This window comes from Bos indicus x Bos taurus, chromosome 23, assembly GCF_003369695.1.
Source record: "Bos indicus x Bos taurus breed Angus x Brahman F1 hybrid chromosome 23, Bos_hybrid_MaternalHap_v2.0, whole genome shotgun sequence".
Classification (NCBI taxonomy): domain Eukaryota; kingdom Metazoa; phylum Chordata; class Mammalia; order Artiodactyla; family Bovidae; genus Bos; species Bos indicus x Bos taurus.
In genome coordinates, this window is record NC_040098.1 from 31,794,511 (window position 1) to 31,938,689 (window position 144,179).

The 144,179-nt window shown below is 38.5% G+C and overlaps 5 protein-coding genes and 4 pseudogenes across 5 annotated transcripts; 5 read left to right on the forward strand and 4 right to left on the reverse strand.

The window, feature by feature from the left end:
• Positions 1–1,197: 1,197 nt before the first annotated feature.
• LOC113881493 lies at positions 1,198–10,457 on the reverse strand (annotated as a pseudogene).
• Positions 10,458–12,369: 1,912 nt separating this feature from the next.
• Positions 12,370–13,323, forward strand: LOC113881635 (annotated as a pseudogene).
• Positions 13,324–25,420: 12,097 nt separating this feature from the next.
• Positions 25,421–26,383, forward strand: LOC113881494 (annotated as a pseudogene).
• A 9,625-nt stretch (positions 26,384–36,008) lies between these two features.
• On the reverse strand, positions 36,009–36,953 carry LOC113881641 (putative olfactory receptor 2B8). The gene has a single exon (XM_027524719.1). The coding sequence runs from the start codon at positions 36,951–36,953 to the stop codon at positions 36,009–36,011; it is 945 nt and encodes a 314-aa protein (XP_027380520.1).
• Positions 36,954–55,525: 18,572 nt separating this feature from the next.
• Positions 55,526–56,451, forward strand: LOC113881653 (annotated as a pseudogene).
• Positions 56,452–62,036: 5,585 nt separating this feature from the next.
• LOC113881708 (olfactory receptor 2W3-like) lies at positions 62,037–62,972 on the reverse strand. Its single transcript, XM_027524775.1, has one exon. The coding sequence runs from the start codon at positions 62,955–62,957 to the stop codon at positions 62,037–62,039; it is 921 nt and encodes a 306-aa protein (XP_027380576.1). The 5' UTR covers positions 62,958–62,972.
• A 31,008-nt stretch (positions 62,973–93,980) lies between these two features.
• Positions 93,981–94,943, reverse strand: LOC113881495 (olfactory receptor 2B2-like). Its single transcript, XM_027524507.1, has one exon. The coding sequence runs from the start codon at positions 94,941–94,943 to the stop codon at positions 93,981–93,983; it is 963 nt and encodes a 320-aa protein (XP_027380308.1).
• A 20,698-nt stretch (positions 94,944–115,641) lies between these two features.
• On the forward strand, positions 115,642–122,480 carry LOC113881497 (putative olfactory receptor 2W6). The gene is made up of 2 exons (XM_027524508.1): positions 115,642–116,550; positions 122,442–122,480. Exons 1-2 carry the CDS (start codon positions 115,642–115,644, stop codon positions 122,478–122,480), a joined length of 948 nt encoding a protein of 315 aa, XP_027380309.1.
• A 6,167-nt stretch (positions 122,481–128,647) lies between these two features.
• Positions 128,648–129,589, forward strand: LOC113881646 (olfactory receptor 2B6-like). The gene has a single exon (XM_027524721.1). It carries the CDS (start codon positions 128,648–128,650, stop codon positions 129,587–129,589), a length of 942 nt encoding a protein of 313 aa, XP_027380522.1.
• The last annotated feature ends 14,590 nt before the right edge of the window (positions 129,590–144,179 follow it).

The following is a 144,179-nucleotide window of genomic DNA, read 5'->3' on the forward strand; positions in this document are numbered from 1 at the left end:
AGGTATTCTACACGGAGATAGGCAAAGTGGAGAGAGGCACAGGTGCTTTAAACTCCAGAGAACACAGAGCTCATGCAAGAACTTCCTGGGAACTGCCAGAAACAGTTCATTTTGGCCAGACTACAGGGCTTGTTGTTGTTGTTTAGTCATTAAGTCGTGTCTGACTCTTCTGTGACCCTGTGAACTGTACCTGCCAGGCTCCTCTGTCCATGGGATTTCCCAGGCAAGAATGCTGGAGTGGGTTCACCATTTCCTTCTCCAGACGATCTTCCTACCCAGGAACTGAACCCTTGTCTACTGCATTGGCAGGTGGATTCTTTAACATTGAGTCACCTGAGAAGCCCTAGGTGGGGTTGAAATAGTAAATAAAATAGTAGATAAAACAACAGCCTGTTGTTTATTATCACTCTTGGGCCTATGGGCTGATACAGTCTCAGGAAACACAGGCTGGAGTTGTGTCATGCCACTTGGCATTGCTCTTGCCACATAGGGGGACATTCAGAAATGTTTGCTGAAAAAGTGTTCTCTGACACCTGTGGAGACTTTAGCATTTCACCATGGGATATCAAGTGGGCAAAGATGGAGGGGAAGGCAGGCTCTGAGCTTTGCAAGAAGCAGAAGGAAGAAAATTAAGAAAAGTCCTTCTTGGGAGGTTTCTTCTCTCTGTACTTTCCCTCAGCTCTACATCTGGCTGGCACAACAGAAATCTCTGCTTTTATTATTTGCCACCGTTTCTATCTAGAGTTCCCAGAAAGTTCTCACATGAATTCTGTTCCTGGTGAGCAGAACCCTCTATTTTCTTCCCCTTCTCATCTAAGTTGCTCATCACTACTGTTCTGCCAGTTCCTGCTTTGACAAAGTGATGCTATGTCGTGCACCAGTGGTCTCAGAGCTGCCAATGTGACTAATGTTGATGCAGCCCTGAGTTTTCTGGGTCCCAAAATGCCAATGACTTTCACCACTTTGCACTTAAAGTGTAGAAGGCCTCTCTACCTTAAAGTAGCTACTTCTAGTGTGTAGATCTTTCTCTTCTACTTAAAGAGAAATGTCCAAGAGAAAGTGGCTCCTGTGATTATCTCCATCCTTTCATCAAAGACTCTGCCCTTTCACTCAGGGGTCTTTGAAGGGTGGTGGGGATGGCCAGGTGAAGTATGGCTGGCTCTTGAGCAGAGGATATATTAAAATTTAGAATTTAAGCTACTGCCAGTTCATGCTGTATGGACTGAATAACAAAGGAAACCTGCCTGCAGAGAGAGAAGTAAAAAGTAGATTTGAGAAAAAGGAAGAGAGTCACACAGTGCTCATCTTCAAGTTTGACTCATTTCTTAACCAGGTAAAGGTCATTGTACTTACCAGATGCTCATATCAGAATGAAAGTGTCTTCTGGGAAGAGCCTTTGGCTTCCAAGTCAGCCTCCAGCATAATGGGAAAAATAAAAGAAAGAGAATGTTGCCTTTGCCTCCAGATGTACAAGGATGAAGAAGGAAATGGCAACCCAGTATTCATGCCTGGAAAATCCCATGGACCAAGGTGTCTGGTGGGCTACAATCCATGGGGTCGCAAAGAGTCGGACATGACTGAGCGACTTCTGTGTTCTGTGTACAAGGATGAGAGATGGAATGATTCTTGTGGAGGGTATGTCTGGCTTTGTGAGAACTGGAGTGACCACAGGACTTCCTTACATTGAAATATACAGCTTCTTTGTAGCCTCTGGGAACCCAGTCTCCTTCAACTCCAGTAATAGTTACTTATCCCTATGTGGGTTTCCTAGTATCAACCCTGGGGATAATGTACCTGATAGACAATTCTCCAGGAGATTCAGGGAATTATAAGATGTGGAAGTTGTTAATAGGCTTTCCGAAAGGGTATTAGAAAATCCTTCCCCTAACAGCGCCTGAGACAACAAATATCAAAGATTTGGTTCAGTTCAGTTCAGTTGCTGAGTCGTGTCTAACTCTTTGCAACCCCAGGGACTGAAGCACGCCAGGCCTCCCTGTCCATTGCCAACTCCCGAAGTTTACTCAAATTCATGTCCACCGAGTCAGTGATGCCATCCAACCATCTCATGCTCTGTTGTCCCCTTCTCCTCTTGCCTCAATCTTTCCCAGAACCAGGGTCTTTTCAAATGAGTCAGTTCTTCACATCAGGTGGCCAAAGTATTGGAGTTTCAGCTTTAGCGTCAGATCTTCCAATGAATATTCAGGACTGATTTCCTTTATTGGACTAGTTGGATGTCTTTGCAGTCCAAGGAGTCTTAAGAGTCTCCTCCAACACCACAGCTCAAAAGCATCAGTTCTTCAGCACTCAGCTTTCTTTATAGTCCAACTCTCCAGTTACTACAATTTCCATGACCACGAGTAGAACCAGACTAACAATGACGTCTGTGTTGGGGACGGAGGGCCGAGAAGGTACTGTGGAGGAAAGAGAAGGGGCCCAGACTTCAGGTTTGAGTCCTGACCTTGCTGAAGGGGTCCAGAAAGGCTCCAGCTTTATCTGAGAAGAAGCTCCACCCCAGCATCCTCCCTACCCCATCTCAGCGTGAGGGTCTCCTGAAGCCCCTTGCACTGCACATTGCACGTGTATCTCTGCTCCTCTTCAGAAGGGACCACTAGGGCTGCGCACTTCTGGAAGGTTCCATTCCCCGAAGGCCTGGTCTCTACAAGCTCCATGTCCTGGGTCTGGTCCTCCATGTCACGCTGCCAGGTCAGTGAGATCTCTTCAGGGTAGAAGCCCAGGGCCCAGAACCTCAGGGGGACCTCATGGCCAGAGATGGGGTTATGGGTCACATGTGTCTTTGGAAGGTCTATGGAGGACGAATCAGAAAATTCCCATTTAGTGTTACCTCCATGGGTCCCTGAAGCAGCATCCTGTGACAATCCTGAGAATAAACAGGACAGAGGGTTTGAAAAGAAGCAGCACAAACACCAGACACCAGCCTGAGCTCGGAGGTCTGGGCATGTTCCTGAGTCCTTGGAAAGTTCTGGAGTCAGGGTGAGAGCCAAGGTAGGAGGCACTATGTAAGGGAATGAATACAGAGTAATGCTCCTGACTTGGGTGGAGGCCGAATGACTCAGAAAAGCTGGAGTCAGGCCTCCAAACATGTTCTCAGGGTGAGACCTGGCCCTGAGAGACAGTCATGGTTCACAAGATGGCACCCAGGGTGAAGAGGCACCGCTGACCAGTTATCTCAGGGATAGGTTCCTGCTTCTTCCCCAAGGAGACTGGATTCCTTAATTGTCTTTCAGAGAAGTGGGGCCACTGGCGAGTCACTCTCTTGTACAGAATATGAAAACCTGGGAGGATTCCTCCCTCTCCTTACAGGAACTGGGGCACTGTTTCCACATTGACCTCACTTTCTTCTCTTCGTGGGAAGCCAGGTCCAGCCCTAGGGGGGACCAGGGAGGCCCCACGCCCCTCGTACCTGTGCGCAGCAGTGTGTCCTTCCCGTTCTCCAGGTGTCTGTGGACCCACACCCCCGCAGTCCCCCTCCAGATAGTTCCTACTGTTCCCCGAAGCACCACCCTGCTCAAGCTTGAGCTTGGGGATCTGAGCCTCTGCATGTGCTGTGGTCCAAAAGCACAGGTCCTCATTCCGGGCAAGGTGATTGTTGTTGTCATAGGCAATCTACCAGAACCCAAGGCAATAACTTTTCAAATATGCAATTATACCTCTTTCAGGAGAAGATGGAGATGGGTGTTTCTGTCTGTTCCCTCAACATTGAGCCCTGGGTGGGTGGGTGCAGGTAGCCAGTTACAGGCTGTTTCTTTTTTGCTACTCTCCTGTTGGACCCAGAAACGCAAGCCACTGAACCAGGTGATCAAGGAGTGTGCCCTCTGGCAGCAGCCACAAAACCTGGGCAGCCATATGTGTGCACAAATTCTTTGCACAGAGACACCAGTGATCTGGGGTGGGACAGAGGGAGAGCATGATGATGGCACCTGATGGCTTCTCAGGAGTTTGGCGAAGATTGCAGTTGACCCCTAGATATGTGTTAGAAGTCTTAGCTTTTAAGATAAGGAAATAGGCTTCTTTTAGGGACAAGCTGGAGGTTTCAGTCTGTGTCTGTATGCTGTGCCCTGGAGAGATAGCCACAGTGAGTCTGGGTGAGCCTGTTTCTTAGTTCATTATAGCTTCACGGATTTCATGCACACAAACTTCATTGATTTTCAGAGGTATGTTTTGGAGGCCCATGTCTCAGGTGTAAGTCTTCAAACTGAGGGTCCCAGACATGAAACACTTTGTTTCTCAGGGAGAAATTGTTGGTGCTGATTGCAGCCATGAAATTAAGACACTTACTCCATGGAAGGAAAGTTATGACCAACCTAGACAGCATATTAAAAAGCAGAGAAAGTACTTTGTCAACAAAGGTCTGTCTAGTCAAGGCTATGGTTTTTCCAGTGGTTATGTATGCATGTGAGAGTTGGACTATAAAGAAAGCTGAGAGCTGAAGAATTGATGCTTTTGGACTGTGATGTTTAAGAAGACTCCTGAGAGTCCCTTGGACTGCAAGGAGATCCAACCAGTTCATCCTAAAGGGGATCAGTCCTGGGTGTTCATTGGAAGGACTGATGTTGAACCTGAAACTACAGTACTTTGGCCACCTGATGTGAAGTACTGATTCATTTGAAAAGACCCTGATGTTGGGAAAGATTGAGGCAGGAGAGAAGGGGACGACAGAGGATGAGATGGTTGGATGGCATCACTGACTCAATGGACATGGGTTTGGGTGGACTCTGGGAGTTGGTGATGGACAGGGAGGCCTGGCATGCTGTGCTTCGTGGGGTCACAAGGAGTCGGACACGACTGAGCGACTGAATTGAATTGAAATTGATTTTCGTGTGGGGTTTTTCTTATTCACCTTGTGTGTAGGATTCACCCAGCTAGTTCATGCATTTCTTTTCAAAGGAGTTGTTTTGGGTAAAACTGTAGATTAGGTGTGCCCAAGGGAGGAGGGGAGATCTGGAGCCTGTATGTCATGAGTAAACAGAAACCTAGTTTTTTTTTTTTAAATTTTATTTTATTTTTAAACTTTACAATATTGTATTAGTTTTGCCAAATATCGAAATGAATCCACCACAGGTATACCCGCGTTCCCCATCTTGAACCCTCCACCCTCCTCCCTCCCCTCCCCTCCCTCTGGGTCGTCCCAGTGCACCAGCCCCAAGCATCCAGTACCGTGCATCGAACCTGGACTGGCGACTTGTTTCATACATGATATTATACATGTTTCAATGCTATTTTCCCAAGTCTCCCCACCCTCTCCCTCTCCCACAGAGTCCATAAGACTGATCTATACATCGGTGTCTCTTTTGCTGTCTCGTACACAGGGTTATTGTTTCCATCTTTCTAAATTCCATATATATGCGTTAGTATATTGTATTGGTGTTTTTCTTTCTGGCTTACTTCACTCTGTATAATAGGTTCCAGTTTCATCCATCTCATTAGAACTGAGAAACCTAGTTTTTTGCGCAGCTTCCTCTCTCCTTCTCTCTCTTGTTGCCATTTTTGTTTTGCCTTGTGTTTCTGTCTGTCCCTCTTTTTTTCATTCTCTAGTTCTTGTTCTATTCAAGTCCTTTTAAAAAAAACTTTTTATTTTGAAATAGTTGCAGATTAACAGAAAGGTCTAAAGATAGTATAGAGAGGTCTTGGGTACCTTTGACCTTTTCCCCAATGGTTATATATTCTATAACTATAATACAATTTAAAAGCTAGGAAACTGACATTGGTACAATGTATATATAGAGTTCCATGTAATTTTTTCATGTATATTCCTGTAGCCATCATCATGCTCAAAATATTTAATTACCCCTTGATCACTCATATCTCCTTTGTGATACCACTTTATAGTCACACTCATTTCCTCCCCTCCTCTGCACCCTCCATAAATCATCACTCACTCCTGGGCACAACTATCTTGATCCCCATCTCTATTATTCTGTCATTTTGTGGATAGGATATAGATGGGATCATATAATATTTAACCTATTAAGATAGACATTTTCATTCAACATAATACCCTTGAGATATTGTGTGTATTAATAGCTTATTCCTTTTTTATTGCCAAATAGTATTTCATAGTTTGGATATGCCATCATTTGTTTAGAACATTTTGTTTTCAGCTTTTTGCTGTTACAGATAAAACTGCTATGAATAATTGTGCACAGGTTTTTGTGTGGAATACATTTTTGTTTCTCTGTCATAAATGCCAAAGAGCATGATTACTGAGCTCTATGGCAAGTGTATATGTGGTTTTTAAAAGAAACATCCAAGCTCTTTTATAAAGTAGATGTATCGTTTTATATTCTGATTAGCAATGTATGAGTGATTCAGTTTTTCCACAATGATGCCAACATTTGGTATTGTTCTGACACTTTTTGTCTTGGTTGTTCTAGTAGGTAGGTAGTGATATCTCTTCATGTTCTTAATCTGCATTTTCCTGAAGGTTAGTGATGCTAAATGTCTTTACATGTGCTTATTTACCATTCATATATTTGCATTGGTCAGTTATTTGCTGAAATGTTTTTTCATTGAGTTATTTTCTTATTGTAGAGTTTTGAGAGTTGTTTGTATATTCTAGATATGACTGTTTTGTAAGATAAGTAGCTTGAAAATATTTTCTTCCAGTTTGTAGCTTATCTTATTATCCTCTTAACAGAGTCTTTAACAGACAAATGCTCTTTATTTTGACGAGTCCTCATTTGTACAATGGCATTGAAACATGTAAAATATCATGTATGAAACGAGATGCCAGTCCAGGTTCGATCCACAATACTGGATGCTTGGGGCTAGTGCACTGGGACGACCCAGAGGGATGGTATGGGGAGGGAGGAGGGAGGAGGGTTCAGGATGGGGAACACATGTATACCTGTGGTGGATTCATTTTGATATTTGGCAAAACTAATACAATTATGTAAAGTTTAAAAATAAAATAAAATTAAAAAAAATAGATTATGCTTTTGGTGTATTATATTCCAAATCAAAATAAGAATTTTACAAAATAGCATAGGAAAAAAGCATGTAATTGCAAGTAAGCATTTCTAGATAATGTCAAATTATTATCCAACATTATTATGCCAATTAATATTTACAGCAACAAGATGGAAATGGGAAGAAATGTTAATTGCATGTCTGTAATTCCCTCCATCTCTGGACACTGTATGCAGTACTAATCTTTACAGTTGAGTAAATATTATCATAGAATTTAACTAGTAGAGAGATTACTGAGAAACTTATAAGAGTATTTTAAGGAAAAGATAATTTTTCCCTATGGGTAGAATGTTATTAAAAAAACTGGAATTTACGGTTCTATGTGAAATGCTTGGCTATAGCATGTATATTAGTTAAAGAAGATCTGTGTGCTTCTCTGACTAATGACATACAAAAACCAAGATGCTTCAAACCTAAATAGCTTTCCCTGAGATAGCTTGGACTACTAGCTAGTAGTTGTCTATTACTCTGAAAGAAAACATGTTCTAGTGGGGAAAAGAGATTATGTACTTTTTGAAGCTGCCTTTGATGGTTATGGCCAACACCTTCCATGGACAGATACTAATTGTTCCTGCCTTTTGCCAGTATAGTCAAGTGTATAAGTTGTTCTGAAATTAATTGATGTTCAAACTTCAAAACACACAATACCCATCAAGTTTCTTTCAATTTACTTTAACAATTATACCTATCTTGTTTAACTCAATCATGTGGAAATAAATGCAAAGATGAGTTGAATTTAAACAAACCATGGAAGTTCCATTTAAAAATCAATATTTTTTATGTTTGCTTATGTAAATCATCACAACTTTCAGATAGAAATTGAACAACATCATAGAGGACAGGTAGTTTTTCCTTAGCCATATTAGAGGTTTGGGAGTAAAATGTGGTGGTTGACCTTTAATGTATTTACCTTAAAGATTAGGTAGACACCGCCTAATTGGTTAAAAGACGCTTGCTCCTTGGAAGTAAAGTTATGACCAACCAAGACAGCGTATTAAAAAGCAGAGACATTACTTTGTCAACAAAGGTCCGTCTAGTCAAGGCTACGGTTTTTCCAGTAGTCATGTATATCCATACATGATATGGATATGAGAGTTGGACTATAAAGAAAGCTGAGTGCTGAAGAATTGATGCTTTTGAATTGTGGTGTTGGAAAAGACTCTTGAGAGTCCCTTGGACTGCAAGGAGATCCAACCAGTCCATCCTAAAGGAAATCAGTCCTGGGTGTTCATTGGAAGGACTGATGTTGAAGTTGAAGCTCCAATACTTTGGCCACCTGATGCGAGGAGCTGACTCACTTGAAAAGACCCTGATGTTGGGAAAGATTGAAAGCAGGAGGAGAAGGGGATGACAGAAGTTCGTGATGAGCAGGGAGGCCTGGTGTGCTGCTGTTCATGGGGTTGCAAGGAGTCGAACACGAATGAGCGACTGAATTGAACTGAAGTGAATTCGTAACTCCGTTATCCATTAAGAGTTGGTTATGAATATTAGATAAAAATTAACTTACATTTAAAATTAAGTAACTGAATGTGTTCTTATTTATATATGGATAATTTTTTTGCAATTGTATGAAAAAATATCAAGTGTTTAGTAAAATATCTAAATCATTAAAAGAGGAGAGTTAAGGTAACTGAGAAGTCAAGGGAATTATCTGACCTCTGTCAATTATGAGATGTTATAAAAGAGGCAGATTAGGTATCCTCTTGCATTCTCCTTGATATTCACTTTCCCTGAGGATTGTCATCTCTGGGCAGCTAGATGACATCAGCTAATTAACCATACAGGACATACACTCCTCAGAGACTTCAGTCAGGTAAACTGTTTTCACCAGACCATTATACTGCAGGTTCATACCAATCTCATGCTTTCATAATGAGCTCTCCACCATAGAGCCAAGACATTATATTCAGAAGGAATCCTGAGAGTTTGAAATTGCCTTCCTATGTCATCCTACCAGCTAGGCACAATGCTGATCTTTAGTACCCTGTGAAGGTATTTGAAGTTATCAAGAGAAAGCATCTTCTTGCTTAAGGAAAACTTAAGGATATTCCAATGCTGATAGAGTCAACTTATGTACTCACTGCATGCAACCTGCATCCTTAGTCTACATACCCAGGTTCCAATGCCCAGTACTGTATTAAAAGCAGGAAGTGGAAATGAGATAGGGAACGAGCTTAGGACACTCACATAAGGGGAATAGGACAGGAACTCGATCTCTGTGGTACTTTACGAATTGGTAAGTAAGTTTGTTTTCAGTTGCAAGTGTTCTTTAAAGGCTAAATTGAGTAACATACATGTCAGTTGGCAAAAGAAACAGAAACTCCTGTAGAAATTCACCAAATTTCAAAACCAAACTAAGTCTTCCTTGTGGAAGCCAACTTTGTTTTCCTAGACATTTCATCCTATTGTAGTGTATTCATTATGTCTCAGTATGGATATCTGGAGCAATTTATTCAGGATATTTGGCTGTCATAAAACATGTCCTTCAGTAATTGAATAATAGCATATATGTGAATGTGAAAATGTTAGACTGTACACCTTCATTTTTCCTCAGCTCGTATTTCTGTGAAATTACAGAATGTTTCTTAAAGTGTATTGTCATTATCTGTAGTTTTAAAATGTTCATTTTCTCAAAGAAATGAACAAACGTAATCTTCCAAATGCTAGCTTGATAATTACAACAATGAAGGTCCATTTTGCAGTTATTGTGTCAATGCATTTTTGTATTTCTGTTAATGAAAAATGATCATTCTTCAATTGAGAAGAACACCAATTTGAGAGGAGAAATGTGGGTCAGAAAAGGTGATCTGAATGTTTAATTTATTGGTGAATTAGGCAAATAACAAGGTGATGTGTAATGTATGGAGAAGGCAATGGCACCCCACTCCAGTACTCTTGCCTGGCAAATCCCATGGACCGAGGAGCCTGGTAGGCTGCAGTCCATGGGGTCCCTAAGAGTCAGACACGACTGAGTGACTTCACTTTCACTTTCCACTTTCATGCATTGGAGAAGGAAATGGCAACCCACTCCAGTGTTCTTGCTTGGAGAATCCCATGGACTGAGAAGCCTGGTAGGCTGCAGTCCGTGAGGTCGCACAGAGTCAGACACAACTGAAGCGACTTGGCAGCGATGGTGTAATGTATACTGGTGACTGTCTTTCCATCCTTGCACACACTTATGAATGGACTAAATTTTGTATGAATGGACTCTCATTTTTTATGAATTCTTTCAATGTCCAGCTCAGATATTTTCTACTGGCTGCTGCACTGATCCACACCATATTTGTCATGGGTATTGACTGACAGCTTCACAGCCCTTTCCTTCTTTAGAAAATTACCATCAGTTGAATGGAGCCACATTGCCAGAAGTTCTGAATGTGGTTGGGGCAGCTTGTAGTCAATGACAGACTGGTGGGATTTATAAAAGACTGCCTTTTTGTCAAGGTGGAACTAAATCTGACACAACGCATGCTCCACAGCTTGTTATTCTGTATAGTAGTAACTGCTGCTACTGCTGCTGCATTGCTTCAGTCGTGTCCGACTCTGTGCAACCCCATAGACGGCAGCCAACCAGGCTTCCCCTCCCTGGGATTCTCCAGGCAAGAACACTGGAGTTGGTTGCCATTTCTTTCTCCAATGCATGAAAGTGAAAAGTGAAAGTGAAGTCGCTCAGTCATGTCCGACTCTAGTGACCCCATGGACTGCAGCCTACCAGGCTCCTCCGCCCATGGGATTCTCCAGGCAAAAGCACTGGAGTGGGGTGCCATTGCCCTCTCCGATAGTAGTAACTAGTCACATCTAAATAAGTAGGTATTTAAATTTACCTGAATGAAAATTAAATTTAAAATTCAGTTCTTTATCTGTCCCACTTGAAAGGCTCAGGTAGCAGCATGTGGATAGCAGTGATTGTGTAAGTGAAGCACAATATTTTTATCAGCCGATAGCTCTATTTGGAGAGTCCTTTTCCAGCTTTCTATGGGATCACGTTCATGTATTCCATTTGAGATCACATCCTTGCTTAACACATTTGTCTGCTCTGTTTTGCTTCCCTGATTCTCTTTGTCTTGAGGACATTCACTCAATAAACAGCATGCAAAGGAATTCGCATTTCAGCCTCTTTTCCCCAACCTGGCCAAACTCTGTCCATAGTGATTAGAAGTGTTATTTCTGAGACTGTGATAGATCCATTGCCTCCTCATTTATGTGTTTTTCATTGTCATTAGAATGTTGATAGTGAATAATCCTATCTCCTGTAGGAATTCCAGGCATTTTAGTTATTGGTAATATATGACACTGAAATCAGCAGAAAGAAGAGGTAAGTCTGGTCTCTGGAGTTTGAAATTCTGTTGCAAAGTGACTACTTTTGTTGTTTAGTCACTAAGTAAAGTCCAGCTTGTTTTGACCTCATGGACTGTAGCTCCCCAGGATTCTCTGTATTGAAGTGTGTTCCATTTTCTTCTTCAAGTTATTTTCCCAATTCAGGGACTGAACCTGCCTTTCCTGCATCTCCTGCATTGGCAGGCGGTTTCTTTACCACTGAGCCAACAGGGAAGCCTGTGAACTGCTTATGTACAGTGAATAAATTTTTGGAGTTCTTGTTAAATTGGTATAGTAATTTTAGGTATCTCAAGGACAAAAGTTAAGCACTATAATTAAAGGTGATATTTTCAGGCTCTGAGCAATTTAGTTTTTACTGCTATACCGAAAGACCAGCATATAGCATTCACAAATATAATGCATTAGGAGTAGAGATAACTATTTTGCCAGAATGTATCTATGAGAAGTATCTCAGTGATATATTGAATGTAATATAATCTTTTGTAAAACTACATTCTAGCTCATAAATTTCTATATCTGAATGCATTTTAGAGATCATTTTGTATTATTCTATTACATGTGAGGTATGTGCAAATCAAGTTATGTAGAATTATGAGATACATATTTAGAATAAACTTTCTCCCTTTGTCTACATTTTCTTACTCTTTCTAATCTCTCTCCCTTGATTTTCCCTCATTCCCACTTTCTCTAAGATGTACATAAATAATCATTATACTTTCATCCTATTAAACTCAATCTAAAACAGGCATTTTATATCTAGGATTGATGCAAACTAAAGTTCATTACTTGATTTTATTATTTTTCTTTTCTTATATTTATTTCAATATATAATTTTTCTGAATAGGAAAGACCTAATTAATTTAAAATATATCCATTTTAATGAGTACATAATTTATTCAAATAGTTGCATATAAAATCACATGACCATGTCTTTGTTTTGTTTTTTTTTAATGTCTTTGAACATGACAGATTTTCCTCTTCATCTATGCACTTTTTGGAAAGATACTTTTAATAAATTGCTAAACACTTGATTTGACAGGAGCCATGTGCTAACAAAGGATGGGACAGAAAAATGAAAGTTCTTTTGCTGGATTTATCTTACTGGGCTTCTCTGACAGACTTCAACTTGAGCCAGTCCTCTTTGTGGTCCTTTTGATCTTCTACGTCTTCACTTTGCTGGGAAACACAACCATCATTGCATTGTCCTACTTGGACGCATGTCTTCACACCCCGATGTACTTTTTCCTCTCTAACCTGAGCTTTCTGGACATGTGCTACACGACTAGCATTGTTCCACAGCTCCTATTCAATCTCAGCGGAGAAGACAAATCCATCTCCTTTGGTGGCTGTGTAGTTCAAATGTTCATCTCTCTGACGTTGGGAGGTACAGAATGTATTCTGCTAGGAGTTATGGCATTTGACCGCTGTGCAGCTGTTTGCAGGCCCCTTCACTACACAGTAATCATGCAGCCCCGTCTGTGTGCCTTGATGGCTTCTGCTTCGTGGGTCAGTGGTTTTGCCAACTCCTTATTGCAAACAGTGCTTGTCTTCCTTTTACCTCGTTGTGGGAGAAATAAATTAGCCCACTTCTTTTGTGAGGTCCCTTCTTTTCTCAAACTTGCCTGTGTTGACACCACTATGAATGTGTATGTGACCTTCTTTGGCAGTGTCATCATGCTTCTCACACCTATTTCATTAATCATGTTCTCCTATGGTCAGATTGTCAGGGTGGTCTTAAGAATAAAGTCCACTGCAGGGCAAAGAAAAGCATTTGTCACATGTGGGTCCCACCTCACGGTGGTCTCCCTGTTCTTTGGCACAGCCATCTATGTGTATTTTCAGCCCAGCAGCAGCGACTCCCAGGATCAGGACGAGTTCGTGTCTCTCTTCTACACTGTCATTATCCCCATGACCAACCCCCTCATATATACGCTGAGGAACAGGGATGTGAATGGGGCAATTAAGAAGGTGCTTTGGAAGGACTCTGACTCCAGATGATGGCTGAAGAGAACAGTTTAATGGAAGGACTTTGAACGCCAGAAACTATTCAGATATATGTGTGCCCCATGAGCCATCTAAAATTTCCTTTGGAAGCTCTGTTCATTCCCTTTGAAACATGAGTGGTCAAATTCTAAGTTTTTGTATTCATTTCAACTTCCAGAGACGCGGATTCGGTGTTCTGACAGCATCTGTTTTGTAGTTATTGTTTTTTAAAGTTCTAGGGTTTTTCTTGTTTGCACTCACTTTTAAGTACATTATTCCACATCTATTTGCAAAATGCCATATGAATATATTACATGAAATTACAGCCAAAATAAGAACAGGAAACCACTGAAATGCTGTAAGGAATATTAACCTTTATCATTTCCTAAGAATTGTTACTGCTCCAACACATGTGTTCAGATGCCAAAGGGTAGATATCAGTTAGCTTCTTCTGTATAACAAATCACTTCAAAATTTAGTTGCTTAAAACTTTAATCATTAATTTATCTCACAATTATGTGCATCAGCATTTGGGCTAAGTTTAGCTGGACAATTCTGGTCTCGGCTGGACTCACTCAAATGCCTTGCAGTAGGCTTCTGGGTCTACTTAGGGCTTCCTGATCTAGATTGCCACAGTTGTCATGGCTTCCATCTCTTTGATGTGGTCTCTTATCTTCCAGTACGATGGCCTGGAATGTTCATACGGGAAAGGCTGATTTCCAAGTCCTTGTGACCAATTTATTGTTTAAGATATGGCTGCTCTCCTGCTTGCCTGTCCCGTCTTTCTTTGTGCATTGTTTACCTCCATAACTAGTAACTGTTAGGGTCTGTTCTTTGTTCCACTTGGAGGGTCTAGGAGGTCACAGTGTATTTCCATAGCCTCTTTCCCAGTCAACAATAAGTAGGGCCTTCCCTGGTGGTCTAGTGGTAGAATCCTGCTGCCAATGCAACGAACAGAATTACATTCCTGGTCCATGAAGTTCCTACATGATGCGGAGCAACTAAGGCCATGCGCACAGCTACCCAGCCAGCTCTCTAGATCCCATGAGCCACAACTACTGAAGCCGGCATGCCCTAGAGCCCATGGTCGCCAACAAGAGAAGCCACGGCAATGGGAAGCCCTTGCACCACAGCTAGAGAAAGCCTGCATGGAGCAAGGAAGAGCCACAACAAAGACCGAGCACAGCAAAAACAAAAGAAAAAATCCAATCAGTGGGAGGTCTTTTCCTGTTGGCCTGGTGGTTAAGAGTCCTCGCTTTCACTGCAGAGGTCAAGGGTTCCATCCCTGATCAGGAACTAAGGTCCACGTGCCACGCAGCATGGCCAAACATTATGAAACAAAGAGAACAAATCAGTAAGTGGGGACACAGAGGGGTCTGTCACCAGCAAGGGCCGTACATGGGACTGCTCAGATTCAGAGTGAAGATTTGACTAATGGGAAATGGGAGCTGATGAGCAGATTATTTCTCCTTTCTACTCCTGAGCTGGGGATCTGTTCGATGTCTCCTAAGACATACTTCAGGGGGACAAATGTGATTGAGCACCCAGTTACTCCATACTAATGGCAAATTTGATAATGTATCCTTGACAAGCCCGCTTTTCTGCCTCTTCTATTCCCTTTCTTTCACTCCTGATGTTGTATCTCATTCTGCATTAAGTGCTTGTGCATAAACCTTTGTTTCAAGTTATCTTTTCTGGGAAAGCCTAGGATATGACCAAGAGTCTGGGGGCCTATAAAAATGTTCTGGATCATAAATACAAATTTTGAAGTTTCTGACTGTCAAAGACGTTTGCAACTGTTACCAACCCTTTGAAGTTGGGCCCTAAAAATGGTCCTTCTGCTGGGTGTTGATCGTGCCCATAGAACAAGACAGAGTTCAGCTCAGAAGCAAAGGAAGGAACTTCCCTGGGGGCCCAGTGGCTAAGACTCTGCACTCCCAGTGCAGGGGACCTGGGTTTGATCCTTGCTTGGGCAACTAGGTCCTGCTTGCCACAACTAAGATCTGCCACAGTCAAGTAAATACATAAAAATAAATATTTAAAAAAAGTAGAAGCAAAGAGAAGTTTTATCCTTTAGTCATAAAATGGAGAAATGGGAGCTCACCATCTAGAGTATGCCCTCTGCTGGACAGCCCATCCTCAGGTTGTGTGATTGGGGTCTCTCATCACTGGGAAGCAGGTTGCAGGATTCTCCCTGGGCAGGCACAGCTGCACTGCCTGTGGCTCCACACCCCAGTGCCAGGTGCAGCGTCTCTGTGCACGGCCTGCTGCCGCCATCTAGAATTGTGTCATTCACAGCACTTCTGCACATAGTCTCCTGAGCTGAAGTCTGGGGCACGATGCCTCTGTGCCAGGTACCCTATGAGAAAGTGAAACAAGACTAAGCACCAAGGAAAAGACAAAAAAAAAAAAAAGGTTAGAATTTATTACCCAGATTCTATTTTTATATCCCCGCAACTGCTAACGGTCATTACTCCTGGTAACCAAAAGAATGAAGGACATTACATGAGAGATTTTAGAGAAAGAAGAAGACTGAAGACCAAGGTTTGAGGCAGCTCAACATTTAATGATTGGGTAATAGAGAATTTTAAGACTCTTCATGAGATTGGAAGGAAAATCTAGAGATGTGAGAGGAAAACTCAATTAGTTGAATTAAAGGGTAAGCTGCTATAAGAAGACCCTGAAAATCCAGTAGCTTAAAGAAGAGTTCGTCTCTGTCTACCACTGTCTCTGTCCCCTGCTTTCTCTCTCAGGCAGGGATGTAGCTTGTTAACAATTGTGGAATATTTCTGCTCCACCTTACTCTTAGTGGCTCCCAGCATTTAAAGGTTTGTCAAGACCTCTTAATGTTCTAAAGCGGAGGATCTCAGTCAGCATCTAGATGGAGGCTGATTGGAAGGTGGACCATCAGGGAATAACTTCAAATATGAAAGTATACCGCTGATAGCTTACAGTGAATGATGTCAGATTCATGATCTCCGAAGAAGATTTAACTTCGGGACCAGGGACCAGGGTTGATCATTCAAGAGCTTTTGTATAGCAGAATTTTATTAAAGTATAACAAGGGACAGAGAAAGCTCCTGACATAAACATCAGAAGGGGGACGGAGAGCGTGGCCCCTGCTAGTCTTTAGCTGGATGTTTTATGTCTGTTAGAAAGCTATTAATCAGATAAGAGAGACACCTGAAGACCGAGGGAGTTTCACCAGGCCCCTTTCCCACAATATGCATTTTTGAGATAGGGTGGCAGGAGATGTGTCATCCCTCAGCCATAAAGCAATTCTGCTTTGTTAAGCAATTATCAGCCAAAAGTTAAGTCTTAGGTGGAACCGTTTTGAAGAAAGGCAAATTGCAAAGCAAATACGTGGTTTAATTAACGTAGCTTAAGAAAAACATTTCCATAAGAAAAACACATTGGTTAGCTCAAGGTTTGAGAAAAGTTAAGTTCAGGTAGAACAAGGTGTCGTCATGACAACAGAGAATTTTAAGAGAAAAATGTCTGACACTTGCAGCCTATTTCCTCTGTTTGGAGACCCCTGACCTTCCTGCTTGTTACCCTCTCATCTGCTTCAGGAGAAGACTGGGAGATGCGAGTTTCTGTCTGTTCCTTTCACATTTAGCCCTAAGTGGGAGGAGAGGGGGAGGTGCGGGGCACAGGTAGCCAGTTAGGAGCTGTTGCTTAGTTTGCTACTGTCCTGTTGGACCCAGGAACGCAAGCCCTGGAGGGGGCCTGGGCTACACGATAAGCGTGTGACCTCTGGCAGCAGCCACAAAACCTGGGTGGCCGCACAGGTGCCCAAGCTCCTTTCACAGAGACACGTGTGACCTGAGGTGGGACAGAGGGAGAGCATGATGACGGCCCCTTTTGGCTTCTCAGGTGTTTGGTGAGGATTGCAGTTGGCCCCTAGATATGTGTTAGAAGTCTTAGCTTTTAGGGTAAGGAAATAGGCTTCTTTCAGGGACAAGCTGGAGGTTTCAGTCTGTGTCTCTGTGCTGTTCCCTGGAGAGACAGCCACAGTGAGTCTGGGTGAGCCTGTTAAGAACTGTTTCTCAGTTCCTTATAGCCTCATGGATTTCATGGACACAAGCTTCATTGGCTTTCAGAGCTCTGTGTTTTGGAGGGTCATGTTTCAGGTGTTAAGTCTTCAAAGTTAGGGTCCCAGGTGTGGGACACTTTGTTCCTCCGGGAGAAACCGACGGTGGTGACTTCCCACCTGCTTCTATATTGTGGCTCCAAGGGTGGGTTTCATATAGAGATTTTGTCTCTGCCTCTTCTAATGATTTATTTATTTTTTATCTTCTAATGATTTTAGTTGGGTCTTGTCCTATTCACCTTGTGTATAGGATTTACCCAGCTAGTTTCCACATTTCTTTTCGAAGAAGTTGTTCTGTGTAAAACTGTAGATTCATTGTATCCATGGGAGGAGAGGAGATATGGATCCAGTATGTCATGAGTGAACAGGAACCTTCTACCCTTTTGAACAGCTTCCTCTCTCCTTTTCTCTCTCTTTGCCATTCTTGTTGCTTTGTGTCTCTGTCTGTCCCTCTTTTCCTCATTCTCTAGTTCTTGTGCTATTCAAGTCTTTTTTCTTTTTATACTTTTTATTTTGAAATAATTACAGATCGACGGGAAAGTCCAAAGTTAGTAGAGAGAAGTCTTGAAAATTTGATCTATTTTCTCCCAGTGATTTTATGTTATATAACTATGCTGTGCTGTGCTTAGTTGCTCAGTCGTGTCTGACTCTTTGCAACCCTATGAACTGTAGCCTACCAGGCACCTCTGTCCATGGGGATTCTCCAGGCAAGAATACTGGAGTGGTTGCCATGCCCTCTTCCAAGGAATCTTCCCAACCCTGTGACCAAACTGAGGTCTCCTGCACTGCAGGCAGATTGTTTACCCTCTGAGCCACCAGGGAAGCCCAAGATTACTGGAGTGGGTAGCCTGTCCCTTCTCCAGGGGATCTTCCCGACTCAGGCATCTAACGGAGTCTCCTGCTTGCAGGTGGATTCTTTACAGCTGAGCTACCAGGGAAGCCCATTATACAACTCTAATACAATTTAAAAACAAGGAAACTGACATATGTGCATTGTGTGTGTTTAGGTCTATATAAATTTTTCCCCATGTAGATTCCTGAGGCTACCATCGCAATCAAGATATGGATTTATCCCATCACCACACACATCTTCTTTGTGATAACCCTTTAGGGTATAGTCACAGCTAGTCCCTCCCTTCTCCTGAAAGTGAAAGTCATTCAGTTACATCTAATTCTTTAGCCCCCCTGCACTATACAGTCCATGGAGTTCTCTAGGCTGGAATACTGGAGTGGGTAGCCTTTCTCTTCTCCAAGGAATCTTCCCAACCCAGGAATCAAACCCGGGTCCTCTACATTGCAGATGGATTCTTTACCAACTGAGCTATCAGGGAAGCAGCCCTCTCCCCTGAACCCTCTGTAAAACCATCCCTAACTTCTGGGAAGTACTAATTTGGTCTCTGTCTCTATTATTTTTTTATTTCATGGGTGTTATATAGATGGGATCATATTTAACCTATTAGCACAGACTTATTTTCATTCAACATAATACCCTTGAGATTCATCCAAGATGTGGTGTGTATCAATAGTGTATTCTTTTTTATTGCCAAGTAGTATTCCATGGTATGTATGTACCAGTATTTGTTTAGAATATTTTAGTTGTTTTCAGCTTTTTGCTGTTACAGATAAAGCTGTTATGAATACTTGTGCACAGGATTTTGTGTGGAATAAATTTTTGTTTCTCTGCCATAAATGCCCAAGAGCATGATTACTGGGCATATGGCAAGTGGATATTCAGTTTTTAAAGAAACAGCCAAGCTCTTTTCTCAAGTAGCTGCACCATTTTATTTTCTCATTAGTAATGTATGAGTGATTCAACTTTTCCACAATCTCACCAACATTTGGTTTTGTTCCTATATTTTTGATTTTTGTTGTTCTAGTAGGTAGGTGGTGATATGTCTTCACGGTTTTAGTCTGCATTTTGCTGATGATTAGTGATGCTAAACATGTTTTCATGTTTCATCAAGACATCTTTACCATCTGTATATTTACACTGGTGAGTTATTTGCTCAAATGTTTTTTAACTGAGTTATTTTCTTATTGTAGAGTTTTGAGAGTTCTTTGTATATTCAAGATATGAGTGTTTTCTATGAGAAGCAGTTTGAAAATATTTTCTTCCAGTGTGTAGCTTATCTAATTATCCTCTTAACTGGGTCTTTAATAATGATTTTATTTTGGTGAATCGTCACTTTTAGATTTTTTAAAAAATAGATCATGCTTTTGTTGTATTATATTCCAATATAAAACAAGAATTTTGAAAAACAGCATAGGAAAAAAAAGCATGTAATTTCAAGTAAGCATTCCTGCTGCTGCTGCTAAGTCGCTTCAGTTGTGTCTGATTCTGTGCAACCCAATGGACGGCAGCTCACCAGGCTTCCCCGTCCCTGGGATTCTCCAGGCAAGAACACTGGAGTGGGTTGCCATTTCCTTCTCCAAGGCAGGAAAGTGAAAAGTGAAAGTGAAGTCGCTCAGTCCTGTCCGACTCTTCACGACCCCATGGACTGTAGCCTACCAGGCTCCTCTGTCCATGGATTTTCCAAGCAAGAGTACTGGAGTGGGGTGCCATTGCCTTCTCCGAAGCATTCCTAGATAATGTCAAATTATTAGCCAACATTATTTTGCCAATTAATGTTTGCAGCAGCAAGATTGAACCAGGAAGAAGTGTTAATAGCAGGTCTATGATTCTTTCCACCTCTGGACACCCTATGACATAATGGTCTTTCCTTGGCCTCCTTATAAATATTATGTTGGGATTTAAATAGTGGCCAGATTAACGAGAAAATTCTAATTAAGACTATTTTAAGGAAGAGATAGTTTCTCCTTACACATAGAATATTATTAAAAAAAAGGATTTATGCTTATATGGGAAATGGCTGGCTATAAAATGTAAGTTAATTATTGAAGTTCTCTGTGCTTTTCTGACTAATAACATATAAAAACCAACATGCTTCAAACCTAAATAGCTTTCTCTGAGATAGCTTATACTACTAAGTAACAGTGGTCTATTACTCTGAAACAAAATGTGTTCTAGTGGGAAAAAGAGATTTTATATTTTTTGAAGCTGCATTTGATGGTTAGGTCAAAGCTTTCCATAGACAGATGTTAAGTATTCCTGCCTTTTGCTTGTATAGTCAAGTGTATACATTGTTTCGAAATTGATTGATCTTCAAACTTCAGTAGGCACAATACTCTTCAAGTTTCTTTCAATTTACTTGAGCAATTATAGCTATCTTAATTAACTCAATCATGTGCATCGTAAATGCAAAGATGAGTTGAATTGAAGCAAACCACGGAAGTTCCAGAGAAGGCAATGGCACCCCACTCCAGTACTCTTGCCTGGAAAATCCCATGGACAGAGGAGCCTGGAAGGCTGCAGTCCATGGGGTTACACGACTGAGCGACTTCACTTTCACTTTTCTCTTTCCTGCATTGGAGAAGGAAATGGCAACCCACTCCAGTGTTCTTGCCTGGAGAATCCCAGGGACGGGGGAGCCTGATGGGCTGCCGTCAATGGGGTCGCACAGAGTCGGACACGACTGAAGCGACTTAGCAGCAGTAGCAGCACGGAAGTTCCATTTAAAAAGTCAGTAGTTTTTCTGTTTGGTTAAGTAAATTATTGCAACTCTCTGATAGAAATTGAACAATGTTATAAAGGACTTGGTGTTTTTCCTTAGCCACATTAGAAGTTTGGGAGTAAAGTGTGGGTGTTGCCATTTAATATATTACCTTAAAGGTTAGAATCTGCCTAAACTTTAACTCTGTGATCTCTTAGAAGTTGGTTATAATTTGCTGTATGACTCAGGGACTCAAACAGGGCCTCTGTAAAACCTAGTAGGGTAGGATGTGGAGGGAGGCATAAGAGGTAAGGGACATAGGTATACTTATGGCTGATTCATATGATGTTTGGTAGAAGCCAACACAATACTGTAAAGCAATTCTCCTTCAATGAAAAATAAAAACATTTAATTATAAAACAAAAAAAATTTGGTTATGAATATTAGGTGAAAATTAATTTATATTTAAAGTTAAGTAACTGAATGAGTTCTTATTTATATATGCAGTATTTTTTTTTTTTTTTACAATTGTGTGAAAAAATCTCCAGTGTTTAGTAAAATACCTAAGCCATTTAAAGAGGAGAGCTAAGATAACTGCAAAGTCTAGGGAGTTATCTGACCTCTGTCATTTATGAGAAGTTACAAAAGAGGCAGATTAAGTAATCTCTTGCATTCTCTTTGATATTCATTTTCCCTGAGGATTGTCATCTTTGGGCAGCTGGGCAACATCAGCTAATTAGTAGTACAGGACATCCATTCCTCAGAGACTGCAGCCAGGTAAACAGTTTTCACCAGACCAGTTTTACTGCTGTTTCATACCAACCTCACGATTTCGTAATGAGCTATCCGTCATAGAGCCAAGCCATTATATTCAGAAGGAATCCTGCGAGTTTAAAATCGCCTTCCTATGTCATCCTACCAGCTAGACACAATGCTGATCTTCAGTATCATGTGAAGGTATTTGAAATTATCAAGAGAAAGCATCTTCTTGCTTAAGGAAAGCTTAGGGATATCCAGTGCTGGCAGAGTCAACTTATGTACTCATTTCATACAACCTGAGTCCTTAATCTACATACCCAGGTTCCAGTGCCTAGTGCTGTATTAAAGGCAGGAATTTGGAAATAAGGTAGAGAATGAGCTTAGGACACTCACATAAGGTGAATAAAACTGAGTGGACTGGAACTTGATCTCTGTAGCACTTTAGGAATTGGTAAGTTAGCTTGTTTTCAGTTGCAAGTGTTCTTTAAAGGTTACATTGAGTAACATACATGTTAGTTGGCAAAAGAAACAGAAATTCCTATAGAAATTCATCAACTTTAAGAACTAAACTTAACTGTTCCTTATGGAAGCCAACATTTTGTTCCTAGACATTTCATTCTGTTGTAGTATATTCATTATGTCTCAGTATGTATATCGGAGAAGGCAGTGGCACCCCACTCCAGTACTCTTGCCTGGAAAATCCCATGGATGGAGGAGCCTGGTGGGCTGCAGTCCATGGGGTCACTGAGGGTCGGACACGACTGAGCGATTTCACTTTCACGCATTGGAGAAAGAAATGGCAACCCACTCCAGTGTTCTTGCCTGGAGAATCCCAGGGACGGGGAAGCCTGTTGGGCTGCCGTCTGTGGGGTTCCACAGAGTCGGACACGACTGAAGTGACTTAGCATAGCATGGCATAGCATGTATATATGGAAAAATTGAAATACAAGATTTTTGGCTGTAATAAAACAAGTCCTTCAGTAATTGAATAATAGCATATATGTGAATGTGAAAATATTAGACTATACACTTTCATTTTTTCCTCAGCTCCTTATTTTCTATGAAATTACAGAATGTTTCTTAAAGTGTATTGTCAATATCTGTAGTTTTAAAATGTTTATGTTCTTAAAGAAAGGAACATGTGTACTTCCACACACTAGTTTGGCAGTTAAAACAATGAATGTCCATTTTGTGGTTATTGTGTCAATGCATTTTTTAATTTATTGTTAATGAAAAATGATCGTTCTTCAATTGGAGAGGAGACACATGGGTCAGAAAAGGTGATATGAATTTAATTTATTGGTATATTAGGCAGATGACAAGGTGATGTGTAATGTACACTGGTGACTGTCCTATCCTTGCACACACTTATGAATGGACTCTACGTTTTGTGTGAATGCACTCTACCTTTTGTATGAATGCTTTCGGTGTCCAGCTCAGACCTTTTCTACTGGCTGGTGCACCAGTCCACACCATATTGGTCACAACTATTGACTGATAGCTTCAGAGCTCTTTCCTTCTTCAGAAAATTGCCATCAGTTGAATTGGAGCCACATTACCAGGAGGTCTCCTGGATGTGTTTGGGGCAGCTTGCAGTCAATGACAGACTCATGGGGTATATAAAAGGCTGCCTTTTTGTCAAGGTGGGACTGCATCTGACACAATGCATGCTCCACAGCTTGTTATTCTGTATAGTAGTAACTAGACTCATTTAAATGATTAGGTATTTAAATTTACCTGAGTTAAAATTAAATTTAAAATTCAGTTCTTTATCTGCCCACTTGAAATGCTCAGGTAGCATTGATTGTAAGTGATGACAGAATATTTTTACCAGCAGATAGTTCTATTTGGAGAGTCATTTTCCAGCTTTCTATGGGATCAGGTTCGTGCTATTCCATTTGAGATCACATCCTTGCTTAGCACATTCGTCTGCTCTGTTTTGCTTCCCAGATTCTCTTTGTCTTGAAGACATTCATTCAATGAACAGTATGCAAAGGAATTTCCATTTCAGCCTCTTCTCCCTAAGTTGGCCAAACTCTGTCCATAGTGATTAGAAGTGTTATTTCTGAGATTGTGATTGATCTGTTTCTTCCTCATTTATATGTTCTTCATTGCCATTCAAATGTTGATAGTGAATAATCCTGTCTCCTATAGGAATTTCAGGCATTTTAGTTGTGGTAATATACGAAAATGAAATCAACAGAAAGAAAATGTAAGTACAGGTCACTGGATTTTGAACTTCTACTGTGAATTGACTACTTCTGTTGTTTAGTCGCTAAGTCACGTCCAGCTTTTTTTGACTCCATGGACTCTATCCCACCAGAATATCCTGTACTGAAGTGGGTTGCCATTTTCTTCTTCAAGGTATCTTCCCGATCCAGGGATTGAATCAGTGTTTCCTGCGTCTCCTGCATTGGCAGGTGGGTTCTTTATCACTGAGCCAAGAGGGAAGCCCATGAACTGACTATGCACAGTGAATACATTTTTGCAGTTCTTGTTAAATAGGTTTAGTAATTTTAGGTATCTCAAGGGCAAGAGTTAAGCAGTATAATTGAAGGTGATTTTTCAGGCTCTAAACAATTTACTTTTTCAGTTCAGTTCAGTTCAGTCGCTCAGTCGTGTCCGACTCTTTGTGACCCCATGAATCGCAGCATGCCAGGCCTCCCTGTCCATCACCAACTCCCGGAGTTCACTCAGACTCACGTCCATCGAGTCAGTGATGTCATCCAGCCATCTCATCCTCTGTCGTCCCCTTCAACTCTTCGCATGAGGTGGCCAACGTACTGGAGTTTCAGCTTTAGCATCATTCCTTCCAAAGAAATCCCAGGACTGATCTCCTTCAGAAAGTACTATACAAAAAGACCAGGATATAGTATTCACTAATATCGTGTATTAGGGTTAGAGTAACTATTCTGCCAAAATGTTTACATGAGGCAGTATCATAGTGATACTTTGAATGTAATATAATCCTTTGTACAAGTACATTCTAGCTCATAAATTTCTATATGTGAATGCATTTTAGAGATTATTTTGTATTATTCTATTCCATGTGAAGTGAAAGTCGTTCAGTCCTGTCTGACTCTTTGTGACCCCCATATAGTCCATGGAATTGTCCAGGCCAGAATAGTGGATTGGGTAGCCTTTCCATTCTTTTGGGGATCTTCCCAACCCAGGGATAGAACCCAGGTCTCCCATATTGAAGGCGGATTCTCTACCAGCTGAGCCACAAGGGAAGCCCCTATTACATGTGATGTATGTGCATATCCAGTTATGTAGAATTATGAGATACATATTTAAAATAATCTTTCTCCCTTTGTCTACATCTTTCTTGCTCTTTCTAATCACTCTCCCTTGATTTCCCTCATTCCCACTTTCTCTAAAATGTACATGTATAATGATCATACTTTAATCCTATTAAACTCAATCTAAAAAAGGCATCTTATATGTGTGACTGATGCAAACCAAGGTTCACTATTTGATTTTATTATTATTATTTATTATTTTCTTATACTAATTATCAACATATAACTAAATATATAACTTTTTGTGATAGTATAGAGCTCAATTTCATGAGTACATCATTTATTCAAAGAGTTGCATATAAAATCACATGACCGTGTCTTTGAACATGACAATTTTCCTCTTTATCCCTGCACTTTTTTGGAAGATACCTTTAATAAATTACTAAATGCTTGATTTGACAGAGGCCATGTGCTAACAAAGGATGGAACAGAAAAATGAAAGTTCTTTCGTTGGATTTATCTTACTGGGCTTCTCTGACAGGCTTCAACTTGAGCCAGTCCTCTCTGTGGTCCTTTTGATCTTCTACGTCTTCACTTTGCTGGGAAACACAACCATCATTGCATTGTCCTACTTGGACCCACGTCTTCACACCCCGATGTACTTTTTCCTCTCTAACCTGAGCTTTCTGGACATGTGCTACACCACCAGCATTGTTCCCCAGTTCCTATTTAATCTCAGCGGAGAAGACAAATCCATTTCCTTTGGCGGTTGTATAGTTCAAATGTACATCTCTCTGGCGTTGGGAGGTACAGAATGTATTCTGCTAGGAGTTATGGCATTTGACCGCTATGCAGCTGTTTGCAGGCCCCTTCACTACACAGTAATCATGCACCCCCGTCTGTGTGCCTTGATGGCTTCTGCTTCGTGGGTCACTGGTTTTGCCAACTCCTTTTTGCAGACAGTGCTTGTCTTCCTTTTACCTCGTTGTGGAAGAAATAAATTAGCCCACTTCTTTTGTGAGATCCCTCCTTTTCTCAAACTTGCCTGTGTTGACACCACCATGAATGTGTATGCGACCTTCTTTGCCAGTGTCATCATGCTTCTCACACCTGTTTCATTAATCATGTTCTCCTATGGTTGGATTGTCAAGGAAGTCTTAAGAATAAAGTCCACTGGAGGGCAGAGAAAAGCATTTGGCACATGTGGGTCCCACCTTACGGTGGTCTCCCTGTTCTTTGGCACAGCCATCTATGTGTATACTCAGCCCAGCAGCAGTGACTCCCAGGATCAGGACAAGTTCATGTCTCTCTTCTACACTGTCATTATCCCCATGACCAACCCCCTCATATATACGCTGAGGAACAGGGATGTGAATGGGGCAATTAAGAAGGTGCTTTGGAAAAGACTCTTGACTCCAGATGATGGCTGAGGACAATTTACTGGAAGGACCTGGAATGCTAGTGCTCTTTAGATGTATCTGTGTATTCCACACGAGTCATCTAAAATTCCCTGTGAGAATTCTGAAGGGAATTTGTTTACTTCATTACTGTTGAAAAGTGAGTGTTCAGATTCTAAGTTCATATACTCATTTCAACTTCCAGAGACGCTGATTCAGTGTTGTGACAGCATCTGCTTTGTAGTTACTGTTTTAAAAATCTCCAATAACTTTTCTTGTTTGTACTCCCATTTGGGTTCCACATAACTCCACATCTATTTGCAAAAAGATTGTATGTGTCTAAATTACAAGAAGCCCAAATAAGATCATAAAACCACTGAAACACTATATGGAATATTATTAATAATATTTTCTAGGAGTTACTCTAATATACCATTCATTCTCTTATTTGGATCATGGCTCTACTAAAATTCCATGGTTTGATGTTTTTCACTGATGTAGGTGGAGCACTTGTGGGGAAAATAAAGTTGAATCTCAAAGAAAATCTTGCTGCATTAACCCCGGTAAAGCCATTCAGACATCAGGTGCAACTGTAACCTCAGCAGTGCAGCCGCCATATTGTGTAGGGTCATTTCAGAGAAGGCCGCGCCTAGGACTCACTGAGCGAAGGGTATGATGCACTGCTGGCAGTGACACTGGTAGCCCTTTGTTGGTAAGAACACCAGGTAGTTCTTACATGCATTTTTGTACACAGCAGGAGAAAAACACCAATGTGAGGTACAAAGTTGGTTATTTTAATTTTGTGAACCACCTAGTTCCTTTCTAAAATGAGGTTTTTAAATGAGGAATTTTCGAGGGCATTATATCTGAGCAGCATATGACCCAAGTTCTACTGCATATTCTACACATTTTACCTCCTGTGATGAAGCAAAAGTTTCAAAGGGTAAAATATGTTTAGATTTTTCTCGTCATGCCATTTTATAAACTCTTTGATTTAGGCATCAATTGGTTAAGACCTTAGAATGTCTACTCTGGCAAACGTCCTGTGAAATTCAGATTTAGTGAAGTATAAAAATATTGAAAATTGCCCCTGATTCCCAGGAAATCCCATGTTTGGTGGAGATGTCCTCAGACTCATCAGAAGGAAATTGAAAAAACAAATATTGTGTCTATTAATTTAAAAATACATGCCTAAGCTTTAGTAGTAGCTGTGTAATTGTGAAATAACTGTCACAGAGTTCTGAATTATGAGTAACAAAACAAACATTCCAGAAAAAATTAATCTGCCATAGTAGCTCTTAGATCCCTGCTACTGCTACTGCTAATTCTCTTCAGTCGTGTCCGACTCTTATCGACCCCATGGACTGCAGCCTATCAGGCTCCTCCGTCCATGGGATTTTCCAGGCAAGAGTACTGGAGTGGGGTGCCATTGCCTTCTCCACTTAGATCCCTACTATAGCTCAGTTTATACCATAAATTTATTTTCAGGTATAGATTCTTTTTTTTGGTGTCAGTTAAATGTCACAAACAGTGATTTTTCTCTGGAGGTTAGAGCTTTGACTGTGCTATCATCACAGAAATATTTATGATTTTTGGTAGATTTCCTCAGCATGTACCACTAAGCAAGTAAGTGCATTTGTGTCTCTTAGTGGAGACAAAACAATGACAACTATCACACAGTTCCCTCTCCTAGCAGCTAACCATCCTCCTGGTCTAGAACCTCTCGCCAATTTGCCTGAGAAGTGGTCTTGCAAGCTGGACATGGCAGTGTGGGTAAATTATATACAAGGTCAAGATTCTATCTATATTCCTAACACACCACACTCTTCACCCTTGAGTTAAATACTTGTGAAACCAAGGATTTTGACTCCACAGTAATGCTGAACATATACCTGATAAAAAGCAGTTTGGAATGCTCTGTACTCGGAATGGTGAGAAATTTCCCCCCTCTCCTTATTACTCAATCAGGTCTTGATAGTTATGCCCAAATAGTCACTTACAAATCCCTCAATGATACTTTCTTTGGTACAGAAACCCTCAAGGTCACATGAAGTCACAAAGCCCATTTTCCTGAGTGAGCAGCTACTTGTCTGCTCCTGAGGACTGCCACAAAACAGATTTATTTGTTTTAAGCAAATGCTTGAGCATCATTTGGATGTGTATTTTACTTCAGAATAAATTACAGATAATAAAGGTATCTCGATCCCAGGCTAAAATAATAATAAAAAAAGATCACTTAAAAGATACTACATACCTAAAGTTCAGTTCTATTTTGTAAATTTTTCAAATGATATCTACTGTTACAAGCTTTCCCTCTTTAGTTCCCAGAACAGGGATTGAACCCATGCCCCCTGCAGAAGAACAGGGAGCCTATACCCCGGAACACTAGGGAATTCCCTCCTTTTGAATTCTTAATATCTGTGAAATGGTTGCAGTGGGTGTACCCATGCCTTGGCTAAATTATTTGATCCCATCTGTAGTTTGAACTGTCAATACACCCAAGAGAAATTCATAATCTTTCATCATTTTTGCCTTCTGAGGAATACAAGGTGAACACAGTGTTCTCAGGAAATGTGTCACCCTTGGAAGCCTGAAGTATCAGTATGACTCCCATGAAACACAATTCCTTTATGTATTTATTTTAATTGGAGGCTGATTACTTTAAAATATTGTGGTGGTTCTTGCCATACATTCACATGAATCAGCCATGGGTGTACATGTGTTACCCATCCCAAATCCTCCTCCCACCTCCCTCCCCATTTCATCCCTCAGGGTCATCCCATTGCACCAGCCCTGAGCACCCTGTCTCATGCATTGAACCTGGACCGGTGATCTGTTTCACATATGATAATATACATGTTTCAATGCTATTCTCTCAAATCATCCCTCCCTCACCTTCTCCCACAGAGTCCAAAAGTCTGTTCTTTACATCTGTGTCTCTTTTGCTGATCCGCATATAGGGTCATTGTTACCATCTTTCTAAATTCCATATAATTGCATTAATATACTATATTGGTGTTTTTCTTTCTGACTTACTTGCTCTGTATAATAGGCTCCAGTTTCATCCAGCTCATTAGAACTAAATAAAATGCATTCTTTTTAGTAGCTGAGTAATATTCCATTGTGTATATGTACCACAACTTTCTTATCCATTCATCTGCCGATGGACATATAGGTTGACTCCATTGGCTATTGTTCTGGCTATTGTAAACAGTGCTGCGATGAACATTGGGGTAAATGTGTCTCTTTCAATTCTGGTTTCCTTGGGAAACACAGTTCTTAACCAGCACCAGACTGACTAACAATTAGAAAATAATACAAAACAAGAGCAACAACATGTGCAATGTCTGTGAGGCCCCAAACCAGTCAGACACTGCTTCCTGAATCTAGGTTTTTAAAATGGAATATATAAAATAAATGAGGGACTCTCACTTATTTAACTTGCATCATACAAGTCAGCAAAGGAAGGCTTGAGAGTTTCTCGCTTGATATGTGTCCTCACCTTTGTAGTGTTCTGGCTTTTAGGACTTTTATTCATTAGAACAATTGTAGTCTGTATACTGTAGGTTTATCACATTCTAAACAGACCCTATCCACCCTGCTAAAAACATTAGAATGGTAATCAGCATATAGTGACCCCTGTAATATCCTCATTTATCTCCTAGTCAGTAGATTTCAGTGTTAACTGTTTGTTTGCCCAGGGTTCTGCTCTAACCAGGGTCACTGAGGATGGAAGAACAGATTATAGTTTTCTGTCAACTCTTTCCTCTGTAGGTGTGCTCTTTTCTGATGCCTGTTTGTATTATGACTGAGAGCTTCTTCCGTCTTTTCAGCATTGTAGCATAGTTCAACTTGATATGGCAGACTCAGGGAATCACAGTGTATGGAAATGTCTTGTGGACGTGGTTTCCTGGAAAGGGGTGCTCTGTGTAAATGCAGAAATGAGAAGTTGTATGTCTCCTGAATCAGAGGGTTCAGGGGAAGGTGTCCCTGAAGCAGCTATAGGGATTGGGTATTCATGCTCCTTTTAAACAGTCTATTCTACTGATGTATATTGTTTGGTGGATTCTTTTAACCATTTTGTAATGAATTAAATCCACAATGTCTTTAGAAGCTGCAAGTTATTCTAATTAGGCGACCATTTCTGAGGGTAATTTTAACCTCTTTTGAGAGTGAAACTCTTCAGTTGTGAAAAGTGAAAGTCACTCCGTTGTGTCCAACTCTTTGTGACCTGACGGAGTGTAGCCCATGAGGCTCCTCTGTCTATGGCATTCCTTAGGCAAGAATAATGGAGTGGGTTGCCATTTCCTTCTCCAGGGGATCTTCCTGACCCAGGGATCTTCCTTGAGGATTGAACCTGGGTATCTTGCATTGAAGCAGATATTTTACCCTCTGAGCCACTAGGGAAGCTGTTGCTGTACCTGTGGCTTTAGTCTCACTGAAGCATCCTAGGCATTTCCAGTGATTAGGTTATTGGGGATACTCAGGATCAATGCAATGTCACTGTTAGTTGTAAAAGCCTTTCTCAGGAGCCCAGTCCTGATTTTGTGTTAGCTGGTCACAAGTAGTGCTTAGTAAATATTTTTCAGTCCTTATTTCATGCATTTGAGGATTGTTAAATAGTATCCAAAGATTCTCTTTAGAAAGCTTCTTAATAATGCATCCACTCATTGAGAATTGTTTGGTTTAATATAAATAAAGTGAGCACCATAGTCATCAATGTGTTATTTTTATCATAAGATCAATCTCTCTCTATTTACTCCCCATCTTGGAAAAAAGCTCCAGTATTTCCCAAAGAATATTTCTCCTCATATTCCTCCCCAGCATGTTCAATGTGGTTTATATTTGGCTTTAAATAACACACATTACTAAGTGATTACACACAGCTGGATGTGAACATCCACAAACTCGCACTGTACATGCAACCACTTTTAGATTGATCTCTTAACTCTTTCCTGAGGATGAACAGTAGAAGGAAATGTTTTCTTTAGCTTATATCACTTAGAAGATACAGGTTTATATATGGTGTAATTTCAGTGTTTTCAGAAATAAGGACAAATACACAAGTCAATGTGGTAATTTTTTATTCCTGCAAGTCACATTAAAAAGAAAATTGATAAAATTTGCTGCACTAAGGAGCTTCATGGAAGAAATCATGCTCCTTTTGCTGTTACGATGAATATACAAAATATTAAACTTTTAGAAGTGCCATTCTTTCAGACTCTGGATTGAAATTGGGATCACAAAGAGAAGGCAGTCTCTGTATTTAGGATTAAGTTAGAGTATTTTCCTTTATTAACTATGTAGAAATTTTTGTCTTAACCAATAGTGAACATCTGAGTTAGGAGAGGAAAAATAAGTAGGATGAAAGAAATGAATAATAACTCTTATTTTCATTTATTTTCTTCTATATCTAATGAGATGTAAATTGAGTAAGTTTAAAGAGTACAAAGTGTGATTTGATATACCTACATATGGTAAAGTGATTACTACATAGTGTTAGCTAAGATCTTTATCTTGTCAAATATTTATTCCCCTTATAAAATTTAAAAAGCTTTATTTTTTTTTGATTCCTCAGAAATTAATTTTTAGCTGGAAGTTTGGACCTATTTGCCAATATCTCCCCATTTCTTCTATCTCTTTGCCTCTGGTAACCACCATTTTTCCCTCTGTTTGTAACAAGTTCAGTTTTTCTGATGCCACATGTATGTGAGATCACACAGCATTTGTCTTTCTCCTCTGACATTTCACTGAGCATAATGCTCTCAAGGTCCATCCATGTTGCTGCAAAGGGCAGTATTTCATTCTTTCTCATTAATGAATAATATTCCTTTGGATATGCATAGAACTTTTTCTTTAGCCATTCACCTCTTTGGTCACCTATGTTTTTTTCTGTATCTTGTCTATTGTGAAAAATGAGGCCATTGAACATGGGAGTGCAGATAGTGATTTCATTTTATTTGGTGTACTTAGAATTTGGATGGAGAAGGCAATGGCACCCCACTCTGGTACTCTTGCCTAGAAAATCCTGTGGACGGAGGAGCCTGGTAGGCTGCAGTCCATGGGGTCTCGAAGAGTCGGACATGACTGAGCAACTTCACTTTCACTTTTCACTCTCATGCATTGGAGAAGGAAATGGCAACCCACTCCAGTGTTCTTGCCTGGAGAATCCCAGGGATGGGGGAGCCTGGTGGGCTGCCGTCTATGGGGTTGCACAGAGTCGGACACGACTGAGGGGACTTAGTAGTAGCAGCAGCAGAATTTGGATTGCTGGATAACATGGAAATTCTATCTTTAGTTTTTTTGGTATCTTCATATTATCCTTCATAGTGGCTTACCAAATTACATTTGCATCAACAGTACATAGGTGTTCCTTTTCCAATTACACCAACTGTTGTTATCCTTTATCTTTTTAATGATAGCTATTCTTTTATATTCTTCCAGCCTCACTGAGGAATATTTTCTTCTAGAAGTTTTATGACTTCATGTCTTATATACAGTATTGCATAGGTTTGAGATGTATAGAATAGTAATTTGAGTTACATACATCATGAAATGATGATCACAATATGTGTGTGTATATATCGTTTTTCAGATTCTTAACCTTTATTGGGTACAAAAATAGTTACAAAATATTGACTATAGTTTCTTCTGCTGTACAGTAGGTCCTTGTTCTATTCAGCCTTTATCTTGTTGTCTTCTAGAGATAGAAGTGGAGAAGGCAATGGCACCCCATTCCAGAACTCTTGCCTGGAAAATCCCATGGACGGGGGAGCCTGGTAGGCTGCAGTCCATGGGGTCTCGAACAGTCAGACACGACTGAGTGACTTCATTTTCTTGGCAACCCACTCCAGTGTTCTTGCCTGGAGAATCCCAGGGACGGGGGAGCCTGGTGAGGTCGCACAGAGTCGGACACGACTGAAGCGACTTAGCAGTAGCAGCAGCAGAGATAGAAGAGATACAATCTTCTCCTGGGTTTTGACAGAAAGTCTCAGGAGTCTTATTTTCTCAGCCCTGAAAGACTCTTGGACCTTAAGTTCTGCCCCTCACAGACGTCTAGCTTAGGTTTTTAGCCCCTGCTTCATGAAGCTTCAAAATTTGGCAACTGCCTTACCCAAGAGAACTATGTGTTACAGAAAGGACCCCGTACCCCAGCGAGTTTTTGTTCCCTAAGCATAATGGAGTTGCAGGATAGATTGTTCCATATTTTTGAAACTTTGGTCTGGCTTTCTGGCTTCCCAGGGAGTCCACTGGAAATAGAAATGTCCACTGGAAACATCTGGCCACATAGTTAAGTCTCTTTAACTTTTCAGCTTGTCACTCTAGCCTTACATGAGTGTTTGGCTGTTTATGTTTTCATGGCAAAGTCTCTCTCTATGTGCCACGCTCAATCCTCAGCTTACACTCAAGTTCATCAAATGCTCTAAGAGAGAGAAAAAAAAAAAGCACTTGCCCTTCAGCTCACCTCAGAAGTGTTCAGTGTTGTCTGTTATTCATGTCTACATCACCCTCATCACTTTCACAACATTTATAATGGCTTCATAAATACGGTTGCTAAAATTAATTTGACCTTTCCAAGTACAATTGTTCCTCAGTATTATTGGCCAGGGGTTGTTTCAGGCACTTCCTCCCACCCACTCCTATACTAGAAAAGCTGGATGCTCAAATCCTTTATGGAGAATGACAGATCAAATGGATCCATGTTTGGTTGAGTCTGTGGCTAAGGAGGAGTGACTGGACTTGCAGTGGGAACTTTGATCAGCTGTAACTTGGTGCACCTTATTGGGAAATGAAATTCACAAAAGACTACCTTGAATGAAATGATAAATTTTCAGCATTTATTTTCTGAAAAGGAAAAAAATTAAGCATCTAGATGATTATAGAGTATGGAACTTTAGTGCCAAAAAATGATATGGTTATCAGTAAAGCTAGCTGTCATGGTTTGAAAGAAAATTCCAAGGGGTTGATATAAAAAAATCATATCTTCTCTATTACAAAAAATATAATCAGAAATCGCTCATATTCAGTACAAGCAGAGATAAGAATAGTACAGAACTCAACAATTCAGTAATCTATTTTCACTTAAATGAAGAAAATCCTTGTTCTATTATTTCATTAGCAGAATAGTACATGAAAAACCATCCAACTTTCCATTATTAAATAAGAAATATTTAAGAAGAACATACTTGCACAAAGGCACATTGAGCTTACCAGACAATTATTTCTGTGTTTTACATTGTTTTATAAAGTCCTTTCATTATCTGCCTTTTTATCATATCCTATTAAATACTAAAAATATTAAAATCTCTGGTAAAAGAAAATATTTTTGGCTACTAGTAAATTATGCATTTTTGTATGCTACATTATAAAAATGCAGATATACAAACAAATATTCACAACAAATGTCTTTTTCAGTCAAGATAAACTTAATTCAAGGCAATATAAACCCAGGAGTAGAATTTTCATCTGAAAATTATCACTATGATTTTTGTCTCGAGACCTGGTTACTAAGTATCTACATGGAATGAAGAGACCAGAGAGACTCACAGGACACATGATCTTGAATTGAGATCTTCATTAAATTGAGATCTTCAAGACAAGGTTCATCTGAGTTGGCCAAAAATTGCTAATATCTAAACACTTTAAACGGAGAATGCAATGGCACCCCACTCCAGTACTCTTGCCTGGAAAATCCCATGGATGGAGGAGCCTGGTAGGCTGCAGTCCATGGGGTCGCTGGGAGTCAGACACAACTGAGCGACTTCACTTTCACTTTTCACTTTCCTGCATTGGAGAAGGAAATGGCAACCCACTCCAGTGTTCTTGCTTGGAGAATCCCAGGGACAGGGGAGCCTGGTGCTGTCTATGGGGTTGCACAGAGTTGGACACGACTGAAGTGACTTAGCATAGCATAACATAAACACTTTAAATCTATTAAAGATGGTCAATGGATAGAAGAAACTTAGATCACTTAGAAGATAAACCCAAATTTTATGTGAAAGTAACAAAAATATTTAGTGTGATCATTTAGAATCAAAGTATTCTGCTAATATCTGGTTTATTTAAAACTTTTAAGAAGTAAATGATTTGAAGTCCAGCATCCATACAGAAAGTGCAAGTACTTTAAGTTTCAGGTTTGATGAATTTTCACAGATTGAATACTTTGTATCACCAATATCCAGGTCAAGAATCACAACCTGACCAGAACTCCAGAATGCCCCTCCCCCCCATATCTTCCAAGAGAGAACTCCCAGTCCCCAGGGGAACCACTGTTCCGACTTTCAATACCAGAGATTTGTTGTGCCTTGGTTGAATTTTATGTAAATGGAATATACAGTAGGAATTATTTTGTATGTAGTTTGCTCACTGTAAGTCATGTTTGTAAGAATCATTCATGTTTTTGTATGTGTAATTATTGTTCATTCCCATTATTGTGTAGTACATGATATACCATAGTTTATTTTTAGAATATCTTATTTAACATATATTCTCCCTAGCAAAAGGTTTAGCTCAATGGGGACAGGAGCTTCTGTCTCACTGATACGTTTCAAGTACCTAGAACACTGTCTTGCACATGGATGTGTTTGATTAAATTAACCAGTTTTTAGTCACTCAGAAGTGTTCCATTGCAGAACTTCCTGGGCCTGCAAGCACTGCTTTAACTCTGCCTCAAGTCTAGGATTCTCCTCATTTGTCTCCTTAGTGCCCCTTTGACTTCCTTGTTTCTCAAAGTGTAAATCAGGGGATTAAGCAGGGGAGTCACCAGAGTATAGAACAGTGCAATGCTTTTGTTCACATCCTGTGAATAGCTGGAAGGAGGCTGAAGGTACATGGAGATGAGCGTCCCAAAGAAAATAATCACTACCATTAGGTGAGAACCACAGGTTCCAAAAGCCTTCTGTCTCCCTTGGGCCGACTTTATCTTCAGGACTGCATGGGTAATGTGACCATAGGATACTAAGATGAGTGACAGGGGCACCACCAAGAAGAAGGTACTGACAGCAAAGAGTTCAGCCTCATTGACAGAGGTGTTGGTGCAGGCCAGTTTCAGCATCACTGGAACTTCACAGAAGAAATGGTCCACTTGGTTTTTACCACAGAGGGGAAGAGTCATAGTCAGTGCTGTCTGGACTACAGAATTGCCAAAGCCTGTAAGCCAAGCAGTTACAACCAGCTGCAAGCAAAGCTGGGGATGCATGATCACCATGTAGTGGAGGGGACGGCACACAGCTACATAGCGGTCATAGGCCATGACAGACAGGAGGACACACTCTACTCCCCCAAGTCCCAAGGCAATGAAGAGCTGGGCCACACAGCCGCCATAGGTGATGGTCTTGTCCTTCCCCTTAAAGTTGGCCAGGGTCTGAGGGACAGTGCAAGTAGTCAAACAAAGATCCATAAAAGAGAGGTTGGAGAGGAAGAAGTACATAGGGGTGTGGAGGTGAGGATCCATGGTTGACAAAAGCATAATGGTGCCATTGCCTAAACAGCTCAAGGAGTAGATGATCAGGATGACCGCAAAGAGAGCCGTTTCCAGCTGGGGCTGGTTGGAGAAGCCCAGGAGAATGAATCCAGAGAAGGCGCTGTCGTTAGCTCTTTCCATTGTACTCTGCTTGTTGGAGTTAAGAAGACTCCACACTTTTATGTTTAATCCACTTCTTTTCTCCTAGACTTTGATTAGAAGCTTGAGGCATTTTCACAGTTACCCTTTTGTTGACAAAAACGGGAGTACTAGAGAGTTACTTTGTAAGAGTACCTTCCATGTTTCACGCACTGACCAAAGCACTTTCTAGGCAATTTGTCAGAACAACTCTATAAGCTCGGCATTATCATGATTTCTACTAAATATATGAAGGAACTGAGGGTTAAATAGGTGCAGTGATTTTATGAGAGTGATGTATTTAATAAACCACTGAGGCAGGATTCCAACAGACTCTACAATATAAGTTTTTAACTGTTGGGGACACTGTCTGTCTTTATGACTGTATGAACTAGAAAGATAACTCAAAAGTTTCTCAAAAATTAAATCTAGATGTTCTAAATAAGACACAAATATGTACTGCCTCAGTACTAGCTTCCCCTCCCTGCCACCCCGCCCCGGAGGATTGAATATATTTAAAGACCAGCTTTCCTGGTTATGTTTTGTGTAGAGAAAAACTTTATTTTTCTGAAGATGCAAAGATAATAGAATTTACTATTAACAATTTTATTCAGTTGGGAACAATACATTTTAATGTGTGGAGTAATGGAGCCTTTGGTGTTGAGTCTGTAATCATTTCTTTGATTGGAAACGTTTTATTGGAAGTGATCTAAGATTTTATTGTATCCAAACTGAAAGTTCCAGAGGGACTCAGTCTGAGTAACCATCATTGTAACCACCTGCAGTGAAAACTCAGGAAATCATCACTAGCTTTTAATTTTCTTTCACTTTATAAGTCTTTTGAAATTGTAAAATGGACTGGAATGGGTGTATTTAACTCAGAATACCATTATACCTACTCCTGTGGGTAAGAATCCCTTAGAAGAAATGGAGTAGACATCATAGTCAACAAAAGAGTCCAAAATGCAGTACTTGGATGCAATCTCAAAAATGACAGAATGATCTCTGTTCGTTTCCAAGGCAAACCATTCAATATCATGGTAATACTGAAGAAGCTGAAGTTGGATGGTTCTATGAAGACCTACAAGACCTTCTAGAAGCAACACCCCCAAAAGATGTCCTTTTCATTATGGGGGACTGGAATGCAAAAGTAAGGAGTCAAGAGATACCTAGAGTAACAGGCAAATTTGGCCTTGGAGTACAGAATGAAGCAGGGCAAAGGCTAATAGAGTTTTGCCAAGAGAATGCACTGGTCATAGCAAACACCCTCTTCCAACAATACAAGAGAAGACTCTACACATGGACATCACCAGATGATCAGTACCAAAATCAGATTGATTATTTTCTTTGCATCCAAAAATAGAGAAGCTCTATAAGGTCAGCAAAAACAAGACCAGAAATTGACTGTGGCTTGGATCATGAATTCCTTATTGCCAAATTCAAAATTAAATTGAAGAAAGTAGGGAAAACCAGTAGACCATTCAGGTATGACCCAAATCAAATCCCTTGTGATTATACAGTAGAAGTGACAAATAGATTCAAGGGATTAGATCTGATAGATAGAGTGCCTGAAGAACTACGGACAGAGGTTCATAACATTGTACAAGAGGCAGGGATCAAGACCATCCCCAAGAAAAAGAAATGCAAAAAGGCAAAATGGCTGTCTGAGGAGGCCTTACAAATAGCTGTGTATAGAAGAGAAGCAAAAGGCAAAGGAGAAAAGGAAAGACATACCCATCTGAATGCAGAGTTCCAAAGAATAGCAAGGAGAGATAAGAAAGCCTTCCTCAGCGATCAATGCAAAGAAATAGAGGAAAACAATAGAAGGGGAAAGTCTAGAGATCTCTTCAAGAAAATTAGAGATACCAAAGGAACATTTCATGCAAAGATGGGCTCGATAAAGGACAGAAATGGTACGGACCTAACAGAAGCAGAAGATATTAAAAGAGGTGGCAAGAATACACAGAGGAACTATACAAAAAAGATCTTCATGACCCAGATAATCACCATGGTATGATCACCAACCTAGAGCCAGTCCTTCTGGATTGTGACGTCAAGAGGGCCTTAGGAAGCAGCACTACAAACAAAGCAACTGGAAGTGATGGAATTCCAGTTGAGCAATTTCAAATCCTAAAAGATGATGTGGTGAAAGTGCTGCACTCAATATGCCAGCAAATATGGAAAACTCAGCTAGTGGCCACAGGACTGGAAAAAGTCAGTTTTCATTCCAATCCCAAAGAAAGGCAATGCCAAAGAATGCTCAAACTACCGCACAATTGCACTCATCTCACAAGCTAGTAAAGTAATGCTCAAAATTCTCCAAGCCAGGCTTCAGCAATATGTGAACCGTGAACTTCAGATGTTCAAGATGGATTTAGAAAATGCAGAGGAACCAGAGATTAGATTGCCAGCATCTGTTGGATCATTGAAAAAGCAAGAGAGTTCCAAAAAAAAAAAAATCTACTTCTGCTTTATTGACTATGCCAAAAGCCGTTGATTGTGTGGACCACAACAAACTGTAGAAAATTCTTAAAGAGATGGGAATACCAGCACACTTGACCTACCTCTTGAGAAATCTCTATGCAGGTCAGGAAAGAATAGTTAGAAATGGACATGAAACAACAGACTGGTTCCAAATAGGGAAAGGAGTATGTCAAGGCTGTGTATTGTCATCCTGCTTTTTTTAACTTATATGCAGAGTACATTATGAGCAATGCTGGGCTGGAGGAAGCACAAGCTGGAATCAAGAGTGCTAGGAGAAATATCGATAACCTCAGATATGCAGATGACACCACCCTTATGGCAGAAAGTGAAGAACTAAAGAACCTCTAGATGAAAGTGAAAGAGGAGAGTGAAAAAGTTGGTTTAAAACTCAACATTCAGAAAACTAAAATCATGGCATCTGGTCCCATCACTTCATGACAAATAGATGGGGAAACAATGGAAACAGTGTCAGACTTTATTTTTCTGGGCTCCAAAATCACTGCAGATGGTGACTGCAGCCATGAAATTAAAAGACATTTACTCCTTGGAAGGAAAGTTACGACCAACCTAGACAGCATATTCAAAAGCAGAGACATTACTTTGCCAACAAAGGTCCATCTAGTCAAGGCTATGGTTTTTCCAGTAGTCATGTATGGCTGTGAGAGTTGGACTATAAAGAAAGCTGAGTGCCAAAGAATTGATGCTTTTGAACTATGGTGTTGGAGAAGACTCTTGAGAGTCCCTTGGACTGCAAGGAGATCCATCCAACCAGTCCATCCTAAAGGAGATCAGTCCTGGATATTCATTGGAAGGATTGATATTGAAGCTGAAACTCCAATACTTTGGCCACCTGATGCGAAGAGCTGACTCATTTGAAAAGATCCTGATGCTGGGAAAGATTGAGGGCAGGAGGAGAAGGGGACGACAGAGGATGAGATAATTGGATGGCATGACCGACTCAATGGACTTGAGTTTGGGTGGGCTCTGGGAGTTGGTGATGGACAGGGAGGCCTGGCGTACTGCGGTTCATGGGGTTGCAAAGAGACGGACACGACTGAGTGACTGAACTGAACTGAACAGAATATCTAAAGAAGAGAAATATTTCATAATAGCACTGCAGCCTAGGAAAGAGTCTAGTATACATAGCAGGTTTACAAAATAATTTTGTTGAATAAGTGAAAAGGAAGTTCAAAAACTGTAAAGGACTTTAGAAACTAAATTTAGGAGCTATAGGAATTTATAAATGTACAAGAGGAATACAAATGAATTTTTTTTCTAATTTTATTTTTAAACTTTACAAATGAATTTTTGAACAAGAGTTAAAAGCAGTCTTGACTGTTCTAACTTTAGATTTTTTAATTGCCAAGTTTTATGGAAACTTGTAGGACTCCAACTTTTGTAAACATAACTTTTTTATTAGCAAAATCCATGACCAGTCAGGAGGATCTTCTGCTGCCTCTCAATTACATATTTTCTGTTGGTTCTTAGTACTTCAATTCCTTTTATTATAAGTTTTTTAGTGATTATTTTGTGGCTTGGTGGCTGTTGTTACTGTGGTGTCAAAATGTTAAATTAATTTAGAATTAAAAGTTCTAAAACACAATTAAATTGAAACAGGATACTTGGTGTCTAAGTATCAAACTACCGCTAGTAATCTCTGAGATTTTAAAGGCTGCCCACCAACCCATGCATCTTGGTTTTTTCTGCTTCCTAATAATAGAAATAGGGAGAAGGCAATGGCACCCCACTCCAGTACTGTTGCCCGGAAAATCCCATGGATGGAGGAGCCTGGTAGGCTGCAGTCCATGGGGTCGCTAAGAGTCAGACATGACTGAGTGACTTCACTTTCACTTTCCACTTTCATGCATTGGAGAAGGAAATGGCAACCCACTCCATTGTTCTTGTCTGGAGAATCCCATGGACAGAGAAGCCTGGTAGGCTGCAGTCCATGGGGTCGCACAGAGTCGGACACGACTGAATCGACTTAGCAGCAGTAGCAGCAGCAATAATAGAAATAACATTATTAGCTTTTAATAAGAGATAATGTCTTTAGTTCTTTAGTGAAAGCTGGTAGGTTTGTGTTCTAAGAGATCTACTGTCATATTTTGAGTAAGCTCTTCTCATTCTTTTCACATTTTTTAGTGATCCCATGATTAAGATCCCATGGTTAAGATTAAGGTCCCATGGTTCTTAATTCTGGTATCCTCTAGATTATCAGGCCCTTTTTTCAAAATACCCAGAATCATAAAACTGGCATTAGTTACTACAATTTGTTTTATCAAATGTATTGTTTTTACCTTTGCTTCTTCCCTCTATCCTTGTACTTTAAGAGTCACAGAGAATGACCTTTTCCTGTCCATCATGGTACCAGCTGAAGTCTTCGGCAATGTTTTTGAATAGGCTATTTCTCATAGATCACTGAAATGTCTTAACATTCAGTCTGGAACATGATGCAAAGTGATTTTGTTTTTCTCAGTGATGCACAGAATGTGATCTGAATTAATAAAAAGTTCATTCTGACAAGAATATGTAAAATTCTTTGTAATTACAAAAAGTAGAATCAAATTGACATGAGCATTTAAAACAAATTTCCATGCTGCTGCTGCTAAGTCGCTTCAGTTGTGTCCGACTCTGTGCGACCCCATAAATGGTAGCCCACCAGGCTCCTCCATCCCTGGGATTCTCCAGGCAAGAACACTGGAGTGGGTTGCCATTTTCCTATCTGCTGTACAGAATACCACAATTTAGAGATTTAAAACAGCAAAAATTTATCGTTTTATAATTCCGGAGGTTAGAAGGTCCAAAATATAGGTCCTCCAGGACCTCTGAAACCTGTTGGGGAGAATATATCTTTGCAACTGTCTAGTTTCTGGTGCTTTGGTGATAATTTTAGGGGTTTCTTGACTTGCAGCAGCCTTTCAATTACTTCCTCGGCAGTCACATGGCAGTGTCCTTGCTTCTCTGTTCTGTGTTTCTTTATATTGTATTAGGGATCACACTAGTGAGTAGAACCTCATCTTAACTTCATTACATCTGCAGAGATTCTACTTTCAAATAAGGTCACATAAACAGGAATTTGGGTTTTGGATTTCAACCTACCATTGGATGGGAGAGGGGACACAATTCAACCAATAGCAAGTATAATGTAATCATGCCTGTTAACTTGTAACAATTCTTTACTGTAAGTGCCTAGTATGCAGTGGTAAGCCTAAGATGCAGGTATTAGTTCTATCTTAGTCTAAGTTCATAAATGAGGTGCGTTTGGTCATGATAATTGCTAAGCATTATGGATAATGTTGCTATTTCTCATTCTAAGTTCTGTGTAGATAGCAGAAGTCTGCAATAATAGGGAAAAACTGATTTCCTTTACTTGGCATGAATGTCCAATGAAGCTTATTTTCCCATACACACTTTTGTTACACTTTACAAATCTAAAATATCATTACAGATTGCATGATAATAAGATCTAACATTTTGTTTGAATTGGTAGAGAAAATACTTACCTCCTTTCATTTCTCCTTTCATCCATACCACTATTCTCCAAGTCTGGAGTTCAGATTCCTCTTCCAGTCCAGAACTTACTTTAAGTAAATAGCAAACTGATGCATAGACACTATCTCTGCAGATATCACCAGAACATTTTTGGGTCAAAGAAACTATGTCTTGTGGCCTTAGAGACACTTGAATGGGTGTTGGACTAAGAATATGGTGTTTTCTTTAGGAGAAAATAACAAGATGAAAGATTTAAAACTACTTCTAGAAGAAACAAGATGGTCTTGAAGGATCACCATAGTTGTATGAAATTAGAGGCTTGGTGTATTGATGAAAATGTTAATGTCAGACAGATGAATCACATAACTACTTGTCCCCCATGAAAGCTAGTAATTCAGTGGTTATCAAGTGAGTGTGGTCTTGGAATTGAGGAAAGGTATTTGAGGTATGCAGATGACACCACTCTCATGGCAGAAAGTGAAGAACTAAAGAGCCTCTTGATGAAAGTGAAAGAGGAGAGCAAAAAAGTTGGCTTAAAGCTCAACATTCAGAAAACTAAGATCATAGCATCCGGTCCCATCACTTCATGGCAAATAGATGGGGAAACAGTGGAAATAGTGGCTGGCTTTATTTTTTGGGGGGGCTCCAAAATCACTGCAGATGGTGATTGCAGCCATGAAATTAAAACACACTTACTCCTTGGAAGGAAAGTTATGACCAAACTAGACAGCATATTCAAAAGCAGAGACATTACTTTGCCAACAAAGGTCCATCTAGTCAAGACTATGGTTTTTCCAGTAGTCATGTATGGATGTAAGAGTAGAACTATAAAGAAAGCTGAGTGCCAAAGAATTGATGCTTTTGAACTATGGTGTTGGAGAAGACTCTTGAGAGTCCCTTGGACTGCAAGGAGATCCAACCAGTCCATCCTAAAGGAGATCAGTCCTGGATATTCATTGGAAGGATTGATATTGAAGCTGAAACTCCAATACTTTGGCCACCTGATGCAAAGAGCTGACTCATTTGAAAAGACCCTGATGTTGGGAAAGATTGAAGGCAGGAGGAGAAGGGGATGCCAGAGGATGAGATGGTTAGATGGCATCACTGACTCAATGGACATGAGTTTGGGTAAACTCCAGGAGTTGGTGATGGACAGGGAGGCCTGCCATGCTGCAATTCATGGGGTTGCAAAGAGTTGGACACGACTGAGTGACTGAACTGAACTGAACTGATTTGAGGTGAAGCAGATAGGACAGAATCCTTAGGATAAATACAGAGCCATGCATTTAAATATATTTTAAAATATGCTAAACTTGAAAGTGATTAGTTCTCAAAGGCAAGGAAAATGAAAATTATAACTCACTCAGGCTCCATTGAAGGTAGAACCAGTTCTTTTAAAAATTACATTTACTGTAACTTTTGTCATCTGCAGAGTTTTCCCAGGAGGAATCTATGAGTGCACTACATGTTTCAGGACATATGAGGCATATAAATCAGAGTAGACAGTTAATTCTGTAACTAAACAGATGTTGGAATCTGTAAAATCTATGGAAACTGCCTATAAAAGGGCTAATATTATATCTGAAGGATATTTTTATAAGCACCAGAGTCAAAGCATGTGCTTTAAGAGACTGAGATACTTGAAGATGTGTTTATTTTTAGTGGCCCCAAGAGTGTCCTGCCCCATGTAACTCATTAGCTTCAGTTCAAGTATCCAGAGTTTGACTGTCTCTAGGGTTCAAGGAAAGAGGGAGTCTCTGGAGAGGTGACATCAACATAGTCCATCTTTTCCTTCCAAATTGATTAGGAGTGAACCTATTGTTTCCACTTAACTTTCAAATTTCAAATCTCGTATATTGATTGCAAATTTTTTTTGGCTAGTCGTTTAAAAAAATTATTTAATTTTGTCTGTGCTGGGTCTTTGTTGCTGTGCACAGGCTTTCTCTAGTTGTGGTGAGCAGGGGCTACTTTCTAGCTCAGGTGCTTGGGCTTCTTACTGCAGTGGCTTCTCTTGGGCTGCGGTTGCACAGGATTCAGTGGTTGTGGCACACAGGCGTTGTTGCCCTAAGGCGTGCGGAATTTTCCCTGACCAGGGATCAAAACTGTGTCTCTTGAATTGGCAGTTGGACTCTTGATCACTGGACCACCAGGGAAGTCCTAGTCTTTACATTTCTTTATAAGTTGAGATATCGTTGACACTTACATTAGTTTTGGGTGTGCACCATATTGATTCAATATTTGTACGAATTTAGTTTTCATGTAGACTCTAATTGTGGTGGAATGAGAAAAAATACTCAAATTATCTTACTCTCTGTGTATATATTGAAGGTCCATGTATATCCTTCAAGTGGATATTCATTTAAGATGTGAGATTGTGAATGTGGACTTGAGGAATCTCCTTAATGTTTAAAAGTGAGAATTCCTTTTCTGCTCAAATTTCTTTGTGCACTATTTTCTTCAGTAAAGTGTATAAACTCTTAAGCATCATAGTCAAGGTTCTTTTTCTTGTCCTGTTGCTTCCTTATTGTTTAGTTTCACGGTTCAGCTTTTCCCCTATGATGCTTCTTTTGCTTTGAGTGTTTTGATATAGTGTATTTCTTTCAACCGTCATACTTCAGTTCAAGCTCTGGTTTCTCTTCAGATTGAGTAAATCTTTTGCCTTTTACTTTTTTTTTTTTAATTTAAAGTTTTTTTAAAATTTAAAGCATTTTTTTTCCTCTTTGAAGTGTGTCTTCTTCCAGGTAGATAGGGAAAAATTGGAACTCAAAGGGCTTCAAAAGAAAGCACCAGCTCTGTGATTTTGGAAAAATAAATGTTATTGGACATCTCAGTAACTTAATAAGTCTAAAATGATTCAACATTAAAAAAAATGTAGCTTCCCAATGTACTTAATCTTTCTGTAAGTTGAATGTGTAAAGTGACTAGGGGAGAAGGAATAATATGTGATATTTACAATATAATCAAAGATTGGCTTGTTGTACTGGCTCAGATAGTGAATAATCTGCTGCAGTGCAGGAGAACTGGGTTCAATTCCTGGTTTGGGAAGATGTCCTGGAGAAGGGAATGGCTACCTACTCCAGTATTCTTGCCTGGAGAATTCCATGGACAGAGCCTGGTGGGCTGCAGTCCATGAGTCGCAAAGAATTGGACATGACTGAGTGACTAACACAACAACAACAACAAATAAACACATCCATTTATATATACATACACAATATTTTGTAAATATTGGCTTTCTACTTACAAAATATGTTCTTTGGAGAATTATGGAAATCATTCTCTTTACAGTAGACTGGGGAACAAGGTAAGTGAAATGGGAAAGAGCCAACATATTGAAAGCAGATGGGAGAAAAGAAGTTGAGGGGTGGGAAAGAAGCGATAAAGAAATTGAAAAGACTGAGATTTTGAGGGGGGGATCTCTAACACAAACATCCATTCAAGATAGATTATTAATAAAATAAATTGGGCAAGGTATAAGAAACACCAGCATAAAAAATTAAAACATAACAGAAGCTATGGTTTTTCCAGTATTCATGTATGGATATGAGAGTTGGACGGTGAAGAAAGCTGAGTGCCGAAGAATTAATACTTTTGAACTATGGTGTTGGAGAAGACTCTTGAGAGTCCCTTGGACTGCAAGGAGATCCAACCAGTCCATCCTAAAGGAAATCAGTCCTGGGTGTTCATTGGAAGGATTGATGCTGAAGCTGAAACTCCAATACTTTGGCCACCTGATGCGAAGAGCTGACTCATTTGAAAAGATCCTGATGCTGGGAAAGATTGAGGGCAGGAGAAGAAGGGGACGACAGAGGATGAGATGGTTTGATGGCAAAACAAACTTATGCAATACTGTATATAAGACATGAAGTCATAAAACTTTTAGAAGAAAATATTATTCCTCAACGAAGCTGGAAGAAAATAAAAGAATAGCTATTATTAAAAACATAAAGGATAACAACAGTTGGTGAAGTTGGAAAAGGAACACTTATGTACTGTTGATGGGAATGTAAGATGGTAAGCCATGAAGTGATGGGATGATCATGGCATCTGGTCCCATCACTTCATGGGAAATAGATGGGGAAACAGTGGAAACAGTGTCAGACTTTATTTTTTTGGGCTCCAAAATCACTGCAGATAGTGATTGCAGCCATGAAATTAAAAGACGCTTACTCCTTGGAAGGAAAGTTATGACCAACCTAGATAGCATATTGAAAAGCAGAGACATTACTTTTCCAACAAAGGTCCGTCTAGTCAAGGCTATGGTTTTTCCTGTGGTCATGTATGGATGTCAGAGTTGGACTGTGAAGAAGGCTGAGCACCGAAGAATTGATGCTTTTGAACTGTGGTGTTGGAGAAGACTCTTGCAAGTACCTTGGACTGCAAAGAGATCCAACCAGTCCATTCTGAAGGAGATCAGCCCTGGGATTTCTTTGGAGGGAATGATGCTGAAGCTGAAACTCCAGTACTTTGGCCACCTCATGTGAAGACCTGACTCATTGGAAAAGACTCTGATGCTGGGAGGGATTGAGGGCAGGAGGAGAAGGGGACGCCAGAGGATGAGATGGTTGGATGGCATCACTGACACAATGGACATGGGTTTGGGTGGACTCTGGGAGTTGGTGATGGACAGGGAGGCCTGGCGTGCTGCGATTCATGGGGTCGCAAAGAGTCGGACACAACTGAGCGACTGAACTGAATTGAACTGATGGGACTGGATGCCATGATCTTCGTTTTCTGAATGTTGAGCTTTAAGCCAATTTTTTCGCTTTCCTCTTTCACTTTCATCAAGAGGCTCTTTAGTTCCTCTTCACTTTCTGCCATAAGGGTGGTGTCATCTGCATATCTGAGGTTATTGATATTTCTCCCGGCAATCTTGATTCCAGCTTGTGCTTCTTCCAGCTCAGTGTTTCTCATGATATACTCTGCATAGAAGTTAAATAAGCAGGGTGACAATATACAGGCTTGACGTACTCCTTTTCCTATTTGGAACCAGTCTATTGTTCCATGTCCAGTTCTAACTGTTGCTTCCTGACCTGTATACAGGTTTTTCAAGAGGTCTGATACTGGGAGGGATTGGGGGCAGGAGGAGAAGGGGACGACAGAGGATGAGATGGCTGGATGGCATCACTGACTCGATGGACGTGAGTCTCAGTGAACTCTGGGAGTTGGTGAGGGACAGGGAGGCCTGGGGTGCTGCGATTCATGGGGTCGCAGCACCCAGACATGACTGAGTGACTGATCTGATCTGATCTGATCTGATAACTTTTGACTATAACCATAGTTGTTTACCACCCGTGTTTGCATTCATAAGCAACAATTTGTTTTACCACTTTTCAACTTTATGTCAAGGGATTGATTACTTGGTGAATTTCAAATTTTTCTCAGCTCTTTTTGGAAAAAGACCTCATTTTGACTTGTTTAGCTGTAGTTTGTGTAGTACTCTGTTGTATGAAGAGGTCAAAATTTACCTATTTTGTTGTTGATAACATTTGGATTGTTTTCAAGTTTTGGTTGATACAAACAATGCTTCTTTGAGCATTCTTATATATGTCACTTGAGGTAGGTGACCAAGAATGACTTTAGAGAAGAATATTGTATCCAGGAGTGTAATTGCAGGTTAGCATTGCTAGATAACAGCCAAACTATTATCAAAAGAGATTTTGCTAACTAATACTTGCAACAGTAAGAGTAAACTGGGAAGAAATGCATTAGTAGCAGGTTTCTATTCAATCCCTCCTCTGGACGACTTAAGCAGAGTTGTCTTAACTAGACCTCCTTATAAATATGATGAGATTTAACTAGTATTACATAACAGAAAAATTTTAATCTATGAATGTTTTTAGTAATGGGTAGTTTAGTAGAAAATTATCAAGAAAACTGAAATTTATGAATATATGGGAAGCAGTTGGCAATAAAATGTAAATTATTCACAGAAGCTCTCGATGCTTGTCTGACTAGCATGTGGAAACTGAGATGCTTCAAACCTAAATGGCTTTCTCTGAGCTAGCTTGTACTGCTAACTAGCAGTCATGTATTGCTCTGAAACAAAATGTGTTCCCATCTTGAAAAGGGGATTTAATTTCACTTTTGAAACTGCCTTTGAAGTTTAGAGCTAAAGTTTTTCAAAGTCAGGTGTTGTTTATACCTGCCTTTTCCCTATATTGTCAAGATAAACTGTTTTGAGATAATTTAACTGAATTAACTTTGAACTTGACTTAAACAGACACAAGGCCCATCAACTTCCTTCTGTTTTTCTTTAGCCGAAATCATGTGAAACGTAAAGGCAAAGACTAGTTGAATTTAAACAAACCATGTCAATTTTGTTAAAAAAATGATAATTTTTCTCTTTATTGTTTGAGTAGATAATTAAAACCTTTGGGTATAAACTGAGCAATGTATACTTCTATACACTGATTTTTTTTTTTCTTAGCCACATTAGATGTTTAGTAGTAAATATAGTGGTTTACATTGACCATAAAAGATAAGAATGTGCCTAATTACTGCATTAGCTCTATGATCCCTTATAAGTGGTTATGAATTATACTAAGTGAAAAATAATTTGCATATTTATGTTTAATATTAAGTAACTGAATGAAGTTTTCATTATATATTTATATGTAAAAGTTGTTTTTGCAATTGTAAGAGAAAATCTCATGTTTTGTGAAACATCTAAATTATTCAAAGATGAGAGCTAAGATAACTGGGAGGTCTAGAAAATTATCAGTCATCTGTCAAATATGTGAAATTATAAAAGAGGCAGATTTTGTGTCCTCTGCTATTTTCCTTGATATTCATTTTCCCTGATGGTTGGAATCTCTGGACAGCGAGGTGACATCAGTTGATTAACACTTTAGGACACACATTCACCAGAGACGTCAGCCAGGTTTGGTTTTTTTCTCTGTGCCAACCCAGTCACAGTGCAGTTTCATACCACCTTCTCTTGTTGCCTACATGGGTCTGTCAAAACAGCCAGGTCATTGTATTCAGGAGGTAATACTAAGAGTTCAAAACTACCTCTCTTTATCTTCCTACCATGAGATAGAATACATATCCCCAGTACCACATGAAGATATGTGAAGTCATCATGAGAAAACACTTTATGGCTTAAGAAAAATTTCAGGTTAATCTGGTGCTTGATTGCACTCATTCCAAACAACCTGCTTTCTGATTTTATATATCCAAGTTCCAGTCCCCAGTACTGTGTTAAAGTAGCAACTTGGATATTAGCTAGGATAAGAGCTTTGGTTCCACAGATAAGGTTAATAAAAGTAAGTAAAGTGGAACTAAGTTTCTGTTGCTTTAGGAATCGGCAAATAAGATTATTTTCAGTTGTGATTGTTCTTGAAAAGCTCAGTTGGTTAGCATATATGTCAGTTGGCAAAATGAACAGAAATTCCTACAGAAATTCAACAAATATAAGAACTAAACTCAATTGTTTATTTTAGAAGCCAACACTTTATTCTTAGACATTTCATTCTATTTTAGTACATTCATTATAACACAGTATGTACACATGAAAATAATTTAAATACAGCATATTTAGCTGTAGTAAAACATGCATTTAGAAACAGGATAATAATGCATGTCTGAATGTAAAACTATTAGACTATATGTTTCCATTTCTTCCTCTGGGTCCTTATTTTCTGTGAAATTACACAATATTTCTCAAAATCTACTGTCACCATCTATGTTTTTTAATGTTCATTTTTTTCAAAGAGGTACAAAAATATCTAAAATATACATGGAATCTTCCAAATGTAGGTTGACAGTGACAAGGAATATTGTGTCAATGCCTCAAAGCAATAGTAACTCAGTCATAGCCCTGAGGCTGCAGAAATTTTGCCGAGACTTCAGGATTCATTGAGAAACTGGATAAGACAGAGTCTGAATGTTTAAAATATGTGAATGTTGTATAATTTGAAATATCTTAAAAATTATTATCTTGAAATCTCCTGTCTTTAAAATGTGTGGTTTACCTACTGAGTAACCAGTTTTATTAAAATACATATTCTTCCACTCAAATTTTAGTCATATTATTTGTCAGTATTGTACAATTATTGTAATTGCAAACTATTATCTCTACCACCTGATGTGTGTCAGTACTAAGCATTTAACTTCTTTTATTTGATGCCTATTCTCTTGATTAGAATAGTAAAATTGTGTTCCTGTGAGATATCATTTTCCATTTTTAAAATAATTGTTACACAGAATGTCATCTTTGTCTTATAGAATCTATTTAATTTTACCTATTTAAATTTTTCTACATAAACTTTGTTGTTTTTCAATTATTTCTTTTTTGTATCCAAGTAATAACTTATATATAATTTTTATGGCAAGACTTTCTTATATCATGTCACATAATGATGGTTAACACAGACACCATTTTTTGTTCCTGTAGTTAGAGTGAATGTGTCTAGTATTTCCAGTTATTATTTACATAGTTTGTCTAATATAGATCAAGATTTCTTACTGCATGAAGTCAACTGATGCTTGTGTTAACATAGATGACAATTCCCAGTGAAATTACACAATTCTTTGTATGTAGGAAAGTATGTAGGAAAGAAATGAGAATTTCTAATTAACTTTATCCAAAACATATTTCTTCCTTTGGAAGACTGCCTTTTGTGGTGGTGTGAATAGTTTTAAGAGAAATTGATTTTGAGTAGGAAAGTATAAAAGGAGCAAAGTGACCCGGAACAGCAGAATATGTTAGAGAATTAATGGGTTAATGCTTCTAGCACCAAGAGATTTCCCATATCCAACTTTACTAAAGGATAATAATTTTCCTGAATGTAAAAAAAAAAAAAGAATTAGTATCTTAGTATAGTATACATTAGGATACATTATAGTATATAGTATGTATATTAGTGTACATTATTAAGATATATAGTATCTTAGTATACATTAGTCGGAGCAGGTGATGGCACCCCACTCCAGTACTCTTGCCTAGAAAATCCCATGGACGGAGGAGCCTGGTAGGCTGCAGTCCATGGGGTCGCTAAGAGTCGGACATGACTGAGCGACTTCACTTTCCCTTTTCACTTTCATGCATTGGAGAAGGAAATGGCAACCCACTCCAGTGTTCTTGCCTGGAGAATCCCAGGGATGGGGAGCCTGGTGGGCTGCGGTCTATGGGGTCGCACAGAGTCGGACACGACTGAAGCGACTTAGCAGCAGCAGCAGTATACATTAGTATCCTAATTATGTCTCAGTGTGCTCTCTATGTGGATTCAATTTTAACATAAAGAGAACGTTATATTCTTTATTCTATTTTAGTTGGTGTCTTCTTTGCCTGACACTTTATATTTCAATCTAAAATCATTCATTTTTATCTGTCATGTAGGTAGCCATTCAGCATGCTTTTTTGTTTATCCTATAAAGCAGTAAATGGTTTATGCAACTTTATCTCCCCAAGTATTTTTTTTTCAAATAGAAGAGTAGTTGACTTGTATATTCACTTCAGGTATATAGCATAGTGACTTTTTATTTTCAAGATTATACTCCACAAAAAGTTATTTTAAAATATTGGCTCTGTTCCCTATGCTATATGCTTATATCTTATTTATTTTGTACCTAGTAGTTTTTAACCTCTTCATCCATTGCCCCTGTCTTGCCCTTTTCTCTGTCCCTTTCCCCACAGGTAATCACTAGTTTGTTCTTTGTATCTTTAAGTCTGTTTTGTTTTGTTATATTCATTTGTTTTAGTTTTTAGATTTCACATATAAGTAAAAACATAAAGTATTTGTCTTTCTTTGTCTGACTTTGCTAAGCATAATACTCTCCCGGTTTGTCCATGTTGTAAATGGCAAAATTTCATTCTTTTTCATGGCTGAGTAATATTCCATTGTACCTATCTATCTATATAAATATACACCACATCTTCTTTATCCATTCATCTATTTCATAGGTTGCTTCTATATCTTGGCAATTGAAAATAATGCTGCTATGAAAATTGGAGGATTTTACCTTTTGTCAGCTGCCTTCTTGGTCCTTATTGATATGATAATGTTCAAATAAATTAGTATTTTATTATACTGTGTTATTATATTAGTGTTTTCCCTGAATGAATTAGCATTTTATTTTTTCCCTCCTTTACTCTGCTAAATACTTCTTTATTAGGTACATTAAAAATAATTTGCCAGCAGTACATTTCAGATGACTATATTATATTTATATATGTGTTCATGAGACTGAACCATGATTTTTAAATTTGCTCTTCTGAGCAGATGTGAATCAGGGGGATGTAGAATGTCATTGTACATGGAAACTGTAATGGTACTTTTTTCTCATACTTTTATGATTAATTTTATTATGAAATTTTTGGACCCAGATTTTTTTGTGGATACCATTGATCACATCATTATAAAAGTCAAAGAAAGTATAAAATACTACATCCTCTATACCACATGTACTGCCTTTGAATTTTAATATATTCATTTGCTTGATGATAAGGTAATAGCTATTTAAAAGCACAGACTTAGATATTAAAAGGACTTGGGTTTCTATTAAAATGGGAATTTTATGATTCTGGTTAAGTTAGTTAACTACTTTTAACCTATTTCTTCATATGTAAAAGGGAAATGGTAAATTTCAATTTTTTGGAGTTGTGATTATGCTTGTAAAGGTTTTAGAACATAAAACAGTAATACCAGTAATTATATTGTTAATTGATATGTAGGTAGCATATCTGTCCAGCATTCAACCTTTGGATGCTGTATTTTTCAAACTTTAAATGTGAACATTTTTTTTTTTACTAATTAAAGATTGTTTTTGCAAGATATGCATGTATTCTTCCATAATGTTGTCAGGTGATTGAGTGTGAAGTTAAATTAGTTCAATCCTTCTTATATATGAAGTATTAAATATTGTTTTGTGTGCTTTTATATTTTAAACCTTATGATATTTTGGTTGTTTGCTTTCCTTGCAACTAACTAAATTATGGGACAAGGAAGATATTTATGGTAGTGATGGAGGAATATTTCCCAGTGGCCTTTCTATCACTGACTCTTCTTTTGTTTGCCCTTTACTTTTCCCTTATGCAGATTTTATTAACATTTATTTTATGCTAATTTGGTACCAATTTATTTAACACATCAATAGGTTCTACACTCAAACCTGATTCAAATTTTTAAAATTTTGGAAGAATTAAAAATTTACTTTATGTCTAACAATTTGAACATGATAGAACTGAATTATTTATTTTCTAATGCCACTTGGGGTAGTGTATAACCATGCTTATGCAAGGACTTTCCTTGTAGCTCAGCTGGTAAAGAATCTGTCTGCAATGCAGGAGACCTGGGTTCAACTCCTGGGTTGGGAAGATCCCCTAGAGGAGGGAAAGGCTGCCCACTCCAGTATTCTGGCCTGGAGAATTCCATGGACTCTATCATCCATGGGGTTGCAAAGAGTTGGACATGACTGAGTGACTTTCACTTCACTTCATGCTTATGCAAATACTAAATAGTTGGATGAAAATGATAATCAACTAACCTTAGGAATGGCAATGTGCTTGGTTTAGTATAACTGATGCTTCAAGATTGCAAATATAAATTAGCCTATTGTAGATGGAGGTGCTTAGATTTTATAATAACATAATATCCTTTTCTTTATGCCATTCCTTATATTAGTTTTAGTTTTATATTCTATCTTTGACCTGTCAGTGCACTGACAATGTATATGTCTTTATCTCTATGCATTTAATTATTTATCATAGAGAGCAATGTAGAGCATTATACTTTATGCACAGATTACACAATTAGATAGCTTTAAAAATGTTTATCTTGATTAAAATGTTGGAAGTGAATAATCCTACCTCCGTTAGAAGTCCATGCCCTGTGGTTATTGGTACTTTGTGAAAATGAAATCAACAGAAAGAAGAGGTAAGTGTTGGTGACATCAGTGAAATTTTGGAGTTCTTATTATGGTGTAGTAATTTTAGTTATCTTGAGGACATGAATTAAGCATTGTAATTATTGTAATTGAATGGTCATATTTTTAGGCTCTGTCTATTTATTTGTCTTCCTACCATACCAAGACCAAGGTAGCATTCACAAATATGTGAAAAGAGTAGAGAAGCAATTTTGCCAAAAGCTTTATGTACAGCATTGCTTCTCTACTGTATATTCTTACAGTACTTTAAATCCTATTAAACTCAATCTGAAAAAGACCTTTTATATCTATGATGCATGGAAACACAAGGTCTACTATTTGATTTTTCTTATATTAAACATCAATATCATTATTTTTGGTAATGTAGAACTAAGTTGATATGCCACGTCATGCCATGCCATGCTAAATCATTTTAGTCGTTTCCTCCTCCAGGGGATCTTCCCAACCTAGAGAGCGAACCTTGATCTCTTATGTATCCTGCATTGGCAGATGGGTTCTTTACCACTATGGCACCTGGGAAGCCCCAAATTGGTATAATATATGTCGATTTCAATGAATACATTATCTAACCAGATAGTTGCATATAAAATCCCATGGCCCTGTCTTTTAACATGATAGATTTACCACCTCCCTAGGCCTTCCCCCTTTTGGAAGATACTTTTTAAAATTTTAAATGCTTTGTCTTGACAGGAGCCATGTGCTAATAAAAGATGGAACAGAAAAATGGAACTTCTTTCACTGGGTTTATCCTACTGGGCTTCTCTGACAGACATCAACTGGAACAAATTCTCTTTGTGGTCCTTTTGATCTCCTATGTCTTCAATTTGCTGGGAAACACAGCCATCATTGCATTGTCCTACTTGGACCCACGTCTTCACACCCCGATGTACTTTTTCCTCTCTAACCTGAGCTTTCTGGACATGTGCTACACCACCAGCATTGTTCCCCAGTTCCTGGTTAATCTCAGTGGAGCAGACAAATCCATCTCCTTCGGTGGCTATGTAGCTCAGTTCTTCATCTATCTGGGATTGGGATGCACAGAATGCTTTCTTTTAGTATTCTTGTCATTTAACCTCTGTGAAGCTTTTTGCAGGCCCCTTCACTACACAGTAATCATGCACCCCCGTCTGTGTGCCCTGATGGCTTCTGCTTCATGAATCATTGGTTTTGCCAACTCCTTATTGCAGACAGTGTATATCTTCCTTTTACCACTTTGTGGGAGAAATAAATTAGACCACTTTCTTTGTGAGATCTCTCCTTTTCTCACACTTGGCAGTGTTGACACCACTATGAATGTATATGTTACCTTTTTTGGCAGTGTCATCATTCTTGCCTTATTCATGTTCTCCTATGGTCAGATTGTCAGGGCGGTCTTAAGAATAAAGTCCACTATAGGGCAGAGAAAAGGGTTTGGCACGTGTGGATCCCACCTCATGGTGGTCTCCCTGCTCTTTGGTACAGCCATCTATGTGTATCTTCATCTCAGGAGCAGTGACTCCCAGGATCAGAACAAGTTCATGTCTCTTTTCTACACTGTCATTATCCCCATGACCAACCCCCTCATATGTACACTGAGGAACAGGAATGTGAAGGGAGGATGAAGAAGGTACTTTGGAAGGACTCTAACTCCAGATGATGGCTGAGAAGGACAGCTTAATGGAAGCAGTTGAACATTAGAGCTCTTTAGATGTATGTGTGTGTCCCCCATGAGTCATCTGAAATTTCCTCTGATAACTCTGAGGGAATTTCTTTACTTCAGTGTGGTGCATCGGTGCTCAGTCATATCCAACTCTTTGACCCCATGAGCTGTAGGACACTAGGCTCCTTTGTCCATGAAATTTCCCAGATAAGAATACTGGGGTGGGTTACCATTTCCTTCTCCAGGGTATCTTGCCGACCCAGGGATTGAGCCTATGTCTCCTGCATTGGCAGGTGGATTCTTTATCACTGAACCACAAGGGAAGCCCTTTTGCATTACATTCTTTTACAAAAATGAGTGCTCCAAACCTGGTTAATGGATTCATTTCAACCTCCAGAGATGATGATTCACTGTTCTGGAGCATTTATGTTTTTAAAAAAAAATTTTAAGCAGTTTGAATTAATGCAGAATATTCTCATCCTAAAATATACCTAAAGAACATAGAACATATTTTGAGCTGAAAGCAACTAAGCAGTAAATGCTGAAAAAACTCACCATTTTCTGCCTGAAGCAGTACATATTCTCCTTTTCATATAGACTCTTATCAACCCAGAGATGGCACCAGAGGAGTCTGTAGACAAGGTTTGTAAACAAACCTTGTTAAACTAACCCTTATTGCTATTAAGGAAGATAAGTACTACCTAGCTATAGTTGGGCCACCTCTAGTCCAGACCCCTTTGTCTTGTCAATTTTTCACAAATATATTGGTTCTTTGTCTAAAAGGAGCTTACTGGTTTGCCCTTCTTGGGTTTTTCATTCTCTTGTGAAAGCTCCTATGAACACGTAAAAGTTCAATAAGATTTGTATGCTTTTCTCCTGTTTATCTGTCTTTGTCAGTTTAATTTTCAGACCCAGCCAGGACCCTAAGATGGTGGAGGAAAATTTTTTCCTTCCCTACAGGCTGCACTGGTTTTTATTATTTACAACTGTATTTGGGAACATTATCCCATTTCTACTTGCAAAGAGGCATGTAAGAACATACTATGAAGTACAGCAAAAATAAAAGCATGAAATCATTATAAAAATAAAAAATAAAATCAATATAAAAATAAAAGCAAGAAACCAATAAAAGCACTGTAAGGAATACTAGTATTTTAGCATTTTCTGACAATTGCTAAAGAGATATCACTTTTTCTTGCATTTTGATTGTGGCTTTATTATAAAGTTCATGGGTTGAATGCATTAGCTTTTTCAGAGAAATAGGTGGAGGCAGCTGTGAAAAGAAAGTTTAGGCTCAAAGAAAAACTTTCTAACACCAATCCTGATAAAGCCAACCAGAAATTAGGCCCAACTGTGATTTCACTAGTGTGGCAGCCATATTATGTAGCATCTATTTTGGAGAAGGCTGTAGACAGGAAGCACTGAGTGAAGGGTGTGATTCACTGCTGCCAGGGACAGCGGCAGCCACTAGCTGTAATAACACCAGGCAGTATTTACATACAGTTTTGCATATAGCCTGAAAAATGCTGATGTGAGGCATGGGAGTTGGTCATTTTAACCTTCTTCCTTTTTAAAAATGACCTTTAAGAACATTATCATGTCTGAATAGTACATGACCTAAGTTCTATTTCATATTCTACACATTTCACTGACAATAATTCAGCAAAATTTCAAACGGTAGAATATATTTAGATTACTGTCCTCATACCATTTTACAAATTCTTTGATTCAGGCATCAATTGGTCAGGGCCTTTGTATCTTACATCTAGCAAAGGCCCCATATATATTCTAAAAGTATGAAAAATAGTCCCTTATTTCCATGAATCCCCATGTTCTGCAGATGCTTACTCAAATAAATTTACCTGGAAAAAAATTTAAAGAATAAATAATGTACATATTAATTTTGAAAGATTCTGTTCACCTAAGCTTTACAAGCAACCATCTCCCTACGAAATAAACTCTTAAACAATTCGGAATAATAAATATGAATATCCCAGAAAAATTTAATCTGACAGTCTAGCCCTTAGATCACTGATCAAGCTCAGTTTGTAATGTAAACTACAACATGCTACATTTTGACTTGTACTTGGATTTAATAACATAGAAAATATATTATGGGCTTCCCTAGTGGCTCAGATGGTAAAGAATCTGCAATGCAGGAGACCAGGTTTGATCCCTGGGTTGAGAAGATCCCCTGGAGAAGGGAATGGCTACCCACTTCGGTATTTTTGCCTGGAGAATTCCAACGGGCAGAGGAGCCTAGAGGGTTTACAGTCCATAGGGTCACAAAGATTCTATTCACCTAAGCTTCACAAACAACCATCTCCCTATGAAATACACTCTTACAGTTCTGAAATCTGAATAATAAATATAAACACCTTAGAAAAATTTAATCTGACATTCTAGCCCATAGATCCCTGATCAAGTTCAGTTTGTAGTATACACTGCAACATGCTACATTTTGACTTGTACTTGGATTTAATAACATAAATAATACATTATATGTTAATGTGCTATTGCACACACGTAAATACATATATACACATTTACAAAGCATGCATTACACATGCAATCTCTCCTTTTTTTTTCCACATGCAGTCTCTTGTAGGTCAATCTCTCAACTCTTTCTGAAGATGATTAGTAGAAGAATATATGTTTCCTTTAGCTCTCTATTACTTAGAAGTTATACCCTTACATATAATGAAATTTCTATGATTTCTGAAATAAGTACAAAATACACACAAGTGAGTGTTGGTCCATAGTTTATTCCTGCAAGTCACACTGAAAAGAAAAAACAGTTAACGTGGGGGTGGTAAGTGTATGCTTTTGTTAGAACTTACAACACTAAAGGTCTCCATGGAACAAGTTGTTGTTGTTCAGTCTCTAAGTCATGTCTGACTCTTTGTGACCCCATGGACTGCAGCATGCCAGGCTTCCCTGTCCTTCACTATCTGCTGGAGACTGCTGAAACTCATGTCCAATGAGTCAGTGATGTCATCCAACCATCTCATCCTCTGTCACCCACTTCTCCTCCTGCCTTCAATCTTTCCCAGCATCAGAGTCTTTTCCAACAAGTCAGCTCTTCTCATCACGTGGCCAAAATATTGGAGCTTCAGTATCAGTCCTTCCAACGAAAATTCAGGGTTGATTTCCTGTAGGAGTGACTGTTTTGATCTCCTTGCTGTCCAAGGGACTCTCAAGAGTCTTCTCCAGCATCACCATTCGAAAGTATCAATTTTTCGGCTCCTCAGCCTTCTTTCTTCTTTGTGGTCTGACTCTCACATCTGTACATGAATACTGGAAAAACCACACCTTTGACTATATGTATCTTTGTCATCAAAGTGATGTCTCTGTTCTTTAGTCTACTGTCTAGGTTTATCATAGCTTTTCTTCCAAGGAGCAAGCATATTTTAATTTTGTGGCTTCTGTCACCATCCACAGTGGAACAGATTATACCTTCTATTGTCATAATAAACATACATACATTTTTTGAAATTTTGAAGTGCCATTTTTTCAGGTCCTGAATTGAGTAATATAATAAGCAGAAAAATGTAGAAATTGAAGAAATTTAAAGTATTACCACATATCTTGGAAAGATGGCAGTGTCAGCAGTGGCATGATTTTTTTCCTTTCCTGTCTCCTTTACTTCCTTCTTTTCCACTTCTTTTCTTCCTTCATTCTTTCCTCCCCCCCCTCCTTCTCTTCGTTCTTCCATGTTTTCTTTTCACTTTTATTGAGGTATAATTGATGTACAGTAACCTCACATATTTAAAGAGTATAATTTAATGTTTTGATATATGTATATGTTTTCATCAATGCCATTTAAAATGTTGAGGAAAGTTGTTTGTATTACTAGTTTGCTGGGAATTTTTGTCAGGATCAGATGTTGAAATTATCAAATGTTTTTTCTGCATCTATTCAGATGATCACATGGTTTTTCTTTCTTTCATTTGTTAATATGATGAAATACATTGATTTTCAGGTCAGATAAGGCACATTCAGATTGGTATAGACATAGACTACTTTAACTGATTTTCAACTGTTTAACTGCATTCCTGGGATATTATTGGATTCTGTTTGTTAAAACTTTGCTTTGAATTTTTGCATCAATGTTTATAAGGGATATTAATCTGTAGTTTTTTTGGACAAATTATACATCTGTGTGGAGAGGGCAATGGCACCCCACTCCAGTACTCTTGCCTGGAAAATCCTATGGACGGAGGAGCCTGGTAGGCTGCAGTCCATGGGGTCGCTAAGAGTCAGACACGACTGAGCGACTTCACTTTCCCTTTTCACTTTCATGCATTGGAGAAGGAAATGGCAACCAACTCCAGTGTTCTTGCCTGGAGAATCCCAGGGACAGGGGAGCCTGGTGGGCTGCCGTCTGGGGTCGCACAGAGTCGGACACAACTGAAGTGACTTAGCAGCAGCAACAATCACTTAGATCAAGATGTAGAGTGCTTATATCACCCTAAAAAATTCCTTCATGTTCCCACCTTGTTAAAATCCCCAAAGAAAATCACTGCTCTGCTTTCCATTATCTTAGCTTAGTCTTTTGACTACCTGGAAGTTCATATAATTAGAATAATATGGTATCCATGCTTTGTTTTTGACTTCCCATGCAACAGGAAGTTTTTGAGGTCCATCCATATTGTTGCATGGATCAATAGATAATTCATTTTCATTGATGAATAGAACTACATTTGGTGACTTATCACATTGTATCTATTTTTTCATTGTAGATTTTGCATTGTTTTTGGTTTTGTGCTCTAATGAACAAAACCTCTGTGAGACTTCTCTCACATAAATCTTTTTTATGGACATTTGTTTTCATTTCTCTGAGGAAAATACACAGGAGTGTAAATACTCAATCATAGAGGATATGTGCTTAATTTTATTAAAGAGGTAGCCAAACACTTTCCCAGAATAATTAAATCACTCTATATTTCACGAGCAACATATGAGGGTACCAGTTGCTCTCCATCTTTATTAATATTTGGTATTTTATGTTTTAATTTAGCTATTTTAATGATTATAAAGTGGTATCTTGTGGTTTTAATTTTCATGAAGATGAAAATAACGAGCACCTTTTCATGTGTTTTTTGCCTTACATACATCTTACTTTGTGAAAAGTCTGGTTTTAGCTTTTTTCCCCTTTTCATTCAGTTGTTTGCCTTTTCATTATTTGTACACATTCTTGATATATTCTGGATACAAATCTTTATATATATTGATTCATGGTTTTAATGATTCATGGTGTTGCAAAGAGTCGGACACGACTGAGTGAATGAACTGATTGTTTTATTGGATTTCAGTTAGATGAGGACAACTGAAAAGAAGGAAAAAAGATGATTTGAAGTGTTAAACATAAGATATATTGAAAATTAATTTTTACCTAAATTTACCTGTTATCTAATCAGGATCATATTTGGCCTTTATAGTACATATTTCCAAATTCCATTCATGGAAATTTTTATTGGGTTGGTAGAGGTGTTTAAATAAATTAAAAATTTTTACTTTAAGAATTATTTATTTCTATTAACTGAATAAAAGAAGTAACCAGAAAACTGGTCACTGTCACCTTACTTTGTAGACACAAGTCTCCTGAGTGCACCCTTTACATCCTTATTTCTCAGTGTATAGATGACAGGGTTCAACATGGGAGTCACCAAGTTGTAGAAGAGGGTAAGGAATTTCCCTTGGTCCTGAGATGAATTATTTCCTGGTTGCATATACATGTAGATAATATTCCCATAAAACAAGGAGACTACAGTGAGATGGGACCCGCATGTGTTGAAAGCCTTCCTCCTTCCTGCCGCCGACTTCATCCTCAGCACTGCAAGGGCAATGCAGCTATAAGAGATGAGGATGAACGACAGGGGCACCAGAACGATGATCACTGATAGGATGAAAACAGTGCTCTCTACAGCCACTGTATCCACACAGGCAACTTTTATCAGAGCCGGCATCTCACACAGGAAATGTTTCACCCTGCATCTCCCACATCGTGGCAGTTTCATAGTCACTGGAGACATAACCAGGGAGTTGAGAAGTCCAACTCCCCAGGCCACAGACACCAACTTCCAACAGAGCTGAGGGTGCATGAGGACAGAATAGTGGAGGGGCTTGCAGATTGCAGTGAAGCGGTCATAAGCCATGACAGCCAAGAGAACACATTCTGTGCCACCCAGTCCCAGGAACATGAAGAGCTGGATGGCACAGCCCACATAACTGATGGTCTTATCTGGGCTGCCTAAGTTGAAAAGCAGCTGGGGGATAGAACTGGTGGTAAAGCAGAGATCTAGGAAGGACAAATTAGTGAGGAAGAAGTACATGGGCGTGTGAAGGCTGGGGTCTAAGCGGGAAACCAGGATGATGACAGCATTGCCCACCAAAGTCACAAGGTAGAAGATGAGGACAAACACGAAGAGGATCTGCTCTAGCTTGGGTCTGTCTGAGAAACCCAACAAGATGAAGCCTTCCTGGCAACTCTGGTTGGTCATGACAGAGGATAATCAGTACACATCTGCAGGGGAGCAAATAGTAACACATTATATTCTTCATGAAGCAGGCTAAGGAATTCACAGAGAGAGGTGGGTCATATCAAGTAATTATGTAAAATAATTACTTAAAATTTCAATATTACATGTAGGTATAAATTATGTATTTTAGGAAGACTATCTTTTAATAATTCTCTTTCTTTTGGATCCCCCCAATTACAATTATTGTGGAATATTAGGAAAACACAGATATACATGAAGGATAGGAAAAGATTACCCACATCCCAGAAACAACCACACTGCAATATTGATTTATTTCTTTTCATTCTTTTGAGTATATGTAATTTATGGCATATATAAATTTATGGCATATTTCCCCCCTTATGGCAGAGAGTGAAGAGGAACTAAAAAGCCTCTTAATGAAAGTGAAAGAGGAGATTGAAAAAGTTGGCTTAAAGCTCAACATTCAGAAAACGAAGATCATGGCATCTGGTCCCATCACTTCATGGGAAATAGATGGGGAAACAGTGGAAACAGTGTCAGACTTTATTTTTTGGGGCTCCAAAATCACTGCAGATGGTGATTGCACCCATGAAATTAAAAGATGCTTACTCCTTGGAAGGAAAGTTATGACCAATCTAGATAGCATATTAAAAAGTAGAGACATTACTTTGTCAACAAAAGTCCGTCTAGTCAAGGCTATGGTTTTCCCAGTGGTGATGTGTGGATGTGAGAGTTGGACTGTGAAGAAAGCTGAGTGCCAAAGAATTGATGCTTTTGAACTGTGGTGCTGGGGAAGACTCTTGAGAGTCCCTTGGACTGCAAGGAGATCCAACCAGTCCATTCTTAAGGAGATCAGTCCTGGGTGTTCATTGGAAGGACTGATGCTGAAGCTGAAACTCCAATACTTTGGCCACCTCATGCGAAGAGTTGACTTATTGGAAAAGACCCTGATGCTGGGAGGGGTTGGGGGCAGGAGGAGAAGGGGACGACAGAGGATGAGATGGCTGGATGGCATCACCGACTCAATGGACATGAGTTTGAGTAAACTCTGGGAGTTGGTGATGGACAGGGAGGCCTGGCATGCTGTGATTAATGGGGTTGCAAAGAGTTGGACACGATTGAGCGACTGAACTGAACTAAATTTAACAAAATATAAATAATAGTGTGTTTACAAATTTTATATTCTACATTTCCTTTCATAATTTTACATTGTGAAAATTTGCTTTGGTTTTAAAGTTCTACAAAAATAATCATTAATGTCTGTATGATCTTCCTGTAGCTGTGTCATCATTTCTCCAATCATTGCTCCATAGTTAATTGTTAACAGTATTTCCAATATTTTAAAGGTCTTGATAGAGAGATTACAGAGGTACCTATTTTACTGAACTCTAAAGCAGCTTATTTTTCCTTAAATCTTTGGCAGTTGTTTGGTGTGCGTGTGTTCATGCTTAGTCATGTCTGACTCTTTGTGACCCCATGGACTGTAGCTGGCCAGGTGCTCCTCTGTCCATGGAATTTTCCAGGCAAGAATACTGGAGTGGGTTGCCATTTCCTTCTCCAGAGGACCTTCCTGACCCAGGTGCGTCTCTTGCACTGGCAGGTGGATTCTTTTCATTTGGTCCCTGCCCGCACCCCCTAATCTCATATTGTTTAAACTGGGTGATATTAGCTATGAGGTTGATTAATTTTTGATGCTTATTAGCCTTCTGAATTTGGGAAAATGTTTGTCACTGAGCTAGTATGTCACATATCATAGAAAAATTCTATCACTACAACTTGAAAGTGATGTTTTACTTAACAATTAAAATAGGAGTACAAGTTGTTCTTGTTTTTTTTTTAAACTCATTGGAATTCAAGACACAACCTTTCAATTTTTATTCAAAAATTTAATCCATAACAACACATAAATTATTTTGTAAGTGATGGGATTCTTATTTCTAATACTTTATTTTGGAATTCTTATTTTCTTTATTTATAAATATATTCTCTTGTATTTCATAAAAGTTCATTTTTATGAAATTACATAGTTTTCAATGAATACTGTATTTTAAAAATTTCTTTCCTTTATGAATGAAGTGTATAATTATATTTTTAACTGGATATAACTGTAAGACAGACTTATAGTTCTTTAGATTACACAAATTATATAAAATTATCATTTTATATCAATAGAGACATATGTATAAAATGATATAAAGATTATAGATGATATAAAATAGAATGGTATGATTTCATTTATATCATTTAGAAAATTACACATAAATTTTAATTCTATCATGTTGCTTTAAAAAATATGCTTTTTTATCCCCAAGTAAAGACTAATTGTCAAATTAAAAAAAGTCAGATAGCAGATGAATATAAGAAAGCTGTGGTACATATACACAATGGAGTATTACTCAGCCATTAAAAAGAATAAATTTGAATCAGTTCTAATGAGGTGGTTGAAACTGGAGCTGATTATACAGAGTGAAATAAGCCAGAAAGAAAAACACCAATACAGTATACTAACGCATATATATGGAATTTAGAAAGATGGTAATGATAACTCCGTATGTGAGACAGCAAAAGAGACACAGATGTATAGAACAGTCTTTTGGACTCTGTGGGAGGCGGAGGTAATGATTTGGGAGAATGGCATTGAAACATGTATAATATCATATGAGAAACGAATCGCCAGTCCGGGTTTGATGCAGGATACAGGATGCTTGGGGCTGGTGCACTGGGATGACCCAGAGGGATGCTATGAGGAGGGAGGTGGCAGGGGGGTTCAGGATTGGGAATGCGTGTACACCCGTGCAGGATTCATGTTGATGTATGGCAAAACCAATACAATATTGTAAAGTAATTAGCCTCTAATTAAAATAAATAAAGTAAAAAAATAAAAATAAAAAAGCCAGATAAATCATTTTTTCATATTTAAAACCTATGGATCAATTCAAAAGTCATAAGCATGTGTTTTATAAAAACTTTTCAAGAAAAATCTCAAAATTCTTTCAATTCTTCCTAGAGCCAAAAATCCCCTTGATTGCATTAGTAATTAAAGAAGTAAAAGTTTTAGATTTACTTGAATGTGTCAGAAACACTTCCAAAATCAGAGAGTTTAAAATGCTCAAAGGTAATTTTATGATCTGACATATAACAGGACATTTCTCAGCACCTTAAATTAACAAATTAGTAAAGATGTTTCCATACTCTATGTCCAGAATATGGTGTTTGAGTCAAAAGACTGTGTCAATACTCTGTGTATTGGGCTATGAAATAATTTTAGCCTTATAAGTTTGATGTGAAATTACAGCTTTCAGTGCCACCTCTCCCTCAGGTGCTTAAAGAGTTTATGACTACCAGATACCACTTCAAATTGTTACTGTAACTAGTTCCTACTATAACTAGTAATGTTCTCTGGCCAAACAAGTATAAAACAAGATCCGGGAAGGATAAGAAAGAGTGAAGGAATCACATCTCCATCTCCACTTCTACACCAGTATCTCATACACATTGATCTTTTACACACGATTACACATGTTTGTGAAATACATTGCACATCATAAACCATGTTAGATGTTTGTTATTATGATTACAAACAGAAAAAAACAGGTCTATGTTACACATGATCAAGAAGAGAATCTTTCCCATGCTATTTTGGGTATAAATAATAGTAGTGTTATTACTAAACAGTTTTAGTCAGTTTAAATTAATTAAACCTGTAGAGATGGCCTAAGAAGAAAACTTAGATTTTTTTAAAAATTTGTTTGCCTATTTATTTATGGCTACATTGCATTGTTGCTGTGTGTGGGCTTTCTCTAGTTGTGGTGAGTGGGGCTACTCTCTAGTTGGGTTGCTTGGGCTTGTCATTGCAGTAGCTTCTCTTGTGGAACCTGAGCTCTAGGCACTAGGGCTTTAGTAGTTGTGGCACAAGGGCTTAGTTGTCCCACAGAATGTGGAATCTTTCTGGAGCAGGGATCAAACCTATGCCCCCTGTACTGCAAGGAAGATTGTCAACCACTGGACCACCAGGGAAGTCTCCTGAGAAGAAAACTTTTGACTGAAAATTATAGTCCAAGTGATTTTAAAAGACTTCTACTAATACATAGATTGATACAACCTCAGATCAGGAAGGAGAAGGCAACGGCACCCCACTCCAGTACTCTTGCCTGGAAAATCCCATGGATGGAGGAGTCTGGTAGGCTGCAGTCCATGGGGTCGCTACGAGTCAGACATGACTGAGCGACTTCACTTTCAATTTTCACTTTCATGCACTGGAGAAGGAAATGGCAACCCACTCCAGTGTTCTTGCCTGGAGACAAGAACAGGGACGGAGGAGCCTGGTGGGCTGCCGTCTATGGGGTTGCATAGAGTCAGACACGACTGAAGTGACTTAGCAGCAGCAGTAGCAGATCAGGAAGTTCAGATTATGATCTTTGGAATAAGAATTACTGAAAATATTTATATTGATAAATAAATACATATTTAGCAAATATTTACTGAACCCTTGTTGTTTGCCAAACACTGTACTGTATGTCAGAGATAAAAGATTACTAAAATAGATAGCAATTTACTTCACGATTTATAGTCTAGTGGGAAAACAATCATCAAAAACTCACACAATTAAATGTATAATAATTATCAGTGATACTAAGCCCTTACACTAGCACTGTGCTGTTTTCTTGGGCTGCTTTATTTAATACTCATACCTGAATTTGAAGGATTTAGGCATTAAGTAACTTACCAAGGGTACACAGCTAGGAAGTTCTGGATGTGGAATTCAGATTCAGATTTATTTGACTCTCAAACCAAGTTTCTAAACACCATGGGGCTAAAACAGAAAGATAATGTATTTACTCAATTCCCAAATATCACCTGTTGGATGCAGTTAAGATGGATTGAGTGCTCTGAGTCCTTTAATCATGATTTAGTCCCAATCAAAGAAGAATGTCAAAGTCTATTCAAGATAAATCAAGTTAGGGAAATGTCACCAAAAACTCAGTCTTCTCAAACAAATTTTAAAAGCATAGTTACTAATTAGCTCAAAGTTTGCTGGATTTTAAGTAGAAAAGTAATCAATTCAAACATAAAGTTATATATCGTGGTGGCAGTTTAGTTGATAAGTCATGCGGGACTCTTGAGACCCCACAGACTGTAGCCCACCAGGCTCCTCTGTCCATGGGATTTTCCAGGCAAGAATACTGGAGTGGGTTGCTATTTCCTCCTCTAGGGGATCTTCCTGACCCAGGGATTGAACTTGCGTCACGGCTGAGCCATCAGGGAAGCCTAGTGTTATATATAGACCAAGATAAATTGCTAAAAATAGCCTTTTTGGAAAACTAGATATTGCAAGTACAACCGAGAACAATTATTGAAAAGACTTTCAATTATTAATAAAATAATTTAAATAATAAATTAATAAATAATTTAAATAATAATAAAATAATTTCAATTATTACAAGAATTATGTGACATAACTTGTTTTCCAGTAAAAATAGATAAAATATGCAAAAAATCTAGATTCATTTTAATATTCTAAGTCAATAATTACAGCCAGAATATATATTATTTGGCCCCCACACACACGGATACTATTGGTTGCTCCTGTTTTTAAATTTTTTTAAATCTAATTTGTTTATTTCTTACTTATTGAACATTAATTTTCATTAGACAACAAGTAGGTGGAAATGTGTTCAGACGTATGGGGAGAGCTCTGATTTTTCTCATAAGCGATCTTGCTAATCTGATTTGCCTTCATTTGTGATGGGTTTAGACGTTAGAAACCTAAGGTCGATGTTGACAAGGCATGAGTTAATTGCTGACAAGAGGTAGGAGGTGTAGGATAGGAAGAGAAGTGGAAGGAAAGCAAGACAGAAAGTAGTTCTAAATGTGGTGAATCAAAGTATAGAAACAAGTATATCACAAAAGTTACACGATCAATGGAAGAATGACAATAACAATGAAATAGCTGATAGTATTGGTTAAAGCACCATCAATAGATACTAAAATTGGTAAATCAAGGAATCAAGGTATAAGTACAGGTTTAGAATTAGTAAATTGAGCCAAACAAGAAAGAGTTAAAAACTGCATCCTTGGAATGGGCAATTTGATGTTGGAAGATACTGTATAAATTTTTTTTTCTGTTATCGACTTTTTTTCTACTTCTTATTGCGTTAATTTTGTGTATATTATTTTGATTAAAATACATGTTTTAAAGCGAAACTTATAATCTAGTTCTTTAGAAAAATATAGATGTAAAATATATAGCTCAAAATAGTATATTAGAACAATCGTTCAAACCATGGCTCTACCCCTTACCAGTCTTATGACCTTGATCCAAATACAAAACTGCTCTGTTTTCACTTTCCTTTTCTGTGAGATAGGGAAGGCAAAGTACAAATCTTATGGAACTTTAGGATGAAAGAATGAAATTATATATGTAGCTATATTGGATAGCATATTGAACTGTGTCATAGCAATGTAACAAAGACTACTTATTGTTTTAGTCTAATTATTTTCATTAACTTATTGTCTTTCTTTTTTATTCCACTGTGAAGTCTTTTCTATTCCATTGTGAAATGGAACCCAAGAGAACATTTCAAAATTGGCATGGACAAAAATATCAAATGCTGTCAGTATGTCACACAAAGAAAATAACAAAACCAAGAACCGCTCATATTGCCAAGCACAAATCTTGAGTGCTAGTATTGACATTTCTCATATTTTGGATCTAATTTATTTCATATATTATTCTGAGTGATATATTCTTTATACTTGACTCAAATACCATTCATATGCTGATGGTTACCAAATCTTAGATTTTTATTCCAAAATATAGACCTGCATATTCTACTTTTTTCTGAATATTTTTACTTGAGTGACTAACAGTTGAGAAATAGATAGCATTCTGATAATGAGCCCAGACACTGGAGCATGGTTTCAGATTCCAGCAGTGCTATTGAATAGCTAAGGGATTCCCTAGTGGCTCAGACAGTGAAGATCTGCCTGCAATTCAGCAGCCCTAAATTCAAACCCTGGGTCAGGAAGATCCCCTGGAGAAGGAAATGGCAACCCACTCCAGTATTCTTGCCTGGAAAATCGCATGGATGGAGGAGCCACTGAATAGCTAAGAGACTTTGGACAAGTTACTTAAACACTCTGTGTCCAACTTTATAATCTGTAAAATGGGCATAATAATAGTTCTAAAGAGAGTTGTTTAAAGAGTTAAATAAGTTAGTATCTGACATGCTTGAAAGTGAGTCACTCAGTCATGTCCAAGTCTTTGTGACCCTATGGACTATACAGTCCTGGAATTCTCCAGGCCAGAATACTAGAGTTGGTAGCCTTTCCCTTCTCCAGGGGATCGTCCTAACCCAGGGATCAAATTGGGGTCTCCCACATTGCAGGTGGATTCTTTACCAGCTGAGCCACAAGGGAAGCCCAAGGGTACTGTAGTGGATAGCTTATCCCTTCTCCAGGGGATCTTACCAACCCAGGAATCGAACCAGGGTCTCCTGCCTTTTAGGCAGATTCTTTACCAACTGAGCTATCAGGGAAGCCTATATATGTACACATATATATACACACTTTTAATTTGTTTGTTGAGTTATTTACCAGGACTTGAGTTTATCAGGCAAACTGAGTCTAGACATGCCCAGATACATCCCAAACAGAGGGGCAACCAGGCTTCAGTTTTCACAGAGATTATTGAGGCTATGGGAAATTGTTAGGTTCAGAAGAGCAGACAAATTTTAAAGAACTCCTAGGAAAATCTGGATGTGAAATAGGTTCTGAAATTTGGGAACACGGTATGTAATGTGCTGATGGATGATGCTGACTTGATGCTCTCCTACTCTTGGTATGTCTCCACGTTCTCACTTTTTGCAAAAGCAGCAAAGAATAATGAATAAGGCCACTTTGGTCAGATCAACCTTGATTTAAAGTAAGGCTCAGCCCTGGTTTGTAGCTGTGTAACCTTAGGCAAGTTATATTCACATGAGTGTCCTTAACTGTCCATTGAGATGAAAACCATAGTAACAATATCCCTCTCTCTGGAGTAAAGATTAAGAAGCTAATTTATGCATTGTTTCTTATTCTGCCTGTACTGTGCTTAGTCACTCAGTCCAACTCTCTGCGACCTCATGGACTGTAGCCCACCAGGCTCTTCTGTCCATGGAGATTCTCCATGCAAGAATACTGGAGTGGGTTACCATTTACTCCTCCAGCGTATCTTCCCAACCCAGGGATTGAACCCAGGTCTCCCGCATTGCAGGCAGACTCTTTACCATCTGAGCCATCAGGGAAGTCCTCTTGTTCTGCCTAACAATATCAAATACCTAAAGATTTATTATTATCACAATAGTTATATTCCTTGTAAGTGTTCCTGTCCTCACATAGCTCAAGGACTGCTGGGTTTTAAAGAAGGGTTACTTGTTGTGTTTATATGCAGCATTTTTTTTTTTTTTTTTAATATCCAGTCATCTGTTTCATCTAGGCAGTATACTAGAACTAGAGCAGTAAAGTCAACTATGTTATTCAATTGGAGTTAGTGAGTTTGGGGTCTTATAATGTTGGAAGTAAAGAAATGAAGAATATGTCTATTTCAAAGTCCCATTTGCCTGATCATACCTGCACTCCTGTCTTCTTTTCTTTTCTTTTTCTATTACTATCTGTTCCACTGCAAAAAAAAAAAAATATAGTACTGCTTGTCTTCCTGATTTTAAAATTTATTTTTCTTCAATAATATTCTCTTTATTTATAATTCATTCAAAATTTCCAGTCTATATTCAAAAACCTTTGGCAGTTTAGTCAACTAACAAGTAGTCATTCCTACTTGTACAGAATGAAAGCTTGAGGTATATTTAAGAAAAAATAAAATATAAATGTCTACCATATAACTGACACTATGAAAATTTCTCAGGATAATATGACAAACAATATGTAGATGATCCTTGATTTCACAGAGCTTATAGTTTAGAATGGAATGCAGAGAACAATATGGCAACTATAATAGTGATATAAAATGTGATTAGAAGGTGTATAAGACTTAGATGAGGTACTTACCTAAAACCCAAGGGATGAGGATGTTTCTTGGAAGAAGTAAGGCTTCCCTGGTGGCACTAGTGGCAAAGAACCCACCTGCCAATGCAGAAGGTCTGGGTTCGATCTCTGGGTGGGGAAGATCCCCAGGAGGAGGAAATGGCAACCCACTCCAGTATTCTTGCCTGGAGAATCCCAAGGACAGAGGAACCTGGCAGGCTATAGTCCATGGGGTTGCAAAGAGTCAGACATGACTGATATAACACAAACTTAGATGAGGTACTTACCTAAAACCCAAGGGATAAGGAATATTTCTTGGAAGAAGTAGTACCTCAGATAAGAGCTTTAACATGAGAGAACTAGAGTCAAGGAAAAGAGTGGCACATGGGAGAAGCTGAAATGGCTTGGTTTTGTGGAATGTGATGAGGGAATGAAATTCACTCAAACTGGAGAAGTAATAAAGGCTAGTGTATGCATGGTCTTGTAGTTCATGTTAACAAATTCTGTCTTTATGTTAAAAAAGAGAGGAGTGCTAAGTAATTTAAAGTAGTTGTTGCAGAAACCAGTACTCGAGAAACCAAGCACCACACTCGGAGAGTTGGAGAACTCAGGTTTATTATGCTGGTGGGCCCAAATGAGTTAACACTCCAAGCTCAGAGCCCCGAACAAAGGGGTTACAGAGTTTTTATAGCCAGACGATAGTGGGCAACACTAGCTGTTAAGAGGCTGGTTTAAACTAAGGGGTTTTGCATGTGCAGGAACAGCAGTCAAGATGGGGAGGGGGATGCCTGACCTTTACATGGACAGGCATGATTAATCATGGTTGCAGGGGCTGGGCAATTGCAAAGAGCAGAACAAAGGTGAGTGAGATAAGCTCCAGTTCCTAGTATTGTAAGCCCCTACTTTCTGAGACTACGTGACCTACATGATCCAGACTTTGCAAGGAGCAAGCTGAGTTACAGAGGCAGAAGGAGCAGGATGTTATGTAAAGTTTTAACTTTTCCTCTTCATAGTTACATGAGTGAATTTGGATTTTAGAACTTATTCTGGCTGCAATGAATTAGAAAAGAGCAATATTGGAAAGTAGGAGACAATCTTGGGATGGCTACAGTTATCTAGGTGAAAAATGTTGGTGATCTGTTATTCTGTGAAAGCTGCAAGAAAAAGAAGTGTACACACCACTATTTACAAAATAGATAACTAATAAAGACCTAAGTATAGCACAGGGAACTTTACTCAATACTCTGTAATGACCTATATGGGAAAAGAATCTAGAAACAAGAGGCTATGTGTATACGTATAACTGATTCACTTTGCTGTACACCTGAAACTGATACAACATTGTAAATCAGCTATACTGCCTCCAACTCTGAGAAAAGAAGTGTACAGCTGGACAAGTGATGGAGAGAAAATCCGCATCACTGGGGCATTTATCAGATGAGAGATGACACAGTGGTGAAGCAAGGTCTTCAAGTTTTTCTGGTGGGCTGCACAGATGCTTAATAAAGTAGGAACACAGAAGGAAAGGAGTACCTTTGAATTAGTGGAAACAACCAATTTAATTTGGGGGCCAAGTAAGTGTAAAGTATCTACAGAACCTTGTAGTGAAAAAGCCCAAAGGCAGATGGACATCTGCATCCTTTCCAACTTATGAAATCACTTTTGTTCTTATATATTATGTATATATACATGATATATTTGTTTATCTGGGAAACAAAAAGAATTTTTAGAGACTTTTCAATCTTTTTAAAAAATTAAAAAGACATCCATTCAGGCACATATTAAGGCAACATGATCCGTAGAATGTTTTAAAGATTTAGGAAAGGATTTTACTACATGGTTATTTTTATTTTGCATTTGCTTATGATTTGCTGAGCACACAAGGTACAGGAATTATCAATCTGTTTAAGAAGTTTAAGATCATTGATTTGTTCTCAAAACTGAATCTGATGTGAAAAAATAAGTAACCAGTCTATATTTAGAGATAAGAATAGTAACGTACAATAAAATTAATAGACTACCAGTATCAAAATAAGAACCTCATTCCACTTTAGCTTGTATTAGTGAAATCTTAAACTCTTAAACTCCGGGAACTTCCTAGACTAGTTAAAATCACAATTGAAGTTGCATTGCTTGCTCAGGTGATAGTGATTTAGAAAAAACTTTGGAAACTGCCACATGGCTTCTGAAAGGTCATTGACCTCTGATCCAATGGAAAACTTGGAAAGGATCATATGGGTTTCTTTTCTAAATAGGTTATGTTACATTGGAGAAGGCAATGGCACCCCACTCCAGTACTCTTGCCTGGAAAATCCCATGGATGGAGGAGCCTGGTAGGCTGCAGTCCATGGGGTCGCTAAGAGTCGGACACGACTGAGCTACTTCACTTTCACTTTTCACTTTCCTGCATTGGAGAAGGAAATGGCAACCCACTCCAGTGTTCTTGCCTGGAGAATCCCAGGGATGGGGGAGCCTGGTGGGCTACCGTCTATGGGGTCACACAGAGTTGGACATGACTGAAGTGACTTAGCTTAGCTTAGCTTAGCTTAAACTGATAGAAATTTTATCCAGTGGGATGAATCAGTTATCACTGATGGTTTTTCAAAAGTCTGAAAGATTTTGTCTGTTTATATCAAGTTTCCTTAAAGTACTCTAAACTAAAAACACTTTGAAATATATTTTACCTATATGCTATATCAGCACACATGGATCTTCGGCAAATAGAATATTAACATTATCTAAACAAACAAAAACCTGATGATTTTTAGTATAACTATACATTTCTGACATCATAATTAGCAACAGTTAGTAATTGTTATTTGTGAATGTATAGAATTCTTGAAGTTGGGTAAAAGCTCTGTGTTGGAATCCAGGAATCTGAAATTTATCTGGAATTTCATAAGCCTGGATTTTTTTTTAGTACTTCATTTGTTTACATGAATTCTACTTCTATGATTATATATTATTAGTTACATTAAAAGTTATGTTCCAGTCTAGTAGTTGCTTCCTAATGCAATTCTTCCTATTGCCCTCTTTTTTCCTAGATATGTCAAAGAAAAATATAGTCATTATATACCATTAATATCATTAAATATGACTGCCAATTATGTTTTTATGGCTAGGAAACAAGTAGACTAGCATAATAAAAAAAGTCATTGTCAAAAAATAATTCAATTATTAAAATAGAACTTGCCTTCTCTTAAAGTATCCATGAGGAAATATTGTCAGGATTTACTTCTGTTGTAATTCTTCTTCTCTCACTATTTTTTCCTTTCTTCTGAAAATCGGTTTTAATCCTTGGAAGCTGATTTGTGGTCTCTATTCTTGAGGATATTTGCCCTTCTGTCACTTTACCTTGAAGCTTGCTTTTGAACTTGCACAGATAATTCCTACAAGGAGGCCAGTGTGAGAAAGCAAACACTCACCAAACAAGTGTATGGTTTATACCTACAACCTGGGCCTCAGTCCCTTTGACCCTCAACTTATGCTGGGCACCAGGATCATTTTCCATTTGTGAAGCCCATGGAAGGTTTCAGCATATTGCACACCAGAAATCCGAGATCAGACCTTCAGACTCTTAAAGGACTATTCTAAAGTAATAAAGACCATTTATACTTTAAAATGTTCCTGAACTTCTCAGATTGGAGATCTAAAAATATTTTACTATCTTCACTAAAGCCTTTGGGAAAACATATTCCAGTGAAGCAATTAGAAAACTTTGCTCTTCTGCCCAGAAAGGAAAACCAGTGGGACATATGTAAGGTAACTAAAATCTGCACTTCCTTTAGTCTTTGAGTATCAGAGTGGAGGGAAGCAGGGCACTTGTTTTTATATTGGATAAGAAGTCTATCTCCTTGAAATCATCTTTAAGGCTGAGAAGACTTAGTCAGGCCTGAGACCATTCTAAAAACAATTGGTGTTCTTTTAGGTGCCAGACTTTGTTGCTTTTTGTTCTTTTTTTAAAGTATTTTTTAGCTGCTTGCAATTGCCCCGAGGCATGTGGGAGCATGTGGGATCGTAGTTCCCCAACCAGGGATCAAACCCATGTGCCCTGCACAGCAAGATTGGACCACCAGGGAAATCCCCAGAAGTTATTTCAAACAAGTTTTGGTTTTGTCATGATTTCAAACTTACAGAAGAGTTGTAATACTATTTGTCTTGTTGTTTAGTCTCGAATTCGTGTCCGACTCCTTTGCAACCCCATGGGCTGTAGCCCACCAGTTTCCTCTGTTCATGGGATTCTCCAGAATACTGGAGTGGGTTGCCATGCCCTCCTCCTGGAGTCTTCCCGACCCAGGGATCGAACCCGGGCCTCCTGGATTGGCAGGTGGATTCTTTACCACTAAGCTATCTGGGAAGCCCATACCTACAGAAGAGTCATAGTGAAGAGAGTTACTGTGAACCCTTCACCTAGCTTCCCATCATATGAGCACTTTATACAACCACATTTCTCTGTCCTTTTGATATGTCCCTGCCATTCTTTGAACACTTCCTTACTTTTTAGCACAAAATATCCAGGTTAATCTTTTTAAACTTTTCAATTGCATTTCAGATTCAGCCATTTTTCCAAGGGGCCCTAACACACAGCGTTATGTAGCAATTTGCCTCCACTTTTTAAATACAGAATTCTTTGTCCAGTTTCCAGTTATGTGCTGGTACTGAGAATCAGAAGAGATCATGGAACTAAAAGGAGACAGTGTCCACTGAAGAAGGACAGCCAATGTCACTACACTCGTAAATTGAGGCTTTGTATTGATCTTCAGTAACAATTTCCACTGTTCCTTTCTAAATAGCACTCGAGTTATTTACCAGAATAACTGTGTACTGGGAAATGGAAAGTCTCAGAGATTTCAAGGATTACTGTGTAGAAGAGGTCAAGGTAACACTGATATTAAGCAGACACAAAATACCATCATGGACACTGTTGGAATGGAGCCACACATGAGCCAACTGGTGAATGGAGTCCTGGCCTAAGTTGATCTTAAAATTTAGTCCCTATATAGCTCATATTTTTGATACTATTGCAAATTGTATTTTTATTTCAATTTGAGGATTTAATGCTATTATGTAGAGATATAATTTCTCTATTGTTTAACTTCCAACCTTACTAAATCTACCAATTAGTTTTAATAACTTTTGGGGGGTAGATTCCAACACATATCCTATAGATGATCATGGATCATCTTATCTATGGATAAGGCCAGTTTTATTTCTTCTTTTCCATAATAAGTGCTTTTTATTTTTTTCCCTTATTGGACTGGCCAGAACCTCCAGGACAGTATTGAATTGTAGTGGCCAGAGTTAGCATTTTGCCTTTTTCCTGATAGAGAAAAGTAGAGCTGGAGTTTAATGTTTTGGAAGCTGTTTTTCAGTTTGTGATAGTGCCTTTTATTCTTAGTTTACTGAAAGTTTTAATCATAAATGAATGTTGAATTTTTCTGCTTCTATTGAGATGACCATATAGTTTATTCTCTTTTTAGGCAGTTAGTATGGTGAATTATGTTGATTTTAAACTGTAAATCCATCTATCATTCCTGTAATAAACCCTGATTGGTCAAGATATGTAGTTCTTTTTGTGTACTGTGGGATTGAATTTGCTAAAATTTTAAGGTTTTTTTGAATCTATGTTCATGAGGGATATTGGGCTTTTTTGTTTTCTTATGACTTTCTGGTTCTGTTGTCAGAGTAGTGCTGGCCTTAAAGGATGAATTCAGAAGTATTCAGTCTGCTTCAGTTTTCTGGAAGAGTTTGTATAGAACTGGTATTACTTTTAATTAAATGGTAGAATTCACCAGTGAAACCATAAATTCCTTGAATTCTTTGTGACTTTTAGCTTCAAATTCAATTTCTTTAACAGATTAAAGACTATTCAGAATCTTATTGAACAAGCTTTAGATAGTATGTGTAATTCAAGAAATCTTTCTCATCCCATAAATTGTTGAATTTATTGGAATGATTTTTAGTAATTATTTATTATTTTTTATTATCTGTAGTGTCTGTAATGATATCAACTGTTTCATACTTCATATTGGTAATTGTGTCTCCTTCACCCCAATCATTCTGGGTAAGAGGTTTATCAATTTTATTGATAGTCCCAAAGAACATGCTTTTGGTTTCATAGTTTTCAAAAATTTTGTTTTCTATTTTATTGATTTCACTTCCACTGAAATTTGATATTTTGTTATTTCCTTTTCTTCTGTTATTATTGAGTTTCCATTTGTTCTTATTTCCTAGTTCTTTAAAGTGAAAGTTGAGGATTTTTTTTGTATTCTTTCTCCAATTACATTTAATGTGATTATCAACATGCTTGCCTGTAAATCTGTCATCTGTCATACTTATTGTTTCCTATTTTTTTATCTGTTTTTTTCTTTTCCCCTCTTTTCCTGCTTTCTTTATATTACTGATTGTTTTATAATTACATTTATTTATTTTCTTTCTTGCCTTACTAGCTGTATCTCTGTTTAATTTATTCATGTAGTAAATGACAACCCACTCCAGTATTCTTGCCTGGGAAATCCCATGGACAGAGGAGCCTGGCAGGTTACCGCACATGGGTTGCAAGAGTTGGACATAAGCATGAATACATCTTTAACTTATGAAATCTGGCTTCAAATAATATTTTACCACTTCATCCATCTATTATGTTATTTTTGTCTTACATTTTACTCCTATGTATATACCTTTAACTTATCAGAGTCGAACTGCCTTTAACTGGTTGAGATGAATCATTTCAAAGATATTCATTTTAGTTTGTAAACAGGAACTCTAAAAATTAGAGAAGGACTTTTTTTTTTTTCTTCTTCACAAAAAGATATCTGGACAGCTTCAGCTATGCATCACAGCCTTCTCCAGAAATGACTGCTGACATAAGTGTTAGTTGCTCAGTCCTATCTGACTCTTTGCAACCCCATGGACTGTAGCCCACCAGGCTCCTCTGTCCATGGAATTCACCAGGCAAGAATACTGGAGCGGGTAGCTATTCCCTTCTTCAGGAGATCTTCCTGACCCAGGAATTGAACCTGGGTCTCCTGCAATGTAGGCAAATTGTTTACCATCTAAGCCACCAGGGAAGCCTTAAGGCTTCCTTAACTATCCTGTTTTCCTTTCTGCTTTCCTCAGCAGTAAGTTTCCAGGGCTAATGAATTAGAACTTGCTTGGACTTTAATACCATATTCCTTAAATAAGAACATTTAGTTTTATTTATTCTTTAAATAATAGCATATTTCTGAAATCCAAGAAATAAGGGCAACCATCGATGAGTAAGCTCCTGTTTCCATAAGAATCCAAATACCCAAGTATTCTAGATATCCTGGATTTGTGTATGTGTGCAGATGTGTATCTCAAATGTGAGAGAACCATATATATGCCTATGGCATGAGAAGGAGAACATTTTTCTACCGTTTACTTTTTGATCTGTCTCTGCCAAATGACATGGACTAGGGAAAATAAGCTTACATAGTATTGAAAAAAAATTTAAAGCAACTGGATTTAAGATATAACTAAAAAGCCGTTCCCATTTTTCATGACTTGCCTTAGTTCACTTTAGAATCATGCTGAATTCTTTCTAGTTTTCTTTACTTCAGCATCATCCAACTCACTGTATCTTTTCTTTTATGTTTATTTTATACAGTGTTCTATAAGAAAATTAGAGATACCAAAGGAACATTTCATGCAAAGATGGGCTCGATAAAGGACAGAAATGGCATGGACCTAACAGAAGCAGAAGATATTAAGAGGTAGCAAGAATACACAGAAGAACTGTACTAAAAAGATTTGCACAGCCCAGATAATCACAATGGTGTGATGACTCACCTAGAGCCAGAAATCCTGGAATGTGAAGTCAAGTGGGCCTGAGAAAGCATCACTACAAAGCTAGTGGAGATGATGGAATTCCAGTTGAGCTATTTCAAATCCTGAAAGATGATGCTGTGAAAGTGCTGCACTCCATATGCCAGCAAATTTGGAAAACTCAGCAGTGGCCACAGGACTGGAAAAGGTCAGTTTTCATTCCAATCCCAAAGAAAGGCAATGCCAAAGAATGCTCAAACTACTGCACAATTGCACTCATCTCACACGCTAGTAAAGTAATGCTCAAAATTCTTCAAGCCAGGCTTCAGCAATATGTGAACCATGAACTTCCAGATGTTCAAGCTGGTTTTAGAAAAGGCAGAGGAACCAGAGATCAAATTGCCAACATCTGATGGATCATTGAAAAAGCAAGAGAGTTCCAGAAAAACATCTATTTCTGCTTTATTGACTATGCCAAAGCCTTTGACTTTGTGGATCACAATAAACTGTGGAAAATTCTGAAAGAGATGGGACTACCAGACCATCTGACGTGTCTCTTGAGAAACCTGTATGCAGGTCAGGAAGCAACAGTTAGAACTGGACATGGAACAACAGACTGGTTCCAAATAGGAAAAGGAGTACATCAAGGCTGTATATTGTCACCCTGCTTATTTAACTTATACACAGAGTACATCATAAGAAACGCTGGGCTGGAAGAAGCACAAGCTGGAATCAAGATTGCTAGGAGAAATATCAATAACCACAGATATGCAGATGACACCACCCTTATGGCAGAAAGTGAAGAGGAACTAAAAGCCTCTTGGTAAAAGTGAAAGAGGAGAGTGAAAAAGTTGGCTTAAAGCTCAACATTCAGAAAACGAAGATCACGGCATCTCGTCCCATCACTTCATGGGAAATAGATGGGGAAACAGTGGAAACAGTGTCAGACTTTAATTTTTTGGGCTCCAAAATCACTGCAGATGGTGATTGCAGCCATGAAATTAAGACGCTTACTCCTTGGAAGGAAAGTTATGACCAACCTAGACAGCATATTAAAAAGCAGAGACATTACTTTGCCAACACAGATCTGTCTAGTCAAGGCTATGGCTTTTCCAGTGGTCATTTATGGATGTGAGAGTTGGACTGTGAAGAAAGCTGAGTGCCAAAGAATTGATGCTTTTGAACTGTGGTGTTGGAGAAGACTCTTGAGAGTCCCTTGGATTGCAAGAAAATCCAACCAGTCTATCCTAAAGGAGATCAGTCCTGCGTGTTCATTGGAAGGACTGATGTTGAAGCTGAAACTCCAATACTTTGGCCACCTCATGCAAAGGGTTGACTCATTGGAAAAGACCCTAATGCTGGGAAGGATTGGGGGCAGGAGGAGAAGGGGACGACAGAGGATGAGGTGGCTGGATGGCATCACCGACTCGATGGACATGGGTTTGGGTAGACTCCATGAGTTGGTGATGGATAGGGAGGCCTAGCGTGCTGTGATTCATGGTGTTGCAAAGAGTTGGACATGACTGAGTGACTGAACTGAACTGAATAAGGTTTTTTGATTGAAATATAATTGCTTCACAATGTTGTGTTAGTTTCTGCTGTACAACAAAGTGAATCATCTGTAGTATATATATATTCCCTCCCTCCTGAGCCCCCCTCCCCCTGCATCATCCTATCCATCTAGGTCATCACAAAGCACTGATCTGAGCTCCCTGTGCTATACCACAGATTCCCACCAGTTATCTATTATACATGGTAGTGTATTTATATCAGACCTAATCTCCCAATTCATCTCACCCTCCCCTTCCCCCACCGTTTCCACACATCCATTCTCTACATGCAGGTCTCTATTCCTGCCCTGGAACTAGGTTTGTCTGTACCATTTTTTCTATATTCCACACACATGCATTAATATATGATATTTGTTTTTCTCTTTCTGACTTACTTTATTCTGTATAACAGGCTCTAGTTTCATTCACATTGCTACAAATGACCTGATTTTGTTTTTAATTGCTGAGGAATATTCCATTGTTTATATACACCACATATTCTTTATTCATTCATCTGTTGATGGACATGGACATCCATGTTAGGTTGCTTCCATGTCCTGGTTATTGTAAATAGTGCTGCAATGAACATAGGGTTACATGTGTCTTTTTGAATTATGGTTTTCTCAGGGTGTATGCCCAATAGTGAGGTTGCTTGTATAGTAGTTTAATTTTTAGTTTTTAAGGAACTTCCATACTGTTTTCCACAGTGGTTGTGTCAATTTACATTCCCACCAACAGTGCAAGAGAATTCCCTTTTGTCTTCTTTAGTATTGATGCTTGAGTTCTTTACAGATTCAGGATATGAGTTTTTCCTATCAGCTATATGAGTTGGATACGACTGAAGCACATGTATCTATTAAGAAGTTGATGTCTGAACACAGTTGAAAGAAGTGGAGTACCAGGCTCCACCAGCAGGGTGTTACCAAGTAGAGTGTGGGTAGCTAGGCAAGGAAGGATGCTTTGTCCAAGGATGGATGTGAGAGGGTCGGGGATCTGAGTGAGGCGGACAGCCAATCAGAAGCACCAGGAGAGACCTACCAGCGTCACATGGGTCGGAGCACAGCTGGGAACAAAACTGAGGCTGAACCAGAGCCAGTGTGGTGGGCAGAGGCTTGTTTCACAGCGAGGGTGGAACGAACCCTTGCACCCCAACCCTGCTCCAAGCACACCCTGACCCTTCACTCAAAGCAAAACTTCACGCCCTGACCCTTGTAGCAACGACTGTGCCGGCCTTTAAGTTCTCCAGAATGACTGTTGGATCATCAAAGCAACATTCTTCTGAAGGTGGATTTGAAGAGGCAGGAGAAGGACAGAGCCACATCAGGAAAAGGGTGTGGGAATTCTGTGAGGTGAGCATGAGGGTGGTCTTTGTATCTCACCTGCAGTTTTGGGTCCCTATGCTAGTCCTCTAGCTACAAGCTGGTCAAAGAAAAGAGTAATGCACTTTGGACCATTCCTCAGGGGCACCTGAAAACAAATTTCTCAGAAAGAAAGCTCACTAAAGGATGGATAAAATCTAGCCTAATGTCCTTCATTTACAGGAGGAGAAACTGAGACCCAGAGAAGGGAATTGATCCAGTGGCAATGAGTATTTCTCTTTAGGAGGTAATGTATAATTGAAGGGTTTTGAAAGCATCATGATAATTTACAAAATCACCATCTGCTGAGATCATTTCTGTTACATGCCACTACTAACTTCCCTGAGTACCCATAAAAGAACCTTCAAGGCCAGGATTCTTGTCCCAATGTTTGAGTTGAGGGAGTGGAGAGATTAGGGTTAGCCCCTAGTCACTTGGGTGATAACGAATGAAATCAGGAATTGAATACAGGAATATTTATATTTTATAAATATAAAACATATAATTACCATTCAACTTTATGGAAATCCAGGGTGTCTGAAGCCCAATACCAGGCACCAAGAAGTGACAAAATGAATGATAAAGGAAAAAAACAGTCCCAAATTTCCAGTAACTTAATTATTAGGGAAGAGAGACACCTGGGAAGTGATGCCTAAAGAATGCAATGCAGTGAGTTATGACAGTTCAAAGGGCTGTGGGATACCCTCATGTGAGCAAGGATAGCTCAGTCTGAGGGACATTAAAGAACTTTCCTATATGAAAGTGTAGGATTTTGTTTGTGTTTGGTGTCGGTAGGATCTGAGTGTGTATTCTGTTTTGAACCAGACAGCCCCCAACAGCATCCTCTTTGGTAATTTTATCAGAGTAGCTTCTTCTTCACAGGGTTTTACATTTCATATATTTGCAAATTTAAAACTTTAAAAGGTAGAATTTTATTACTTGCATTTTCTTTCTCATGCAGTTAAATGTATTTCCTGTTTCTTAGAAAACATAGTTTGAGAACATGGATCACATCCTTTCTTTGATCCTTTGCAACTTTTCTTTCTTTTTGGGGGGCAGAGGTGCATTAATTTTTTTATTATGTAACAAAAAATGTCTTTTAAAAAGATAAAAGTACCCCCCTCCAAATGACTGGAAATTCACCACCCAGGTGATCAAGTCACCTGCTCAATGTTTGGTAAACAATACTGTGCCATAACTACTTGCTGGTATCCATTTGGTTCCATGGCAACCCACTCCAGTACTCTTGCCTGGAAAATCCCATGGACGGAGGGGCCTGGTGGGCTGCAGTCCATGGGGCCGCTAGGAGTCGGACACGACTGAGCTACTTCACTTTCACTTTTCACTTTCATGCATTGGAGAAGGAAATGGCAACCCACTCCAGTGTTCTTGCCTGGAGAATCCCAGGGACAGGGGAGCCTGGTGGGCTGCCGTCTATAGGGTCACACAGAGTCGAACACGACTGAAGCGACTTAGCAGCAGTAGTCTTTTTTCGTATTCTCTTCTGACATTTGACAATATCTTTAACTTTTCAAAAAATAATTTTTCTCTCCTTAAAATTTAAATTTAGATTTCAAATGTAATCTCCAACTGACAATTCATTGTCAAATTTTGAGTCTTTGGATGCTGGCTCCTGGATGAATCACTCAGAAAGGAGGAGAGAAGATGATTTGCTCAGAAGCAGGGCAGAACTGTGATCCTGCAGGAGCCTGCTCACAGCCAGCAACAGCAGTGCACGTCAGTAGAATTCCTCACAGCACATTTGGCAGAGAACTTCTTGACTACTTTTTGAGCCCACTGGACAAAGAAAACCTGAATTTCCACTCACATGGATCAAGACTGCAGTCTCCCAGAAAAGGACCTCAAACAGTGAGGTTGAGTTTACTTTTCATCTTTCAACAAGCCACACTACTAAGAACTGTGGTGCTGGAGAAGACTCTTGAGAGTCCCTTGGACTGCAAGGAGATTAAACCGGTCAATCCTAAAGGAAATCAACCCTGAATTTTCATTGGAAGGACTGGTGCTAAAGCTGAAGCTCCAATAGTTTGGCCACCTGATGGGAGCAGCCAACTCACTGGAAAATACCCTGAAGCAGGGAAAGGTTGAGGGCAAGAGGAGAAGGGGAAAAGAGAGAATGAGATGGTTTGATGGCATCATAGACTCAATGGATATGAGATAGTGAGATTCTAAGAGATAGTGAAGGACAGGGAAGCCTGGCACGCTGTAATTCATGGGGTCACAAAGAGTTGGACACAACTGAGCGACTGAACAACTACAAGACAGTATTGTACACCAAATAAGTCTGTCAAGTCAGGTACTATGGGCTTGTTTCTCTTCAATTCTCGTATGCTTAAATACGGAATTTCCACAGTTGGCAGAACACAGTGGACTGGGGGTCAGAGTTTGACTTTAGCTGTAGATCTGTTACTTTAATGCTGTTAGATATGCAAATCAGTCAACTCCTCCAAGCCTCAAACTTCTATAATGATTTCCTCCAGCTTGTATGCTCTGTGATTCTTTTGAATTGCCCAAGGCATTTTGGATAGTGCGAGGCACTTGACAGCTCTCAAGAAAAATACCTATAACCTTACTTGTGAAGGTTCTGAAATGGCCCATACTTGTTGAGCCAGGTCTTGAAACTTATCTATATTAGTAAGAATTCAACATATTCAGATGGATTTAAAGATCCTGAAGACTAGATTATTTTAAACTCTGTTTACAACATTAGTATTTAATAGTGAGAAAGAAATTTGAGCTGTTACTAATTTCTACCAGAGATGAATTATTTCAGTGATTTGTCAGCCATTGATTGCATACCTGCTCTTCATTTATCACTGTGATAAACAGTACAAAAAGATGAAAACAGCCTCTTCTCTATTCTTGAGGTAGTAGTTCATCATCTGGTGGAGACTGTAAGCAAGTTTTGTGTGTTAATCTTATTTGATCTCCACAACAATCCTGTGAAGTAAGTCATATTGCTAGTTCTTTCCTGAGGAGGAAGCTGAGGTGCCAAGGGTTAGATGAGTTGCCACATAACACAAAATGGTAACTTGTGGAGCCTAGACCCACACTCAAAGCCTGGGCTCGAAACTGCTTCCCCCAGCACAGGGGAATTAGTCTGTACCACTGATTCCAGATATTCTAGATGCATACCAAGGGGTTCAGTCAACCCTGATCCTTTCCTAAAATCAGATGGAAGATAGGAGGTCAGGACAACCATCCACAACTCCTGTGCAGTGACTTGATGGGAAATAAGAGTAGTTATGTTTGTTCTCTAAGCAGTTATGTTGTCTCATTCTTCTAAGGAAGAATGAAATATACTTACTCCACTAGAATTACTATCCCACATGAACTGTGAATTTTGCCAGGCCACTTTTAAAGGTTTTTTTTTTTTCCTATGCAATTGTGAAAATTGCCTTAACTGCTGGGTTCTCTTAATATCACTGCTGTTTGACCATTTTCTTCTCATCATGTTTTTTTTTTTTTTTAAATCCTGATTGAGTGTGTACACTTTTATAAAAACATTTTACTTTTCTGTAGAAAAGAATGCAAGATATAGTTTAAAAGCTAGGCACAGAATTTGACCATCAATTTTTAAAGTTCATTCAGTTATGCAAATCTTCTATATTTATTACTGTGAATGGAGATTTAAAAATACAAGTAGGAATACAAATCTTAATTACAAGCTGAGAAGAAATAGAAGAAACAACTCAAAGTAAATGATGTAGTAGAATAGGATCAGGAAAGCCATCTAAACACTGCTGACTGCCCACATTAGCAAATGTAGCCCAAGCTACAACTCTGTATTAATTGAAAGATCTAAGCCACACTGAGTGATCATTGGAATTAGGCAGGAGTTCAGAAAAATGTAAAATCATAACAACAGATCACAGAATTTTTGGTCCAAAAGGAACTTTCTGAACTCTCATTCATTGTTATTTACTGGCTGAGTTTAGTAAAATCACTTTTTTTTTTGTATTATCCTATTTTGACATTTGATTAAATGAAATTCAAATAAATTCCCCAGGGTACTATGTTAGGAAATAAGGCATGTTTCCCGTCATCTACGGCAAAAATCTTGGGCACTGTACCTTAATTTGCCATGTCAGGATCTGTGAAAAGGAGGGTAATTCATGGGCCTATGTTAATCTCTTTTCTTTTTTCTCCAGCTATTTTTGAGCTTTCATATTCCTGCTCGTTACTATTAAGGTGACCTAAGATAGAGAGATTGCCGGGAGAAATATCAATAACCTCAGATATGCAGATGACACCACCCTTATGGCAGAAAGTGAAGAGGAACTCAAAAGCCTCTTGATGAAAGTGAAAGTGGAGAGTGAAAAAGTTGGCTTAAAGCTCAACATTCAGAAAACGAAGATCATGGCGTCTCGTCCCATCACTTCATGGGAAATAGATGGGGAAACAGTGGAAACAGTGTCAGACTTTAATTTTTTGGGCTCCAAAATCACTGCAGATGGTGATTGCAGCCATGAAATTAAAAGATGCTTACTACTTGGAAGGAAAGTTATGACCAACCTGGATAGCATATTCAAAAGCAGAGACATTATTTTGCCAACAAAGGTCTGTCTAGTCAAGGCTATGGCTTTTCCAGTAGTCATTTATGGATGTGAGAGTTGGACTGTGAAGAAGGCCGAGCGCCGAAGAGTTGATGCTTTTGAACTGTGGTGTTAGAGAAGACTCTTGAGAGTTCCTTGGACTGCAAGGAGATCCAACCAGTCCGTTCTGAAGGAGATCAGCCCTGGGATTTCTTTGGAAGGAATGATGCTAAAGCTGAAACTCCAGTACTTTGGCCACCTCATGCGAAGAGTTGACTGATTGGAAAAGACTCTGATGCTGGGAGGGATTGGGGGCAGGAGGAGAAGGGGACGACAGAGGATGAGATGGCTGGATGGCATCACTGACTCGATGGACGTGAGTCTGAGTGAACTCCGGGAGTTGGTGATAGACAGGGAGGCCTGGTGTGCTGTGATTCATGGGGTTGCAAAGAGTCGGACACGACTGAGCGACTGAACTGAACTGAACTGAACTGAAGATAGAGAGGGGAAGAGGATGAGAGTGTGAGGTAGCCAAGGAGAAATATCCATCACATTCAGCCTCCCACTTCCTCCTTATCCAGACTTATGCTACTCTGTCTTGGTTGAAGATAAGAGAGGTCTATGAGCTTGTGGCTGCTTTAACCAATAGAGTATGACAAAAGTGATATTGTGACAGGCAAGGCTAGGTCCTAACAGGACATTCAACTTTCACCTTGTTGGTTAGAACTTACTCTTAGAGTTTTGAGTGACCATGTTAAGAAGTCTGACTACCTTGAGACCATTCTGTGAGGAAGCCTATGCCAGTCACGTGGAGAGACTACTAACAGTGCCCTGGTTAACATTCCCAGTAACAGTCTAGCCTTTCAGTTATCCCAACCCAGATGCCAGACTTACAAGTTATGAAAGTTAATAAACAGAAACCTCATTTTAAATGGAGTTAAGAGGCCATAGGGAGAGTTCTAAGCCTTACCACTCCAGGTCAGTTGGTGATCCAATGGAAAGGGATGGTACCTTGGTGTCTCCAAAAGGAAGATGGTTACCACTTGACTACCCAGCAGGAGGAAGAAAGAATTTCTCATTGCCAGGCAACAGCCCAGCCAATAAAAGACTGCCACAACTCAGCCAGAGAAAAGCCAGTATACTTCAAACTCCCAGTTTCTTCCAATGGACTCATGTTTATAGCAGCTCCGCCCTATTGCCCTTCTTTATAAAAGAGCATTCCTCTCATTTGTTCTCTGGACTTGCCGGTGGTTCCCTATAGATTACATGCCAGGAAATGTCATTCTTTACTGTTTCTGAGTAAACCCTTTTTTCTGATAAAATAATTGATTGTTGTATTATTTTAGGTTAACAAAGTGAAGATGCCTCCATATAATTCTAGTCCCTATAGACTAAGTTTTCCCAGACACTGTAGAGCAAAGCCAAACCATCTCCTTTGTGCCCTGTCCAAATTCATCTATAGAATCCATGAGCATAATAAAATGGATGGAATTTCATGCCATTAAGTTTTTTTGCACAGCAGTAGATGACTGAAACATTTACGGGTCTTTGTACCCTATCTCTGCTTCAGTCCCTGATTTGTGAACTGCAAAGCAGAGACATTACTTTGCCAACAAAGGTTCGTCTAGTCAAGGCTATGGTTTTTCATGTGGTCATGTATGGATGTGAGAGTTGGACTGTGAAGAAGGCTGAGTGCCGAAGAGTTGATGCTTTTGAACTGTGGTGTTGGAGAAGACTCTTGAGAGTCCCTTGGACTGCAAGGAGATCCAACCAGTCCATTCTGAAGGAGATCAGCCCTGGGATTTCTTTGGAAGGAATGATGTTAAAGCTGAAACTCCAGTACTTTGACCACCTCATGCAAAGAGTTGACTCATTGGAAAAGACTCTGATGCTGGGAGGGATTGGGGGCAGGAGGAGAAGGGGATGACAGAGGATGAGATGGCTGGATGGCATCACTGACTCAATGGACGCGAGTCTGGGTGAACTCCAGGAGTTGGTGATGGACAGGGAGGCCTGGCGTGCTGCCATTCATGGGGTTGCAAAGAGTCGGACACGACTGAGCGACTGATCTGATCTGATCTGAGGGTAAAAACGTTCTTAATCCTCTTCACTGAGTATCCCTGTTAACTGACAAGTAATGATTCTCAGTAATTTGGTGTGTAAATAAAACCCTTTCATTGACTAAGTGGAATATGGAGTGAACAAATTTATTTTCTCACATTAAAATTTTTCTAAAATTTTCTACCTTTTAATATATCATTAAATGTTGGATACTGCAGAGCTTGAGCTAATTGTATAGACTCTTCAAACCAAAATAAAGAAGAGAAAAATGCCACAAGTGCAATAAATGTAAAATTTTAACCAAAGAAATACTTATACTATCTTTTGATAATTAACTATCAAGAAAGTTTGAGATCAGTGAAAAATGACTTAAACAATTGAATTATATGTAAAAACACCAATGAATTTTCCTAAAATTAATAGTACACAATAACACAGCTTCTAAAAGTTGTGATATTGCCCACTAATATTTACTAGATGTTTTGTTCACTAGTCATTCCTTCAACCTCTCCCTATCTTAGTAGAGCATGTCACCATGTGGGGATCCAATCATTTATTGGGTGGTGTATAAAAGACTGAATTTGGTGTGTGAAAGGGTGATTTAGAATTGTCAGAATATAATGTTTAAAAGGGCTAGCTGTCTCAAATCTGAATTACAAGGAATCCCTTCACATAACCTGAGACACAGTATGCTCATCTTATTAAAATAGGGACTATCAAATCTTATAATAAACCATAAGATTAGAGCACTATTGATATCAATTCCAGTATTCCTGCCAGAATAATCCCATAGACAAAGGAGCCTGGCAGGCTACATCTATGGGGTGGCAAAGAGTCAGACACAACTGAGCAACTAAGCACACACAATATCCATTTCAGGGTTCTTGTCTGGATAAAATCAAATACAAACAAAAAAAGATAGTTGGATAGGTTTTTCATGCAAAATATATAATTTTATATCCTTAACAGTTGTTGTTATTGTTCAGACACTCAGTCGAGTCTGACTCTTTGCAACGCCATGGACTACAGCACCCCAGGCTTCCTTGTCCTTCACTATCTCCTGGAGTTTCCTCAAGTTCATGTCCATTGAGTTGGTGATGCCATCCAACCATCTCATCCTCTGTTGTCCCCTTCTTCTCCTGCCCTCAATCTTTCCCAGCATCGGGGTCATTTCCAATGAGTCAGCTCTTTGCATTAGGTGGCCAAAGTTGGAGTTTCAGCTTCAGCATCAGTCCTTCCAATGAATATTCAGGGTTGATGTCCTTTACGATTGACTACTTTGATCTCCTTGCTTTCCAAGGGACTCTCAAGAGTCTTCTCCAGCACCACAGTTCTAAAACATCAATTCTCTGGTGCTCAGTCTTCTTTATGGTCCAACTCTCACATCAGTACATGACTACTGGAAAAACCACAGCTTTGACTATCTTAACAGTGAATTATGGAAATAATATCAAAACTGTCTCTGTCTCCAGGTTGCCCCTTTTGTCACATTAGCTCATTACTCTGCTTTAAGTACTGTGAAAATGAAAGAAGCCTCATTTAAAATGGAGTTAAGAATGGGACTTCCCTGGTTGTTTAGTGGTTAAGACTCTGTACTCCCAATGCAGCGGAAATAGGTTCTATCTCTGATCAGGTAAGATCCCACACAGCGCAGCCAAAAAATAAAAAAATGTAAAAAGAAGCACTAAAGGAGGAACTCTCCCACATGTACCCCTCAACACATTTAATGAAGAAAATCTTCAGAAGCTAATGTTACTCTTCATTTTTCATGGCATGATGGGCTACATCACCCTGAACATTATAGATAATGTAGTAGCTTGAATGACTTCCCAAAAGATATGTCCACCTCATAATCTCCAGAACTTTGGATGTTACCTTCAGTAGCAAAAGATGTGATTACTCAAGGATGTTGAGAAATTTATGCTAGTTTACCTGGGTGGACTCTACCTGCCATCGCATGTGTCCTTATAAGAGAAAGGCAGAAGGAGATTAGACTGAGGCACACACAGAGGAGGAGATATGAAAACAGAGGCAGAACTGAGAGTGATGCGACATGAAGCATGCCAGTAGCCACTAGAAAGCAAAAAAGACAAGGAACAGATCCCACCAATTACCCCTCCCGTGTCCCCCCACACACAGCTTCCAGAGGGAGCATGACCTTACTGACACCTTGACTTTAGACTTTTGAGCTCCAGAACTGTGAAAGAATAAATTTCACTGTCTCCTTTATTTATATATTCCATTTTATCACAAATTTTATCTTCAGGAGGTTGTTTTTTATATCTAATCAAATTCTCCTAATTCTTACTGACTTAGCCACAGACTTCCTGGATCAGGAATGATCTTATAAGTCATGTAGTCCAATTCCTTCTAGAACTGAAAATCTTGTCTCCACAGATATATTTATTCATTTAAACTCTCTCTTTTTTTTTTTTTTCCAGTGTTGACTCTTATACACTGAATCACAGTAGCTTCCACCTAACTCTTCCCTTAGAAGCCACAAGAATCAATTTCTACATGATATTTTTCTAAAGGCGTGGTTATATCTATCATTTTCTCTGTGTCTACATTTATTCTTTGGTGATTCACAGATGGTTATGACATGTGATCTAACTACAGAAAATTTATAAAGCATATTTTAAAAAGGAAAAGCCTTAGGTAGACTAACTGAGTCTCTATTTTATATAGATTTCCATTTTCCCATATTGCCAGAAATGTAACTATTTCATCATGGTATAATGTAAATTTTATTGTGAATCCCTTTTTATATAATACCAACTTTATTTTTACCCATTAATATGAATCCTATCCTTCACAGAACAGACAATACTCTACATGACTGCCCTTAATATGCGTGAAGAGAACTATTGCATCAAACATCGACAAAGCATTTTCACTCCATGTTAAGTAAACCTAGGCCTTCAGTAGTTCTTCAAGAGACATGATGTTCTGATTCCTCATTTCTCTAGTCATTATTCTGCAGAGGCATTTTGGTTTTACAATATATGTATCTCTCAAAATGTGAATCCTAGAACAGAAGTCAGTGATTTGTATGTTTAATTAACAACAGTTGGTTTAAACTGGCTTCTCAGCCTGAATTCCTTATCTGTGGTGATCAGGGTGTCCTCCTACTTCCAGATGTGGAGAGTGTACCTTTCACATGAGAGATTTGTTCCCTGTTTTCCGGGAGAGAGAGGAGGGTCAGAGTTTCCTCCTTGTATCTGCTGCTTCTCAAGCAACTTCAACTCAAAATAATGCCATTGTGATATTTTAGGAGGTGGCCCACCCTGAGCTCCAGGACTGGCAAGACATCTTTATTCATTTTAACCATTAGCACAGCAGTCCTTAAAGTGCAGTCCCTGATCTGCACAACCTGAGAATTGATTAGAAATGCAATTCCCAGCCCCTCCCTCCAGACCTCCTACTTTAGAACTCTAGGAGTGTAGGTGGGTTGACTCCCAGGGATCTTGGATTTTAAAAGCCCTCCAGGTGGTCTTGATGCAAGTTGAAGTTTTAAGATCCACCATGTTGTGTCAGAAAATTACACTGAGGCAGAAATGTACCTTGTTACTGTAAGGTATTCAAAGGAAACAAGCTAATTGTGTTTCTTAGTTACTGTATTTTCTGTTTTTGGATTTAGTAGAAGAAGTAATTAGAAAAAGAAGCAGTTAAAGTTATTACAGTGGAACTATTCATCAGTTCAGTTCAGTCACTCAGTCATGTCCAAGTCTTTGTGACCCCATGGACTGCAGCACGCCAGCTATTCATTAAATCAGCCAAAAACCAACTCACAGTGTGCAAATATTTTTCTCAGCACTTTGATGAGCTCTGAAGGCCATGTGGAAGAAGTATAAATTATAATCTATGGTACCTAAGGGAGCTAACATAAGGTTTTCTTCTTACACAAGAAAAGTGCATTGAATAAGCAATGAATGTCATTATATACTGTGCTAGTTTTATGATTTAGATTCTAATTGCTTTAAGGCTTAAAAGGAGACAGATAACATAGATGGTAAGGGAATCATGAAAAAAATTCCAATAAAGAGTGTGTGATTCAGGTCTAAAATGTAGCTACAAATTTATTTGGTAGATGGAATAGGATAAGATACTTCAATTTAGGATAAATGGAAAGTATAGACATGAGAGAAGATCCAGATAAAACTGTGGAAGTAAAATCATTGTGGAACCCAAATATTGTGTTGATGTGGGAATAGTGTTAAAATTTAAGCTATTATCATTAACTTTATATCTATAAGAGGAGGGGGCTTTGGATGGCTTTATGGACTTCTGTTCTGTCTCCTGTAATTAAGAAAATATTTGTGGTGTGTGTAAGCATATTTGAACGTGTATAAAAATTTTATGTTTCCTAAACTTTTATTCTAGACTCACAGAAGTTTAAGAATCTTTACCAAGTACACAAACCAGTGTTATAAAGCCTGAGACTTTAAATATTTCAAGCTTACACTATTTTAGGGGATCATAATGCACCAGTTCTCAGGACTTGTGCAATGACTATAGGTAGACAGTAGGAAATAAGTGTAATTTTTTGTCAGTGACATTTTATTTAAAGAAGTTCATGATAATAGTTCTAACAGTAGTCAGACTAAAGCAACTTCAACATATTTCATTTAACTTTAATTAAATTAATTTTATTAAATTTATTAAATTATTAAAATAGTAAACTTTAAGGCTTTAACAAGGCCTATCACTTGGATATTTCTTGATTAAGAGAATCCTTGCAATCAGCCTCTTAAATGCACCCTTTACATCTTTGTTCCTAAGTGTGTATATAAGGGGGTTCAACATGGGTGTGATGATTCCATAGAAAAGGGATACCATCTTTCCCCGATCCTTGGAGGCAGGGGATGGTGGTTGCAGGTACATATAGATAGCAGTGCCATAAAAAAGAGACACCACTATCAAATGGGAGCCACATGTTCCAAATGCCTTTCGCCGACCTTCCACTGATTGTATTCTCAACACTGCTTGGACAATAAAAGCATATGATATCAGAATGAGTGTCACAGGTATTAGAAGGAATAGCACACTGATAAAGAATAGTTCAGCTTCATTTGCTGTTGTGTCTACACATGACAACCTGAGCAGAGCAGGAACTTCACAGAAGAAGTGATCCACTTCATTGTGGCCACAGAGTGGCATCTGCAGGGTCAAGGTGGACTGCAATACTGAGTTGCTAAAGCCACTAACCCAGGACATAGCTGCCAGCTGGAGGCAGAGCCTTTGGTGCATGATGACGGAGTAGTGGAGAGGCCGACAAATAGCTACAAACCTATCAAAGGACATGACAGCCAGGAGGAGACATTCAGTGGAACCCAAAGCCAGGAAAATGAAAAGTTGTGCCACACAGCCGCCGTAACTAATCACCTTCCTGATGCTGCGTATGTTTACCAGCATTTGTGGAACTGTACTTGTGGTGTAGCAAAGGTCCAAGAGTGAGAGATTGGTAAGAAAAAAATACATGGGGGTATGGAGCTTGCAATCCAGACGGGACACGATAATTATTGCTAGATTGCCCAGGATGGTCAAGATATAGGAAATCAGGAACACCACAAAGAGTGGAAGCTCCAGCCATGGTCGATCTGAGAAACCTAAGAGGATGAACTCTTGGGGGATACTCTCATTGATCCTATTCATGTTAAATGGTCAGCTCTTGGTTCTCTGGAATATAAAAAGTAAGTTAACAAGCACATTTATTTACTGTCAGTTATAAGCATTTTGCTAATAGTTTGTATAAACTTATAGAATGATGCTATTAATAATGTGAAAATATATTGACAAAAATATACATATTTATCTTTCCAAGTATTTCAAGTGTTTCTATTTTTAAGTGTATTAGCAAAATAAATTTCAAAAATTTTAAAGTATCATCAATTTCTGTATTCATAGAACTTATTCTTTATAAAATATCAAAATTTGATCTTTTGTTATTCTGTAAATTCATTGTTCTCACTTTTTTCTATCCTGGGTACCTACTATTAGATAGATATAGACACAGTTCCTGCCATTTGAATTCATTCTCTGCATGCCTGCTGAGTCACTTCAGTTGTGTCCAACTCTTTGCGACCCCATGGACTGTAACCCGCCAGGCTCCTCTGTCCTTGGGATTGTCCAGGCAAGAATACTAGAGTGGGTTCCCATGTCCTCCTCCAGGGGATCTTCCCAACCCAGGGATCGAACCCACATCTCCTGCGTCTCCTTCTTTGGCAGGTGAGCTCTTTACCCCAATCGACATCTATTTTCTCCTAATGCCAATGAGATTCCCTGTTTAAAAATTGTGTAAATTAAAATTAATTAAAATTGTGTAAATTTCACACCCCTTCCCCCCAAAAGAACATGTAGAAAGTATCAATAATGGACACAACTGAGAACATATATATATTTTTTTATTTTAGAAGCTCAGAATTCATAAGGGATTATTTAATAATCTGGAACTGGACTTGGGCTCATAGGCTACCTTGACTAATTAGTTACATTACACTGGGAATGTTTCTTATCCTCTGATCTTCATGTTCTTCACTTGTGAAAATAATCCTGCGTTTTTAGGTTGTCTTGATATAAAACATATACACATATTATTTAGTCTAGACCCTGGCCCTTAGAAACAGAGCAGTGTGGATGAAAGAAGTTAGAGTGTTTCAAGGTCTCTGAGGTTGCTCAGAGAGGAGTTACTTATGGTTTATAAAACTATAAATTTTCTAAGTTTACCTGTGAAAGATGGTTCTGCCAGTTGAAAACTCACCTTCCTTTTTCCTCCTTAGCCCCCAAACTATCAACCCTCAAAGTAAGGATCCTAGTAACCACCTGCTGTGAAGTATAAATGTGATTTTTCAGTGAAAATTGGCTGGCATAGTGCCTGGCACATAGAAACACAGTTATGTTAGTCAAAGTATGATAGTGATATGGGAACTCTGAGACACTTTGCCCAGTCACTTCAGTCATGTCTGACTCTGAGATGCCATGGGCTGTAAGCCTGCCAGGCTCCTCTGTCCATAGAATTCTCCAGGCAACAATACCAGAGTGGGTTGCCATGCCCTCCTCCAGGGGATCTTCCCAACCCAGGGATCAAACCTGCATCTCCTGTGTCTCCTGCATTGCAGGCATATTCTTTACCTCTGAGCCACACAGGAAGCCCTCTTGAGATGTTTTAAGCAAAAGCTATTCAGCGCCCTGAATTTCCTAAAACTGCTGATATGTCAGTTCCACCTGCTAAACATGTATTCATCCTGAAGAAATCTTAACAGGACACTCTAAATTATTTTATTATTTTATCAATATCAGAATACAAAATTTCATGATTATTCAGGTTCATTTGAAAGATAGCAATGTGTATTTTAATTTTGTTCTACTTTTTCTGGGACTACTAGTCCCCTAAAAATGGCTTTACTCTCATTTGACAAAAACTTTGAGAAACATAGTCATAGATATAGACGTAAAATGATGTTTAAATGTATCTTTAAATGAAAAAAAGTAGTTACTGAACATTTGTATAGCATAATTCTATCAATTTATAAAACAGTATTTTACACATACATGCATAAAGATACTAATACATAAATTTAAAATTACCTTGAAGTATACAGAAGAAAGTGTTACTCCTGAGAAATGGGGATGGTGGAGAGTAAGCAGAATTATTTATAAATTTATGTGTTTTTTGTTCTAATTTTTAAAAAGGAGACATTATTCTTTTAACATTAAAAAAAAAATCTTCACTTAAAATTCCATGGGCAGGAGAGTCTGGTGGGCTACAGTGCTCGGGGCCACAGAAGTTGGACATGACTGAGGGACTGAGAGCACACACACACACACACACACACACACGCACATATCAATTTACTCGCTGTATTTAACTCTCAGAGCAGCATTGCTTTAGTTTAATACTTTGATCCTCATTAGGGTGCAGATCTTTGCAAGAAAATTAATTTTTTAACCTCCTCATGTTTTCTTAAAATTATATCTGAATCTGCAAGGAGTTTTTCTAAGGAATGGATTGGGGGGGGGTGGTGAAGGGCATTTTGAATTTTATTGGGGAAAAAAAAATGTTGCCAAGGAATGGAGGAATCAGGTTAAACAGCATAAATGGCCTCAGTAGAGAGATTTCACACAATCCATAATTTCCTTGAGTTGCATAAGTGTTGAACAGATCCACTCTGGTCCATGTAACTGGGATGAATGACACTCCCCAGTTTACCCAGGACTGCTGCGGTTACTCCTACTGTGCTTGCAGTTTGTTAATAGAGCCACTTTCATTCTCAGTATTCCTGTTTGGATAAGGTGCAGTATCTCTTTAAATGTAATATTGCAGAATGACACAATTCTTTTTTTTTTTTTGTATCCTTATTTTATTTTATTTTTTTAAATTTTATTTTATTTTTATATTATTGCTCAGGAGGTATCTCATCATGGAGGACATTGCATGTATTTTCTTCTCTCACATGGGCAATGTCCTTTCCTGACTGATCCTAGATAGGATGTTACTTCCTGAAACTCAGTCAAGGAAGTCCTCTCTATGGAAGATTACAGAAGAGGGAATCAGTTAATTTTATTTTAATCAACTGACCCCTCTCCTTCTGAGATTCGCTACTTACAAACATGATAAACTGCTTCTGCATCAATATGATATATTAGTTCACATATCTTGTCATATGTAATATCTTCTCATATCCTGTACTCAGTGAGGGCACAGTAAGGGGGAAAATATTTATCACTCCAGCACAAAGCACTGGAGCAGAATGAGATCTACAGATGGTGGAGCCAGAAAGTAATGAGGAAATGGGAGATTTCAGAGCATTGAATTCTTGTATTTTGCTTTACTCTTTTTTTTTTCTTTTGTCCATTCACTCACCTTTCAAACACACAGTAACCTCAAATGTTTATCCATTCTTGAAAGTATATCTTTAGACTAAGTAGTTGTGCTATCATTTTTGCATTTTAGAAGTTTTAAGTAATTTGAATTCTGATTCATATTCCCAGTGTTAGGACTGAAGTGTTTATTAACAAAACAAAAGAACAAAAACCTAGGAAGTCCTTATCTGCTTCTCTGAAATTATATCAGACAGGCTCCTGAGTACTACCTGTGGACATCTCTATAATTGCTTGCAATTGTGGCTAATTCCTGAAAGGCCACTGAGAAGATTCCTCTGCTTTTGAGTAAACATACATTGCCAGAATCTCAAGATACTGTTCATCTCATTTTGAGTGGCATTCAAGAGGGCAGCAGAAGGAAACATTTGAATTATGAGAGATATCAAGGAGATCAGAAAGGGAGTATAACTGAGATAATACAGATGTTACTGGAAGTTGATAGAAGGAGTTTAGAAAGCTGCTGATGAGATATTAATAAATTTTATCTGTGATGCATTAATCTTATATCTATCATCTCTGTACTGAATTCTCTTATCCCATATCTGACCTTGAACATTCAAAAAGGTAAAGTTCAACAGTCTTGGAAGCATCATTTTAAGCAACACTATGGAAAGAGACTTGAGACAACAGAATTAACAAGAATTTTAGTCCCCAAATAGCCAGTAAATCATTGTATAATAGAACAAGTTAATTAATAGCTTTGGATATCAGTTACCTTCAGTAAGACTATAGGAATCCTACTTTCCTTTTAGCATGAAAACTGTTTACTGTTACATTTTCTTAAATTATTTCATATCCCTATAAGGTAGGCTTCCAAATACCACATAGATACCATATTCTTCCAGGAGTAAAAGGATGAATATGCTTATGTTAGTCAAAGTATGATAGTGATGTGGGAACTCAGAGACACTTTGCCCAGTCACTTCAGTCCTGTCTGACTCTTTGTGACTCAGTGGTCTGTAGCCCACCAGGCTCCTTTGTCCATGGGGATTCTCCAGGCAAATATACTGAAATAGGTTGCCATGCCCTCCTCCAGGGGATCTTCCCAACCCAGGGCTCAAATCCAGGTCTCTCATATTGTAGGAGGATTCTTTATTGTCTGAGCCACCAGGGAAGCCCAAAAAGATAAATAATAGGAGTAATTTTTCACACAGCTAATATATTGTAGATTGGCTTATCAACACAAGGAAGTTTGTCAAAAAATTTTTTCATTTTATTAAGATTAAATTTGCAGGCAGGAACTGAATTTATATGCTTAGAGAAATTACTTTCCTCAGGTCCTGGAGCTAGTAAATAACAGACTAAAGATTAGAACCTAAAACCGACCTGCTCTAAAGTTCTTATTTCCTTTAGATTTTACAGATATGTTCAAAATATATTTGTATAAAAAACATTTGAACATATTTGTACATAATATATAATATAATTTGTATGTACATGTGTAATATATTCTTAAAACATATGATTAAAATATAAACTATATCACATATAAAATATATACTTTTACAAAATATATAAAAAGATTTTTAGAAGCTGAAGCTAGATAAATCAGATTTTTTCTAACAGATAAGTTGTTGGTCTTTTCTGAGATCTGAAATATAAACAGTCCATGAAACACATGCTTAGAATTCTCAAATTTTAGTGTCATTTTTTTGAAATATATGCTACTTACCTCCATCTTAAACATTGGTGATAGATCAATTTTAAGTTCAAAATAGGACTAATTTAAAGTGCACAGATAAAATGACGTCTTCATATACTATTTAGCTGTATAACTGATTTGATGAAATTCATTCAGCTTCTTTTAGTTACACTCACAATGTAGCAAGTCATGATGTCTCCATTCAGAGTTAACTGGAAGATAAGAATGAAGTATTACAGACGATCTGAATGATGTTCTGGCATCACTTTTAATTAGTGCATCAACTGCTGTTTTCAAGTTTGTTTTTTTTTTTCCAGCTAGTTTTTCAAAATAAATGTGCTTTCTCTATCAATATTGGTATTTGTTTTGGTCTCTGGCAGAGATCTCAAACACTGAATTGCAAGAGTCTTCCCCCATAGTTTATAGCAAATACCCAGTGGGAAGAGAGAAAGAGGACAGCTTTATGAAGTGATATTCCTCTTTCATCATTGATTTACTCAGCAAACTCTTTCTCCAGGGACTGAATCCTCAACTTTGTCTAAGACAAAATGACAGTGGGGACTAAAATATCTTTCAAAGACAGTTTGGACTTTCTGTTATTGAATTGGAATTTGTTTTCTAGTCTAAAGTTACTTACTTATTTCTCTCATGAAGGAATTTTTATTCTGTGTGTAAATTTTCTGAGAACTCATCTGAGGTTATGCTACCAATCCTTTGATTTGTGTATCAGAAAATAGACTTCAATTTAATTTCTCTTAAGAAAATTGCCTAACTTGGTTTATGACACATTTTATGTAAATCAGTTTTAAAGAGTTTATGTAGAACCAATATATTCTATATTTTTTTATGGATTTTTAAAATTTCCAGGCTTAGTAACCAAGTTCTTCTTCAACTCACAATTATATAGATTGTCTTGTAATTTAAATGTTTTATATTATAGTATTTATTCTGGCCAAAATATTATATTTCTATTTTTATGTGCTATCATATTCAAGTTCTTTTCAATTTCTTTTCCAGGTGAGTAGATTTAGAAGACACATATTTATAATTCTGAAAAAAAGATTATGATTTTAACAAACATGGGAAAACCCCACAAATATCCCAATAGGAAAGCAATTATATGAATAGACAATTTGTTGTTGTTGTTTAGCCACCAAGTCATGGTGGACTCTTTGTGATTTAGAATACAAAATCCAAATGAACAAGATATATAAGAGTGTGACCAAATTCTCAAATAGAGAAAGATATATTAAAATAATGATGATAAATCTCTTCATACTCACCAGACTGGAGGCAAAAGAATTGAATTTTATTGCCAATGAGAATGAAGGAAAAGTGCTACTCACAGATTACTGGTGGAAATTCAAAGAGTTACAAGTTTTCTTGGGGAAAATATGGCAATGTCTTCTAAAAACTACATAAACTCTCAATCTAGTGCTGTTATTCGCAGGAATCATTCCCCTAGAAAGGACAAATGAACAATAATGTTTGATGTAGAAATACTTTAATGACCAATGATGAAGAAAAATATATGGTCCTTTGATAGCAAATTTACCATCTAATATATTCACAGAATGGAAAATATTCATTCATCTGAAACAAGGAATTATAGCACTAACACATGTCTTGGAGATGTTTTCCTGAGGTTTTGCTGAATGAGGAAATCAAAAATGCTGAAACAAATACATTACATAGCCCTACTTTTATAAACCAATAATTTAAGACACTGAGATATAATTTTATTATGTATTGTGTGTCAGTATGAGATTACATGAGAAAATATCTAGTTTTTTTTTTAAGAATAATAAGAATGACTAATTCTTAACATTATAATCTAAATAACATGAACATGAATGATCTGGAAAGGGGCAGAGGGTAATATCTAGAGGAAGATGGGGCATGAAGTAAAGCTAGAAAAGAAACAAATTGAGACTTTGTGTATATTTATAAAAGTTTTAAAAATTAATGACACTGGTTACTTCTCTATACAAGAGTAGGAGTAAGGTTGAAGATGGTTAGGGGACAAATTGAACTAGAGTATAAATTATCTTTATAGTTTTTTTTTTTAACAGATTGCATTTAAGTGAACAAAAATCACAATTTAAGAAGAAAGTAAAGAAAGGACTAAAGAAAATATGAATAAAGGTAAATATTTATTCTGCAGAATGGACCAAGTATATACAAATTGAAATTGTTTCAGAACTCTTTAAATTTAGAAAGTACCAAGTAGTGCACACTTATTGGAGATCTTAGAAATAGGGAGGATCTATTAAGGTTATCATTGTTATCTAGACACCAGTGCTGAGTGCTTTGAAAGGATTGTTTCACTCAGTCCTCATGAGTGCCCTGTGAGACAGTCATTCATTATTTCCAAAGATACATAGATACAGAAATAGAGGCTTAAAGTGGTTAAAATAAAATGTGTTAGGAAATTGGTTACATAAGTGGAAGTCCCACTTCTGTTCTTTTCTTCTTTTTTAACCTTCTGGCTCTGCTACCAAAGAGTTATGGGCCTCCCTTCTTAATGAAGATGAAAGTGGAATCCAGCCACTCCAACACTCAAAAAGCCAATAAAGAAGCCAGGTGGTGGAAAGGAAAGTTTGTTTTATTTTGGATGTTGGCAACCAGCGTGGGCCAAGGAGGGGGCAGACTCCTGTTCAAAGGCCAACTTCACTGACAATCAGTGGGCAAGAACTTCTATAGGCTAAGGAAGGGCCTACATGCAGAAACAGCACAGCCATCTTGGAATGGGTCATTGGTGGTTTGACTAGCATCATCTTGACTTTTTTAAGTAGAGTCAATCTTCACTTTCAGGGTATGTTTGTTTCCATTTCTTGAGCAATTGTGGCAGCTTATGTCATGGCTACAGTCTCGTCACCATGTAGTGAACTCTCCACCTGGTGGGAATTCAGTATCTATAAAATAGTTCCCAGGATATGGTTAAGAATACTATCTATATCCCTTGAGAAGGAACTAAAAGTCTTTGACTATGCTTAATGACTAAACCAAAATCATGGCAGATAGTGATTGCAGCCATAAAATTAAAAGATCCTTACTCCTTGGAAGAAAAGTTATGACCAACCTAGACAGCATATTGAAAAGCAGGGATATTACTTTGCCAACAAAGGTTCATCTAGTCAAGGCTATGGTTTTTCCAGTGGTCATGTATGGATGGGAGAGTTGGACTGTGAAGAAAGCTGAGCACCAAAGAATTGATGCTTTTAAACTGTGGTGTTGGAGAAGACTCTTGAGAGTCCCTTGGACAGCAAGGAAATCCAACCAGTCCATCCTAAAGGAGATCAGTCCTGGGTGTTCATTGGAAGGAGTGATGTTGAAGCTGAAACTCCAATACTTTGGCCACCTCATGTGAAGAGTTGACTCATTGGAAAAGACCCTGATGCTGGGAGGGATTGGGGGCAGAAGGAGAAGGGGACGACAGAGGATGAGGTGGCTGGATGGCATGACCAACTCGATGGACATGAGTTTGAGTGAACTCTGGGAGTTGGTGATGGACAGGGAGGCCTGGCGTGCTGCAGTTCATGGGGTCTCAAAGAGTCGGACATGACTGAGGGACTGAACTGAACTGAACTGAATGACTAAACCATTACTTGGTCTCCTTTGTTTTCCTTATTTCCTGTGTGTTCTCACTTCTCTGATTTAATTTATTCTTCAGCTAAAGTTTTTCCACAGACAAAAGGTAGACAGAGGACATGATAGACCAAGAGCATAGAGTCCTGCTCTGTTTCATTACCACCAAGACTCATTTTTAAGAAATCAATTTAATTAGTGTAGCTCTCTCCTTTTGCTTGGAAAGAACCTCTAGAAGAAGATTATTTGGTATGTTACTTTTTGACTATGTGACATTTTAATATTGCATATTGGAACAAAAGCCTGCAATGGTGAGGTAGGCAGGGAATAAAAGTCTGCAGTAGCAGCGTAAGCAAACCAGCTGTGTTTTCTGTAAGAGAAATGTTACAAAAAGCTGGAGATAATGGCTTATCTAGGAGGAAAGGGGGGTAGAGATATATTCAAACTCTATTAAAGTTTAAAATATACTTTTAGGGACTTCTCTGATAGTTCACTGGTTAGAACTCTGTGCTTCCAATGCAAAGGGCAAATCTGTGATCCCTGGTCAGGGAACTAAGATCCCACATACCACATAGCACAGCTAAAAGATAAATAAATAAAATGAAATTTTAGCATTAGAGTCCCAAGAGAGTGGTAGCATTCTAATAAATAAAAGGGAATGCTGAAGCTTGTCCCAAGGATAGACATCACAATGATTTCCTTGCCTAACTGCATTCTGCCAAAAGAAACACATATTTAGTACACATCTTCTTTATCCATTCATCACTTGATGAACACTTAGATTGCTTCCATATCTTGGCTATTGTAAATAATGCTGCTATAAACACTGGAAGCATGTATCTTTTCCAGTTAGTGTTTTGATTTTTTTTTCAGATATATATATGTATATATATATATAAAATATATATACACACACACATATATATATAAAAGAATAAAATTCAACATAAAAAAGAATGAAATCCTGCTATTCAGAACAATGTCAACGGACCTAGACAGTATTATGCTTCTGGATTAATCATAAACTTTAAACTTTAACTTCTCAGTACCAATTGACTTCTCAATCTTTTGAGAGATTTTGACATAGTTTTAAAATTCCCCTCCTTATTTAAAGGCTTGTCAAATACCTTTAGGGGAAAATTGCCTTATAGTTCAGGCTTTCAATTCTTTTTTGTCACTTTGCTTTACACAAACAACAAATTTCTGAGTTTTTTCCCCCTGTATTCTTTTCTAATAGTCCTTTACCAGCTAAAGGCATCAGCTTCTTATTTGCATACAGAATCAGTAAGTTTAGGGAAAAAGCAACGTCAGCTCACTTTTTCACAAGTTCTTCACTATGGAGCATTAATTGAATCTTAATATTTTTATCTTTGTTGTTCCCATGGCTCCCTGATATTTTAACACAAATGATTTTATTTTTATGTCTTTTCTAGTTCTTGAGGACTTCTGAAAGCAATTTTATCTTTCCTGAAAACAGAATTCTTGTAGCAGATTTGAGCTAAGTCTGTAGTTAACAGCACAGATTTTGCTGATGTGGGTGGCTTCATGAGCAATGTCAGAGATGGATTTACCATGAAACTGATCGAGCTTAATCTTCAGACTATCATTTCCATGGGCCCTTTCTAAGAATCTGGGAAGGCAGGATTCTAGCAATGTGTTCACCTAAACCCATGTATTCGCAAAATTTGTAAAAACAAAAAACAAACCAAGGCAAAAAACGAATCCATAATTAGTTAAAACCACTAACTCCAACTTCCTCCTGTCATATTCTCATGTAAACTGGTAATGAAGTAGCTGTAAGAATTTTTGTCAACTGACTAAGAGAAAGTTGTTTTAGAGATATTGTTATAAAGTTCACAGTCATTTTCTACATGTAGGTTAGTAGCTGTTAGCCCTTCTGATATAGGAATGTTCTGATTTCTGACTCTGCTGACTTACCAGCACCATGATGTAGGGTTAGGATGTGGAGATGTCTGATGATGCCAGTCACCTGAAGTACATGGACTGCTGCTACTGCTGCTGCTAAGTTGCTTAATTTGTGTGCAACTCTGTGCGACCCCGTAGACGGCAGCCCACCAGGCTCCCCCGTCCCTGAGATTCTCCAGGCAAGAACACTGGAATGGGTTGCCATTTCCTTCTCCAATGCATGAAAGTGAAAAGTGAAAGTGAAGTCACTCAGTCGTGTCTGACTCTTAGTGACCCCATGGACTGCAGCCTACTAGGCTCCTCCGTCCATGGGATTTTCCAGGCAAGAGTACTGGAGTGGGGTGCCATTGCCTTCTCCGAAGTATATGGACTGTGTATAGTTACTATACAGCTGTCCAAGTCTTAAAATGCATACATAATCATTGTAAGGATTCTGACTAATGAAGGAATATATTTTCAGGGAATTAAAAGAGAATCCAGAACACAAATGAATACAAGCAACTTTTTCAAAAAGTTGGCAATGCTCATGTGAAATTTGAAAGATTTTTGCAATGTTCAAATAAAATGAGTGACTTGGTGCACAAGTACAGGGCAATCTCTGGAGAGAGTAGCAGCCTAGAACTCAGGCCTACCTGCCATCCTTACTCAACCCCTCACCCTCACCGCCCCCCCCCCCCAAGCCATGCACAGCCCTCCCTGTACCATCTTTGGAAAGGAATGAATAACTGAGGAAAATAGAAAGTAGAACACCTTAAGTTAGTGCTTTAAAGGGTAACTAATATAAGTTGGGAAAGGAGTACGTCAAGGCTGTATATTGTCAGCTTGCTTATTTAACTTAAATGCAAGGTATATGAGGCCAAATGCCAGGCTCGATGAATCACAGCTGGAATCAGGAGAAACATCAACAACTTCAGATATGCAGACGGTACCACTTTAATGGCAGAAAATCAACACAAACTAAAGCGCCTCTTGATGAAAGTAAAAGAGGAGAATTAAAAAGCTGGCTTAAAACTCTACATTCAAAAAACTATGTTGGCATTTGGTCCTATCACTTCATGACAAATAGATGGGGAAAATGTGGCAACAGTGTCAGATTTCATTTTGTTGGGCTTCAAAATCACTGCAGACAGTGACTGCAGCCACAAAATTAAAAGATGCTTTAGCTGCTTGGAAGAGTAGCTATGAAAAAGTTAGTGTATTAACTAGTAGAGACATCATTTGCTGACAAAGATCCATATAGTCAAAGCTATGGTTTCTGCAGTAATCACATATGGATGTGAGAGCTGGATCATAAAGAAGGCTGGGTGCCGAAGAATTGATGCTTTTGAATTGTGGTGCTGGAGAAGACTCTTGAGAGTACCTTGGACAGCAAGAAGATCTAACCAGTCAATCTTAAAGGAAATCAACCCTGAATATTCATTGCAAAGACTGGTGCTGAAGCCGAAGCCCCAATATTTGGCCACCTGATGCAAAGAGCTGACTCATTGGAAAAAAACCCTGATGCTGGGAAAGACTGAAGGCAGGAGGAGAAGGAGGTGACAGAGGATGAGATAGCTGGATGGCATCACTGATTCAATGGACATGTGTTTGAGCAAGCTCCTTGAGATAGTGAAGGACAGGGAAGCCTGGTGTGCTGTGGTTCATGGGGTCACAAAGAGTCGGACACAACTTACCAACTGAAAAGCAACAAAAATAATACTAAAATAATAAAGACTCAGTTAAAATATTCTTCCTGGAAAATTCTCTTATTCCTCATTGTTATATTTGGCTAAACTTCTGAAAGCTTATGGTGAATGATGTCAGATTCGTGATCTCTGAAGAAGATTCAGCTTCAGGACCAGGGACCAGGCTTGATCACTCAAGAGCTTTTGTGTAGCAGAGTTTTATTAAAGTGAAAAAGGGACAGAGAAAGCTTCTGACACAGACATCAGAAGGGGGTTGGCGAGTGCCCCACTCATTAGTCTTGTCAATATACTTTTAGTATAGTATAGTCTTATATACTTATAATAAGTATATATAAGTTTATATACTTATATACTTATAATTAGTCTAGTCTTATATACTTTTACCAGACCCATTCCCACAATATAAATCTTAAATTAACAAGATTAGAACTATCAACAGAAAGGTCTCACCAGACCCACTTCCACAACATACATTTTAAGATGACAGGATTAGTCAGAAGGTTCTCAAGAAGGAGAAACATATCCTCAAGCAGGATACATTGTTGTTATATAATCATTGGTACAGAGTTTAAGAGAAAGTATATCCTTGAGCAAGATGAGTTGTTTTGTTGTGCAATCATTAGCTGTGGGCTTAACGAAAAAAACATTTGTCCTTTTCTCCTCCTTGAGAATTCCAGACCCCTCTCTCTTCCTCCAGGACCCCAGACTTTTCTTATCAACCTGCCTAGGAATTGGCTCTCTCACTTCCATTTGGGTTCCTGTGTATCTTGATTGTGGAGGTATGCATTGAACTACACACACACACACAAATGAGTACATGTGAGACCAGTGAAATCTGAAAAAAAATCTGTAAATTGTAGCAATGTCAATTTTCTTTTTTGACATGGTACTATATTTATGTTAAGTGTCCCAATGGCCCATTTGGTACACAGGACCTCTCTGTATTATTATTGCTGCAAATTCCTGCAAATATATGATTTTTTTCAAAATAAAGATAATTTAAAGTAAGATAAAAATCTGTATAAACTATTGACTGTTACAGGTTATACTGTTAACTTAAAAAACAAAATACAAAGACTATGTATTATATGTTACCTTTCATATAAGAAGGGGATAAGAGAGGAGTGACCCTTTTCTGAATACAATGTTTTATATAATTCTTAACCTTGTAACCATGAAAATGTTTCACATATTCAAAATTTAAATAAATAATTTAAAGTCAACCAGAAGGTGAGGTACCTAAAAGAGATACAAATGGTAATAAATGAACCCACCAGTGTTACAGATGAACAGCATAACCATGCTAAAGAAAGTAAAGAAGAAAAAAATTAGCCTAAATTAACTTTCTGAAAAAGCATTTGACTCCCATGCCCAGTATAGACAACTCTAAGGTGAAACAAAAGTTGTGGAAAAAAACCACAACTATGCACAAGTTGTGTTCTCTAGTTAGTGAAGTTGTTATTGGCAGGAGTAGGGGTTAGAACTTCTGAAATTGCTTGCATATTAGAACTGACAAAGTAAGTAAATAAATTACAGATCATGAGAGCCAACTTTCCACAGTCAGAGAAAAAGTTACAAATAAGGAAACAATGGAGGCTAGAACAAGCTCTGTGATATTTTACTGGAATTGGAGGCATCAGTAGGAACTTGTGGTTATACACACACACAAACATACAAACATGAATAAATGTAAAGAAGTAAAAATATATGTGTGAATGTATATATGAGTATACATAGATATTTCTAAGCTCTGTTAGCTGAGAGAGCCTAGAAGGAATAATAAAATAGCAATGAGCATACTTAGCACCCAGATTTTGATTTCTAAATACATTCTCTAATACAGGAAAAGGAACCTGGGGTCCTTGGTAAAACGGTTGGCTTTAGGGCTTGGACTGCAAAAGCACAAGATGATCTTGGAATATCTGATGATGCCACAGAATAGTGTTCAGCAATGTTTTTGTTCAGTCCCTAAGTCAGATCCTACTCTTTGCGACCCCATGGACTGCAGCATGCCTGGCTCCTCTGTCCTCCACTATCTCCCAGAGTTTGCTCAAATTCATGTCCATTGAGTCAGTAATGCTATCCAACTATCTTATCCTCTGTTGTCCCCTTCTCCTCCTGCCTTCAATCTTTGCCAGAATCTGGGTCTTTTACAATGAGTCAGCTCTTTGCATCAGGTGGCCAAAGTAGTGGAACTTCAGCTTCAGCACCAGTCCACCCAATGAATACTCAGGGTTGATTTCCTTTAGGATTGAATGGTTAGATCTTCTTGTTGTCCAGGGACTCTCAAGAGTCTTCTCCAGCACCACAGTTCAAAAGCACCAGTTCTTTGGTGCTCGGCCTTCTTTATGGTCCAATTCTTATATCGGTTCATGACTACTGGAAAAACCATTGCTTTTTTGGCAAAGTGACATGTCTGCTCTTTAATATGCTGTCTAGGTTTGTCCTAGCTTTCCTACAAGGAGCAAGCATTGCTGCAGTCACTGTCTGCAGTCATTTTGGAGCCCAAGAAAGTAAAATCTATCACCATTTCCACTTTTCCCTCTTTTTGTTGCCATGAAGTGATGGAACAAGAGGCCAGTAATGTTCAGGGCACATTAAAAGAACATGGGAATCAACTTGAAGGAGCTCCCAAAGGCCAAAGTTTGGACAATTTGAGCAGCAGTATAAATAGTGATATTAATTAATTATAACAATAGGATAAAACACAGACTGAACAGGTTATATCTTATAGTCCCAAGGAAATGCTCGTGAAGTAACATAACATGTTGGAAGGATGAGCCACCTTGAAGGAGCTTTAAAGGCCAAATATAAGACCATTTCTGCTGCAAAATAATGGTAGTATTGGACTGTAACCAGTACAATAAAGTAAATATTCACAAGTCTATACTGATTAAATAATGATTCAATGAAAGATTAAACAAACAGAAGGAGAAGTAATAGCTCTTCTTTACTAGAATTTCAATTATTAAGTGGAGAAAGAGTAATGGAAATAGAAAATAGATGCAATAGAAATATTTGTTGTAGGGAGGAATCACTGATGAATGCCAAGATAAATGTAAAAACATGATCAGATACAAATGTTTGCATAATTTCAACACATTCTCCCACAAGATAATCCTTAGTTACAAAAGGAAAATGGTAACTTCACAATGGAGCAACCTGGTAGAAATTACTTTAACCAAATGATCAAAGTTAACATCATGGTCACTTTATTACTCTTCATAAGTGTCCAGGTCATGAAAGACAAAGAAAGGATAAACAACTGCCCCAAGTTAGAGGAGACTTAAGGAGATGTGACAACTAATGCAATGTGGTTTCCTGGATTGGATCCGAGAGCAATGAAAGAATATTAGTGGGACAGTTTGCAGAATTCTAATACTCTTTTATCAATGTTAATTTCCCATTTTTGGGGAAATTATTATGCAAGATGCAACATTAGGGGAAAATAGAGACTTCTCTGGTGGTCCCATGGTTAAGAATCTGCTTTCCAATACAGGGGAGGCAGGTTTGATCCCTGATTAGGAAGCAAAGTTTCCCACATGCTGCAGGGCAACATGTGCCACAACTAGAGAAGACTTTGCACCACAAAGAAGACCAAGTGCAGGAAAAAAAAAAAAAAAAGCATTAAGGGAAGATAGTTGAAAGGGGTACAGTAACCGTCTGAACTATTTTTGCAGTTTTGTTGTAAGTCTAAGATTATTTCAAAATAAAAAGCTAAAAAAATCAAGAACATATATTATCAGTTTTTTTTTTCTTTTTTTTTAATGCATAGGGGGGCTTCCCTGGTGGCTCGGACAGTAAAGAATCTGCCTGCAATGCAGGAAACCCAGGTTTGATCTCAGGGTCAGGAAGATCCCCTGGAGGAGGGCACAGAAACCCATTCCAGTGTTCTTGCCTAGATAATCCCATGAACAAAGGAGCCTAGCAGGTCCCCAGTCCATGGGGTCGCAAAGTGTTGGATGTGACTGAGCAACTTACACTTTAATTCACAAAAAATACATGTATTTATCTATATACATGTATATTTAATCTGTATTTCTTAAGAAAATTAAAAGTGTAAGAATTTATATTTGTTGTTCAGTTGCTAAGTTCTGTCCAATTCTTTGCAACTTCATGAACTGCAGCACACCAGGCTTCCCTGTCTTTCACGATCTCCCAGAGTTTGCTCAAACTCACGTCCATTGTGCCAGAGATGCCATCCAACCATGTGATCCTCTGTCGTCCCCTTCTCCTCTTGCCCTCAAACTTTCCCAGCATCAGGATCTTTTTAAATGAGTCGGCTCTTTGCATCAGATGGCCAAAGTATTGGAACTTCAGCCTAAGCATGGGTCCTTCCAGTGAATATTCGCGGTTGATTTCCTTTAGGATTGACTAGTTTGATCTCCTTGCTGTCTAAGAGACTCTCAAGAATCTTCTCCAACACCACAGTTCTAAAGCATAAATTAATAATTTGGAACCAGTCCGTTGTTCCATGTCCAGTTTCTAACTGTTGCTTCTTGTCCTGCATACAGGTTTCTCAGGAGGCAGGTAAGGTGGTCTGATATTCCCATCTCTTTAAGAATTTTCCAATTTGTTGTGATCCACAAAGTCAAAGGCTTTAGCATAGTCAATGAAGCAGAAATAGATGTTTTCTGAAATTCCCTTGCTTTTTCTATAAGTATTATTTTTTATAGAACAAGTATCCTCATCAAAGAGAATGTAATAAGAAGACATATAGTTGGGAAAAATCACAACTATTAAAGATCTACTATATATTGTCAGGGACAACATTCAATATTTAATATTTCTTTAACTTTCACAAACATTCTTCAAAGTAATTTTTCTCCCTAGTGATAGTAAATGAAGCTTTCTAGTTTTTAAGCCTGTATTGTTTCTGATCTGGAGTTTGAGCCATTCTATCTCCAAAGGTTATTCTCCTTCCCATTTATTCAAAATTATTTTCCAGATATAATTCAATTTTTTGTTGTTTAGGGGAAATGTTGACTAGTTCAAAATATTTGGAATATAAAATAAACAGAATCCCTTTTAGAAAGAGCTGGAAATGTAAATTTGTCCAGAAGTAGCATTAATATTAAGAAATGTGTATATTTCTCTAGACAATGAGTCATTTCAGGACCTGAAGTACTGGCAGTATAACATTTATATTTTAGAAAGATTCCTTTTTTAGCACAGAGAAATACAATAAGTTCCCTACATACAAACAAGTTCCATTCCAAGAGCATGTTTGTGAGCCCAACAAAGTAATCCTAGGTACCAGCTAACACAATCAGCTATGTAGTACTGTAGTGTATAAGTTTATAATACCTTTCACGCAAATAATACCTAAAAACAAACTAACACAAAAAATAAAGAAAACATTTTTACTCTTACAGTGTAGGACCTTGAAATGTACAGTGTAGTACGACAGCTGGCATACAGGGGCTGGCATCAGTGAACAGGCAAGAAGAGTTCCTGACTGGAGGAAGGAGAGGAGGTGGGAGATGGTAGAGCTGAAGGATCATCAGCGATAGGAGATGGAGGGCAAGCTGGAATTACACTCAAGCCTGACATTGATAGCACAGCTCTGATTCCTGTGGTCATGTGCTTCAAAAACTAACAGTGCCTCCTCAAGTAAAGAAAATCCCTTTGCCATTTCCTGCATCGTGAATCTCTTTGGTTCTTCAGTTACAGTACTTCTTCCTCATTCTCTTCATCCTTTCTGTGGGCCTCCAATTCTATCTTTTCATCCTTTTTCTCTGATAACATTCTATGATGTCATATCACAACTGGGAAACATCTTTTGTAATCACTGTAATGCTTGGATTGTATTATTTTATTTCACAGAAAATAACATTCTGTGACTGTATTATTTCCATCAGTTACAAGTTTAAATGTATTTGTAATGGGTTAGGGAGAAGGCAATGGCACCTCACTCCAGTAGTCTTGCCTGGAAAATCCCATGGACGGAGGAGCCTGGTAGGCTGCAGTCCATGGGGTCTCGAAGAGTCGGACACGACTGAGCGACTTCCCTTTCACTTTTCACTTTCCTGCATTGGAGAAGGAAATGGCAACCCACTCCAGTGTTCTTGCCTGGAGAATCCCAGGGATGGGGGAGCCTGGTGGGCTTCCGACTATGGGGTCACACAGAGTCGGACATGACTGAAGCGACTTAGCAGCAGCAGCAGCAGGGTTAGTGATGGGCCAGGTGTGACTAAAATGGATAAGAATGAGGTGGCAAAAAAATTTAAAGATTGCTTCAAAATTTTCTTCTATGGCTAACAATTCTACATCCTTCATTAAGTGCTCCATGAGGATCTCATCTTCATTTCTCAGAAGGACTTATTATCTCAGAAAGGAAATTCTTGAGAGCATCAAATTATCTAGGTATTTCTCCCTACTTTTCATGAGAAAACAGTAGGTTGAGATGGTACACAAGCTGCTTACACTTAGTGTAAGTAAAAGAAGCAGTTCTAAGGGGAATGGGTCACCCCACTGTGTCAAGAAATTTGCTGGAATTCAGAATTAATGTTGATTTGCTTTTATTGCTCATGTATGTATTTCAGTGTTTGCTGACAGAAAACAATCATTGCATGCCATTTGTTTATAAATTAAAGGAGATGATAATACTATCACTGTTTCTAGCTAGTATATTCCATCTCTACCGATATAACTAGTGGTATTAAGATTATACTATATGACATTAATATTTGTATGTTTAAAACATAGTATTTGACCTGATAATGATCAAATATGTTCTGCTTTTACTTGAGAAAAATCTATAGAAATGGTTACTGAAGTTAGTCAGCCATAGGATATTAATAATATTGGTTACCAAAATCTAACAATATTTTCAATGTATAAAGCACATTTATACATAGTATCTCATGTATACCAGCTGAAATCTCTGGCTGTCGAGGTGAAACATGAGATTCATCTCCCTTAGAAGTCTTTGAAAGCTAAATATAGAAAACATTTTTGAGATGCAATAGTTTTCATATTGTTCACCTTATGATTGTAACAGATAGTTTGTGCATTAATTTTGAATGTCAAAATTAGTCTCTCTTTTTCAAGTTAAGCTTTATTGTTATGGACCTTAAATTTGCATAGAAAATTAATCTTCAACAAAATTTTAAAGGGCTATGAATAGTATTTCTCTGCACAAATGCTCTAAAAATGCAATATAGATCCTTATGCATCTTTTCATTGATTCTAGGTTCTATTCTGAATTATGAGGTGACCAAGTTCCATGCCTTAATGCTTATCACTAACTACTGGTATTGACAAAACCAGGAGGGAAGATTTGGTGCTCTCTCTCCATCTCTCTCTAGGATGAATCTGTAGTGTGTGTGGTGTGTGTGTGTGTGTGTGTGTGTGTGTGTGCGCGTGCGCGTGCGCATGCGCATGTGTGTGTTTGTGTGTTAGTAAAAGTGATATTTCCTCTGAGACCATATACTCTCCCATTGCTTGTTAGAGATAATTAGTTCAGGGAATTTTGAAAGGAAAGTTTTACTCCATAGGGTGAGGCAGAAAAGGAAGAATCGAATCTGATATCAACTCTGAAACCAATATTAATTCTTCCTTTTCAAATGTGAATCCTCCGATCTTCAAGTGTTTCCTGTACAGAGCGTACATCAGAGTTACCCCTGGCCTGCTCCTTCTCTGACTCCTTATCTGAGTGGGAGGGGGCATGTGGATATTTGGGGGCTTCAAGTGGTATAACTATTGTGTACTTATCAATATTCTCTCTTCATTTGGATTTGCCTCTGCTGGGTATTGTTGCCTTCTTACCGTCTTTCCCTCTCATAGATTTCCTAAATGTCATCTTTCTCTTCTCTTTGTTTTCACTCTGGTCATCTCACTTGGACTTCCAAGTAAAGTCCCAAGAAAGAGAAGCAACTGTGGACATGGGATTTCTGAGGTTGCAGTCAAATTTGGTAAGTTAGTGATTCTGTGTAGGAAGAAATATAACCTAGGCCTCTTTCCTATCATTTATGGGTTTTTGTTTTGTTTTTATTTTGTTTTGGGCTGATATTTTTTTGAACTTTAGACCATAACTGTATTATGGGCAATTTGATCTATTATGCCAATACTTCACAGCCTAAATGCTTATGCACTTTATTTACATAAGCTTGATCAAATCCTCATTCTACGAGGAAGCTGGAGAGAGATTTTGAACTTATCCATGGAGTTCTATCCATTAAACATACAGAATGAAATTTCACCCATTAGCAAACTGGTTCTCTGATCCAAAGACATAAGCCACTATTCCCATCCATATATTACATGCGACTAGAAGAACTCAATGCTTCCTTTAAAATTTTTTTTAAAGGTGGATAATTTTGTGTTCATTCCCTTGTAAAATAACCAGCATTTGAAAGTAGCTTTTTATATCCTGCAGAACTAAAAAGAGTGATGCAAAATATTGGTAAAAAATTCATAGCCCAGAGCCTGAAAATTTGCAAATAATATATTTGCAGATCCAGTAATGACTTAACTAACACCTACTGAAATTCTGGGTCAAGCATTCAGCATTTCCAAAGAAGTTTCTGTTCTACCATTTTACCAGTCATTCCATTTCGAGGGAGCGTATCTATGGCCTTCATAGATACTCATCTTTCTCCTACCAGGTAACATGTGGTCACAGGTGATGGAAAATGACAGCACAAGTGCTTTTGAAGGCTTCATCCTGGTGGGCTTCTCTGATCGTCCCCACCTAGAGCTGATCCTCTTTGTGGTTGTCCTCACTTTTTATCTGCTGACTCTTCTTGGCAACATGACTATCATCTTGCTTTCAGTTGTGGATTCCCGGCTGCACACACCCATGTATTTCTTTCTGGCCAACCTCTCATTCCTAGACATGTGCTTCACCACAGGTTCCATCCCTCAGATGCTCTACAACCTTCGGGGTGCAGATAAGACCATCAGCTATCTGGGCTGTGCCATCCAGCTGTACTTCGTCCTGGCTCTGGGAGGGGTGGAGTGTGTTCTCCTGGCTGTCATGGCGTATGACCGCTACGCTGCAGTCTGCAAACCCCTGCACTACACTGTTATCATGCACCCGCGTCTCTGTGGGCAGCTGGCTTCAGTGGCATGGTTGAGTGGCTTTGGCAATTCTCTCATAATGGCACCCCAGACGTTGATGCTACCTCGCTGTGGGCACCGGCGGGTGGACCACTTTCTCTGTGAGATGCCAGCACTAATTGGCATGGCCTGTGTAGATACCATGACCCTTGAGGCACTGGCATTTGCCTTGGCAATCTTTATCATCCTGGCACCACTCATCCTCATCCTCATCTCTTATGGTTATATTGCACAAGCCGTGCTAAGGATCAAGTCAGCTGCCGGGCGAAAGAAAGCCTTCAACACCTGTAGCTCCCACCTCATTGTTGTCTCTCTCTTCTATGGTACGATTATATACATGTACCTCCAGCCAGCAAACACTTATTCCCAGGACCAGGGCAAGTTCCTTACTCTTTTCTACACAATAGTCACTCCCAGTGTTAACCCCCTAATCTACACACTGAGAAACAAAGATGTTAAAGAGGCCATGAAGAAGGTACTAGGGAAAGGGGAGGCAAAAGTAGAGTAAAAAGTCATCAAATCTGGGGACTGTCTTTTGATCCACCTTCTATATATACTGTTAGACCTAGCAAATAAAGGAGTGTTCTGACATTACAGACTGAGAAGGGACTTAATGAGATGCGGGAATTCAATGGTTTAGCTAGGTTGAGAAAGTGCGAATTCCTGAGCTGACCATCACTTTTATTCCTCTCAATTCCTTCTAAGTCAAGGATTCATCACTAGGAGATCTCCAATATAGGATCAGACAGTGACCTATGCTTGCAAAATACTAGCCATGAATGTAGACACAAGGCATTTTGTACCTATTCCAGCTTCCCACACAATGATCTGTACTGATTAGGTCCTCAGTATGGGATTCCCTCACTTCATGGGAAATAGATGGGGAAACAGTGGAAACAGTGTCAGACTTTATTTTTCTGGGCTCCAAAATCACTACAGATGGTGACTGCAGCCATGAAATTAAAAGACGCTTACTCCTTGAAAGGAAAGTTATGACCAACCTAGATAGCATATTCAAAAGCAGAGACATTACTTTGCCAAAAAAGGTTCATCTAGTCAAGGCTATGGTTTTTCCTGTGGTCATGTATGGATGTGAGAGTTGGACTGTGAAGAAGGCTGAGTGCCGAAGAAATGATGCTTTTGAACTGTGGTGTTGGAGAAGACTCTTGAGAGTCCCTTGGACTGGAAGGAGATCCAACCAGTCCATTCTGAAGGAGATCAGCCCTGGGATTTCTTTGGAAGGAATGATGCTAAAGCTGAAACCCCAGTACTTTGGCCACCTCATGCAAAGAGTTGACTCATTGGAAAAGACTCTGATGCTGGGAGGGATTGGGGGCAAGAGAAGAAGGGGACGACAGAGGATGAGATGGCTGGATGGCATCACTGACTCGATGGACGTGAATCTGAGTGAACTCCAGGAGTTGGTGATGGACAGGGAGGCCTGGCGTGCTGCGATTCATGGGGTCGCAAAGAGTCAGACACAACTGAGAGACTGATCTGATCTGATGGGATTCCCTGGTGGCTCAGATGGTAAAGAGTCTGCCTGCAATGCAGGAGACCTGAGTTCGATCTCTGGGTTGGAAAGATCCCCTGTAGAAGAAAATGGCAACCTACTCCAGTATTCTTGCCTATTCCAAGAGGAGCCTGGCAGGCTACAGTCCATAGGGTCATAAAGAGTCAAACAAGACTGAGTGACTTTATTTTCACTTTCAGGTCCTCAATATATGTGAAAAGAATGAACTTAGAGTTAGTGAAGAAAAATTCCTAGAAAGTTCAAATGTGCTTTTATAGTGCCAAATGTCACAATAAGATGAACTGTGGGGAACTGTTGGGATATTTATGGTTGAGTGTTTTCTGTATGTTGAATGTTTCAGTTACATAATAATTGTAGTATCTCACCAGTTATAAGGAAAATATATTTGACCCTTAAAGGCAAGCATGTTTCTTCAGACATGAAATGTTTTCAATCAGATAAATCCCATTTCATAACCTAGGAAAACATATATGATGTTAAAATTTCATGACAAGTGAATAGGATTCTGAAATTTGGGAGCATGGCCAGTATTATCATTAAGAACTGGATAAAGCATGGGTTTAGCAAGTTCTCATTTAAACTTACCCAAAAATATTTAAGAAACCTTAGACTGATCTAGAGAAAAAATACCAAATATCTAATAATTTTTTCTCATAACATATCGTTTTTAGATATAAAGTGAAAAATTTCCTATTTTGAGCACTAACTCTTATACTTTGTCCAAATAGATTAGTTTTTATTTTAGATTAATTAGGGCTTATAAGAATGAATTTTAGGTTTATTTTTTATTATTCCCACAAGAAGGTAGAAAATATGGAATATAATTGATTGTTCCTAATTTATAAACTAAGTGAAAGGTGATGCTAAGCTGTGATGATGTTTACTAAGGACATTATTAATGCTGCCCATGTACTGAATATAAATATTCCTGATTTAGCATTTCTCATGTCTCTCACTAAAAACAACTTTTAGTATGTGTCCTACTGCCATAAAAATATACTATATGTTGCGTGCATGCTATGTCACTTCAGTCATGTCCAGCTTTGTGCAACCCAATGTACTGCAGCCTGCCAGGCTCCTCTGTCCATGGGATTCTCCAGGCAAAAATACAGGAGTAGGTTGCCATGCCCTTCTCCAAGAGTTCTTCATGACTCAGGGATATAGATGAAATGTCCTTTTAAAATCATTCCCTATTGAACAATGATAAAAATTAACTTTCTACATCATCTCTACACTATTTAGATATGCATTACTCTAGAGTGAATAATATCTTGAAGTGGAGGCAAGAAATCAAGACACAGAGTATAAATCTCTATGAATATATCAATTTTGGAAGCTCCCTATGGAATTCTCACTTAATACTTTTCAAATTTTCCCTTTTTTCCCCCACAAGGAACAATTTTCATAGCACTCTTCTCTAGAAAATTTAGAATCATTGTTATAGATTATAAATGTTGAGTGTCATATTTCAAAGGGAAAAGGTCACTGTGTCCTTAATTACATTACTATGGTCCAGAATCACCTTTTACTTAATTTATAATGTAGTTTAAAAAGTTTACTTATTTACATATGAAGTAGGAATAATCAACTGTATTCTAACTGTCCTGCCATCTCCTAGGAATAACAGAATATTCTCCATAATAAAAATAGAAATGTTTCATTTTCATTCTCTATAGATTCTTCCTTTCACTAAACTGTGCTTCATCTTCATAGACTGATCTCTTACACAGAGCAAGTATAAATGAACATCAAGATTCATTCATTGTGGACATTTGTTTATCTCTTAGCTATGGTGTTTAAACATCCTCCAAGAGAAATAAATATTATACATATGCTTGTGTATGTGTGTGTATATATGTGTATGTTTATTCTCACTGTGATTTTAAATTAAAAGCCATGAGAATACAGCTCAATAAATGCTTATTAATCAGATTATCAGACCATTTTCTGTCTTGCTATTTTTGTATGCCCTGGGATTTTGTGGTTATTTCTTACACAGTTATTCTGAAAATAGATAACTGATACAGTTTTATGGCTCATTTTAGAAGTTCACAATAATTTGGATAACAATGTCTGTGACAAGGACATTACAAGAAAGGAAAATTACAGATAGATAGCTCATTAAAATACATACAAAAATCCTAAACAGTTATTAGTAAATTTAATCTAGTGTTACATAGAAAGTATAACATATTGTCAACATTTGGGGTTTATCACAGGAATAGAGTGGTATAACATTTGAAAATCAGTGCTGTATGTCAATTTTTTTAAATTGGAAAGAAAATCTATACATTCAGTCAAAGGATTTGATAAAATTTGATAAAATTTGAATTTTATAACACTTCATAGTATATCTCCAGTTTTCTAAAATACTCTGAATTTTAAAAAAGTTTAACCTCTATGTTTCGGTTTCCATATCACAAAAAGAAGATAAAAGTGTTGCTATTTTATAGGGTGTTGTTGAGGTTAGTGAGCACCAATGAGACATTATTGCTATTATTATTAAACTCTGCAGATCCTTTCCTATTTCCAGGTCCTTGTTAACTGGGCATTATTTTTAATTTTTTACTTTAAGACTACTGAAATTTGCGGAATTATTTATCTTCATCTATTCAGCAAACTAAAGACTTGTCTATATTCATATTTTCTAATTTGTTTGGTCTTCTATTTTCTTTTTAAACTACTATTTCCTTTAAATTACTAATTATAAGAACTTGTGAAAACAAAAAAGGAATTTTCACATTAAAAGGAGCATTTTTCCCCTGACTAATTACACCCTCATGCCCACTCAGAGGTGAGCTCTGTTACTGGTTTGTGAAGTCCTGAGTTATTACACATTTTTTGGGGAGATTAAATCTTAATTTTTTTCCTTTTCTTGTTTTACTTGATGAGCTTTCCTTCTTCCACAGATATCAGCCTCTATTCCCTATGGATTGTCCATGTGAAGCATCTAATAAGTGTCCTTAGTTTCTTCATTCTCGTATAATCCTATATAGACGTACAATACCTAAAATCATATTTAGAGCATTTCAGTCATTTTTTATATACTTAAGATTCTGCTGAGGACTTCCCTGGAGGCTCAGTGATAAAGAAATCGCCTGCCAATGCAGGAGACATGGGTTGGATCCCTGATCCGGGAGGATCCCACATGCTGCAGAGCCACTAAGCCCATGCGCCACAACTACTGAGCCTCTACTCTAAAGCCCCAGAGCCTCAACTCCTGAGTCCACCCTACCACTAGTGAAGCCTGTGCTCTAGAACCCATGCTCTACAACAAGAGAAGTCACCGTAGTGAGAAGCCTGTGCACCGCAAAAGAGAGTAGCCCCTGTTCTCCCCAACTAGAGAAAAGCTGCGGCAGCAACAAAGACCCAGCACAGCCAAAATAATTTTTATTTTTTAAATATTATGTCATCCAATTTTTCTTGCATCTTTATTTTCTCACTCAGTAATATTGCTGGGAAATCACTGGTGTAGATTACTATTCAGTCAATTCTTCTTCGAGGGAGTAAGTTTTTCTCCATCTTTGGCTGTTTCGAACATTGCTACAATAAAACTCCTTGTTCCTGTGTCTTTATATAGTGATAATTTAATCCATAGGATAAATTTCCATGAATGATATTGCTAGGCTGATGGATATTAACTGTCCTATTTATTTCTAAAAATCTAGTGACACTTTGAATTTCTACCCAGAATTTCTGAGAGTAGCCATTTTCCTTCAGCAAAGTTAGGACTGAGAGTTACTGCTGGTTACATTTTTATTTCAATCTAATAAGTGATTATCATAATTAATATATTTCTCTGATTATTTGAAAATATAAAATCTCATACAGAGTTGCTATTCTGAGTTGTATGTTCGTATTATTTGACATTTTTCTACTGTGTTATTTGTATTTTTTATTAGACTTCATAAAAACTTTATTTTGTAGATACTAGCTTTTTTCATAATTATACATATGTTTTTCATGTGTCTACTCACATGAAAAATTGTTTTGGAACCTCATAAGCCATAAATCCTGGATAGAAGAGACTTTAGAAAAATATGAATCATTTTTAAAATCTTGCCCCAACCCCAAATAGGAAATTAGATTAAACCAAAGGAGAGCTTCTTAACTAAGTCTAGAAATGCTGGACACTAAGCAAGAATCTATGAAAAAAATGACAGAAATATTTGGATATAATAAATAAAACTGCTTTATGTAAATCAAGGTAATAAAAATACTTCTATGGTAAATTAAACAGAAGTCTATTTTCCTATATAGAAACTGACCTCAGATAGAATTTCAGTTTTCTTTTCCATGTGGCTTCACTAGCTTAGCTTACAAAAAACCCCCTAACTTCCAGTTTGATAGCTAAAAATCCAAACATTATTTGATAAAGTATTTTAATCTCTATCATCACTCTTTTTTGTCTTGGAAAAAGTTGAGACAGTCTCTAGAGAAAGGGTATTGTGGAGTAAATCTAAGCTAAAAACGAAATGCCACTTCATGGAGAGCTAGCTCCTCCCTGTCTCTTCCCATTAGATATCATGGTCAATTACCATTAAACACAGGAGAACTGCTGCCCTCCCTTAAGCCAGAGCACTCACCAACATTAACAGAGAAAGTTTCCTATCCTCATGTATTTGGCAAATCTGGTGAGGAAAATTCTGAAAATAGCAGTTACTACCATAAGACTTTGCAATGTGATGCTAGAAAAATCTATTCTGATTGCAAGATTTTATTCCTATTCTATTTTCTGAGTTAATCCAGAATGGAGAGCTCATAATTTGCCACTTAAAGACTGCAACAAAGGATTGAACAAACTTAATCATATCCGTTTTATAACTGAATAGCTTATGAAGAGGCTGTTAACTCCACATGCTTCTAATTAGTGCTATTAGAATTCAAAGGTTCTTGGATACATACAGACACACAAACCATCCTATTGCCAGTGCTTAAAATGAAGGTATGTAGAACACTTTTCTAAAAATGATTCTGTAAAACATATTGAAATTTGGGTATTCTGAGCACTCAGCTTATGGACTGTTTTAGCATTATATTTTAGAAAAAATTGACTCAGTCTCTTAATTTCAAACACTACTTTGCATATATTTATTATCTCTACTGAAAGTTAAAATTTTAGTGAAGAGTCTTGCATTCTAACCTTCAGTCTGCTACGTATGTACTAACTTGGGAAAATGAACTCTTTGAACTTCCTAATTCAAATTTCTGCCCAAATCAATTTCTTGTGAAATGCAAACAAAACTTCCCTCTCTGTTCCAAGCTAACTTACAATGCTGTGTGAAAAAAATTACTATTATTTATTCTTATGCTCCAGCAAGAAGTATTTAGAACTTTATACATTCACAGAGGCATGGTAATTTCTTGAGAAAACACAAATATAAATGAAAAACAGAAAATTCCAGTGTTTCAGAAGATTAAATTGCTTTCCAAAGCTGTTATCTTGCCCAGTTGTGGCTTAGTGGCAAGATGGGAACTACAAATTTTGTCTTTCTTTCTTATCTGGAAACTCTTTCCATAGGAAAAGCTTTAAAAAAGTTTTTAAGACTTTGTTGGACCTGCTCATTATGAATTCCTGAATCTCTGTCATGAAGTAGTTGCAATGTCACTGATGTACAGGAAAGCAGGTGATATATTTAACTAGGTGGTATAAATTGAAATATCCTTAGGTACGCATTTGTCCTGCTTTTCAAAATTCTTATAATCCGTGGCAACTTTTTTTTTTTTTTTTTTGCCAACAGGTCCTCAGTGCTCCCATACTCCAGCCTTTAGAAAATCTCCATGTAGAGCTGTAATTCAGATCTTTAATCAAGGATCTACTAAGAGATAAAGACTATATTTATATCAGATTTATTTTCTTATGGTATTAAAGTCTAAAGCAATACTGATCCTTATAGTAAAATGCAGAGTACAAGTAAGACATTTAAAGTTACTATATAATACCTAATAATTTTTATTAAGATAGGTATTAGGTATTATAATACTTGTTTATTAAAAGTAGAATGAGCAAGAGTAAGGTTAAATACTAAAGTCTGATTTACACTCTCCCCTTTGCTACTCTGCAGAGTTACAACTTTAATGCCTCTGTATACTTATAGGTAACTTTTGTAGATGTGAATACTGACAATGTACTATTATATTGGAAGAATGCTAAATAAATGATAAGAAACTTGTCTTTTCTCTTGAAGATTTGAGCATTTTTTTCACATTGATATTTATATCTATATCTCAGACCTCATTTTATTGACAGCTATATAGCAACAGGCATAGCAAAAGCTTTCATTAATACTGTACTGAGAGCTGTAGAATAAGTGAGCTAAGTTAAAATACATATTGAATAATAATTCAAGACTTACATTCCTATAATTAAATTCACATCATTATATCAACAAAATAATAGTAAAAACACTTTAAGGTAGTGTTAACAAGGTAGACAATTTGGGATGAATAAACTTTGTACTGGTGGCTTTGGCTTATACCATTGCCCCTTCTTATCTGTTGGTTCTGCATCTGAGGATGGAAAATATTTGGAAAAAAAATTCTATAAAATTCCAAAAAGCAAAACTTATATTTGCTGCCCAACTATTTATATAGTATGTGCATTATATTAGGTCTTATAAGTAACCTAATGTGTGCGAGCTAAGTCACTTCAGTTGTGTCCAATTCTGTGTGACCTTGTGGGCTGCAGGCCACCAGACTTCCATGGGTCCATGGGATTCTCCAGGCAAGGTTGCCATGCCCTTCTCTATGGGATTTTCCCAACCTAGGGATCGAAATTATGTCTCTTACATCTCCTGGCATGTTCTTTACCATTAGTACCACCTGGGAAGATAGAAGTAACCTAGAGATGATTTAAAGTATATGAGAGGGTGTGTATATGTTATATGCAAACACTATGCCATTTTATATAAGGGATTTCAGCATCCTTGGAATTTGGCATCCACAGGGGACCTGGAATCAATCCCTTGTAAATTTGGAGGAACAACTGTATTAGTACCTCCAGCAAACTAAGGACTCTGAACAGTTCAGTTCAGTTGCTCAGTCGTGTCCAATTCTTTGAAATCCTGTGGACTGCAGCATGACAGGCTTCCCTTTCCATCACCAACTCCCAGAGCTTGCTCAAACTCATGTCCATCAAGTCGGTGATGCCATCCAACCATCTCATTCTCTGTCATCCCCTTCTCCTCCTGCCCTCAGTATTTCCCAGCTTCAGGGTTTTTTCCAATATGTCAGTTCTTTGAATCATGTGGCCAAAGTACTGAAGTTTCAGCTTCAGCATCAGTCCTTTCAATGAATATTCAGGACTGATTTCCTTTAGGATGGACTGGTTTGATCTCCTTGTAGTCCAAGGGACTCTCAAGAGTCTTCTCTAGCACCATAGTTCAAAAGCATCAGTTCTTTGGTGCTCAGCTTTCTTTAAAGTCGAATTCTCACATCCATACATGACTACTGGAAAAACCATAGCTTTGACTAAATGAAAGAGATGGGACTACCAGACCACCTGACCTGCCTTGTGAGAAACCTGTATGCAGGTCAGGAAGCAACAGTTAGAACTGGACATGGAACAACAGACTGGTTCCAAATAGGAAAAGGATTGCATCAAGGCTGTATATTGTCACCATGAAAAATGCTGGGCTGGAAGAAGCACAAGCTGAAATCAAAATTGCCGGGAGAAATATCAATAATCTCAGATATGCAGATGCCATCACCCTTATGGCAGAAAGTGAAGAAGAACTAGAAAGCCTGTTGATGAAAGTGAAAGAGGAGAGTACAAAAGTTGGCTTAAAGCTCAACATTTAGAAAACTAAGATCATGGCATCTGGTCCCATTACTTCATGGCAAATAGATGGGGAAACAGTGGAAACGGTGGCTGACTTTATTTTTTGGGGCTCCAAAATCACTGCAGATGGTGATTACAGCCATGAAGCTAAAAGATGCTTACTGCTTGGAATGAAAGTTATGACTAACCTAGACAGAATATTAAAAAGCAGCAACATTACTTTGTCAACAAAGGTCCATCTAGTCAAGGCTATGGTTTTTCCAGTAGTCATGTATGGATGTGAGAGTTGGACTATAAAGAAAGCTGAGTGCAGAAGAATTTATGCTTTTGAATTGTGTTGGAGAAGACTCTTGGGAGTCCCTTGGGCTGCGAGGAGATCCAACCAGTTCATCCTAAAGGAAATCAGTCCTGGGTGTTCTTTGGAAGGACTGATGTTGAAGCTGAAACTCCAATACTTGGGCCACCTGATGCGAAGAGCTGACTCATTTGAAAAGACCCTGATGCTGGGAAAGATTGAGGGCAGGAAAAGAAGGGGATGACAGAGGATGAGATGGATGGATGGCATCACCGACTCAATGGACATGAGTTTGAGTAAACTCCGGGAGTTGGTGATGGACAGGGAGGCCTGGCCTGCTGTGGTTCATGGGGTCACAAAGAATTGGACATGACTGAGCGACTGAACTGAACTGAACTGACTAAATGAACCTTTGTCATCAAAGTAATATCTGTGCTATTAATGTGCTGTCTAGGTTGGTCATTGCTTTTCTTCCAAAGAGCAAGCATATTTTAATTTTATGGCTGCAGTCACCATCTACAGTGATTTTGGAGCCCAAGAAAATAAAGTCTCTCACTGTTTCCATTGTTTACCCATCTATTTGCCATCAAGTGGTAGGACCAATGCCATGATCTTAGTTTTCTGAATGCTGAGTTTTAAGTCAGATTTTTCACTCTCCTCTTTCACTTTCATCAAGAGGCTCTTTAGTTCCTCTTCATTTTCTTCTATAAGGGTGGTGTCATCTGCATATCTGAGGTTATTTTTCCTGGCAATTCCATATTTCCATATTTCTCCTGGCAATCTTAATTCCCACTTGTGCTTCATCCAGCCCAGCATTTTGCATGATGTACTCTGCATATAAGTTAAATAACCATGATGACAATATACAGCCTTGAGGTACTCCTTTCCCAATATGGAACTAGTCTGTTGTTCTGTGTTTGGCTCTAACTGTTGCTTCTTGGGAGAAGGCAATGGCAACCCACTCCAGTGTTCTTGCCTGGAGAATCCCAGGGACAGGGGAGCCTCGTGGACTGCCGTCTATGGGGTCGCACAGAGTCGGACACGACTGAAGCAACTTAGCAGCAGCAGCAGCAGTTGCTTCTTGACCTACATACAAATTTCTCAGGAGGCAGGTAAGGTGATCTGGTATTCCCATCTCTTGAAGAATTTTCCACAGTTGGTTGTGATCTACACAGTCAAAGGCTTTGGTATAATCGATAAAGCAGAAGTAGATGGTTTTCTGGAATTCACTTGCTTTTTCTATGATCCAACAGATGCTGGCAATTTGATCTCTGGTTCTTCTGCCTTTTCTAAATCCAGCTTGAACGTTGGGAGTCTCATGGTTCACGTACTTTTGAAGCCTGGTTTGGGGAATTTTGAACATTACTTTCTTAGTGTGTGAGATGAGTGCAATTGTATGGTAGTTTGAACATTGTTTGGCATGCCCTTACTTGAGATTGGAATGAAAACTGACATTTTCCAGTCCTGTGGCCACTGCTGAGTTTTCCAAATTTGCTGGCATATTGAGTGCAGCACTTTAACAGCATCATCTCTGAACAGCCTCTGTGCTAAAAAGCCCAGAGTTCCTGCATCACTATGATAGGTCAGTTCACATTGCTGTGTGGCACTATGCCAGGCAATTTACACTAAAGATCAGATTTTAAATTTACATCAGATAATCACTATTACCTCTATTGTTGAGGTTGATGGTTTTGGAGAAGTGGAGGGATTGAGAAGGCAACTTTTTAACTCAAAGAGTCATTTTCCATTGGTAACCCTAACACACTAGAGAAAGAAAAACACCAATACAATATATTAACACATATATATATAGAATTTAGAAAGATGGTAATGATGACCCTATATGCAAGACAGCAAAAGAGACACAGATGTAAAGAACAGACTTTTGGACTTTGTGGGAGAAGGCGAGGGTGGGATGATTTGTGAGAATAGCATTGAAACATGTATATTATCATATGTGAAATAGATCGCTGGTCCAGGTTCGATGCATGAGACAGGGTGCTCAAGGCTGGTTCACTGGGATGACCCTGAGGGATGGGATGGGAAGGGAGATGAGAGGGAGGGTCAGGATGGGGAACACATGTACACCCATGGCTGATTCATGTCAATGTATGGCAAAAACCACCACAATATTGTAATTAGCCTCCAATTAAAATAAATAAAAGAAAAAAGAAAAAAAAAAGAGTTCTAAAACTAATAAGCAGTTTTCCTCTCAGAACATTTCAGAGGTCTTGGATCACTATAGTTTCTTTCTCTCATGTTAACACCACCATACCAGAAAGACATTGCTAGATTTGTTTTATTGATGGGGAACCTGAAGTTCAGAGAACATAAGAAATATTGCCTGGATGATATAATTCATGACTTAACACAGAAGAGCCTTGAATCCAGGCTTGTCTGGCTCCAAATTCTGTATCATTTTATTTTGATTCTATGATGTCCTAGAAGGCAAAAAGCATGCTCCTTTGAAATGTGTCTGATAGCTTGCTAGAATCAATCTACAACATAGTTTTGGGGGTGGTTTAAATAATTTTGTTTCAGATGATACAGTAATCTCCTTGGCACTGAGGAGAAATTAAAAGGAAAAAGTAATATAGCAGGAATTGTAACTGAAACTTCCTAATTGCTATCTAGGTGGCAAGTATTACAAACAAAAATTAACCAAATGACAGGAAAAGAAAAATCAAAGAACAAATTTTATTGGAACTGTTTAAATCAGGTGTTTTCTTTTAAAATTTTGGCTTTTTTTTTTTTTTTTTTTGAAGTGCTGATACAGAGATAGACTGAATTTTAGAAATATTTAGATAATTACATATTTTTCATGTTACAAGCAACATCAGTTCTGTTACTGTCTTCAAACAGGTATGAAAGTGATTATAAATAATTGAAATAGTCAATAAATACATGTTCATTGACCTCCTGAATTTTCATGTTTCAGGAAATGAAGAACTGAAACACTGATCATGATTGCAGTAAATGAGAGCATCCCCCTGGAGTTCATTCTCTTAGGCTTCTCAGATCGACCATGGCTAGAGTTTCCACTCTTTGTGGTCTTCTTCATTTCTTACATGGTCACTATCTTTGGGAATCTGACCATTATTCTAGTGTCACGCCTGGACTCCAGACTCCAGACTCCCATGTATTTCTTTCTTACCAATCTGTCACTTCTAGATCTTTGCTACACCACAAGTACAGTTCCACAATTGCTGGTAAATTTGCACAGCACCAGGAAGGTAATTAGTTATGGTGGCTGTGTGGCCCAGCTGTTCATATTTCTGGCTTTGGGGGCCACTGAATGTGTTCTGCTGCCCGTCATGTGCTTTGATAGGTTTGTAGCTATTTGTCGGCCTCTCCATTACTCAGTCATCATGCACCAAAGGCTCTGCCTCCAGTTGGCAGCTGCATCCTGGATTACTGGTTTCAGCAACGCAATGTGGTTTTCTATCCTGGCTCTCCAACTGCCACTCTGTGGCCCCTTTGTACTAGATCACTTTCTCTGTGAAGTCCCTGCTCTGTTCAAATTGTCATGTGTTGACACCACAGCAAATGAGGCTGAACTCTTCTTTCTAAGTATGCTATTCCATCTAGTACCCTTTACACTTATTGTTATATCATATGCTTTTATTGCCCGAGCAGTGTTGAGGATCCAATCTGCTGAAGGCAGACAAAAAGCGTTTGGAACTTGTGGCTCCCATCTACTTGTGGTGTCACTTTTTTATGGTACAGCCATCTCCATGTACATGCAGCCACCTTCACCCAGCTCCAAGGACCGGGGAAAGATGATTTCCCTCTTTTATGGAATTGTTGCACCCATGCTGAATCCCCTGATATATGCACTTAGAAACAAAGAGGTAAAGGAGGCCTTTAAAAGGTTAGTGGCAAGAGTCTTCTCAATCAGGAAATAAACATTAAAAAGAAAAAATAGGCCCCAAATGGAGTCAGTTATACTAAGTCCATGTAACTGTACAAAGACTTGAATACCTAACATAATTGCCATCTCAATCCACCAAGAACGTAACTTTTACTCAGACAACCTGGAGTTATTTGGTTAGCACTAAGGGCAACCTTGCCTGAAACAATGCATTGTTGCTATAATTCCCTTTGGGTTTTGGGTGTTTCTTGTTGTCATTTTGCCCCTTTTATGCCTTAAAATTTTTTTCTTTCTACAGCTAGGTAGAGGCATTTTTTATTTGCTCAGTGGGATGCTACCTGATTCATGAATCATTCAGTACAGCCAACTAAATCTTTAAAATTCATTTGATTGAATTTTGTTATTTAACATGAGGAATATGCTGATAAGCTTTGTAAATGTTTAGTGTTTATGCAGCTTACTAACTTCTCTTCAACTTGTCCTGTTTTCATCATTCCTCAGAGAAATATTTTGATTGTGAAGTGAAAGTCTCTCAGTCATGTCCAACTCTTTGCAACCCTCTACACTATAGAGTCCATGGAATTCTCTAGGCCAGAATACTGGAGTGGGTAGCTTTTCCCTTCTCCAGGGGATCTTCCCAACCCAGGGATTCAACCCAGGATCTTCCCAACCCAGAAATTGAATCCAGGTCTCTTGCATTGCAGGCAGATTCTTTACCAGCTGAGCCACAACTATTTTGATTACCTCCCACAAATAAAAGTTTATTGATGGCAAGTTACATTAGTCTTTTGTTGCCTAAACCTATTTATTGAACAAGTATCCAAAATTAGTCTTCCAGTTCACCAGAAACTATATAATCTCAATATTTTCAACTTTATTTTTATGTTTGTATAAGTTGGTGTAACTTAGACATGACTGATGTGACTTAGCAGCAGCAGCCAACCTTTCTAAGAATATGAAAAAAGCCAGCAATCATTTCTCTGGTAATACCATACGCACACACACACCTTTTTTTATATAATTAGAAGAAATTTACCAAAACCCTGAAATATAACAACTTTAAATTTGGATATGAAGTTCACAACCCTAGTTTAAATTTTTCAATACCACACTCATGTCAACATAATATTAAAAACCACAATGATTTATATTCTAGAATTAAACTCAGATTTTCCATTCTCTGTGCTTAGTCACAGAGTCATGTGACCCTATGGACTGCAGTCTGCCAGGCTCCTCTGCCCATGGGGATTCTCCAGGCAAGAATACTGGAGTGGGTTGCCATGCCCTCCTGCAGGGCATCCCTTCCCAACCCACGCATCAAACCCAGGTCTCCCACATTGCAGGAGGATTCTTTACCATCTGAGCCAGCAGGGAAGTCCTTCCATTCTCTACTCATGTTTTCCTCCTCATTAGAAACATCCTTTTTTATTTCCTTCATAGATCAAATCCTAGGCATTCATTAATTTTCCTTCCTTGAAATATTTTTCATATTCTCCCCATTTATTAATATTTTCAGTATTCTCATAAACTCCAAAACATAGCCTAGAGATTAAAATAGCATATCTTTAATGATTTCCAATGATTTTTTTGTTTCATACACATGTTTCTTTCACAATAGCTTCATTGCATTTTAGTCTTCTTGAGGGAACATTATCTCTACCATAAGTATTGGATTACTACACTGTATATTTACCATATCACCTTTCAGTTCAGTTCAGTTCAGTCGCTCAGTCCAGATGCTCAAGCTGGTTTTAGAAAACGCAGAGGAACCAGAGATAAAATTGCCAACATCCGTTGGATCATCGAAAAAGCAAGAGACTTCCAGAAAAACATCTGTTTCTGCTTTATCGACTATCCCAAAGCCTTTGACTGTGTGGATCACAATAAACTGTGGAAGATTCTTCAAGAGATGGGAATATCAGACCACCTGACCTGCCTCTTGAGAAACCTATATGCAGGTCAGAAAGCAACAGTTAGAACTGGACATGGAACAACAGACTGGTTCCAAATAGGAAAAGGAGTATGTCAAGGCTGTATATCATCACCTTGCTTATGTAACTTACATGCAGAGTACATCACGAGAAACGCTGAAGAAGCACAAGCTGGAATCAAGATGGCTAGGAGAAATATCAATAACCTCAGATATGCAGATGACACCACCCTTATGGCAGAAAGTGAAGAGGAACTAAAAGCCTCTTGATGAAAGTGAAAGAGGAGAGTGACAAAGTTGGCTTAAAGCTCAACATTCAGAAAACTAAGATCATGGCATCAGGTCCCGTCACTTCATGGGAAATAGATGGGGAAACAGTGTCAGACTTTATTTTTGGGGGCTCCAAAATCACTGCAGATGGTGAATGCAGCCATGAAATTAAAAGACACTTACTCCTTGGAAGGAAAGTTATGACCAACCTAGATAGCATATTCAAAAGCAGAGATATTACTTTGCCAACAAAGGTCCATCTAGTCAAGGCTATGGTTTTTCCTGTGGTCATGTATGGATGTGAGAGTTGGACAATAAAGAAAGCTGAGCGCCGAATAATTGATGCTTTTGAACTGTGGTGTTGGAGAAGACTCTTGAGAGTCCCTTGGACTGCAAGGAGATCCAACCAGTCCATCCTAAAGGAGATCAGTTCTGGGTGTTCATTGGAAGGACTGATGCTGAAGCTGAAACTCCAATACTTTGGCCACCTCATGCGAAGAGTTGACTCATTGGAAAAGACCCTGATGCTTGGAGGGATTGGGGGCAGGAGGAGAAGGGGACGACAGAGGATGAGGTGGCTGGATGACATCACCAACTCGATGGACATGAGTTTGAGTGAACTCCAGGAGATGGTGATGGACAGAGAGGCATGGCATGCTGTGGTTCATGGTGTCGCAAAGAGTCGATATCACCTTTAGGAGTCATCAAAGTATTGAGGGTTACATGTGCTTACATATCAGTTGGTTCTTTGGATTATTGAGTGATTCATTCATGTTATAGGTATTTAATTGTGCTTCTATCTCTTTTTCTCCCTTGTCTTCTTCTATAATACATTACACATTTAGAAAATACAATTGAAACATACATTTATTATGTTTCTCCTTAAAACATCGCAGTAATATCATGTACTTTTGCCATAGAATAATGTGGATATGAGAAATAAATAGGATATATCAAGTTCTAATTTCCATTCTCTTTCTTATGAGAAATAAGTATCATTAAATGAGTAAATGGAAGCAAAATGCTAATAGATTATATTGTAAACATAAGATAGTACTTTCCTCATTGAAGATAAATTCACTGCTAAAGGTCCAAATAAATAATTTATCAAATATCCAGAAGCAAATATGCATTTCAGCATCAAAGTCAGTGAAATTTGATGAATTCTGAGAATATAGAAGAAAAATAAAATTGAAATAGCTTTTAATTTATCTTAATGAAGGATTAATTGATTCAGCAATTTCATATATTAGGTTTGATTTTATACTGGTAGAAAATGATTTACAGGAAATTCTATAACTAAGTTATTTTTAGTTACTTTGTGATTATTAAAAATATAACAAATATATTCATTTAGAATAAGGTCTAATTTTACTAATTGTAAATGTAAGCTAATTTTGTTTATTTATTTGCAATTCTGAGAACTTTATTTTCCTAATCCAAGAAGTTTTTTTGCCTACAATGCAGGAAAGCTGAGTTCAATCCCTGGGTTTGGAAGTTCCCTGGAGGAGGGCATGGCAACCCACTCCAGTATTCCTGCTTAGAGAATCCCCATGGATAGAGGAGCCTGGTGGCTGCAGTCCTGCTGCTATTAGGTTGTTTCAGTTGTGTCCGACTCTGTGTGACCCCATAGACAGCAGCCCACCAGGCTGTCCCGTCCCTGGGATTCTCCAGGCAAGAACACTGGAGTGGGTTGTCATTTCCTTCTCCAATGAATGAAAGTGAAAAGTGAAAGTGAAGTTGCTCAGTCATGTCCGACTCCTAGGGACGCCATGGACTGCAGCGCACCAGGCTCCTCCATCCATGGGATTTTCCAGGCCAGTCCATGAGGTCACAAAGAATCAGACAGGACTTAGCAACTAAGCACAGCAGCACATTCTGAATGTTGCTTTCTTTAAATTGTAGTGATGAATATATAACATTATATTTGTGATCTTAACCATATTTGAGTGTACAGTTCAGGGGCATTAAATACAATCATATTTTTGTGCAACCTTCACCACCATCCATCTCCAGAATATTTTTCATTTTTCTAAACTAAAACTCTGTGCCTATTAAACAATAAATACCTATTTTCCCCTCACCCTGGAAACCTCCATTCTACTTTTTGTCTCTATGATTTTGATTACTCTAGGTGCCTAATAGAAGTGGAATTATAAAGTATTTGTGTATTTTTGTGACTGACATTTCACTTAGCATAATGCCTTCAAGATCCATCTATCTTGTAGCATGTAAGGATTCCCTTTGTTTTTAAAAACTGAATATCATTTAATTGTATGAATATACCACATTTTGTTTGGTCATTCATCTTTCAAAAGACACTTATTTGCTTTCACCTTTTGGCTATTGTGAATAATACTGCCTTGAACATAGGTGTACAAATATCTGTTTGAGACCCCACTTCCAGTTCAGTTTGGGTATACTTCTAGAAGTGGAATTACTGGATCATATGGAAATTCTACTTTTAAATTTTGAAAAACTGCCTGCTGGATCATGTGGAAATTCTATCTTTAATTTTTTGAAGAACTGCCTTACTGTTTTCCATAGTGACTGCACCATTTTACTTCCCATCAGCAGTGTACAAAGGTTCTAATTTCTCTACATGCTCACCTATGTATCTCATTTTTATAGAGATGTCAGATTGATATAGTAGAGAAATGTTTTGAATATAAATATAATCTTACCTGCAGTCTAAAATTTGAGAATTTTTCATGACATACTTTTATAACATTAGGAAAATTATAATAGAATTTTATTTGTTCATGCCTAATTTAAGTTGGTTAATAGAACAACATTCCTCAAGAAGAGAAGTTTATTGTAATAGGATATAAATATTAATTCTGTTAATATACAGTTATAAATAACCCAAGAAGAAGGCAAAGAAGGCAGCCTTATTAGGTTCATAGATGACACAATGGGAAAGAAATTGCAAATGATATAGGAGACATATATTTAAACTTAAATATAAATCTAATTATAAGAGTAATCAAGAATGTTAAATCTACAGGATGAGATTGAACACTGATACAAAAGCCTTTACTGCATGTTATTCGGAGAAGGCAATGGCAACCCACTCCAGTACTCTTGCTTGGAAAATCCCATGGACGGAGGAGCCTGGTAGGCTGCAGTCCATGGGGTCCTGAAGAGTCAGACACAACTGAGCGACTTCACTTTCACTTTCTACTTTCATGCATTGGAGAAGGAAATGGCAACCCACTCCAGTGTTCTTGCCTGGAGAATCCCAGGGATGGGGGAGCCTGGTGGGCTGCCGTCTCTTGGGTCTCACAGAGTCAGACACGACTGAAGCGACTTAGCAGCATCAGCAACAGCATGTTATTAAAATATTTAACAGGATAGTAGAAATTATAGTTCTAGAAGTGATTTCCCTAAGAATACAATTGAAGACATGTATTCATTGTATCAAACATAAATAAATGAATTCAGTTCAATCCTTATAATAAATATGTGTACGTGCTCAGTCATGTCCGATTCTTTGTGACCCCGTGGACTGGAGCCCACCAGGCTTCTCTGTCCATGAAATTTTTCTGGCAAAAATGCTGGAGTGGGTTTCCATTTCCTTCTTCAGGGGATCTTCCCCACCCATCAATGGAACCGGTGTCTCCTGTGTCTCTTGCATTATAGGCCGATTCTTTACCCGTGAGCCACTGGGGAAGCCCCTATCGTAAGTATATCTATCCTTATAATAAGGCTTCCCTGGTGGCTCAGGGGCAAAGAATCTGCCTGCAAAGCAGGCAGGGATCAAACCTGGGTTGGGAATAGAGAAGGAAATGGCAGCCCACTCCAGTATTCTTGAGTAGGAAATCCCATGGACAGAGGAGCCGGGTGGCCTGCAGTACATGGAGTGGCAGAGAGTTGGACATGACTTAGTGACTAAACAATAACATCCTTATAATTCTGTCTAAGGAGTTTTTGTAGCAAAATCATATGCATGATAACCATTTCCACTGAGGATCAGAGGAACAAAATGAGGAACAGAAATGTGCAACCCCATGGAATTCTCCAGGCCAGAATACTGGAGTAGGTACCCTTTTCCTTCTCCAGGGGATCTTCCCAACCCAGGGATCAAACCCAGGCCTCCCACATTGCAGGCAGATTCTTTACCAGCTGAGCCACAGGGGAAGCCCAACAGAAATGGCAGATACATTTAAACATATGGGAAAATGTCACGTGGACAAGTTAGACTTGATTTGTATATTTGTTCTTTGATTTCTATCAAAGAACTGTAGTCTGCTCTTAGAGTTATCAAATACTAATTTATTTTTCTTTCTGCACACATGCAAAGATAAGCTCAATGCCTTTAACACAGAGACATCTCCAAAATTTATATCATTCTTGGCATTTAGCTAAAAGTCTAGGAACTCCATGTAACTGGGCAGCAATCTCTCTACATGTATCCTCTTGGTCTAGAGACGTACAATGAAAGACATCTTCTTGCTCCCTCCCCCTTCAACACACACTTAACATTTACTGATGGAAATAGTCAGATGAAGAAAGTGTAATAAGGAAGATAAAGTGACAAGTTTGGTCAAATGCTTTTGGTAGGAGAAATAAGATCAAGCTTGAAATTCATCATTGTATTTGGCAAGTTGGAGGCAATTTGTGACACTAACAAAAGCTGTTTTTGTATAGTGGTGGAGTCAAATTCCAGACTAGTATAGGTTAAAAAAGAATAGAAGAAATAGAATTACTTTATTTCCTTTATAAAGAACTAACAATTTTATTTATTTTTTGGCTGCACTGCATGGCATGTGGGATCTTCCCTGACCAGGAATAGAATCTGTGGCCTCTGCAGTGGAAGGGAGTCTTAACCACTCGACTGCCAGGGAAGTCCAAAAGAATTTATTTATGAGAATTTTTTCTGTGAAGGGGAATGATTACTAAAAATACACCTAGTGGGGTAGTGAGGCCCAGAAAGGTTTGAGGCTTTTTGTTTTGTTTTGTTTGTTCGTTTATTTTAAGATGTTAGAATTAATGGTATATTTGTTTTCTCCTGGGATGAAATAAGAGAATTTGATGACATAATAGAAATATGGGTAAATTTCTGGAGTTACACCTTTGAATAGGTGAGGTAGAATGGAGTATAAAGAACAAATGAAAGGACTGGTTCTGTTAAGTAAAAAGTTAGTAAACAAAAACATCGGTTAAATAGAATCTGGACATTAGAAGAGGGAGCACTCACACCTTCCCACACTTTGCTTTGTTAGCAGAGCCCAGTAGAAGAAGAAAGATTCCTCTTCTTTACTGGCAAAGATTCAGCTAATGAAAAGCCATGAACTCTTTTTATCTACTGCCCTCCTAATTTCCTTTTCCTCTCTAGAGTATTAGCTTTTCCATGCTGTATGGGGAATTGAACATGGGTTGGTAGAATAGCAGACCCTGAACTGCAATTCTCCGTTGATTTCAAATAAATCCAAACTTGTTGGAGAAATATCTAGCAGTCCATTTGCTTCAGGACAATATCTTGTTGACCCAGACAGGGACCAGAAAAGATTCTGAAGGTTCCAAGACAGGTGGACAAACAGATGAGGTATGCACAATTAAGATCATTGTCACTCCCTGCTTTTTTCAGGGACCCCAGAGTTTGAAGTTATGTCTTTCTTCTGGATTTGAAACTGGCCTTTCTTTTTTCTTTTTTTTCCCTTTCTTTTTTTTTTTTTCCTCTCTCTTTCTTGTTTGAAGCTTTCCAGGCTTTATTTGGGATCTATTTAAAGATTTTGTCTTTTTGGTTAAAGCCCTGTTCCTCTTTTGGCACTTTGGCCTTATTTTGGGATCAGACCTCTTCACTGACACTGGCTAGCCTTCAGCCTAGTCATTCAAGGACAGGGACTGCTTCTCCTGAAGCCAGCTAGCTTTCAACACATTCCTTCAGGAATAGGGGTTGTTTCTCTGAAATGGTGCTGTGTCTTTCAGCCTTCCACCTATTCTTTTTTTTTTTTTTTTTTTTGACCACTCATCATGTGAGATCAGAATCTTAACCACTGGACTTCCAGGGAAGTCCCCCACCTATCCTTTGGCGGGGGGGCGGGGAAGCCTTATCCATGGTTCCTCTGGAACTCAGCTGCATTCTTAATTCTGGCTGTGATTGGCTTGCAAGCTGTTTGAGTTGAGCCATTTGTGCTGTAAGCTGTTTAAGTTGTTTGAAAATTATTCTCCACTCTAGAGGAAATGAGATCCCAGTTAAGTTTCTTGAAAGCACACCCCCTACAGGCACTCAACAACACAGAGACAACTCTACACATGGACATCACCAGATGGTCAATACTGAAATCAGATTGATTATATTCTTTGCAGCCAAAGATGGAGAAGCTCTCTACAGTCAGCAAAAACAAGACTGGGAGCTGACTGTGGCTCAGATCATGAACTCCTTATTGCCAAATTTAGACTTAAATTGAAAAAAGTAGGGAAAACCACTAGACCATTTAGATATGACCTAAATCAAATCCCTTATGATTATACAGTGGAAGTGGCAAACAGATTCAAGGGATTAGATCTAATAGAGTGCCTGAATAACTATGTACAGAGGTTTGTGACATTGTACAGGAGGCAGTGATCAAGACCATTCCCAAGAAAAAGAAATGCAAAAAGGCAAAATGGTTGTCTGAGAAGGCCTTACAAATAGCTTAGAAGAGAAGAGATATCAAAGGTAAAGAAGAAAAGGAAAGATACACCCATCTGAATGCAGAGTTCCAAAGAATAGCAAGGAGAGATAAGAAAGCCTTCCTCAGTGATCAATGCAAAGAAATAGAGGAAAACAATAGAATGGGAAAGACTAGAGATCTCTTCAGGAAAATTAGAGATACCAAAGGAATATTTCATGCAAAGATGTGCACAATAAAGGACAGAAACGGTATGGACCTAACACAAGCAGAAGATATTAAGAAGAGGTGGCAAGGATACACAGAAGAACTATACAAAAAAGATCTTCATGACCCAGATAACTATGATGGTGTGATCACTCACCTAGAGCCAGACATCCTGGAATGCGAAATCAAGTAGGCCTGAGGAAACATCACTATGAACAAAGCTAGTGGAGGTGATGGAATTCCAGTTGAGCTATATCAAATCCTAAATGATGATGCGTGAAAGTGCTGCATTCAATATGCCAGCAAATCTGGAAAACTCAGCAGAGGCCACAGGACTGGAAAAGGTCAGTTTTCATTCCAATCCTAAAGAAAGGCAATGCCAGAGAATGTTCGAACTACCACACAATTGCACTCATCTACAGGGTCGAACAGAGTCGGACACGACTGAAGTGACTTAGCAGTAGCAGCACATGCTAGCAAAGTAATGCTCAAAATTCCCCAAGCCAGGCTTCAATAGTATGTGAACTGAGAACTTCCAGATATTCAAGCTGGATTTAGAAAAGGCAGAAGAACCAGAGATCAAATTGCCAACATCTGTTGGATCATTGAAAAAGCAAGAGAGTTCCAGAAATCCATCTACTTCTGCTTTATTGACTACACCAAAGCCTTTGACTGTGTGGATCACAACAAATTGTGGAAAATTCTTCAAGATATGGGAATACCAGAGCACCTGACCTGCCTCTTGAGAAAGCTATATGCAGGTCAGGAAGCAACAGTTAGAACTGGACATGGAACAACAGACTGGTTCCAAATTGGGAAAAGAGTACGTAATGCTGTATATTGTCACCCTGCTTATTTAACTTTTATGCAGAATACATTATGCAAAATGCCGGGCTGGATGAAGCACAAGCTGGAATCAAGATTGCTGGGAGATATATCAATAACCTCAGATATGCAGGTAACACTACCCTTATGTCAGAAAGAGAAGAATAACTGAAAAGCCTCTTGATGAAAGTGAAAGAGGAAAATGAAAATGAAGTGAAGTGAAAATCGCTCAGTCGTGTCCGCTCTTTGTGACCCCTTGGACTATACAGTCCATGGAATTCTCCAGGCCAGAATACTGGAGTGGGTAGCTTTTCTCTTCTCCAGGAGATCTTCCCAACCCAGGGATCGAACCCAGGACTCCCGCATTGAAGACAGATTCTTAAAAGCTGGCTTAAAACTCAACATTCAAAAAACTAATATCATGGCATCTGGTCCCATCATTCATGGCAAATAGATGGGGAAACAAAGGAAACAGAAACTTTATTTTCTTGGGCTCCAAAATCACTGCAGGTGGTGACTGTAGCCATGAAATTAAAAGACACCTGCTCCTTGGAAAAGCTATGACAAATCTGGGCAGCATTTAAAAAGCAGAGACAATGCTTTGCTGACAAAGGTCTGTCTAGTCAAAGCTATGGTTTTTCCAGTAGTCATGCATGGATATGAGAGTTGGATTATAAAGGAAGCTGAGTGCCAAAGAATTGATGCTTTTGAACTGTGGTGTTGGAGAAGACTCTTGAGAGTCCCTTGGACTGCAAGGAGATCCAACCAGTCAATCCAAAAGGAAATCAGTCCTGAATATTCATGGGAAGGGCTGATGCTGAAGCTGAAACTCCAGTACTTTGGCCACTTTATTTGAAGAACTGACACATTGGAAAAGACACTGATGCTGGGAAAGATTGAAGGTGGGAGGAGAAGGGAGTGACAGAGGATGAGATGGTTGGACGGCATCACCGACTCGATGGACTTAAGTTTGACCAAGCTCCAGGAGTTGGTAATGGACAGGAAAGCCTGGCGTGCCTCAGTCCATGGGGTCACAGAGTCAGACACGACTGAGCAACTGAACTGAACGGAACAGGCACTCTGACCTAACTGTGGTCTTTCCTTCTGCACATTTGTAACTAAACGGACAGACATGACCAAAAGCAATTTGGATTATCAGTGGTCATTATGCGGGACTTTTGAAATCCCTAAACTTAGTTTCCTCAAAACTGAATTGGCCTACGATATCACAGTAAATTTTCAGAACTGAATGGAATAGTTATTTTAACTGATATTTTGAGGCTTCCCTCAAATCTGTAGTCTAAAATTTCCTTTTTGCAAAATAGGATTTTAAAATTAACAAAGGCAAAGAAATTATTAAGGAAAAATAAAATGGTTCAGGCAGGCTCAGGCTCTTCTTGCTTGGCTTCTTTGTCTCAAGCTCCACTTCTGGCATCATTATCTTCCTTCCCTTCTACGATACCTGTGCCTTCATTATATCCTCAAGTCCCCCACAATAATTCTCTCACCAAAACTTTCCCTTTTTCTGAAACTCTCCCCACTCCCCTTTCCTCTGAATTATCAGAAACTGTCCCTTTAAACATCAGCCTTCTGAGGATCCAGAAGCTAAACAGTTTCCTATATTTCCAGGACTAAAGCTCAACTTTGAGCTGAAGTCAAGGATTTTCCCAAAGAAACCAAATATTCTCACAGATATGCTGAGGAATTTAATAAAGTCATTCGATTCTATCTATCTGAGTTTTCTGACTTAGTATCAGTTAGTTTTTATGCAGTGAAGGCCAGGCCCAGCATTGAATGAAAACTCACTAATTGGGGAAATTCCAAAAGGTTTCTAGAATTACAACTGGGAGACCAGTCAACTAATTTATATGCTCAGGTTGGGCAAATGCTAGGCAACTTCATCAGATGATTGACTTTTTCAACTTTGTGATGGGAGCAGGCTTGCACACAAAAATCTGACGAACCTGGTTACGAATATTACAATGGACTTCATATTGTTTTTAATGAAAATTCCAATATTCCTTCAGATGTTCATTCTGCTCAGGAAGCTCTTAACTCTATGTTTATTAATAGGCTGAACTGAGACTTTCCTGTCTTGTCATAAAGGGACCAGGATAGAGTAAGAAACTGTGTCCAATCCAGATTTAGTTAATCTGGCAAAGCAGCTTTTTCACACTCTAGATGAGTCAACTATAAGGAAGATGAGCAAAATTCTTAGTTACAGTAAACAACGCCTTCTAAGTGAAACTAAACCCTCCTATTTTCTGCTATTCAATACTGTTGCAAAATTTAGACCTCTACCCACCTTTCCAAAGTCCTCCCAGTTCTCAAAGACAGTGTTCTGAGGAACTTTAGATGCTCTTCCCAATCCTTTAGTCATGAAGTCGTGTCCAACTCTTGTGACCCCATGGATTGTAGCCCACCAGGCTCGTCTGTCCATGGGATTTCCCAAGCAAGAATATTGGAGTGGGTTGCCATTTCCTTCTCCATGGGACCTTCCTAATTCAGGTATCAAACTTATGTCTCCTGCATTGCAGGCAGAATCTTTACCAACTGAGCCACCAGGGAAGTCCCTTAAACATTAGCTTAGAGAAACATTATTCCTGATTGAGGATGAATCTCTTCTAGTCCTAATTGATCTGGAGCCACACTCTGGGTGCTCAGCCTCACTACAATAAAACAGCCCCTGACTGAGAGAACTGAAAAATTTCACACAGTAGGGATCTCCAATGAACCCCAAGAGATTCCTATCTCTGAACTTATTTCCTTTAGCTTAGGCCTATAGAGAGATACCAAAGAAGGCAATGGCGCCCCGCTCCAGTACTCATGCCTGGAAAATCCCATGGACGGAGGAGCCTGGTAGGCTGCAGTCCATGGGGTTGCTGGGAGTCGGACATGACTGAGTGACTTCACTTTCACGTTTCACTTTCATGCATTGGAGAAGGAAATGGCAACCCACTCCAGTGTTCTTGCCTGGAGAATCCCAGGGACGGGGGAGCCTGGTGGGCTGCCATCTATGGGGTTGCATAGAGTCGGACACGACTGAAGTGACTTAGCAGCAGCAGCATAGAGAGATACAGACTCTTACCTCCACCCTATCCATTTATTAGGCTGAGATTTTTAAGAGAAGTATCATGGCAAAATTTCTTTCTCTCAAAAGGGTAAAGCAGTTCTAGAAATGGACACTTGTCATCAAAGTAATCAACCAGGTGAGTTAAATGCTTCTTCAGTCAGTTCAGTTCAGTAGCTCAGTTGTGTCCGACTCTTTGAGACCCCATGAATCGCAGCATGCCAGGCCTCCCTGTCCATCACCAACTCCCGGAGTTCACTCAGATTCACATCCATCAAGTCAGTGATGCCATCCAGCCATTTCATCCTCTGTTGTCCCCTTCTCCTCCTGCCCCCAATCCCCCCCAGCATCAGAGTCTTTTCCAATGAGTCATCTCTTCTCATGAGGTGGCCAAAGTACTGGAGTTTCAGCTTCAGCGTCATTCCCTCCAAAGAAATCCCAGGGCTGATCTCCTTCAGAATGGACTGGTTGGATCTCCTTGCAGTCCATGGGACTCTCAAGAGTCTTCTCCAACACCACAGTTCAAAAGCATCAGTTCTTCGGGGCTCAACTTTCTTTACAGTCCAACTCTCACATCCATACATGACCACTGGAAAAACCATAGCCTTGACTACACAGACCTTTGTTGGCAAAGTAATGTCTCTGCTTTTGAATATGCTATCTAGGTTGGTCATAACTTTCCTTCCAAGGAGTAAGCATCTTTTAATTTAATGGCTGCAGTCACCATCTGCAGTGATTTTGGAGCCCCCAAAAATAAAGTCTGACACTGTTTCCACTGTTTCCCATGAAGTGACAGGACCAGATGCCATGATCTTAGTTTTCTGAATGTTGAGCTTTAAGCCAACTTTTTCACTCTTCACTTTCACTTTCATCAAGAGGCTATTTAGTTCCTCTTAACTTTCCGCCATAAGGGTGGTATCATCTGCATATCTGAGGTTATTGATATTTCTCCTGGCAATTTTGATTCCAGCTTGTGCTTCTTCCAGCCCAGCATTTCTCATGATGTACTCTACATGTAAGTTACATAAGCAAAGTGACAATATACAGCCTTGACGTACTCCTTTTCCTATTTGGAACCAGTCTGTTGTTCCATGTCCAGTTCTAACTGTTGCTTTCTGACCTGCATATAGGTTTCTCAAGAGGCAGGTCAGGTGGTCTGGTATTCCCATCTCTTGAAGAATTTTCCACAGTTTATTGTGATCCACACAGTCAAAGGCTTTGGCATAGTCAATAAAGCAGAAATAGATGTTTTTCTGGAAGTCTCTTGCTTTTTTGATGATCCAGTGGATGTTGGCAATTTGATCTCTGGTTCCTCTGCCTTTTCTAAAACCAGCTTGAACATCTGGAAGTTCATGGTTCACATATTGCTGAAGCCTGGCTTGGAAAATTTTGAGCATTACTTTACTAGCATGTGAGATGAGTGCAATTGTGCGGTAGTTTGAGCATTCTTTGGCATTGCGTTTCTTTGGGATTGGAATGAAAACTGACCTTTTCCAGTCCTGTGACCACTGCTGAGTTTTCCAAATTTGCTGGCATATTGAGTGCAGCACTTTCACAGCATCATCTTTCAGGATTTGAAATAGCTCAACTGGAATTCCATCACCTCCACTAGCTTTGTTCGTAGTGATGCTTTCTAAGGCCCACTTGACTTCACATTCCAGGATGTCTGGTTCTAGGCGAGTGATCACATCATTGTGATTATCTT

Bases quoted from the DNA above. Each gene is read 5' to 3' on its own strand.
- LOC113881646 (XM_027524721.1), top strand. From the start codon at position 128,648: ATGATTGCAGTAAATGAGAGCATCCCCCTGGAGTTCATTCTCTTAGGC.
- LOC113881641 (XM_027524719.1), bottom strand. From the start codon at position 36,953: ATGGAAAGAGCTAACGACAGCGCCTTCTCTGGATTCATTCTCCTGGGC.
- LOC113881495 (XM_027524507.1), bottom strand. From the start codon at position 94,943: ATGAATAGGATCAATGAGAGTATCCCCCAAGAGTTCATCCTCTTAGGT.
- LOC113881497 (XM_027524508.1), top strand. From the start codon at position 115,642: ATGGAAAATGACAGCACAAGTGCTTTTGAAGGCTTCATCCTGGTGGGC. The intron at 116,551-122,441 runs GTACTAGGGAAA...ATAACTGAATAG, and splicing joins TTAAAGAGGCCATGAAGAAG to CTTATGAAGAGGCTGTTAAC.
- LOC113881708 (XM_027524775.1), bottom strand. From the start codon at position 62,957: ATGACCAACCAGAGTTGCCAGGAAGGCTTCATCTTGTTGGGTTTCTCA.